Here is a 144,179-nt window from a genome sequence, read left to right as displayed (position 1 = left end):
AGCTTACTCTGCGATCCAGTCCCACCAAAGACAACAGCAGAGTCAGCCACAGCCCCTCCTGTGATGTATATATGTCTTCAGCCCCTCCTGTGATGCAAATATGCCCCAGCTCCTCTTGTGATGTATATATGACGTGCCCCCTGGGCCTTGGGGTACTCGGCAGCCGGGCCTCCGGTTGCCGGGGGATATCACGGTGGCTGGCCCGGTCCGTGACCCAGGGCGGTCAGTGCAAAAGGGGAATATTTTTATATGGGGTTTTTGGGATTGTTCGTGACGCCACCTGTGGATTGCGGCCAAAAGGAGCCACCGCTGCGGAGCAGTCCTCCGGAGTAGGTGTTGCGGCAGCAGGAGTGGTGTGGCACTCCACAGGTAGAGCAAGCTCCAGGGCAGTGTAAGGTGGTGGGGGTTGCGCTGGGCATTGTAGTGCAGGGAGGGAACGATGGCGCAGATCAAAGAATGGACGGAGGCAGTGCGGTGCAGTCATCCGAGTTTTTACTCACAGTTCTTATGACGATTCCACCGGTGCACTGTACAGGTGCTAGCCTCCCACGTCGCGCTGCGTTCACTAGGCAGAGGTTCAGTACTTCCTCAGGTAGATCAGGGGTACCTGGCAGAACCCCACTTTCACGTGTTCCTATCTAGACCGTCTTCACGCTGAGTCTTTCTCCCTCCTGCCCTGCGCTTCCCACTCTCAAACCTACTCGGGTGCTCTGAAGTCCCTCCTGTCCGTCGGAGTTCACAGACCTGCTTGACCCTCACAGGGATTAGAATGAGGCTTTGGCAACTGACTGTATAAGCCAGAAGCCTCCGGTTTTCCCAGCCAAGACCTGGAGTAACACGGCTGGACCAGGGGCCGGTCCCCTTCTTGCGGCCTACGATCCCTCTGTCTTCTGACAGATACGGGGCATACGGGTGCCTTCCTGCACTCGCCGTACCCCCTAGGATCCCTTCTTAGAACGGAGCCTACTCCCTGCTCCCCTCCTGGGCCTCTGACACTAGGCCCTACTTGTGGAGCAGAGCTCCTACTGAGACTCTGCTCCCTGACTGTTCTTCTGAACTATCCATCTGCCACCCTAAGATAGCTTCCCTATTTTATACTCCTACCAAAGTGCTCCCCCTAACTACTTCCTCCACCCACACCCACTACTGGTTCCCCCTACCTTTGGGCTCCCCCCACTCCAGCCAGGGTCAGGGCTCAGCAGAAAACATACATTGCGTCTTACCCCTCCAGCCGGCCTGGAGCAGTGTAGTGTTGGATGCAGGTGTTGGGGTTCCCGGCAGCACTCCCTCCTAACCTGAGAGAAGGAGACACCACACCTCAGGGGTGCCACATATATGCCCCCAGCTACTCTGTATATATTCCCTGGCATCTCATGTGATGTATCTGCCCCCTGCAACTCCTGTGATGTATATGTCCCAGCCTCTCCTGTAATGCATATGCCCCCAGTCCCTCCTGTGATGTATGTGCCACCCATCATCTCCTGTGATGTATATGCCCCAGCATCTCCTGTGATGTATATGCCCCCAGTCCCTCCTGTTATGTATGTGCCCCCCAGCATCTCCTGTGATGTATGTGACTCTAGCCCCTCCTGTGATGTATATGCCCCGGCTTCTCATGTGATGTGTGTGCCCCCAGCCCCTCATGTGATGTATGTGTAGCACCCTGAGGATTCGGCTGCTACAGGGGTATTGCACCTCAACCCAGAGGTGTGATATTCCACTCCCGGGTAAGGATGGAGTGTGGATCTGAGCTCGGTAGGCTGCATGCACTACACACATCCCATTTCCGAGGAACAGGCCGACGGTACTCCCACTTAGAAATGTGCAGGTACGACCGAGTCTGTTCCTGGCTGGAGTGGGAGGGGGGTGGTACATCCCAAGTAGTGTAGGGGCAGATAGGGGGAGCAGCCTGGGTAAAGATAGGAGCTCATTGGGTGCTGGTCACCTGAGCTCACACATAGAGGGTGTATATAAGGTGGGCACCAACTAAGAACAGGGTCAGTTGCAGAGAGAAAGTCAGCGAGCGGAGGAGAAGAGAGACCCAGAGTGAGAGAGGAGAAAGAGAGACCCAGAGGGGAAAGCAGAAGAAAGGACTCTAAGACCCCAAATTAAATCCCCGGGTGAAGAGTCGGCATCAGGGTACCGGAACCCAAGCTGGTGGGGGCAAAAACACTCCCCAGCCAGAGACCGGAGACCGTGGGCAGCGTTTGCCACGGTCACCCACCACATCCACCACGAAGGCATACCACGAGGAGGGTCAGGGAACCCAAGGCCAAGGGTCTCCCAACAGAAGGCCCGAGGGAGCTGGACCTGGGTGGATCAATAGTGGGGACGGCCAGAGAAAGGACAGAAGGAGAGCTCAGGGTCACGCTCCGGACTTATTTGGGAGTTGGCTGGATCCAGAACCTGGTGGACGCAGCACGGCTCGGGAGGTCACTCGAAGCTGGAGTGACCAGAACATCAGCAGTGAGTAAACATCCTAAACTGCATAACCCGACTCTGTCTCTGATTGCCGCCTACACTGCATCACCACAACTCCCATCCTCTGCACCTGATCCCCCTGAGGCTATACCCCACCCGTTGGGGGTTATATCACCAAAGCTGCACCTACACCACCAGCCTCAGCGGACCCTGCTGCAGCGGCGGCCACAGTGACCGCAACACAACGGGTGGCGTAGTCGACAATAAAGAATTTATAACATCTGTAGGACTGCCACATACAACTGAGTTTGACACCCTGGGCACGGACCGGGTCACAGCCACTCGGAAGACTACAACCCCCATCTGATCCGGCTCCGGATATTCTCCCTAAAAGAATATGGCCCAGGGGGCGCGTCAACTTTGGCGTAGTCGGCAGGATTACGTGCCCGCAACACCCGGGTACTGCGTGCCTGAAGAAAAGTGCGAGTTTACCTCAAAAAGAAGTCTCCTGCCGGTTCCGGAGGGTCCCCGCCATCGGACCCCATCACCAGTCGATTCCCGCCGGTTGTCCGCCATTAACGGCTTTTTCCCGCCATCTGCAGAGTTTCCCGCCACTGGGAAGCGGTTCCCGCCATTTCCAAAGGTTTCCCGCCTTGGAAGAGCGGACGCCATTATGGGCGTGCCAGAGGGTGGCGAGAGGCCACCTCCCATCGTGGGCCAGGACCGAAAATGGCGCCAAAAGTGGAAACCGCCCCCACCAACAGAGACTGTGATGCTAGAGGTGTCTGTCAGCGTGAAAGAACAGCCCCCGGAGCTGACAGTCACCAAGTGGCCCCGGGACCGCCCTCGAAGGGGGAGGAGACGAAAGAAGAGAGAAAAGATGGGTGCCGCCTGGAGCAGTCTGGAGCGAGCGCACCCGGAGGCAAGAAGCCTGGAGAGGGGTAGCGGAGAAGCTCACCCGGAGATGGCCAGAGAGCAGAGCAGCACCGGCCCGCTGGCCAGGAGCCTGCTGGAAGAAGAGCAGAGCAGCACCGACCCGTTGGTCAGGAGCCTGCTGGAAACCACGACCCCACTAGGCCTAGTGGAGGTCCTCGCACAGCTCCCCCGAGACCGGGAGTGTGCACAGACTGCCCTGGAGGGCCTCGCACGGAGGATGGCCCGGGTACAGCGAGAGACATTGGCGGAGTGGAGCCGAGAGATGGCCCAGCAAACCAAGACCCGGAGCACGCCAGCCAAGATGAGGAGACAGACCGCCTCTGAGGATGGCGCGGGAGGACCCAAGGCCGGAGACGGCGCCGAGAAGGGAGCCGAACGCATGGAGGCAGGTAAAGGGGACGTCTATACCCCAAACCAGGACACCGCTTACCTGCCCCAGCTCCCCGTCGCAGAGCCCGAAAGTCCCCCTGCTGTGCCCGAAAACGCCATGTCACCGACGCAGACTAGGCCCCAACCGGAAGCCGCCGCCGCGACCCCTGTGACGCCATGCGCACCGACCCCGAGCGTGGCAAAACAGGAAGTAACACCAGCCTGGTCGCAGGGCCTAGAATTCCCGGGCGTCGCATCACCAACAGCGCCCCCTACCTCCGCGGAGCCTCCGGCCTGGCCGCAAGGCCAGGTAGCCCAGGGCGCCGCCGTCCTGACGGTGCCCTTCACCTTCCAGGTGCCCCAGGCCTGGCCGCAAGGCCTGGGCAACCCGGGCGCCACCACCACCGCGCCCGCACCCGTAAAACCAAGAGTGCCGCATCTGGGAGAAGATCTGAAGCTAAAGGTAACTACAAAGAAAGAGCAGGAGGAAGCCGTCGTTAAGTACAGCGGAGTACAAGCTGTATATAGTTGCCCGTCGGGGCACCGTGAACTGTAACAGTTGCTAATATAGTCCCCGTTGGGACCAGCATGTGTGAACTGTTACCCGTATTTCCCTTAATTCCCACTGACCGAGGACTGAGAGCGGTCATCCCTATTCCCATTACCTGGCCGAGGACTGAGAGCGGCCATATCCCTGTATATAGTTGCGCGTCTTAAAGCGCCCCCTACCGGTTTTATAGGAAAACCATTTTTCTAAGAGACTGTCGCACTTTTCCCGGACACACGTTGCACAGTGACCGGAGGAGGAGCCAGAGGCGACGAGAATGTTATTATGAAAAGTTTTATGATGATGCTGCTAATATATGTTTTATATGTTTGTATTATGTTGTTTATGAAAAAAAAAATGTATGTTTGGTGTTGTTTTTGTCTTACAGCCCGAGGACGTGCTGTGATTTACCAGGGGGGAATGTAGCACCCTGAGGATTCGGCTGCTACAGGGGTATTGCACCTCAACCCAGAGGTGTGATATTCCACTCCCGGGTAAGGATGGAGTGTGGATCTGAGCTCGGTAGGCTGCATGCACTACACACATCCCATTTCCGAGGAACAGGCCGACGGTACTCCCACTTAGAAATGTGCAGGTACGACCGAGTCTGTTCCTGGCTGGAGTGGGAGGGGGGTGGTACATCCCAAGTAGTGTAGGGGCAGATAGGGGGAGCAGCCTGGGTAAAGATAGGAGCTCATTGGGTGCTGGTCACCTGAGCTCACACATAGAGGGTGTATATAAGGTGGGCACCAACTAAGAACAGGGTCAGTTGCAGAGAGAAAGTCAGCGAGCGGAGGAGAAGAGAGACCCAGAGTGAGAGAGGAGAAAGAGAGACCCAGAGGGGAAAGCAGAAGAAAGGACTCTAAGACCCCAAATTAAATCCCCGGGTGAAGAGTCGGCATCAGGGTACCGGAACCCAAGCTGGTGGGGGCAAAAACACTCCCCAGCCAGAGACCGGAGACCGTGGGCAGCGTTTGCCACGGTCACCCACCACATCCACCACGAAGGCATACCACGAGGAGGGTCAGGGAACCCAAGGCCAAGGGTCTCCCAACAGAAGGCCCGAGAGAGCTGGACCTGGGTGGATCAATAGTGGGGACGGCCAGAGAAAGGACAGAAGGAGAGCTCAGGGTCACGCTCCGGACTTATTTGGGAGTTGGCTGGATCCAGAACCTGGTGGACGCAGCACGGCTCGGGAGGTCACTCGAAGCTGGAGTGACCAGAACATCAGCAGTGAGTAAACATCCTAAACTGCATAACCCGACTCTGTCTCTGATTGCCGCCTACACTGCATCACCACAACTCCCATCCTCTGCACCTGATCCCCCTGAGGCTATACCCCACCCGTTGGGGGTTATATCACCAAAGCTGCACCTACACCACCAGCCTCAGCGGACCCTGCTGCAGCGGCGGCCACAGTGACCGCAACACAATGGGTGGCGTAGTCGACAATAAAGAATTTATAACATCTGTAGGACTGCCACATACAACTCAGTTTGACACCCTGGGCACGGACCGGGTCACAGCCACTCGGAAGACTACAACCCCCATCTGATCCGGCTCCGGATATTCCCCCTAAAAGAATATGGCCCAGGGGGTGCGTCATATGTGCCCCCAGCATCTCCTGTGATGTATGTATCTCAGCACCTCCTGTGATGAATATGCCCCAGCGTCTCCTGTGTATATTCTATGTGATGTATATGCTGCAGCCCGAGTATCTCCTATATGATGTACATACAGCAGCCTCAGTGTCTCCTATGTGATCTATATACTACAGCTCTCCTATGTGATGTATATACAGCAGCCTTGGTGTCTCCTATGTGTTGTGTATACTACAGACCCCCCACTGCTGGAGTTCTATAAATGTAATGTGAGCAGTGATTTCCCACTGTGAGGAGACATAGTGTAATTTGAACCTGTGTTCAGAACTTACTGCTGCGAGTTCTTTTCAAAATTCATTGCAAACAGTCGATTCTTTTCCAAATCTGGAAAAGCAGTTGCGAGAAGCAACATCATAAACACCACCTAACACCACACGTCGCACCAAACAGAAGCGGCTCCAGCCATCACATTAAGGGTGAAGTAATTAAATGTTTGACCAAATTTAGCAGGATAAATTTCAAGTTGACAATTTTATATGGACCATGAGTGATTGTATAAAAATCCAAATGGCCCCTGGCAGAAAAAAGGTTCCCCACCCCCGCTTTACATTCTCTGGCATGATAATGAGGATGATGGATGGTGCTTGGGCAGGTGGGAGGGGGAGACTAACTATTAATAAGCTTGCCTGACCTGGTAAAGATTAGATTTTGTCAGAGGCAGATACTGCGACACTACAGGATGAAAACCATCAAGTGTGTGACACTCCTCCTGCTTCTCTCCGTGTGTGTGCAGAAGAGGACAGCACAGGCACCAGGTGAGTCCCGGGAAATAGAAGCATTAGCGCAGGATCTGTCTCTAGGACGTTAATCTCAGGCGAACACTGGGGCTACACGGATGTTTCATACTGAACCAAGTGACATCTGGAGTTCACATATGTCTCAGTTTTTTCCTTTTGATTGCAGCTGTAGCTCGATAGTTAAATCTCAATCAGTAAGGCTATGTTCCCACAATGAGCTTTTGTTGAGTTTTTGACGTTGCAGATTTTCTGCAGCATTTCTGCACCTATTAGCTAAATTACATAATAACATAGTTTTTAAGGTTGAAGGAAGACTAAGTCCATCTAGTTCAACCCATAGCCTAACATGCCTAAAATTAGGTTATTTTCTTTTTTTCCATTATATTTTTGAGTGCGTTTTTTTACATGTGGTTTTTTTTTGCTCTTTTTTTTTATATCATGTTTGAAATGAAGCTGGTTTGTTTTTGATACCTCCTGGTATTTGGTTTTGACAATAGTTTATTGATACGGTCATGTGTGGATTACACTTGTGTTTTTAGTGCAATTCCACAGCGGAAACACACCTAAAAATGAATAGATGTTTTTTTACCTACGGATTTTCCGAATCTAATGCAACTCTAAGGCAATATTCTGCAAATAAAAATTCAGCGTTCTCGCAAGAGAAATTGACATGTTATCTCAGTAATGACTTTTGTGTTTTCATTGGCTGTAAGCCATAATCATCAACATTAACAGAAATAAACACTTGAAATAGATCACTCTGTTTGTAATGACTCTATATAATATATGAGTTTCACTTTTTGTATTGAAGAACTGAAATAAATTAACTTTTTGATGATATTCTAATTTAGTGAGATGCACTTGTAAATAAGCCCTTAGGTCAAGTCACTCTGAAGTGCTGAGAGGACCCGCTGCTGATCAGCAGATGGAGCACTAGCTTTCTAGACTCACTGTAACTCCCTCCCACCCATGGATGCCATATCCCCAACCCCCACAATTACACCACTAATGGCATATACCTTTGAGTGTTGTGAGTCTTACTAGTATACTATGTGTTTGTTTTTCCTCTCCCTGTGGTCACTCTCTCTGCTTACTGTCTTTGAATAGAACTATTCTCAACAGTGTTTCAACCTGGTAAATAAAAGAATATTTCTATTTACTGATAGCAGGTAGATCTTAAAAATGGTGAGGAACCGCGGGCCCTATACCAGCTGTAAATTCATAATCTGGCCATAAGAGTTGATGTGTGCACTCCGAACAGAAATTCTCCCTCTTCCATCCCTTTGGGATATGTATATTTTTTCCCAGGTAAACATTTTATCAAGGCTTTTATCACAGTTTTTTGGTGTCAAAAAGAAGCAAAGTTTTTCTTACGCCGCTTTCACACCAAGAAGTGTAACTTTTTGCAATTTTACGCCGCTCTTGACAACTTCTCACATGTGGGTGGGAAACTGGGCGTGGCTATCTATGCAAATTAAGTATAATTTATGAAGTGCACCTTTTTAAAAAGTTGCAAAAAACTTGACTTCTTGTTGAATTGGAGTAAATTGGAGCTGGAGTAAACTTTTGAGAAACACCTGTTATGTTAAAAGATATGCCGAATTTATGAAAAGTGTGTGATACTTTGAATTAGTTAGGCACAAATAATGGCAAAGCAGCCACAAGCAAAATAGACTTAAAAAAATGCTTTAATAAAAATGATTTAAACATTAATAAAAATTATTTAAACAAAAAAAAATAAAAATGCCCACTTTGGTGATATCCTGTTCCAGGTGGGGCGATGGACGCTGCGGGGTGAGAGTGCAGCCCCAGCCTCCCGTGACATCACATATGAAACTGATCTTAAATAAAATGTCACAGGAAGCTGGATAGGGAGAAGTGTAGGGTATTGTGTAATAAAGCAAGCAAAAGTGGTTAGGATATAAAGATAGACATTTAGAAAATACATTTTAGGTATTGATCTTTATTCAATAAAGACCAATGTTCATATTAGTGAGATGGGAGATGACAGTTGGTGCTTTTAAAATTCTTTTGAAGGAGAGGGGGAGGAGGAGGTAGACGAACACACAGGTGCTCTGCTGCAACTTCTCCTGAAACGACAGTAACCATTCTCCATAGAACTTTATGAGCACCAACTGCCATCTCCTATCTCAGTAATGGGAATACCTGTATTCACTGAAGACAGATTTTTGAGAATTAATGATAAGTCTACGAGGAAAAAGAGTCAGATTTCTCTAATGAGAAACATTACAAAAAGTTTTTTCCACACATACTAAAAAATTTTGTAAAAAAATGTAAACAGTTACTCTTTGTACCACCATGTTGATATCCTTAAAGTTGTTCAGAAATGCATTGCTAAGAAGTAGACCTGATAAAGTATAGCTGATATAATGATCCACTATGGGATTATATCACATATCTAACGTTTAGGATCGTTTTACAGGGAAAATGATTGAAGTTCATAGACATAATACTAACACTAATAGGTGATTCCTAGTAAGACTTCAAATAAGAACACGGATTCCACTGACTTGCTGAGATGATGTTACACACTGCAGATGAGGGTACTATTGGGGGGTGGGAGCTGGTTTTCATAATTACACCGGGAAGCAACTAACACTCAACCTAGATATCAGTAATGTAGATTCTGTCTATCTGTAGGGCAGCACGGTGGCTCACTGGTTAGCATTCTTGCATCTCTGGGGTCCTGGGTTCAAATCCCACCAAGGACAACATCTGCAAGGAGTTTGTATGTTCTCCCCGTGTTTGTGTGGGCTTCCTCTGTGTTCTCCGCTTTCCTCCCACTCTCCAAAGAAATACTGATAGGGAATCTAGATTGTGAGCCCCAATGGGGACAGTGGTGATAATGTATGTAAAGCACTGCAGAACATGTTAGCGCTATATCAAAATGAAGATTATTATTATCTGTAGATCATAATATTGTTAGCAGACATTGCCGGCACAAATACACATGGCTCACCCTTTTTCTCCCTGGGATAATTGTAGTTGGATTGATGGGTTCCCTGTGTAAGATCCTTATCTGGTAGGCAAGGAAAGTGGAGGATCGAGCCCCACTGTGCATTACTATAAGGTTATGTGCCCACGATGAAGAAATGAAGCAGAAAATTTCCTCTTCATTTCTGCATATGCTTGCCCAGAAAAACGCAGAATTGCCATGCGTTTTCTAATGCATTGTAGATGGCAATTCCGCATGTGTAAATGCACAAATAATGGACATGCTGCGGATTTTTCCGCACATCATAAACGCTGCGGAAAATTCCGCAGCATGGGCATTGAAAGTGCAGAATATCATTGGGGACCATGGGTGACGGATTACCAAGCATTTCCCAAGCGTTTACGCTGCAAAAACTCCGCAGCATAAATGCTTGAAAAATGCATCATGGGCACGGACCCTTATAGCTGTTTATTTTATTCAGCATTTATTTCAATACTTTGTTTTACCTTGTGGTGGCGCTGCAGGTAAAATGTCCATGTGTTCTCTTCCCTTGCTTTTTATGAATAGAACACATATGGGTTATAGACTATAGGGTCGATCATTTGCAATGCCAGGGCTCGATTCATCATTGTATTTCCACTATTTGTTTGGAGTGAATATCTGATAATTAGAGACTTTTTGATTTGCAACACATTTATCAAATGATTTGCACCTTTTTTAGGTTGGGTTTTTGTGGTTTAGTTAGTTTTTAGATTTTTATGTCAGTGTGGCTTTTACAGATGGTTTAGACAAATTCATCAAACACAACTTTTTTAAAAAGTTGCAAAATTTGGCTCAACTCTATTCCAGTTTCCCTTGAGGGATTTAATGAGCGCAAGTTATTTTGGAACAGTTTTTGTGACATTTTGAAAAACGTGCGACTTTTCCTGCTAGAAAGTCACAAATTCAGTTAAAGAGAATCTGTCAACAGGCTTTTGCTATGTAATCTGACAGTAGCATGGTGTAGGGACAGAGACCCTGATTACAGTGATGTATCACTTAGTTTACTGTGTGCAGCAGTTAAGATAGTCAGTTTTCTCTGCTGCAGATCTAGCAGAGCTCAGGTGTTGATCTGTGTATAATCACAGATCAGGTTTGGTTGTTTTTTTTTTTGCATACTTAAAAACCTCATGAATCTCTGATGGTAAAAACTAACCCCCTGACCAAACACTGCTGAAAATCTGATCAAAATTGGTTCCTACTTATAAGGTACGAGAAAAAAACTTTACACTTCCGGTTTTCTCATACCTGGGCTATTTGTCCTTTAAACAAGTAGCACACGGACACATTATAGTCTGTGGCTGTTTTCACCTAAAATAAATAAATGAGACATTTCCGAGTTTCGTTCAATTCACAGACAAAACTCATTTCTAAGAAATGGGTCCATGATGCGAAAGGACAGCACAAGGATTACATGTGTTCCATATGTCGTCCATCACAAAAACAGACATGTGAATTCGGCTTTACTCAGGGGATCCTTTGCATGAAGATATTCTCTGAGTGTACAACCCCTTTAAGCCGTAGTAATAAACCTGTTGAAAATATGTGTTGTTCCCTTATTAAAGATTATTACTGGCTACGCAGTCTGCCTAGGTTTAGTTGTCGAGACCAGAGTAGCCAGGGTCCTGGGCAGTTTAGAAGGTGTGGCCCTCCCTGGTACCTGATGTATCATGTGCCATGTGACATGATCCATTTTGATAAATCATGTGATAGTTCATGTGAGCAACCAACACACAGGTGCTTTGGTGCATGTTCACTCCTTGGACAGCAGGTTCCTAAAAGCAGGAGTCCCTGTGTAACATATAAAAAACCTTATACTCACCTCTCACACTGGGTCTGCCAGCGTTAGTGTGACATTGTTATGCCAAGTGAGCACTGCAGCCAAACAGGTAATATCACACGAGTGCTGGGAGTAATATATACAGTATTCATGCCATCCCTTGGTAATAGGCTTTTGGGTATAGTACATTGACTTATATTGGTTAAAAAAAAGAAATACTCACCTCTCCTGCACTCCACTGCTTGCCGTCCGGTCCTCTTCTTTCTGCCGACGGTGCGACATTGTAACCTCCGGGGCTTGGACGTAGCCGTAAGTCCTGGTCTATAATTAAGAAGCTGGAAACGCGGAGCTCAACAGTGAAAAGAAGAGGTCCGAATGGTGGGCAGCAATGAGGCATTAGTTGTTTTTGTTTGTTTTTTCCTGGTTCAGTTCCAATTTACAAACATATTCGAGTTGCAAACAAAGCTACAGAACGTATCTGGTTCGTGACCCGGGAACTGCCTGTATTAGAAAACTAAATTGCTTTTCATCATACAGTGAATAAGCATTATTTACTGAAAATGGAATAGCCCTTTAATTTTTCTGTACTCTGTAGTGGGTAAATAATATAATAGCCACTTTATGTTGCAACCAAATTTCCATGGCATAAATACTGTGCTACCTTTAGATGAGCATATGCCGGACGCGCCACAATCATGGCGGATACACTTAACACCTGCGAGTCCTGTATTAAAAGGTATCCCTTCACATACAGTACTTTACCACAGCGCCCCCAGAGGAAGCTTACGCGAAACATTCGTCGGGGCTTCAGGGAGACACTGGTCCTGATGGTAATGGATGAGTTATGACGCACTTTTCATGTAGCGTTACTTTTCCTCTCTAGGTGATATCAGTACATACGTGATTACCTCTGGAGAATCTTTGGACTTCGTGCCCAGTGTGTAGGGACCCCCCCTCTCATAGACTGGGTTAGCACACATGTAACTATTGTTCTTTGGTGTCTGTAGTCTACATTGTTAGTGGCTCTGACTGTTACTGATTTTCTCACCCCTGTATGGACCTAATTGGTTGTCCCCCATCTTGCGTTGTCTTCACTTATGACTAGTGTTGAGCATTCCGATACTGAAATATCGGGTATCGACCGATATTCGCTGTATCGGAGTTCCGATACCGAGTTCCGATACTTTTACAATATCGAATACCGGAATCGGAAGTTCCCATAATGCCTGCACTCTGCAGTGTCTCTGAAGGATGACAAGCTGGATGGCAGTGCTCAGCTGCGATCCAGCCTGTCATCAGAATGCCATCCCAGCGTGGGAGAATTCTCCTGCTCAAGCGCCGCTGACATTACATTATCTCCCTTACATTACAATTAAATGGAATAGCAGGAATTAATATTTATTTAAGACGTTAATGCCACAGCCATGGTGGTTGTGGCATTAAAGTGGTTGCCCAAATCGATGGGAACAGTGCTCACAGTGAAACATGAAAAGCCGGCAATTCATCAGCAGCATATACCGGTACCCGACAATTTAGAACAGAAAGAATAGAGCTTCACACATAGATTAGATAGATAGAAACATGTCAGTCACATATATAAGAAGTACAGTGACAGTGTTGGTTTCTGTACTTGTCATTTAGTGTTAAAGGATTTATTTAAAAAAATAATAGTGTTTTCATGCACCGTCTCTTTAAAAAAGCCGGCCGGCAATTCAGCAGCGTTACCCGACAATTTAGAACAGAAAGATAGAGCATCAAACATAGATTAGATAGATAAAAACATGTCAGTCAGATATATAATAAGTACAGTGACAGTGTTGGTTACTGTACTTGTCATTTAGTGTTAAAATAAAGGATTTATTAAAAAAAAAAATTGGCGTGGGGTTCCCCGTAATTTTAGTCTCTAGCGGAGGTTAAGCAGACGGCTGGGGCAGATGTTTGAAGCCTGGGAAGGGGGTAATACCCACGGAGCTTCGCAGGCTACTAATATCAGCCCCCAGCTGAATACCTAGCCTTTACTAGCTATTAAAATGGGGGACCCCCAAAAAAATGACGTGGGGTCCCCCCTATTTTAATAGCTAGCAAAGGCTAGGCAGACAGCTGGGGGCTGATATTAATAGCCCAGGAAGGGTGCCATGAATATTGGCCCCCTCCCAGGCTAGAAAAACCAGCCGTCAGCCGCCGCAGAGGATGCGCCAATTCTGGCACTTAGCCTCGCTCTTCCCACTGCCCTGTAGCGGTGGCAGTGGGGTAATAGGGCTGGGGTTGATGTCAGCTTATGATGCCAGCTGACATCAAGCCCAGGTTAGTAATGGAGAGGCGTCTATAAGACACCCCCATTACTAACCCCATAGTCAAAGTTAAAAAAAACACAAACACCCAGAATAAAGTCCTTTAATTGAAATAAACACACAATTCTTTATTGTTCTAAATTAAACCATACCTACCGTCGCGCCCATTCCAGCTGAAGCCAACGATCTCCTGCAATAAAAGAAAAATAATAAACCAAAATCATCCTTACCTTTCCATGGTTCCCAGGACAGCTCCAGATCTGCTACATTCACATGATAGGCTGGATCAGGGCCGGCATCAGCACCCGGCGCACCCGGGCAAATGCCGGGGCCCTGAGCAGGCAGAGGGGCCCACTGGCGGTCGCGCACCCCGCTGGGCTATGGGCGGAGGAGAGCGGTGTCAGCGCCCGCCTTTCTCCGCCGCTTGCTCAGGGCCCCGGCAGCAGGATACTTACCTCTCCCCGTGCCTCCGCAGATCCGCTGTCTTCCTGCTCTGCGCTTCCTGTGACGTGTCAGGTCAGAGGGTGCGGTGATGTCTTTACACCGCGCCCTCCCGAGTGCCGTCACAGGGAGCGCTGAGCGGGAAGACGCCGACAACGCTGGAGTTCGGACCCGAGCAGCTGGCAGCTGGTAGCAGGTGAGGAGAAGGGAGGTGAGTATTTGATTTTTTTTTTTTAATGTATGGAGGCATGAGGCAGTATAAAGAGAAGGGGGGACATCCTGCATGGGGCATTATAAGGTGGGGAACAGCCTGCATGGGGCATTATAAAGGGGGGGGGCAGCCTGCATGGAGCATTATAAGGAGGGGGGGCAGCCTGTATGGGGCATTATGTGGGGGGTAACAGCCTGCATGGAGCATTATAAGGGGGGGACAGCCTGCATGGAGCATTATAAGGGGGGGACAGCCTGTATGGGGCATTATGTGGGGGGTAACAGCCTGCATGCAGCGTTATAAGGGGACCGGTATCCTGTATGGAGCGTTATAAGGGGACCAGTATCCTGTATGGAGTTTTATAAGGGGACCAGTATCCTGTATGGAGCGTTATATGGGGGCCAGTATCCTGTATGGAGCTTTATAAGGGGACCAGTATCCTGTATGGAGCGTTATATGGGTACCAGTATCCTGTATGGAGCCTTATATGGGGGGCAGTATTCCGTATGGAGCCTTATATGGAGGCCAGTATTCCGTATGGAGCCTTATATGGGGGCCAGTATTCCGTATGGAGCCTTATATGGGGGCCTGTATTCCGTATGGAGCCTTATATGGGGGCCAGTATTCCGCATGGAGCCTTATATGGGGGCCAGTATTCCGTATGGGGCCTTATATGGGGGCCAGTATTCCGTATGGGGCCTTATATGGGGGTCAGTATTCCTTATGGGGCCTTATATGGGGGCCAGTATTCCGTATGGGGCCTTATATGGGGGCCAGTATTCCGTATGAAGCGTTATATGGGGGCCAGTATTCCGTATGGAGCCTTATATGGGGGCCAGTATTCTGTATGGAGCCTTATATGGGGGCCAGTATTCCGTATGGAGCCTTATATGGGGGCCATTATTCCGTATGGAGCCTTATATGGGGCCAGTATTCCGTATGGAGCCTTATATGGGGGCCAGTATTCCGTATGGAGCCTTATATGGGGGCCAGTATTCTGTATGGAGCCTTATATGGGGGCCAGTATTCCGCATGGAGCCTTAGATGGGGGCCAGTATTCCGTATGGGGCCTTATATGGGGGCCAGTATTCCGTATGGGGCCTTATATGGGGGCCAGTATTCCTTATGGGGCCTTATATGGGGGCCAGTATTCCGTATGGGGCCTTATATGGGGGCCAGTATTCCGTATGAAGCGTTATATGGGGGCCAGTATTCCGTATGGAGCCTTATATGGGGGCCAGTATTCTGTATGGAGCCTTATATGGGGGCCAGTATTCCGTATGGAGCCTTATATGGGGGCCATTATTCCGTATGGAGCCTTATATGGGGGCCAGTATTCCGTATGGAGCCTTATATGGGGGCCAGTATTCCGTATGGAGCCTTATATGGGGGCCAGTATTCTGTATGGAGCCTTATATGGGGGCCAGTAGTCCGTATGGAGCCTTATATGGGGGCCAGTATTCCGTATGGGGTCTTATATGGGGGCCAGTATTCCGTATGGAGCCTTATATGGGGGCCAGTATTCCGTATGGAGCCTTATATGGGGGCCAGTATTCCGTATGGAGCCTTATATGGGGGCCAGTATTCCGTATGGAGCCTTATATGGGGGCCAGTATTCCGTATGGAGCCTTATATGGGGGCCAGTATTCTGTGTGGAGCGATTCACCGGTTTCTGAGCTATTGTGGAATTTACAATAGATATCGCTCATGTAATGTAAGAAGTGAAATCTTTGCATTGTACTATATATATATATATTTCTCTGCGGTATCTCTGCATCATGAATCGTGGTATGTGTTAAAGGGGCCACTGAGAATCTTTCGCCCGGGGCCCAGAAAAACCTGGAGCCGGCCCTGGGCTGGATCACAGCAGAAAGCTGCCATCCAGCCTGTCATGCCGCAAGCAGACACTGAGAAGCGCAGGCATGCTTGAGCTCCTCAGTGTCAGGCTGTGACGGCATCCAGATGAGCCGACAATGAACTCAGCTCACCTCATGCACGTCACTAACAGCGTGGGAGAATTCTCCTGCGCATGCGGTGAGCGTGAGAGACTCGGCTCATCTGGAAGCCGTCACAGCCTGACACTGAGGAGCGCAAGCATGCCTGCGCTTCTCAGTGTCTGCCTGCGGCATGACAGGCTGGATGGCAGCTTTCTGCTGCGATCCAGTCTGTCATCTCGATGTAGCAGAGCTGGAGCTGTCCTGGGAACCATCGAAAGGTAAGGATGATGTTGGTTTATTATTTTTCTTTTATTGCAGGAGATCGTTGGCTTCAGCTGGAATGGGCGTGATGGTAGGTATGGTTTAATTTAGAACAATAAAGAATTGTGTGTTTATTTCAATTAAAGGACTTTATTCTGGGTGTTGTGTTTTTTTAAAATACTTTACTAGAAATTCATGGCAGTCATGTCTAATAGTAACATAGTTTTAAGGTTGAAGGAAGACTAAGTCCATCTAGTTCAACCCATAGCCTAACTTGTTGATCCAGAGGAAGGCAAAAAAAAACCATGTGGCAAACACTAAGCTCCACATTGGGGAAAAAAATTCCTTCCCGAGTCCATACGACAATCAGACTAGTTCCCTGGATCAACGCCCTATCAAGGAATCTAGTATTTATAACCTGTAATATTATACTTTTCAAGAAAGGCATCCACGCCCTTCTTAAATTTTAACAGTGAATCACTCATTACAACATCATGCGGCAGAGAGTTCCATAGTCTCACTGCTCTTACAGTAAAGAATCCCCGTCTGTGATTATGATTAAACCTTCTTTCCTCCAGACGTAGAAGATGCCCCTTGTCCCCGTCTCTGGCCTCAGAGTAAAAAGATCAGTAGAAAGGTCTTTGTACTGTCCCCTCATATACTTGTACATAGTAATAAGATCACCCCTAAGCCTTCTTTTTTCCACAGTAAATAACCCCAAGTGTAATAACCTGTCTTGGTATTGCAGACCCCCCAGTCCTTTAATAACCTTGGTCGCTCTTCTCTGCACCCGCTCTAGTTCAGCTATGTCTTTCTTATACACCGGAGACCAGAACTGTACACAGTATTCTAAGTATGGTCGCATTAATGACTTGTATAGAGGTAAAATTATGTTCTCCTCATGAGCATCTATGCCTCTTTTAATGCATCCCATTATTTTATTTGCCTTTGCAGCAGCATCCTGACACTGGCCACTAAACGTGAGCTTGTCGTCCACCAATACACCCAGGTCTTTTTCAGTTACAGTTTTGCCCAGTGTTTTACAATTAAGCATATAATTATACATTTTATTTCCTCTGCCCAAGTGCATTACCTTACATTTATCCCCATTAAAGCTCATTTGCCATTTATCAGCCCAAGCTTCTAGTTTACATAGATCCTCCTGTAATATAAAATTGTCCTCCTCTGTATTGATTACCCTGCAGAGTTTAGTGTCATCTGCAAATATTGAAATATTATTCTGTATGCCCCCTACAAGGTCATTAATAAATATGTTAAAAAGAAGGGGGCCCAATACTGACCCCTGTGGTACCCCACTGTTAACTGAGACCCAGTCTGAGTGTTTTCCATTAATAACCACCCTTTGTTTCCTATCACTGAGCCAATTCTTAACCCACATACATATATTTTCCCCTATCCCCATTGTTCTCATTTTATGTATCAACCTTTTGTGTGGAACCGTATCAAAAGCTTTTGAAAAGTCCATATACACAACATCCACTGCATTTCCTTGGTCCAGTCCAGAACTTGCCTCCTCATAAAAACTGATCAGATTAGTTTGACAGGAACGGTCCCTCGTAAACCCATGTTGATATTGGGTCATGAGGTTATTCTTCTTCAGATACTCTATCATAGCATCTCTTAGGAAACCCTCCAAGATTTTACCCACAGTAGAGGTTAAGCTTACCGGCCTATAATTTCCAAGTTCAGTTTTTGTCCCCTTTTTGAATATTGGCACCACATTTGCTATACGCCAGTCCTGTGGTACAGACCCTGTTATTATGGAATCTTTAAAGTTTAAAAATAATGGTCTATCTATGACATTACTTAATTCCTGCAGTACTCGCTGGTGTATCCCATCCGGGCCCGGGGATTTGTCAACTTTAGTGGTTTTTAGACGCCACCGTACTTCCTGCTGGGTTAAGCAAGTGACATTTACTGGAGAATTTTTGTTATCACTGATCATGTTTTCCGTCATGCGATTTTCTTTTGTAAATACGGTTGAAAAAAAATCATTTAGCATATTGGCTTTTTCCTCATCCTCATCCACCATTTCACCCAGACTATTTTTAAGGGGGCCAACACTATAATTTTTTAGTTTTTTACTATTTTGGGGTTATTTTTACTTTCTCTGGCAATGATTCTCTCTGCCTCAATCTTTGCTGCCTTGATTTGTTTTTTACATAATTTATTTAATTTTCTATATTTATTTAATGCCTCATCACTACCTACTTGCTTTAGTTCTCTAAATGCTTTCTTTTTGTCACTTATTGCGCCCCTTACAGCTCTATTTAGCCATAGTGGTTTCCTCCTATTTCTAGCATGTTTATTCCCAAAGGGTATATATTGTGCACAGGTCCTATTCAGGATGTTAATAAATGTCTCCAATTTGCTTTGTGTAGCTTTATGTCTCAGGATATCGTCCCAGTTTATTGCACTAAGATTATCTCTTAACCGTTGGAAATTTGCCTTCCTGAAGTTTAGTGTCCTTGTAACCCCTCTACTACACATCTTATTAAAGGTTACATGAAAACGTATTATTTTGTGATCACTATTACCCAAGTGACCCCCAACTCGTATATTTGATATGCGGTCTGGTCTATTGGTTAATATTAGGTCTAGCAGTGCCCCCCTTTTTGTTGGGTCCTGAACCAGTTGTGAAAGGTAATTGTCTCTCATAGTAGTCAAAAACCTATTTCCTTTGCTTGAACTACATGTTTCTGTCCCCCAATGTATTTCAGGGTAGTTGAAGTCTCCCATAATAATGACTTCTCCTTGAGTCGCTGCTTCATCTATTTGCTTTACAAGGATATTCTCCGCTACTTCCATCATTTTTGGAGACTTATAACAAACCCCTATCAGTAATTTATTATTTTTTCCCCCTCCCCTTATCTCCACCCACATTTTCATTAGATTCACATATATCCTCCCGCAAGACAGGTTTTAAGGATGATTTTACATATAAACACCCGACCCCCCCCCCCCCTCGCTTGTTTGTACGGTCATTTCTGAACAGACTATAGCCCTGTAAATTAACTGCCCAGTCATGGCTCTCGTCCAGCCACGTCTCAGATATCCCTACCATGTCATATTGGCGTGACCCCATGAATTTCGGGCTTAGGGCCAGCTGATAATACCAAGCTGGCCCTAACCCCTTTATTACCCAGTGAGCCACAGCACCAGGTACAAATAGGCAGCTGGTGGTTGGGGGCAGCCCGTTCCTGCCTGCTGTACCTGGCTGGACACAAATATAGTGCGAAGCCCCACATCAATTTTTTTAAAATGATTTCAGGAAATTCATGTAATAATTAAAAAAAAAAATTATGTGGGGCTTCGCCCTATATTTGTATCCAGCCAGGTACAGCAGGCAGGAACAGGGTGCCCCCAACCACCAGCTGCCTATTTGTACCTGGCCGGACACAACAATATAGGGAAGCCCTTTTTTTAAAATTATTTCATGAATTTCATGAAATCATTAAAAAAAAAAAAATACGTGGGGCTTCGCCTTATTTTTGTGTCCAGCCAGGTACAACTAGGCAGCTGGGGGCTGGAATCTGCAGCGCAAGGGGGCCCAAGCTTTCTGGCCCCCCCCTCCCCTGCTGCAAATTGCAGTCCGCAGCCACCCCAGAAAATGGCGCGTTAATAGAAGTGCCATCTTCTGGCGCTGTACCCAACTCATCCAGGGCCCTGGTGCGGTGGCTCACTGGGTAATAAAGGGGTTAGGGCCAGCTTGGCATTATCAGCTGGCCCTAAGCCCGAAATTCATGGGGTCATGACAATATTAGACATGACCGCCATGAATTTCTAGTAAAGTATTTAAAAAAAAACACAACACCCAGAATAAAGTCCTTTAATTGAAATAAACACACAATTCTTTATTGTTCTAAATTAAACCATACTTACCATCACGCCCATTCCAGCTGAAGCCAACGATCTCCTGCAATAAAAGAAAAATAATAAACCAACATCATCCTTACCTTTCGATGGTTCCCAGGACAGCTTCAGCTCTGCTACATCGAGATGACAGGCTGGACCGCAGCAGAAAGCTGCCATCCAGCCTGTCATCCCGCAGACACTGAGAAGCGCAGGCATGCTTGCACTCCTCAGTGTCAGGCTGTGACGGCATCCAGATGAGCCGAGTCTCTCACGCTCACCGCATGCGCAGGAGAATTCTCTCACGCTGTCAGTGACGTGCATGAGGTGAGCTGAGTTCATTGGACATGACCTCACCTCATTCACGTCACTGACAGCGTGGGAAAATTCTCACGCTGAAGCGCTGAGTGCAGGAGAATTCTCCCACACTGTCAGTGACGTGCATGAGGTGAGCCGAGTTCATTGGACATGACCTCGGCTCATCTTTATGCCGTCACAGCCAGACACTGAGGAGCGTAAGCATGCCTGCGCTTCTCAGTGTCTGCGGGATGACAGGCTGGATGACAGCGTTCTGCTGCGGTCCAGCCTGTCATCTCGATGTAGCAGAGCTGAAGCTGTCCTGGGAACCATCGAAAGGTAAGGATGAGGTTGCTTTATTATTTTTCTTTTATTGCAGGAGATCGTTGGCTTCAGCTGGAATGGGCGTGATGGTAGGTATGGTTTAATTTAGAACAATAAAGAATTGTGTGTTTATTTCAATTAAAGGACTTTATTCTGGGTGTTTGTGTTTTTTTTAACTTTCACTATGGGGTTAGTAATGGGGGTGTCTTATAGACGCCTCTCCATTACTAACCTGGGCTTGATGTCAGCTGGCATTATAAGCTGACATCAACCCCAACCCTATTACCCCACTGCCACCGCTACAGGGCAGTGGGAAGAGCGAGGCTAAGTGCCAGAATTGGCGCATCCTATGGATGCACCATTTCTGGGACGGCTGACGGCTGGTGTTTCTAGCCTGGGAGGGGGCCAATATTCATGGCACCCTTCCTGGGCTATTAATATCAGCCCCCAGCTGTCTGCCTAGCCTTTGCTAGCTATTAAAATAGGGGGGACCCCACGTCATATTTTTTTGGGGGTCCCCCATTTTAATAGCTAGTAAAGGCTAGGTATTCAGCTGGGGGCTGATATTAGTAGCCTGCGAAGCTCCGTGGGTATTACCCCCTTCCCAGGCTTCAAACATCTGCCCCAGCCGTCTGCTTAACCTCCGCTAGAGACTAAAATTACGGGGAACCCCACGCCAATTTTTTTTTTTTATAAATCCTTTATTTTAACACTAAATAACAAGTACAGTAATCAACACTATCACTGTACTTATTATATATGTGACTGACATGTTTATATCTATCTAATCTATGTGTGATGCTCTATTCTTTCTGTTCTAAATTGTCGGGTATCGGTGTATGCCGCTGCTGAATTGCCGGCTTTTCATGTTTCACTGTGAGCACTGTTCCCATCGATTTGGGCAACCACCTCCCCCAATACATTCTACATTATAGTTAGTGGTTTTCCTTCATGTAGAATTAACCTACAAGGAAAGAAAGGGTTTATTTTCATTCCGATATTTGTGTCCCATTGACTTGCATTGGTTTCCGGTATCGGAATCGGCGATATCCGATACTTTTTGGGCATCGGCCCGATCCAATCCGATCCGATATTTCCTGATATCGGAAGGTATCGCTCAACACTACTTATGACCCATCATTTTATATGTCTATATCTTGTGGAGGAGTGGTTGTTTTGACTACTTTTTATATTTCATATACAATAAAATTGATTTTTTTTATCTGAAATCATTTCATGTTTATGACTCTCTATTGGGCATAGTTACTCCGTTCTGCTTGTAGGTTGGATTTAGATGAGCATTCTGCAGTATACAGTATACATTACTAATATATACTGTGACCCAGTGAGCACAACTTGACATGTAGTCAGCTCTCATTACCTGCTTGAATAGAAGCGGCAGTAAATATACTGTGAGGACAATCACTGAGATTTTCTTAAGTGTGTTTACTTTTCCAATAAAGTACATGTGACGCCAGTCAAGATGTCAGAGTCTGTTTGCTTTTGATCTTAATGACTTTAGAGATCAGTGATGCATGAAAGTGACCAAAAAAAAAAGTATGTTTGTAAAAGACAAAGCTGTTAAAAGGGTTTGTTCACCTGTGTGCCCATTTGTTTTTACTTAAACGCATGTATTTATGGCTAAAAATTATTTTTGTAATTTTTGCAACTAGGTTTCATGAAAAAAAAAATGCATCTTTTGGCTTTAAGAGGCTTTGTTGTCATGCACATACACCTTTGATGGGATCTGTGATCATACATTAACAGAGTAGCTAAAAAAAGATAGATAAGAAAACTAAACACTCTCTGAGGGATGCTCAGTCAACACATTCTGCAGCCAGCAAGGCAGTGCAACACAGAGGCTACAGAAAGCAAATATTGTTATATGTCCCCAAAAGTGGACAACCTGAGACAGGTGCTGTAGAAGCTGAGGTAGTATAACAGTATATCTGTGGTTCTAAGGGGTTCTCCGAGCCAGGCAAGAATTACTGCAGTTACTATAATATTGGAATCTGAGAGTCCTCAGTGGTTGATACCTTTTAATGGCTAACTGAAAAGATGGTAAATATAGCAAGCTTTCGAGACAGCTCAGGTCTCTTCTTCAGGCTAATAATCTTATTAGCCTGAAGAAGAGACCCGAGTAGTCTCGAAAGTTTGCTATGTTTACTATCTTTTCAGTTAGCCATTAAAAGGTATCAACCACTGAGGACTCTCAGATTCCAATATTGTTCTATCCACTGGCTAACACGGTATAAATATTCTTTAGCTTTGCAGTTACTATGTGGCTATAGCTTGACGAATACTGACACTTACATTTTCAAAACATTTTTGTAACCCAAACTAATCTATATTAGGTCCCTATAGGGCACAGAGATATAAAAACACCCAAAAGGAATACTGTGACAGGAACCAAGTAATACTCATATCAATAAAATAAATCAAATTTTACTTAAGCAGATATTTAAAAGAACAATGTATAAAGAAAAACACCAAATAACTACTTGCTAATCTGAAAAAACCCATAATATATATATATATATATATATATATATATATATATTTTACAAATAGAAATGCAATAATTATAAGCAAGTGAATGTGTATATGTAGGTATATATATATAATAGCGCGATACGTATGTAAGGGGAGATATGGATCACAAAGATTGCTATATTCCGTGATGTAAAACCCAGAAGTTTCTCTCCAGCATGTTATGTGCTAAGGGGTTAAGCAGCCATGACAGGGATGTTTTTTTTGTGAGTGTTTGTAAGGGATGGGCGGGATGGCGGAGGTGCTGGCACCATATTTGACAGGGGGGAACTCCAAAAAGCATATTATGACTTAGCACTATGTCGGTGAGTCCACCACAGGGCTTATGCTGGCGATAAACCCCCTCACTCGCAGATGTTTGACTTGTTACATCTAGTCCAAAAGTGGTTGCAGCCAGTCTTCCACTCCTGCCCAGATGGACGAACGTGTGGTGATGGACAGATTCATCCACTCCCTTCCCAGGCCAGTGCAGACCTGGGTTGCCCAGGGCGACCCTCGGAACGCAGATGACCTCTTTGGCCTAGTAGTGAGGTACCAGGTTGTTGAGAAATCACTAGGGAAACCGGACATCATCACTTCCCCGTACTGGAATACCCAAAGGGGGGTGGGCTCACCACGTAGGGGGGTCTAGAGTCACAAACAGCAGGTGTCCCAATCTTGCTGAGGGTTCTGCCTGTCCAAAAAGGTAATAAGCTCAGCCACCAAAGACCCAAGTGACGTGAAAAATCTGCTATTATATACGTGTAATCATTGCATTGCTATTTGTACATTATACACTTATGTATATACATCTGTGTTTTTCCCAGATTAGCACACCCATCAAAATTTTTATTGCTATCTGAATACGGACATTGGCTTATGCGCATCCAAGTCAATGCTGGAGCAGTCATCATATCACCATTCATGTAATATATGAAAAAGCAAATCGTATATTTATTATGTTTTGAGAGAACATAATAAGGAACATTAAATTTGCGGAGAATAATTTCTCTGTGAATCAAATTTCCGGGGAAAAAAATGCGTAAACAGACGAATCGCTAATCTCCACTGAATCCCTTGTACTTCTGGCCACACCAGGGAGGGTGCAGCACTGGAGGAAAATGACTTCCTGGTCATTTCATCTTTGATTCTTCTCAAATCTTTGCCAGTTAACGTGCATCTTTTATTCTCAACACGTTTCTTGCGACTTTGTGGACTATTTCCAACAAAATGTTTGATGGTTCTGTGATTGGGTCCCAATATCTCAGCAATTTCTAGAGTGCTGCATCCCTCTGTAAGACTTATAACAATTTTTGACTTTTCAGAGTCAGATAAACCACTTTTTTGGCCCATTTTGACTGAAGAAAACAAGCTGCCTAATAATTCTGCATACCTTGATAAAGGGTGATGATATCCTTGGGTTGCACCCTCCCTCATTACACAAATACAAATCATCAGATCTGCTTCATGCAATAAGCATTCAACATTATACAGCTTGGAGTTGGAAAATCTGCATAAAAATGATGATATGGTGTAATATACAGGTGCTTCTCACAAAATTAGAATATCATCAAAAAGTTAATTTATTTCGGTTCTTCAATACAAAAAGTGAAACTCATATATTATATAGAGTCATTACAAACAGAGTAATTTATTTCAAGTGTTTATTTCTGTTAATGTTGATGATTATGGCTTACAGCCAATGAAAACACAAAAGTCATTATCTCAGTAAATTAGAATACTTTATAAGGGTATGTGCGCACGATCAGGATTTGAAGCAGAAATTTCATGAACGTTTCTGCATCTCCTTGGCAGGAGAAATGCTGGGCATTTTTGATGCGCTATTATACATCAATTAATGCTTTTTGTAGCTAAATAAAGTTATTTGGTAGGACATTGCTTAAACCCTTGGATTACCATCAGAACTAGGGTGAGTATATTAGTTAATTTGAATGATTAAAGAATGTGTCTGTTGTATTTCAAACAAAGTGTTGGCTCTGTGACTGTGTGTTTATTTAACTCTTTACTTTAAATTAGTTTTGGTCATGAAAAGGTCTGATTGACACCTTGTCATCACCAAACAAAAGAGCTCTGTGTCAGCTAGTCCTATTCACCCAATCTTCATTAGCATTTATATTCACGTAATTTATGCGGTTGCTGTGAGCTGGTCTTTTTAGCCTGGGAAGGTGCCATTTGCAAACATGGTCCCTAGCCATTAAATAACATCTCACAGCTTGTTAGTTAGCAGCTACGTCCCCCCTATTTGCACTCAGCAGCACTTGGATGCAGCACATTTTTGTTGCGTCCAAAATGTGGTGTTCTAATGCCGCACTTTTGTTGTCGGTACATGTGAATCCAAAGCATATAATGACACTTCATAGAATCATAGAATGGTAGAGTTGGAAGGGACCTCCTGGGTCATCTGGTCCAGCCTTCTGCTCAAAGCAGGATTCACTAAATTATCTTAGACAGATGTCTGTCCAGCCTCTGTTTGAAGATGTCCATTGAAGAACTCACCACCTCTCATGGCAGCCTGTTCCACTCATTGATCACCCTGTCAAAATTTTTTTTCTAATATCTAATCTGTGTTTCCTCCCATTGCTTCTAGTCTTTCATTGTGAAAATGAGAATAACGATGATCCTTCTACAATGTGACAGCCCTTGAGATATTTGTATCTCAATACAAATCGGTCATTTGTATCTCGTTGATCGGTCAAAATCTGCAGCAGAGACTAGCGTGTCTGCTACAGAAACGGACATGCTGCGGGTGAGTTTGGGTACATGGCCACAGTCAGGAGCCCCTGCAGGTTTGACGCTGCGTGTTTATACAGCGTCAAATCTGCAGCGTCCAAATGTTACAGCATAGTGGATGGGATATCTAGAAATCCCATGTCCACTATGCGTGCATCAGAGGCTGCGAAACACCCGTGGACACTGACATGCAGCACGTCTTTCAGGACCGCAGCATGTCAAATTCTCTTGCGGAGTCGCTAGTCTCCGCAACAGAAATTTGACCACTAGAATGTATAGAATGCGGTAAATACGCATGGTTCAGTGAACACAGGTGGATTTACTTGCGTTCAATAGAATGGAACGTTTTGGACGCAGCAAAGAAAATGCGTCCAAAGCGCTGCTACGTCCGGATCGTGGGCACAGAGCCTAAAATTAAAAAAATAAATAAATAAATGGCGTGGGCTCCCGCGTCATTTTTATAACCAGCAGAGGGAAAGCCAACCGCCGGGGAAGGGGCCATTAGCCAATAATGTTCCCTGGCTATTAATATAAGCCCACAGCTGTTTGTTTAGCCTTTACTGGCTAGATTACAGGGAGACCCCAGAAAAAAATTGACGTGGGATCCCCCCATAAAATCTAACCAGCAAATGCTAAACTAGACAGCTGCGGGCTGATATTAATAGCCAGGGTAGGGGCCATGGATACTAGCCCCCTCTGCAGCTATTAAAATCACCCCTCAGCTGTCCCAGAAATGGCGCATCCATAAGAATGTGCCAAATCTGGCGCTTAGACTCCGCTCTTACCACTGCCCTTTAGCGGTGGCGAGTGGGGTTGGGGTTCACGTCAGCCTTGTTTTGGCGGCTGACGTGAAGCCCAGGTTAGTAATGGAGGGCGTCTATAAGATGCCCCCATTACTAACTGCTTAGTAAAATAGTTGCCGCTTTTTCAAGAAAAGACAGACTACTGCTCCTTCCATCCACACCGCTCTCGCTGTTATCAGCGAGAGCGGCGGTCAGCTAAGAGGAGATGTAGTCCTCCTCTCCCAACCTGGGTACCACCCGCAGTGCGTTTCCGGCGTGATTTCGTGCCAATTGACTTTCGTTGAAACGCAGCATATCCGTAGGTATAGATATTATACCTGGGGGTTTGCTGCGATTCAATGCAAGTCAATGGGCTGCGGCGGAAACATCCAAGCAATTGTCATGCTGCGGTTTTTACTGCAATGTGAATCCGGAGCGGAAATTTCCGCATCATGTGCACAGCACATCCGGATTCACATTGCTATAGCTGGCAGACCTATTACAAGCGTTTTCGCGGCGGGAAAATTGCTGTGAAAAAGCATCAAAAACGCATCGTGTGAACTTAGCCTCACACCAGCTTGAAAAATGATTTTAAAATGTGAAATGTTGGTCTACTGAAATGTATGTTCAGTAAATGCACTCAATACTTAGTCGGGGCTCCTTTTGCATCAATTACTGCATCAATGAGGCGTGGCATGGAGGCGATCAGCCTGTGGCACTGCTGAGGTGTTATGGAAGCCCAGGTTGCTTTGATAGCGGCCTTCAGCTCGTCTGCATTGTTGGGTCTGGTGTCTCATCTTCCTCTCGTTGTCTATTGGTCATGGGTGACTTGACACAAGGAATGCGACACTTGTAGCCCATGTCCTGGATACATGTGTGTGTGGTGGCTCTTGAAGCAATGACTCCAGCAGCAGTCTACTCCATGTGAATCTCCCCCAAGTTTTTGAATGGCCTTTTCTTAATCCTTTCAACGCTACGGTCATCCCGGTTGCTTGTGCAGCTTTTTCTACCACACTTTTTCCTTCCACTCAACTTTTCATTAATATGCTTGGATCCAGCAATCTGTGAACAGCCAGCTTCTTTAGCAATGACCTTTTGTGGCTTACCCTCCTTGTGGAGAGCATTAATGACTGCCTTCTGGACATCTGTCAAGTCAGCAGTCTTCCCCATGATTGTGGAGCCTACTGAAACAGATTAAGGGACATTTTTAAATGCGTAGGAAGCCTTTGCAGGTGTTTTTTGTTTATTATTCTAATTTACTGAGATAATGACTTTGGCTGTAAGCCATAATCATCAACATTAACAGAAATAAACACTTGAAATAGATCACTGTTTGTAATGACTCGATCTAATATATGAGTTTCACTTTCTGTATTTAAGAACTGAAAAATTAACTTTTTGATGATATTCTAATTTTGGGAGAAGCACCTGTATGTGCCCCATGATGGGCACTTTGTTCTTTCAGTTGGCATCCTTTGTCCAAACACTGATGCAACCAAAAAAAACATATAGTAAGAAATCTCTCAACTATGGCTAAGAGGTTGAAAAGGACACTTCGACCAGTCATTGTAACCAGCTGCTACATGCTTGTTCCTTAGCTTTGGAAATCATAAAACTTTACCTGTAGAGGAATGTAAGCGTGGACTAAATAGTGTATGTTTAGAGACAAAGGTAAGCAATGCAGCTCTTTGTTTTTTCTTGCCAGCTCTATCAGACAGTGCAGACTGCCCTCCGACACAGGATGGTGTGCTGGAGAGTTGCGGCCCTGAATGTGGGCAGGATGAAAAATGCGCAGAGGATAAGAAGTGCTGTCCTAATAATTGTGGGAGGCATTCCTGCAGAAAGATAGGTAATACAATGGTGACTGTATGTGTCTGGGAGTCTCATGGAGTAAACACAACTTACAATTTTTATCTTTTTCTGCCTACAGTTATTCCTACTACAACGCCAGCTCCAGTATCTGCAAATGGAACTACAGAAACATTAACGCCCTCCCCAAACACAGACATTGTCACTAAATAATGTGATGCCACTTATCCCGAACCTAAATGTAAAATAAAGGAATCCTGTAATAAAATCAAGAATAAACCTGCTGCAGATAATGATTCATTACAAAAGGGCTTAAGGGAAGCTATCATCACAACATGACCTATTGTTTAAATCAGGTTTTTGTGTTATAGGTGTTTTTTTTAGTCTTTTTTTTATATTAATTTTTATTAAAAACAAAATGAGTAATTTTCATAGTGGCCACTGTAGCCATTTTAGACTCATATTTCCTGTCCTTTCAGGAAAAGTTTACAGTAGGCTCCTGATTAGCAAAGGCAGGATTACAATGACAGGCAACATCTCTAATATACCGCTGATAATACTGGATCCACCAATCACAATAGGGGATGTCACCGCTGACCCTGGTCCCCTCCCATCGCACATGCTCATTAGACACGTCAATACAAAAAAAAGGGTCAATCTGATCATTGAGGCTAATGTACATGTGGATTTTCTGAATCAGCTTCTGATTCAAACAAAAGGAAGTTAAATTCTGATAAAGCCCCAGAGGCCGGTGTAAAGATAGCAAGATTTAGTACTGATTGTGATATGGGGAAAAATTACCAAAATTATTTAAAATACATTAAAGCACAAAACCTGATTTAAACAAGGTCATTTTCTGACAATAGCTTCCTTTTAAAGTTCTTATTTTTTTAACAACAGAAATGGCATTAAAGAGGACACCAATGTATGTCTGGAGAGGACAGGCATGGAGACTTCCAGAAAAAGCCAATGTAGTAATCATCACCTATAGTGTGGATAGATGATAAAGTCTTAGAACAGAAATAGCCCTCAATTGGTTTTCAAATTATTTCAATCCAGTGATCCCCTTGGAGCAAACAGACAAAAGATGCACATGAGGTGTTCAATTGCTACATTTCAATAAAAAAATATTTTAGCACACAAATCTTACAATGTAAAATATTGGTCTTACTCTTTAATGAATAGGTTAAGGATCTTAACAGATCAAAGCACATTCAAGCACATCCTTCCCAAAAGCTCCAACCTACTACAGCTTATGTTCACACGTGTTTCTTCAAACTTAAGGAGGGTCCTATAGTTTTTTTTTGTCCGAAAGATGGGTTAGGACTTATTTTCAAGGGATGTCTTACTTTTTTCCATGAACAACATTTCACATTTACTCTTGAACAAAAAATTAACATTAATTCAAATATAATCATGTCATCACACACATGAATATACACACACTGCACATACCAGCCTGTCTGCTCTTCAGTTCCTCTGCAGTTAAAGGACCTTTGCTGATATCATGGTCACATAACTGTGATGTCACTTGAGGTCCTTAAGCAGTCTTAACCTCAGAATATAAATGCTGGGGACCACTAAGTGGGTGGGTGCCCTGAGAAATTGCCCACCCCCCGCCCTAATGCCAGCCCTGCATACCAGTCTTTCTAATCTTTAATTCCTCTAGGCCAGGGGTCTCAAACACGAGGCCCCTGAGGCTGCTTAATGTGGCCCGCAGGCACCAGAGCCCCCGTAATGATTGCGGCCTGGTCCTGAGGGTCGCCGAAGTCAGTGATTCTTTTCAGTTGAATGTTCTACAAGTTGGGGACCAGGATGGAGGACATTAGTACAAGATGGGGACAAAGATGGAGGACATTACTACAAGATGGAGGACATTACTACAAGATGGGGACCAAGATGAAGGATATTACTACAAGATGGGGGACATAACTATAAGGTGCGGACAAGGATGGGGACATTCCTATAAGGTGCGGACAAGGATGGGGACATTACTATAAGAAGTTGGACAGAATTACTATATGGTGCAAATTGTAAGAAAAAGAAAATCACTGTATTTGGCCAATTAGGAGACACAAAAAGGAAATAAAAATTGTAAAACTGTAAACTTGTAAAAACTGCCATAGCCCATAAAATGAATGCCATGTAAAAGAACAAAATAAAAAAAACAAAAATGTTAAAAAAAATTGTCCAAAAGGTGTATAGAAAAAACAATATGGTATCAATAAAAATTTAATATTATCCAGCAAAGAATGTGGCCCTTCAAATTCACATTTTTTCTATATGCGGCCCATATACTTAGCGGAGTTTGAGACCCCTGCTCTTGCAGTGATAGGACTTTTTGTGCCATCATAGTCACATGACTAGCCCCCTCACCCCCCAAATACCCCTCACACCCCCACACATACTGGTCCTGCCTGTAATTAGGGCTTATACTTCAAGCATACTCCGAAAATCCTGTAAAATCATACTAGGGCTTATTTTCAGGAAAATACGGTAGGTATAATTAAGTATATAACCTACTTAAAAAGTTGAGTAATTATGTAACTATGATGTATTATTTGTGTAGTACTGATCCTCAGTTGCAGCCTGTTTTATACTCCAGAGCTGCAGTCACAATTCTGCTGGTTGTAAGCAAGCTTGTTGACACACAAACAGGCCTATCAATTTAGTAGAGCTCTGATTATATCTTGGGGCAGTATTGTTACCTTCTTCAGATTCCGTGTAGTATATTGGAAAGACTTCTCAGGATATAAAGCAACAAAGTAGACTCTGTGCAGACACCGAGCCAGCAAGGTACCAAAGCCAGTAGAATTGGGATTACAGCCCTGGACTAGATTATAGATTGCAATCAGAAACAATACAACTTAATGTAATGTATTTACAAAGCTACACAATTTATGCATAGAATAATTCTATATGCACGCTGTAAAATGGTGTTTAAATTGTCACTGTGTTATAAAGCAATAGTTCAAATGACTATATAAGAAATTTTTTAATATAGCTCAGAAAACTCTGCTTGGTTCTCCACTTATGAGCCACTTCTCTTCCCTCTCCCACCTCCTGAACTCAGAATTCACTGTGAAAAACAGCTAAAAATCCATCTTATTGAAGTCTATGGAGCAAGGTGGAGGAAGAGAGAATCAGGAAAAAAACAGATCTTACTGCTGCGTTCTAGTGAGTGTTTAGCTCATCCCAGAGCTGGATTCACAGCTACAATGCTGTATGATGTATTTCATGCTGCAGCTGGTTCTGAACATGTGCTACATAGAGACAGGAGAACACGAAACCCTCATATCTCTGTGCAGTGTATGAGAAAAGTCACAGCAGCTCATCTCTACTTACTAGCTCACAAATTACAAGGCATATAATGGCCAAAAATAGTGCTTACCCTCATGTACACACAACCTATTAGTTTGAAAAGTCGCCATAAGGACATAAACTCTCTTACATTTCATTCACATCCACCTCCTTATCATTGCACCTATCTATTACCAGAAATGGGCTCATAAGAACAGATTAAAATATGACAATGACCATTCCCAGAGGACCACACCAGTCACAGCAGGAAAATGTCCAATCTTCATAAGGAGGGGGGAATGATGTTCCCCGAGTATAACTCCAACACTTAGGAGAAGGATCAGTGTAAACCAAATAAATAGGTAAATGTGCGTTTGTGGCAGTTAGGAAGCTGGTCCCACACTTGGAGAAGCATGTACCAATGAATGAGAAGCAAAGAGAGAAGCCAGCTCTCAGGGACCCATGTACTTTATATGTCCCAGTCTCTGCCTCCATCCTTTTGGAAGGAGACAATATAGTTCACTGCTCTTCACACGTAGGTGAATATAGCTCAAGTTCTGTACTGTGCTGGGGAAGATTCACACGACCTGTTCCTAGGAATTTTTAAAGGTCAACCTCGATTAATGGCTCCAGATCAAGTTCTGCATTGGTCCAGAAGTCACGTCTCCTCATCCTCTTCATCGTCACACCCTCGAAGGAGAAGTTCCATGTCTGTGCTCAGAGACACTCTGTGTTCTGTAGGAGTTTCACAGAATAGTAAGAAAATCATTACAACGATGTAGAATCTCTGGGATAACAAATATATATATATAAACCACACGTATGTAACAATTACCTTTAGAATGGGTGGTCCTTAAAAAAACATGCAAGGCAATGCCACAGATGCAGACGGCAAATCCCGACCAGTTGAGTAGACTCAATTTATCACCAAAGAGATGCGTCGCCAGTAACAAAATGCAGAGCTCCTGAGAACAAAATGTTAGACAGTGTTAGGTAAGGCAGCTAAACGCAAGTCCCTAATATAATCAGCATAGTCACCTAATGAACGGGGGCGATCTAATAATGCAGCACACCATGTATACCAGGATGGAGATGGGATGGGGGCCATGTATACCAGGATGGGGGGCCTCATGTTTCCCAGGATGGGGGGGGGGGGCATGTATATCTATATCTCTATCTAGATAGATAGATATCTCTCTCGCTATATATATGTATGTACAGTGGTGGCCAAAAGTATTGGCACCCCTGCAATTCTGTCAGATAATACTTAGTTTCTTCCTGAAAATGATTGCAATCACAAATTCTTTGGTATTATTATCTTCATTTAATTTGCTTGCAAGGAAAAAACACAAAAGAGAATGAAGCAAAAATCAAATCATTGATCATTTCACACAAAACTCCAAAAATGGGCCAGACAAAAGTATTCGCCGCTTCCGGTAACCATCAATGAGTTTCTTACAATGCTCTGCTGGAATTGTAGACCATTCTTCTTTGGCAAACTGCTCCAGGTCCCTGATATTTGAAGGGTGCCTTCTCCAAACTGCCACTTTGAGATCTCTCCACAGGTGTTCTATGGGATTCAGGTCTGGACTCATTGCTGGCCACCTTAGAAGTCTCCAGTGCTTTCTCTAAAACCATTTTATAGTGCTTTTGGAAGTGTGTTTTGGGTCACTGTCCTGCTGGAAGACCCATGACCTCTGAGGGAGACCCAGCTTTCTCACACTGGGCCCTACATTATGCTGCAAAATTTGTTGGTAGTCTTCAGACTTCATAATGCCATGCACACGGTCAAGCAGTCCAGTGCCAGAGGCAGCAAAGCAACCCCAAAACATCAGGGAACTTCCGCCATGTTTGACTGTAGGGACCGTGTTCTTTTCTTTGAATGCCTCTTTTTTTTCTGTACACTCTATGTTGATGCTTTTTGCCAAAAAGCTCTGCTTTTGTCTCATCTGACCAGAGAACATTCTTCCAAAAAGTTTTAGGCTTTCTCAGGTAAGTTTTGTCAAACTCCAGCCTGGCTTTTTTATGTCTCGGGGTAAGAAGTGGGGTCTTCCTGGGTATCCTACCATACAGTCCCTTTTCATTCAGACGCAGACGGATAGTACGGGTTGACACTGTTGTACCCTCGGACTGCAGGGCAGCTTGAACTTGTTTGGATGTTAGTCGAGGTTCTTTATCTACCATCCGCACAATCTTGCGTTGAAATCTCTTGTCAATTTTTCTTTTCCGTCCACATCTAGGGAGGTTAGCCACAGTGCCATGGGCTTTAAACTTCTTGATGACACTGCGCACGGAAGACACAGGAACATTCAGGTCTTTGGAGACGGACTTGTAGCCTTGAGATTGCTCATGCTTCCTCACAATTTGGTTTCTCAAGTCCTCAGACAGTTCTTTGGGGTTCTTTCTTTTCTCCATGCTCAATGTGGTACACACAAGGACACAGGACAGAGGTTGAGTCAACTTTAATCCATGTTAACTGGCTGCAAGTGTGATTTAGTTATTGCCAACACCTGTTAGGTGCCACAGGTAAGTTACAGGTGCTGTTAATTACACGAATTACAGAAGCATCACATGATTTTTCAAACAGTGCCAATACTTTTGTCCACCCCCTTTTTTAGGTTTGGTGTGGAATTATATCCAATTTGGCTTTAGGACAATTCTTTTTGTGTTTTTTCATTGAAGACAAATTAAATGAAGATAATAATACCAAAGAATTGGTGATTGCAATCATTTTCAGGAAGAAACTGAGTATTATCTGACAGAATTGCAGGGGTGCCAATACTTTTGGCCACCACTGTATGCATGCATGTATGTATCTATATCTATAATTTCCTTTACACTTCACAAATACTTGCTACTTTGTGTTGGTATGTCTTATAAAACCCAAATAAAATAGGATTAAATTTGTTGATGTAATGTCAAAAATGTGGAAATGTTCAGTGTATGAATACTTTTTCAAGACACTGTACTAGGCTCTGCGTTATAGTTTCAATACAATCCGTGTTTTAATCAGCAGGAGATTCTAGGACACACGTGACAGAAGTCAGGCTAATCTGACACATCAAACATTTATTGGCAGCTTTTTGCCAATGCACAGTGAACACAGTAAGCTGCTAATCAGCAGTGTGGGTTATACAGTCCTCAGCATTCAGAGAACTGGTAGATCTGCAGCAGATAAAACAGGGATTCTATCAAAACTGCAGCAAGCAGCCCAGTAAGTGACATCCCTGGAATCAGGCTCCCTATATTAAGCTGCTCTAAGAATACATAGCAAAAACCTGTAGGGCAGATCCCCTTTAAAGTTTACAATAACAACCTGCATATCTGTGAGCGCAGCTCTACATTACATGTGGCAGCGCAAGATGAGTACAGCAGAAGTAATGCAGTGTATGAAGGTCACTGTGAAATGTAATTTGAAGGGGGTTTTCTAGTCACCACAGAAACTTGATGTGCAACATATTAACATCATCAGAATAGGTAGAGTCGTACCTTGAAGATGCCAGCGATAGAAAGGGTGAGACTGGATGTTTTTGAAACCAGTAAAAATTCTGAATATCCAAGGCCAAATGCAAGCAATCCTCCTACACCGAGGGTAGCTAATAAAAGCAGAAGGCTGTGGACATCTTGATAGCGAAAAAGCTGTGTTGAAGTGGATACGTGCAGACCTGAAAAATGGAAAGGCACAACTAATTATCAGCACTGGATTTTAAGAATTTATCCATATAAGTATATAACTAATGGCTTAATAAATCATGTTTTCCATTTAGAAGTCTAGGAAAGCTGGGTGACCCGTCCACCCTTATTAAAGCGTTCAGTCATTTTTTGTCGACTAAATGGCACAAAAACAAATAAGAATCAGACACAGAACCTTTAAAAACTTGAGAAAAGACAAAACAATTCACAGTTATTATTGAGTTTCAGTTGTTTACTGTGTACCCGGTAGGAGCAATTCCGAATCTACCCCACACCATCACTCAAGAACCACTAGTCTGCTAACAACAATAGTATAATCTCCAACAATTTACCTTCAATGCCAACGAATAATGGAAATAAGCTGAGGAACATGATGGGCTGTAAATGAAACATGGTGTCTATAGGATTCTGTAAACCTAGAAGAAAGAAAAAGGAGCAAGAAATCATGTCTAAATCTCCCCCGCTGTGTAATGAGTAGTACAGTTACTGAGGGGTTGGCGCATAACACAAGGAATCATTATCTAACAGACGCACCCCTGCATCATGCCCAGCAATTCTTTCTGATACTATTAAAAGTGTTGGAAAAGTTAGAACTTCATTAGATATCCCCAAAATGACACCATGATGTGCCCCACAAAGGTGTTAGGGTTTGCAACTGTTCATTGATGTTTTTCTGCATCCTTTTTTCCAGATATATCTCATTTCCATCAGTAGCAAATACTCTGTACATACAAGAATTTTCATTACCCATTCCTTATGGTCAGGTTAATAGTTAGCATTACCTCTATGGACATCTTTAGCCAGACTTCACACTGCACAGTCGGGCGGATAATGTGGAGATGTTATGCCATGGCTGACACTTACCGAGCTCTGCTTTCTGCATGAGGATCTGAGTAAGGGTCCATCTGATGCCCCCGAGGCATGATGCAGCAAGAACCAGAAAAAAGCCTCTGGCATCAAACTGTGTTGACTTGAATGTGAACATGAAGAGGCCTCCAGAAATCAACAGAACCACTAGGATCAGAGCTGGTTTCTACAGGACACAGGATATAGGACAAGCATCAAACGACTGTTTAAAGACTCCCAAGAATTCTACTTATTAAAGTGCAGTTACGGAGGCACAGGTTGCTTAAAGGGTTTTTTTCTCCAACCTTCAAAGTGAAAGTATAATGCTAAAATATGGCACTGTTTTATGATCCAACCCTTAGGACCCCCAATGAATCTGAAAATGAGAGCGATGCGGTGCCAATTTAAAGAAGGAAACCCTGTTTGCCTCTTTGCTGTGTGCATGGGCCCTAATTGTTGTAGAAACATGGTATACTGACCATGGCCTCCAGAGATTCACATATGGATGTACAGATCATCAGGACTCAATAGTCATGACAGGGGACAAATGATCTTTCCCTGCAGTCACAATATTTGCACACAGAATCAATAGACATTTAGGACGCATACACCTCGGGGCCCCAGCTGATTTGAAGAACACGGGTCCCACCCGGTGAGGTGGCTGCCATGTTTAATATGATATTGAATGCACTCGTGGCTGAACATGGCAGTCGCTCAAGTCTACAGCAGTGTCCAAAATGGTGAACTTTTTGAAATGTTCATGTTTTGCAATGTACGCTTTATAAACAATCTCCTTTTTTCTATTAGATAGTTGAATTAACAGTTTTTTGTGTTAAATGCAGAATTAAAATCTCATTTGATTAAAACAAATATTTGCATTTAGTGAAACTGCTCCTAAAAGGGTTGTCCTGGATTTTTAGGGTGTGCGCACGATAAGTATTTGGATGCAGAAATTTCTGCACCTATTATTTATATTAGGTTACTTGCATTTTTTCATTGCCTTTTTGTGTGCGATTTTTTCACGTTTCTGAAACTGCATTTTTTGTCTCTGTTTGGTGTGTCATTCTTTAAATAAAGCTGCTTTGTTTTTTGTTTTGACAACACTTTATTGCTATACTTATGTGTGGATTACATGCGCTTTTTTGCTGCGGATCTTCCGCATCTAATGTAAAGTCTATAGGGAAAATCCGCAGAAAAATCTCAGCGTAACCGCAGGAGAAATTGGCATGCTGCGGATTTGAAAAAGGCACTGCAGTTGAGTTTATTCTGTGTTAAAAAGAAGCTCAGTGGGCAGGAGATTGCTATAAATCCCATACACTTGGCTGGAACTGTAAGAAGCTGCGTTTTTGAGGCGGCAAAAATATGCAGCGTCAAAAACACACCAAAAGCTCATAGTGTGAACGTAGCCTTAGGCCATCTGCACACTGAGTATTTAGTGAGTTTCTTACCTCAGTATGGGTACAGTCACACTTAGCGACGCTACAGCGATCCCGACAACGATACGACCTGTCAGGGATCGTTGCTGCGTCGCTATGTGGTCGCTGGTGAGATGTCAAACAGTCAGATCTTCCCAACGACGCAGCAACGATACGGCGACACGTAGCAACCTGTATAACGATGCAACGCAAATGCACGCCTATGTGTCTCAGTTCTGAGTCGCCAACGAGGTTGTTGGTAAGGTGTCAAACACACCGATGCATGCTACCCAGCGGGACCTCAACGATCAAAAAATGGTCCAGGCCATTTCAACACGACCAGCGATCTCACAGCTGGGGCCTGGTCGCTGCTACCTGTCAAACGTAGAAAGATCCTGAGGTGCTGTTGCTTCACAAAACTTGTTACTCAGCAGCAATCTCGCTAGCGATCTCACTTAGTGTGACGGGGGCTTATGTGTAAGCCAAAACCAGGAGTGGAACAGTCAGAGGAAAAGTATAATAGAAACACGTCACCACTTCTGTATTCATCACCCACCCCTGGTTTTGGCTTACACATACTGAGGTAAAAAACTCACCAAATACTGAAGGTGTGAAAGTGGCCTTAAACAGGTTTTAATCTTCTAAAGATTCTGGAGTTGCTCCCAATATATACAGTTTTTTGCTTGGTACTTTTCCATTTAACCCTGTATTCTAATCTTTCACCCTAATTATGGCCTTTACTTAGCCAGTTACATGACTACACAATACAGCGGCCTCACAGCATATTAGGAGGCATACATTAAACTAATTATTTTGGCAGACTATCATTTTATTATGTAATATAGATGACACATAAGTCATGGAACCCTACAAACTCCAGCTAACACCATCTCCACCTGACATGAGTCACTCACCAATTCTTCTAACTTGAAGAGCAGCGAGAAGAAGAGGATGAAGAGAACGGCAGAAGACTTGGTCATGGTGTACCTGGTGAGCACATGAATGGTAAGTTACAGATATCATCAGGACTTGATTCATCCCATTACACAAGTTGCCCAAACTCACAGAGACACAGTGATGTACAGGAAGCTCCAATTGGAAAGTCCAATGTCCAGAGCGGTGGCCAGAGCTGAAAACAGAAAGGTAGGACAATTCTAACAGGTATGTTAGCTACCAATCTACTAACGTCAGATGTCTATATGGCAGGCACAGCAACAGGAACAAAAAAACAGAACAATAAGGAAACTCAAAGCAAATTTCTGTGTAATAAAAGAAAGACAAATGATGCCCAGGGTAAAGTGAAACTGAGCACATCTTCGTAATTAATAAAACAGAGAGAATCCTTCATGGCCTCTGGTAGTGGTAAAACTGCGGTATGGTATTTAGCTGTACAGCAACACCACAACTTTTGTCCACAGACTGTATCCACTATTGCAGCCACATTCAGACCATTCCCTTTGGGCATGGACACGTTTACTAACTGCAGAAAATCATGTGCACAGTGTCTGATCGGTGGGGGTCAGACACCATGAACCTTCACTATTCAAGCTCTTACTTGCTCTAGCGGCCAGATGTAAACTATCTAAATTATAGCTGCACTGCACCACTCCATTTAATGTGTAGTGGATGTTGCCAGTTACTGCAGAACAGATTCTAGTCACATCCCTTTAGGGTAGATTATTGGGGTGGGCCATCTGCTTTTCTGGGGACTACGAGTATGGGCTCCTGAGATGGTTGTTGTCTGTGCCAACTGTACAAGCTATATAAACAAGGATAAAATGTGAGGACCCCTAGACATTACACCTATATTATACATCTAGAATGGGACTGAATAAAAAAAACTAAATTCCATTAATAAGTGGCGTGTCCCAATACTTTTCATTTATCCATATACAGTGTATATATTATGTCAGCTAATGCTAAATTATATAGCAACATAACATAAGATCACAAAGCACTGTAGGGAGAAGTCAATCTAACAAAATAATGATATATTCATCAAGATTATATTATATAATAATGAAAATAATTAAATCTTTGATCAGATATACATTTCTAGAAATAGCACAGAATATTGTGAGGGTACCTGTGGGGGCCACCTTTTTGAGGTAGTCTGACCAAGGCAGGATAACTCGGGTCCGTCCACTGACACATGTCATCAGTGTCCTACTTAATGCAGACAAAATGAAGATCATCAAGAGATGAACAAGGGTCATGAACAGAGGGAAGTGAAATTGCTGTAATAAAGCAAATAATGGAACAGGTGTTATTTGGAGTGCAGATAAACACTATACAATAAGGGGTAATGTCTTCTTCATTTTGCACGTAATATATGGTTGAACTCACGCGAGTACAAATGGGACTGGGACTACTATATGAACAAGGACTGACTGATGTACGATGGTAACTAATTCCCCCCAAAAAACTAATGCAGTTAGTTAAGGTGGTTCCACATGGCTGGCAGAAGCGAGTTCCCTTCAAAATTGTTATCCTCTTAATATACTGCAGTCATCATATTATATAGCACTGTGTACTTACAATTGCTCATTTTGCCTTTCTACCCATTTAATTCTTCTCGTTTCCATTAGATCTATGATATCACTTGATTAAAATCTGACTAGCTGAATCCTTCTAAGCTCTATGTAGAAACAGGAGGTTAATTTTCCCACTATGTGTCATAAGTCACTGCAAAAGTCCCTGGCAGACTGTAGGAAAAGGGAGCAGCTGGGTCAGGAGTTGGAGAGGAATGATAAATGCATGGAGAAAAGACTTCCTGTATCTACATAGAGCAGAGAAAAGAGAAGAATTAGAAGGCTAGAAAGGCAAAATGAGCAATTGTAAGTACACAGTGCTATATAATGATTGCAATATATTAAGGTAAACACTTTGATGGGAGGAGGAGTGCTTCTTTAATGGGGTTGTCTGTTCACAACATATAGAAGACCTATCAATAGAATAGGTCATCAATATCTGACACCCCCAACACCTAATATTATTTCTTTTGGAGATAGCCAGATACAGCATTTTGATCAGAGCTGGACCGCACAAATCCATTCAGTGTGTAGCAGCCACTCCCAGGTACTGCAGAACACCTCCTGTTCCTTTGGCGACCACTGCGGCATTCATGTGTTTCCATAAGTCTGCTTGTAACAGCTGGTCGGTGGAGCTGTTGGGTTTCTGACGCCCACCAAAATGATATTAATGACCTTTCCAAAAGATAGGTCCTCATCTGTTAGCTTTGATCGGTGCATTCTCCGATATGGCAGGTCGGTAACACAATTCCCCTACCTTTAGCAGCCACTTGTTGTAAAAGGTGATGCCAATAGAGAAGGAGTAGTAGAAAAGAACCAGGCCCACAGTGAGAATGCTCTTCCATATTATGGTCCAGCAAGGTAACGCCATCATCTAATCATCACCATCAGTTTTTTTGCATTCAGATTTCTGGATCCAAAGGAGAACTGTGAAAAAACCCCATAAAAGATGTAGTAATAACACTGCGCCCACCTGTCTGCAGTAAAGAATAATAAGTCATCTACTAAACAGGCCCATGGCAACCAACCAGTGACGACATTTTATAATTCCAGTGCAGTTTAGCAAATGGAAGCTAATCTACAATTGGCTGCTAGGAAATACTTCTCCCACCCTCCCAGTAACCACTGATAGCTTGACTTACAGTAGCAGAACCTGACGTAAACCGCAATTATCACCATTGTGACTTAAAGCGCACCTGCCAGCAGGATTATGCTCAGTAAACTACATACACTGTCAGGTGGGCGACATTACACTGCTTGAAATAATACCTTGGTTGATGAAATCCGTCCAGTGGTTCTTGTATAATCTTTATTTTCAGTTTGGAGATAATGATATGCTCGTGCTTCGGGGTGCCCTGTGGGGGGCTCTCTATCTGGTGCTCTGCTTACTTATTCATCTGTGTGCTCTTATGACAGCTCACTGTCTCACTGTGCCTTCACTGACCTGACTCCTATTTTACATAGTGTATGCATTATGTGGGGTTAGAAAAAAAAATGACATCAAGCAAAATGGCACCCGCTGTAGCATCTATCGCTTGTCGATAGATGCTACTGTGCATGCACCGCAACCATTTTGTTGGCACAAAAAAAAAAATTTGTTTTCAGCAAAAGAGCATAGCTTGGTGATATAGATGTAACGGCGCACGCGCCACGGCCATTTTGCTGGAGCCAGATTTTTTTTGCTCCAATAAAATGGCCGTGGCGCGTGCGCAGTAGCATCTATCGGCAAGCGATGCTTTAAATCTGTGCAAGCGCCGTCCACCAGTGGGCAGGGCTTGTGCAGATTAAGAACATCGCTTGCTGATCAATCCTACTGCGCATGCGCCACGGCCATTTTGCTGAAGTCAATTTTTTGCCAACAAAATGGCAGCGGCACATGCGCAGTAGCATCTATCAGCAAGCGATAGATGCTATAGCGCCTGTGCCATTTTGCTAGATGTAATTTTTTTTTTCTAACCCCACATAATGCATATACTATGTAAAATAGGAGGCAGGTCAGTGAAAGATCAGTGAGCTGTCATAAGAGCATACAGATGAATATGTAAGCACAGCACGAGATAGAGCGCTCCCCAAAGGCCACCCCGAAGCACGAGCATATCATTATCTCCAAACTGAAAGTAAAGATTACACAAGAACCACAGGACGGATTTCATCAACCAAGGTATCATTTTAGTCAGTGTAATGTCACCCCCCTGACAGTGTATGTAGTTTACTGAGCATAATCATGCTCACAGGTGCACTTTAAAGAGAATGCACCATCAGAAATCAGGATTTTTGCAATTCTCAGTGGCCACAGGGAATATTTTAGACTCATACTTCTTGTCCTTTCATGAACAGTTTTCAGCAGGCTTGTTATCAAAGACAGGATTACAATGACAGCTATTACCTCTAAACACAGCTAATAACACATACACTAATCACTATAGATTATGTCATTGCTCCCTCTGCTCCTCCTAACTTCACAATGAGCACTGCACACACACTTTAGATGCTTCAATGCAAAATAAAGGGTAGGAGCCAGTCTATTGATGCTACTGTACATGTGAATTTTATGAAGAACAGACAGTTAAAGGGAATCTGTCAGTAGGTTTTTGCTACCTCATCTGAGAGCATCATAATGTAGGCAAAGAGACCCTGATTGCAAAGATGGATCACCTAGCTTACTGGGTGCAGCCTTTCAGACACAGAGTTCTTAGATTTAGAAATGTACTGATCTGAAAGATAACCCTGCTCATACCAGGCTATCTAAGTACAATGTCTATTGTCAGTGAGCTGCTGATTACAAGAGGGAGAGGAGTTGGACCAGGAGGCACACATCAGTAACAGCAATGATAATCTCCTAGTGAAAAAAAACTTTACTGTAAGTAAACAACAGCACACAGCTTGATAAGTGACACCATGTTGATATATGTGCTTTAACCACTACTTCATGCTGTCCTCAGATTACATAGCAAAACATGTTTTCAAGACAGTTCATTATATATGATAGCCAGAAAAAAAACTAAATACTACAGTCCTATGCAAAAGTTTTAGGAAGGTGTGCAAAAAAATGCTGCAAAGCGAAAATGCATTGAAAAAATAGAAGTGTTAATAGTTTATTTTTAGCATTTAACAAAATGTGAAGTGAATGAGCAAAAGAGAAATCTAAATCACATGAATATTTGGGGTGACCACTCTTTACCTTCACAACAGCATCAATTCTTCAAGGTACACAGGTTTTGAAATAACTTGGCAGGTAGGTAGTTCCAAACATCACTTACACTTGTTCTTCTATATGCTGAAGATAGCTCTTACTGACATTGACTGCATGTTTGGGGCCCTTGTCCTGCTGAAGAATAAATTTGGCACCAATAAGATGCCTCCATGATGGTATTGCACAAAGGATATGTCTGTATTTCTCAACATTGAGCATACCAAGAAATGGGTAATGTCAAGGACTGTAGCAGCAGTGTTCAGCCAAGCAATCTTTATGCAGCAGATGAAAGATACATCATGCTTGCTTCCTTTTGAAACAGGGAAACACGAAGATGTCCAGCAGTGCCATCAGTTCAGAACTGGCAGCAAACATGGGGAACAAGTTACACCCATCTACTATTTGGAGAAGTCTGGCCAGAAGTGGTCTTCATGAAAGAATTGTGGACAAAAACCATACCTGTGATATGGAAACAAAGCCAAGAGGCTCAGTTATGCAAGAAAACATAGAAACTGGGGTGAAGAACAATGGAATCAGGTGCTCTGGAGTGAAGAGTCAAAACGTGAAATATCTGTCTGTAGAGAAGGCGGTTTGTTCATAAACGACAGGAGAGAGGAACAATGAGTGTCTGCAGGTAACAGTGCAGAACGGTGGAGGTTCCCTGAAAGTTTGGGGATTTTAGCAAATAGAGTTGGGAATTTCATCAAGATTAATGGTGTCCACAATGATAAGAAATACAGTAAGATTCTTATCCATCATGTAATATCATCAGGGAGGTGTCTGACTCGCTCCGATTTTATTCTCCAGCAGAACAACAACCCTAAACATGCAGTGAATGAAAGCATGCTTACTTTTTCAGCACACCCGTCTAAAACGTTTGCACAATACTGTACATTTAATACAAACGTCTGATCTACCTGAGAACATGGCCCTAAAGTCACCTAAATCTAATGCTAGTGACTCTAATCTTCTCTAGAAAGAGATCGATGACATGTGAGCAGTTGCCTGTCACTATCCTTCCTGGCATTAAAAGGGTTGTGTACTTTCAGGAAGGTGAACCCTAAGGCTGTAAAATACCTAAAAGAACAAACAGACCAGTTACTCGATCACATTGGTTCCAGAGTTGGCTCGTCACTGCTGCAGCTTGGATTTTGCTTGCAGCGGTGATGTCACGTCGACAGCACAAATCGTGCATTACCACTGCAGCCAATCACTGAGCTCAGTGGTTTATATTGTCAACCTAAGCACAGCGGCTGAGTTCAGTGATTAGCTACAGCGGTGATGTGATATCACCACTGCAGCGTAAACACAGAGACCAAAGAAGCGAAGATGAGTTGGCGGTGGACCTGGGGAGGGTGAGAACCTGTCAGATGTTATTAACATTGTACTGTCTGGCCATGCTGGGGGTTGTTGTTTTGCAGCAGCTGCAGGATGCTGATCCCTGCTTTAGAAAAACTGGACAGATTTTTGAAGGAAAGAGGGAACATTCCTGAACTATCTGTATACGCAAAAGTACAACTCCTAGGCTATTCTGACAGCGGCAGGCTGTCAATGACAGTGTATGCTGGGAGTTGTAGTTTGCAACAGCTGGAGAACAGGTTGGAGATCAATGAGTAGAAAGCAATGACTGACAGCTGTGATCACCACTGCCCCATAACTGTGTGACACCACAGCTTGTGAGCGTCACTGCCCCATAACTGTGTGACACCACAGCTTGTAAGCGTCACTGCCCCATAACTGTGTGACACCACAGCTTGTAAGCGTCACTGCCCCATAACTGTGTGACACCACAGTTTGTGAGCGTCACTGCCCCATAACTGTGTGATACCACAGCTTGTGAGCGTCACTGCCCCATAACTGTGTGACACCACAGCTTGTGAGTGTCACTGCCCCATAACTGTGTGACACCACAGCTTGTGAGCGTCACTGCCCCATAACTGTGTGACACCACAGCTTGTGAGCGTCACTGCCCCATAACTGTGTGACACCACAGCTTGTGAGCGTCACTGCCCCATAACTGTGTGACACCACAGCTTGTGAGTGTCACTGCCCCATAACTGTGTGACACCACAGCTTGTGAGCGTCACTGCCCCATAACTGTGTGACACCACAGCTTGTAAGCGTCACTGCCCCATAACTGTGTGACACCACAGCTTGTAAGCGTCACTGCCCCATAACTGTGTGACACCACAGTTTGTGAGCGTCACTGCCCCATAACTGTGTGATACCACAGCTTGTGAGCGTCACTGCCCCATAACTGTGTGACACCACAGCTTGTGAGTGTCACTGCCCCATAACTGTGTGACACCACAGCTTGTGAGTGTCACTGCCCCATAACTGTGTGACACCACAGCTTGTGAGCGTCACTGCCCCATAACTGTGTGACACCACAGCTTGTGAGCGTCACTGCCCCATAACTGTGTGACACCACAGCTTGTGAGCGTCACTGCCCCATAACTGTGTGACACCACAGCTTGTGAGTGTCACTGCCCCATAACTGTGTGACACCACAGCTTGTGAGCGTCACTGCCCCATAACTGTGTGACACCACAGCTTGTGAGCGTCACTGCCCCATAACTGTGTGACACCACAGCTTGTGAGCGTCACTGCCCCATAACTGTGTGACACCACAGCTTGTGAGCGTCACTGCCCCATAACTGTGTGACACCACAGCTTGTGAGCGTCACTACCCCATAACTGTGTGACACCACAGCTTGTGAGCGTCACTGCCCCATAACTGTGTGACACCACAGCTTGTGAGCGTCACTGCCCCATAACTGTGTGACACCACAGCTGTGAGCGTCACTGCCCCATAACTATGTGAGACCACAGCTGGGAGCGTCACTGCCCCATAACTATCTGAGACCACAGCTGAGAGTGTCACTGCTTCATAACTATCTGAGACCACAGCTGAGAGTGTCACTGCCCCATAACTATGTGACACCACAGCTGAGTGTCACAGCCCCATCACTATCTGAGACCACAGCTGTGAGCGTCACTGCCCCATCACTATGTGACACCACAGCTGTGATCACCACTGCCCCATCACTATGTGACACCACATCTGTGAGCGTCACTGCCCCATAACTATATGACACCACATCTGTGAGTGTCACTGCCCCATAACTATGTGACACCACTGCCCCTTAACTATGTGAGACCACAGCTGTGAGCCTCACTGCCTCATAACTATCTGAGACCACAGCTGTGAGCGTCACTGCCCCATCACTATGTGACACCACAGCTGTGATCACCACTGCCCCATCACTGTGACACCACAGCTGTGATCACCACTGCCCCATCACTATGTGACACCACAGCTGTGATCACCACTGCCCCATCACTATGTGACACCACAGCTGTGATCACCACTGCCCCATCACTATGTGACACCACAGCTGTGATCACCACTGCCCCATCACTATGCGACACCACAGCTGTGATCACCACTGCCCCATCACTATGTGACACCACAGCTGTGAGCGTCACTGCCCCATAACTATATGACACCACATCTGTGAGCGTCACTGCCCCATAACTATGTGACACCAGAGCCGTGAGCACCACTGCCCCATAACTGTGTGACACCACAGCTGTGTCCGTCACTGCCCCATAACCATGTGACACCACATCTGTGAGCCTCACTGCCTCATAACTATGTGGCACCAGAGCCGTGAGCACCACTGCCCCATAACTATGTGACACCACAACTGTGAGCATCACTGCCCCATAACTATGTGACACCACTGCCCTATAACTATGTGAGACCACAGCTGGGAGCGTCACTGCTTCATAACTATCTGAGACCACAGCTGAGTGTCACAGCCCCATCACTATGTGACACCACAGCTGTGATCACCACTGCCCCATCACTATGTGACACCACAGCTGGGAGCGTCACTGCCTCATAACTATCTGAGACCACAGCTGAGAGTGTCACTGCCTCATAACTATCTGAGACCACAGCTGAGTGTCACAGCCCCATCACTATCTGAGACCACAGCTGAGTGTCACAGCCCCATCACTATCTGAGACCACAGCTGTGAGCGTCACTGCCCCATCACAATGTGACACCACAGCTGTGATCACCACTGCCCCATCACTATGTGACACCACAGCTGTGATCACCACTGCCCCATCACTATGTGACACCACAGCTGTGATCACCACTGCCCCATCACTATGTGACACCACAGCTGTGATCACCACTGCCCCATCACTATGTGACACCACAGCTGTGATCACCACTGCCCCATCACTATGTGACACCACAGCTGTGATCACCACTGCCCCATATGTTGACACCACAGCTGTGATCACCACTGCCCCATATGTTGACACCACAGCTGTGATCACCACTGCCCCATATGTTGACAGAGCTGTGATCACCACTGCCCCATATGTTGACACATCTGTGATCACCACTGCCCCATATGTTGACACCACAGCTGTGATCACCACTGCCCCATATGTTGACACCACATCTGTGATCACCACTGCCCCATAACTGTGACACCACAGCTGTGATCACCACTGCCCCATAACTGTGTGACACCACAGCTGTGATCACCACTGCCCCATAACTGTGTGACACCACAGCTGTGATCACCACTGCCCCATAACTGTGACACCACAGCTGTGATCACCACTGCCCCATAACTGTGACACCACAGCTGTGATCACCACTGCCCCATAATTGTGTGACACCACAGCTGTGATCACCACTGCCCCATAACTGTGTGACACCACAGCTGTGATCACCACTGCCCCATCACTATGTGACACCACAGCTGTGATCACCACTGCCCCATAACTGTGACACCACAGCTGTGATCACCACTGCCCCATCACTATGTGACACCACAGCTGTGATCACCACTGCCTCATAACTGTGACACCAGAGCCCCATACACCCACCAATTCATCAAGCTCTTGGTTGCAGAGCACATGCTATGCCCATGCCACCTGTGTCCTCTTCCTAAAGCTTATAGCTATGCACTAAAGATTCTGTGCCCCTCCACTATGCAATCACCCCCCAATGGGAGCCCCTGCCCCTCCCCCAGACACAGCGGGGGCCGATAACTTACCCCAGCAGTGTCCACATGTGTGTCCCCTGCAGTCCCCGACCTGACAGTGAACTCATCCCTGTGGTCAGTGCATTACCACTGCAGCCAATCACTGAGCTCAGTGGTTCATATTGTCAACCTCAGCACAGCGGCTGAGTTCAGTGATTAGCTACAGCGGTGAAGTGATATCACCACTGCAACGTAAACACAGAGACCAAAGAAGCGAAGATGAGTTAGCGCTGGACCTGGGGAGGGCGAGAACCTGTCAGATGATATTAACATTGTACTGTCTGGCCATGCTGGGGGTTGTTGTTTTGCAGCAGCTGCAGGATGCTGATCCCTGCTCTAGAAAAACTGGACAGATTTTTGAAGGAAAGAGGGAACATTCCTGAACTATCTGTATACGCAAAAGTACAACTCCTAGGCTATTCTGACAGCGGCAGGCTGTCAATGACAGTGTATGCTGGGAGTTGTAGTTTGCAACAGCTGGAGAACAGGTTGGAGATCAATGAGTAGAAAGCAATGACTGACAGCTGTGATCACCACTGCCCCATAACTGTGTGACACCACAGCTTGTGAGCGTCACTGCCCCATAACTGTGTGACACCACAGCTTGTGAGCGTCACTGCCCCATAACTGTGTGACACCACAGCTGTGAGCGTCACTGCCCCATAACTGTGTGACACCACAGCTTGTAAGCGTCACTGCCCCATAACTGTGTGACACCACAGCTTGTAAGCGTCACTGCCCCATAACTGTGTGACACCACAGTTTGTGAGCGTCACTGCCCCATAACTGTGTGACACCACAGCTTGTGAGCGTCACTGCCCCATAACTGTGTGACACCACAGCTTGTGAGCGTCACTGCCCCATAACTGTGTGACACCACAGCTTGTGAGCGTCACTGCCCCATAACTGTGTGACACCACAGCTTGTGAGCGTCACTGCCCCATAACTGTGTGACACCACAGCTTGTGAGCGTCACTGCCCCATAACTGTGTGACACCACAGCTTGTGAGCGTCACTGCCCCATAACTGTGTGACACCACAGCTTGTGAGCGTCACTGCCCCATAACTGTGTGACACCACAGCTTGTGAGCGTCACTGCCCCATAACTGTGACACCACAGCTTGTGAGCGTCACTGCCCCATAACTGTGACACCACAGCTTGTGAGCGTCACTGCCCCATAACTGTGTGACACCACAGCTTGTGAGCGTCACTGCCCCATAACTGTGTGACACCACAGCTTGTGAGCGTCACTGCCCCATAACTGTGTGACACCACAGCTTGTGAGCGTCACTGCCCCATAACTATGTGACACCACTGCCCCATAACTATGTGAAACCACAGCTGGGAGCGTCACTGCTTCATAACTATCTGAGACCACAGCTGAGAGTGTCACTGCCCCATAACTATGTGACACCAGAGCCGTGAGCACCACTGCCCCATAACTGTGTGACACCACTGCCCCATAACCATGTGAGACCACATCTGTGAGCCTCACTGCCTCATAACTATGTGGCACCAGAGCCGTGAGCACCACTGCCCCATAACTATGTGACACCACAGCTGTGAGCGTCACTGCCCCATAACCATGTGACACCACTGCCCCATAACTATGTGAGACCACATCTGTGAGCCTCACTGCCTCATAACTATGTGGCACCAGAGCCGTGAGCACCACTGCCCCATAACTATGTGACACCACAACTGTGAGCATCACTGCCCCATAACTATGTGACACCACAGCTGGGAGCGTCACTGCTTCATAACTATCTGAGACCACAGCTGAGAGTGTCACTGCCTCATAACTATCTGAGACCACAGCTGAGAGTGTCACTGCCTCATAACTATCTGAGACCACAGCTGAGTGTCACAGCCCCATCACTATCTGAGACCACAGGTGTGAGCGTCACTGCCCCATCACTATGTGACACCACAGCTGTGATCACCACTGCCCCATCACTATGTGACACCACAGCTGTGATCACCACTGCCCCATCACTGTGTGACACCACAGCTGTGAGCGTCACTGCCCCATAACTGTGTGATACCACAGCTTGTGAGCGTCACTGCCCCATAACTGTGTGACACCACAGCTGTGAGCGTCACTGCCCCATAACTGTGTGATACCACAGCTTGTGAGCGTCACTGCCCCATAACTGTGTGACACCACAGCTTGTGAGCGTCACTGCCCCATAACTATGTGACACCACTGCCCCATAACTATGTGAGACCACAGCTGAGTGTCACAGCCCCATCACTATCTGAGACCACAGCTGTGAGGGTCACTGTCCCATCACTATGTGACACCACAGCTGTGATCACCACTGCCCCATCACTATGTGACACCACAGCTGTGATCACCACTGCCCCATCACTATGTGACACCACAGCTGTGAGCGTCACTGCCCCATAACTATGTGACACCACATCTGTGAGCATCACTGCCCCATAACTATATGACACCACATCTGTGAGCATCACTGCCCCATAACTATATGACACCACATCTGTGAGCGTCACTGCCCCATAACTATGTGACACCAGAGCCGTGAGCACCACTGCCCCATAACTGTGTGACACCACAGCTGTGACCGTCACTGCCCCATAACCATGTGACACCACTGCCCCATAACTATGTGAGACCACATCTGTGAGCCTCACTGCCTCATAACTATGTGGCACCAGAGCCGTGAGCACCACTGCCCCATAACTATGTGACACCACAACTGTGAGCATCACTGCCCCATAACTATGTGACACCACTGCCCCATAACTATGTGAGACCACAGCTGGGAGCGTCACTGCTTCATAACTATCTGAGACCACAGCTGAGAGTGTCACTGCCTCATAACTATCTGAGACCACAGCTGAGAGTGTCACTGCCTCATAACTATCTGAGACCACAGCTGAGAGTGTCACTGCCTCATAACTATCTGAGACCACAGCTGAGTGTCACAGCCCCATCACTATCTGAGACCACAGCTGTGAGCGTCACTGCCCCATCACTATCTGAGACCACAGCTGTGAGCGTCACTGCCCCATCACAATGTGACACCACAGCTGTGATCACCACTGCCCCATCACTATGTGACACCACAGCTGTGATCACCACTGCCCCATCACTATGTGACACCACAGCTGTGATCACCACTGCCCCATCACTATGTGACACCACAGCTGTGATCACCACTGCCCCATCACTATGTGACACCACAGCTGTGATCACCACTGCCCCATCACTATGTGACACCACAGCTGTGATCACCACTGCCCCATCACTATGTGACACCACAGCTGTGATCACCACTGCCCCATAACTGTGTGACACCACAGCTGTGATCACCACTGCCCCATAACTGTGTGACACCACAGCTGTGATCACCACTGCCCCATAACTGTGACACCACAGCTGTGATCACCACTGCCCCATAACTGTGACACCACAGCTGTGATCACCACTGCCCCATAACTGTGTGACACCACAGCTGTGATCACCACTGCCCCATAACTGTGTGACACCACAGCTGTGATCACCACTGCCCCATCACTATGTGACACCACAGCTGTGATCACCACTGCCCCATAACTGTGACACCACAGCTGTGATCACCACTGCCTCATAACTGTGACACCAGAGCCCCATACACCCACCAATTCATCAAGCTCTTGGTTGCAGAGCACATGCTATGCCCATGCCACCTGTGTCCTCTTCCTAAAGCTTATAGCTATGCACTAAAGATTCTGTGCCCCTCCACTATGCAATCACCCCCCAATGGGAGCCCCTGCCCCTCCCCCAGACACAGCGGGGGCCGATAACTTACCCCAGCAGTGTCCACATGTGTGTCCCCTGCAGTCCCCGACCTGACAGTGAACTCATCCCTGTGGTCAGTGCATTACCACTGCAGCCAATCACTGAGCTCAGTGGTTCATATTGTCAACCTCAGCACAGCGGCTGAGTTCAGTGATTAGCTACAGCGGTGAAGTGATATCACCACTGCAACGTAAACACAGAGACCAAAGAAGCGAAGATGAGTTAGCGCTGGACCTGGGGAGGGCGAGAACCTGTCAGATGATATTAACATTGTACTGTCTGGCCATGCTGGGGGTTGTTGTTTTGCAGCAGCTGCAGGATGCTGATCCCTGCTCTAGAAAAACTGGACAGATTTTTGAAGGAAAGAGGGAACATTCCTGAACTATCTGTATACGCAAAAGTACAACTCCTAGGCTATTCTGACAGCGGCAGGCTGTCAATGACAGTGTATGCTGGGAGTTGTAGTTTGCAACAGCTGGAGAACAGGTTGGAGATCAATGAGTAGAAAGCAATGACTGACAGCTGTGATCACCACTGCCCCATAACTGTGTGACACCACAGCTTGTGAGCGTCACTGCCCCATAACTGTGTGACACCACAGCTTGTGAGCGTCACTGCCCCATAACTGTGTGACACCACAGCTTGTGAGCGTCACTGCCCCATAACTGTGTGACACCACAGCTTGTGAGCGTCACTGCCCCATAACTGTGTGACACCACAGCTTGTGAGCGTCACTGCCCCATAACTGTGTGACACCACAGCTTGTAAGCGTCACTGCCCCATAACTGTGTGACACCACAGTTTGTGAGCGTCACTGCCCCATAACTGTGTGACACCACAGCTTGTGAGCGTCACTGCCCCATAACTGTGTGACACCACAGCTTGTGAGCGTCACTGCCCCATAACTGTGTGACACCACAGCTTGTGAGCGTCACTGCCCCATAACTGTGTGACACCACAGCTTGTGAGCGTCACTGCCCCATAACTGTGTGACACCACAGCTTGTGAGCGTCACTGCCCCATAACTGTGTGACACCACAGCTTGTGAGCGTCACTGCCCCATAACTGTGTGACACCACAGCTTGTGAGCGTCACTGCCCCATAACTGTGTGACACCACAGCTTGTGAGCGTCACTGCCCCATAACTGTGACACCACAGCTTGTGAGCGTCACTGCCCCATAACTGTGACACCACAGCTTGTGAGCGTCACTGCCCCATAACTGTGTGACACCACAGCTTGTGAGCGTCACTGCCCCATAACTGTGTGACACCACAGCTTGTGAGCGTCACTGCCCCATAACTGTGTGACACCACAGCTTGTGAGCGTCACTGCCCCATAACTATGTGACACCACTGCCCCATAACTATGTGAAACCACAGCTGGGAGCGTCACTGCTTCATAACTATCTGAGACCACAGCTGAGAGTGTCACTGCCCCATAACTATGTGACACCAGAGCCGTGAGCACCACTGCCCCATAACTATGTGACACCACAGCTGTGAGCGTCACTGCCCCATAACCATGTGACACCACTGCCCCATAACTATGTGAGACCACATCTGTGAGCCTCACTGCCTCATAACTATGTGGCACCAGAGCCGTGAGCACCACTGCCCCATAACTATGTGACACCACAACTGTGAGCATCACTGCCCCATAACTATGTGACACCACAGCTGGGAGCGTCACTGCTTCATAACTATCTGAGACCACAGCTGAGAGTGTCACTGCCTCATAACTATCTGAGACCACAGCTGAGAGTGTCACTGCCTCATAACTATCTGAGACCACAGCTGAGTGTCACAGCCCCATCACTATCTGAGACCACAGGTGTGAGCGTCACTGCCCCATCACTATGTGACACCACAGCTGTGATCACCACTGCCCCATCACTATGTGACACCACAGCTGTGATCACCACTGCCCCATCACTGTGTGACACCACAGCTGTGAGCGTCACTGCCCCATAACTGTGTGATACCACAGCTTGTGAGCGTCACTGCCCCATAACTGTGTGACACCACAGCTGTGAGCGTCACTGCCCCATAACTGTGTGATACCACAGCTTGTGAGCGTCACTGCCCCATAACTATGTGACACCACTGCCCCATAACTATGTGAGACCACAGCTGAGTGTCACAGCCCCATCACTATCTGAGACCACAGCTGTGAGGGTCACTGTCCCATCACTATGTGACACCACAGCTGTGATCACCACTGCCCCATCACTATGTGACACCACAGCTGTGATCACCACTGCCCCATCACTATGTGACACCACAGCTGTGAGCGTCACTGCCCCATAACTATGTGACACCACATCTGTGAGCATCACTGCCCCATAACTATATGACACCACATCTGTGAGCATCACTGCCCCATAACTATATGACACCACATCTGTGAGCGTCACTGCCCCATAACTATGTGACACCAGAGCCGTGAGCACCACTGCCCCATAACTGTGTGACACCACAGCTGTGACCGTCACTGCCCCATAACCATGTGACACCACTGCCCCATAACTATGTGAGACCACATCTGTGAGCCTCACTGCCTCATAACTATGTGGCACCAGAGCCGTGAGCACCACTGCCCCATAACTATGTGACACCACAACTGTGAGCATCACTGCCCCATAACTATGTGACACCACTGCCCCATAACTATGTGAGACCACAGCTGGGAGCGTCACTGCTTCATAACTATCTGAGATCACAGCTGAGAGTGTCACTGCCTCATAACTATCTGAGACCACAGCTGAGAGTGTCACTGCCTCATAACTATCTGAGACCACAGCTGAGAGTGTCACTGCCTCATAACTATCTGAGACCACAGCTGAGTGTCACAGCCCCATCACTATCTGAGACCACAGCTGTGAGCGTCACAGCCCCATCACTATCTGAGACCACAGCTGTGAGCGTCACTGCCCCATCACTATCTGAGACCACAGCTGTGAGCGTCACTGCCCCATCACAATGTGACACCACAGCTGTGATCACCACTGCCCCATCACTATGTGACACCACAGCTGTGATCACCACTGCCCCATCACTATGTGACACCACAGCTGTGATCACCACTGCCCCATCACTATGTGACACCACAGCTGTGATCACCACTGTACCATCACTATGTGACACCACAGCTGTGATCACCACTGCCCCATCACTATGTGACACCACAGCTGTGATCACCACTGCCCCATCACTATGTGACACCACAGCTGTGATCACCACTGCCCCATAACTATGTGACACCACAGCTGTGATCACCACTGCCCCATAACTGTGACACCACAGCTGTGATCACCACTGCCTCATAACTGTGACACCAGAGCCCCATACACCCACCCATTCATCAAGCTCTTGGGTGCAGAGCACATGCTATGCCCATGCCACCTGTGTCCTCTTCCTAAAGCTTATAGCTATGCACTAAAGATTCTGTGCCCCTCCACTATGCAATCACCCCCCAATGGGAGCCCCTGCCCCTCCCCCAGGCACAGCGGGGGCTGATAACTTACCCCAGCAGTGTCCACACGTGTGTCCCCTGCAGTCCCCGACCTGACAGTGAACTCATCCCTGTGGTCAGTGCTTCCTAGCTGCAGCCTGTATTACTCTGACAGTCTTACATCTGCCATGCTATGACCGCTGACTGATTTGATTGCAAGCTCTGTGTCACAATCTCTGCACCAGCGGGGAGGTGTCCATCACTGCTCAGAGCTGGGAAGTGCGGACACAACATGCCAGGGACATCACGGGAGGCGCTAGTTTACAAAAAGTGGTCTCCACACACTGCACTGTGCCGCCAGGACAGCTCCGCCCCGCCGTGCACTGCTGCTCAAGGTTCGCTCCTTAGCCAAGACGTGGCTCACTGCGCAGTGCATTCTGGGAGCGCTCCATGACGTCACGTTCGCGTCCTGTCTGATCCACCATGTTGGTAGAGGCGCCAGACGCACAACCCAGCTCTCCCGTAGTGCAGTGATTGTTATCCTCTTCTGATATGGATTGAGATCTTAGATCCAGTCTGTGACTACGATTTCCAGAGTCCAGGGCATGCGGGGAGCTTTGGTTTTAGATAGCTGGACTGCCACACTATGGAGACCAGCCCTACCCTCTGTAATGATCAGCATCAGACCCTAAAGTTTACACTTACAGAAATTAAAATCATTTTAGAAAAGTAACCAAATACTGCAGTTCTGGAGCAAATAGGCTAAGAGATTTACCCAGTAGTTCATGTATGTAATGCTTAGCATGTATAGACCTGTAAGATGTGGCCTCCCAAGAAGATGGGACCTGCCTCCGCTCCTCTACTACGCCCTGTGCCCTGGCGGATATGCCTAGGTCGCCCTGTACAGCCTCCGTGACTACCCAGCCCCCAATATATTTTGGCTTTACAGGATAAAGGGGAAATCCAGCTCCCGACACTTATATATCAGGAGGCGAGTGGGACCGGTGACATAACGCCAACAGATGTCTGCCAGTCCGTGAGCCAGCAATTGTCACCAGCAATTACATGCCCAGCCTGGCCCACCTCTAACTGAGGAAGTGACCAAAGCCAGATTACCCCACTACCGAGGCCCAGTCGTCAAAGCAAAAGTGGAACATTTCTGCTCCTATGTTATTCCCACTGCTCTCATGAGTATTCAGATTTTTTTTGTGGTTTTTCCTTAAATCCGCATTATTATTCCAGAAATATGAGCCTTTTTACTTAGTGCTAATTTTTATGATCTTTACAAGGAATCGTGTTCTTAGGCTGTTCTGCATTATTATCCTGTGAGCCACGCCCCCTTGTCAAAAAGGTCCATTTCTCTGGAACCATATGGCGGATTTAAGAAAAATAAAATCTGAATACTTATGAGAGCAAAGATAATAGCAAAACGGGACACTTTTGACCTGGTGACAGGTTCAAACAACTGAATAGTAAAATACAAAAATCATATTATTTCTGTGTACTTTCTGAAAGCAGACACCTGGCACATTGTAAAGAAGCTGCTCAGCGCTTTACAATTACGAAAGCCTTCATGCAATTTTATATCAATGACAAATGGCTAGGAATGAAAGGCGTCTAGTAGTTGGCCCCCTCCAGCTACTCCTGGCCTGCTGGATAGACTGGGATTTCCTTATGGGTGTAGTCAGGTGCGGAGAAGCCAGAGGGGACGCTTTCCCCATGCCCTTTAGCTCTAGTACCGTATTCTAGCCAAGGCAAATGTTAAAAGTCATCATGACACATTAAACTGAACCCGGCAGATGATTCATGCTGTTCGAACCACAGGCAGCATAACAGAGACTTCTCCCTTATTGCAGCCACTTATGTTTCACTCTGAAACACTCCAGCATTTCAGAGAATGCATACTATCAAACGGCATCTGGATGTGATTAGTGATGAGAGAGCACTAAAATGCTCGGGTCGAGCAAATTGGAATACTCGGGTGCTCGACCCGAGCAACGAGCCCAAAGTAAGTCTATGGGAAGCTCGAGCATTCTCCAGGCGGCTCCCCAGGCGGTCTGCAGAGGGCCTAAAAATTGCCCAAATCGATGGGAACAGTGCTCAAATGACATGGAAATAGCATGGGGAAGACCCCTGGAAGCATTTCTGACTCCCAGGTCACTTCTGTCAACAACGTGGTCAGAGGTATTACGCCACTTTTATGAACTCACAATAAAACATACAAAAACAAAAACAAAATGGATTTTCCTGGGAAATATGTTAGGGAACATCCTTTCCAGGGTAATGACTTGTATATAAAGCAAAATAAATAACCAAAAACAAAAATGCTCCTCCACACCTTGGGCTATGTTCACACATAGTGTTTTTTCACTTTTTCATTGCTTTCAACCGTGACAAATGCATTCACCAGGAAATGTAATTTTACAACCTTATCTGGCCATGTGGTGTGTGAGATATCATCAGGCACCTCGTGTTTCATTTATGAAAGAGGGACTCTGAGAGTCACAAAGCCTATTTTTATAGGGCCATCAGGCGGCCTTTACTATTCTTAGAGAGCCATCAGCGGGCTATGCTTTATTGCTCCCATTACTAAAGAGTGGGTCTCCTATACTGTTATTGCGCATGCAGTGAGTGCCAGGGCTGCCCAAAATTTGGACGCACCCCAATACCACTTTAAAAATTTGGGTGCACCCCAATACCCCTTTGAAGAGACTTAGAGGAGGGCCTCCTGAAAACAATGTTCCCATTATTAGGAAGTGGGTCTCCCATTGTGTTTGCCTATGCAGTGAATGCAAGGGTTGCTAAAAATTTGGAGGCACTCCAATGCCCCTTGGAAGAGACGTGGAGGTCAGAGGGCCTCCTGAAAGCAATGTTCCCATTATTAGGAAGTGGGTTTCCCATTGTGTTTGCCTATGCTGTGAATGCAAGGGTTGCCAAAAATTTGGAGGCACTCCAATGCCCCTTGGAAGAGACGTAGAGGGCCTCATATAAAAATATTCCCATTATTAGGAAGTGGGTCTCCCATAGTGTTGGCCTATGCAGTGAATGCAAGGGCTGCCAAAAATTGGGAGGCACTCCAATGCCCCTTGGAAGAGGCGTGGAGGAGGGCCTCATAAAAAAATGTTCCCATTATAAAGGAGCGGGCCTCCTATACTTGTAATGCCCATGCACTAAGTGTATGGGCTGACAAACATTTACCCCTGGGGGTATACATGAACATACTGTATAAAAATTTTTTTAAAGGGCATCATAAAGACGCTTTAAAAAAATTATGTGGGTGTTGCATCACGGACCACGGTGACCTTGGTGATATGGTGGTGGAGGATGAGGAGAAGGAGGAGGACAAGAGCAAATAGCTAAAATCAGGAAGCGTATACCCATGTGTGGGTGTGAAAAGGTGCATGGAAATATACCTCCCAAGAAAAGACACTGGATTTGAGTTTATGTTACGCTGCTATCATTCGGTGGTCTTGAGAAGTCTGGCTCAATCCAGCCCTTGTTCATTTTTATAAGAATCAGCCTGTCAGCATTTTCAGTTGACAGGCAGATGCGCTTATCAGTTATAATTCCACCAGCGGCACTAAAAACCCGCTCTGATAAAAAGCTGGCGGCAGGGCAGGCCAGGACCTCCAAGGCATAGAGAGCCAGTTCACTCCATGTATCCAGCTTGGATACCCAATAATTATAAGGCACAGAGGAATCACGGGGGACGTTGGTACGGTTGGCAAGGTACTCCCTCAGCATCTTCCCAAACTTTGCACTCCTTGTGATAGTACCCCGCGCCTCAGGGCCTGTGTGATGGGAGGGTCTGAGAAAACTCTCCCAGAACTTTGACAGTGTTCCCCTGCCTCTGCTGGATTGAAGTTGTGTCTCTCTCGCCTGTACTCCTTGGTTGTCCAACGAAGTGTGCCCTCTGCCGCCAGCATTTTCAGATGGGAATTTTTTTTAATAGTTCCACAACAAGGGCCTTCAGGTACAGCCTCATTTTTGTAGACCTGTCCGCTTCAGGAATAAGAGATATAAAGTTCTCCTTGTAAGCGTGGGTCTAGAAGTGTCACCAACCAGTAACGACTGTCACCCAAAAATTTGAGAACGTGATGGTCATGGGGAAGGCAGCGTAACATAAACTCAGCCATGCGTGCCAGACTACTAACAGGCAAGACTTCCGTGTCCTCACCAAGGGGATAACTGACCATGCTTTCCTCCTCCTCCTCCTCTCTGTCCTCTGGCTATCCACGCTGAACAGACGGTATGACAGTTGTGCAGGTAGTACCGTCTATAGCGCATGAAACTAGCTCCTGTCCTTCCTCCACCTACTCCTCATTGTCACTCAATCCACGTTGGGATGAGATGAGGCTGGGATGTGTGTAATCACCCTGTATGGTTCCTTGCTCCATCTCATCGTGCTCCGCCTGCAATGCATCCTCTTTGATTGTGAGCAGAGAGCGTTTCAGAAGACAGAGAAGCAGGATGGTGACGCTAATTATGGCGTCATCGCCCCTCACCATCTTGGTGGAGTCCTCAAAGTTTTGGAGGATGGTACATATGTCTGACATCCATGTCCACTCCTGGGGTCTTATGTGTGGAGTCTGAACCGAATAAAACGGCCTTGTTGATGCTGGTACTCAACAACTGCCCTCTTCTGCTCACAAATCCTTCCCAACATTTGCAGTGTAGAGTTCCAATGCGTGGGGACATCACATACCAGTCTGTGAGACGGAAGCTGGAAACGCTGCTGAAACACGGCAAGGGCGGCGGAAGCTGTAGGTGACTTACTAAAATGGGTACACAGGCGGCGTACTTTAACAAGCAGATCCAGCAGCTCCGGGTAGGATTTGAGAAAAAGGTAAACCACGAGGTTAAGCACATGGGCCAGGCATGGTACGTGTGTGAGCTCGCCTCGCCTCAGAGCTGCCACCAGGTTCCGGCCATTGTCACACACGACCATGCCTGGCTGTAGGTTCAGCGGTGTGAGCCACAGATCTGCCTGCTCTTTCAGAGCTGTCCACAACTCTTCAGCATTGTGCATTTTGTCACCTAAGCATGTTAGCTTCAGCACAGCCTGTTGCCGCTTGGCCGAGGCAGTGCTTCCAGCTTGTGACTGATGTGGTCATTTCGGAGATGGAGGCTCAAGAGGAGGAGAAGGGGGAGGAGGATGAGGTGCAGGATCTGTAGACCGTGGGGGAAACCCTGATTGACCTAGGGCCCGCAATCCTTGGCGTCGGGAGGACGTGTTCCGTCCCAAGGTCCGACTGGGTCCCGGCTTCCACTATGTTAACCCAGTGTGCCGTCAGCGAGATGTACTGTCCCTGCCCACAAGCACTTGTCCACGTGTCCGTGGTTAGGTGGAGTTTCCCGGTAACTGCTTTGTTGAGGGCACGGCTAATGTTTTAGGACATGTGCTTGTGTAATGCGGGGACGGCACACCGGGTGAAATAGTGGCGGCTGGGGACCGAGTACTGAGGGACGGCCACCGCCATCAGGTTGCGGAATGCTTCCGTCTCCACGAGCCTAAAAGGTAACATTTCGAGCGCAAGCAGTCGTGAAATGTGAGAATTTAGTAGTGTGGCCTGTGGGGCGTTGGCTGCGTATTTGCATTTGCGTTCCAAGGACTGGGGTATGGACAACTGAACGCTGCGCTGGGACAAGGACGTGCTTCCTGATGCTGCTACTTGAGAGTGTGCAACGACAGGTGCAGGGCAGGAGGCATCTTCACATGCACCATGGACAGGGGATTGGCTTGCATGCACGACAGCGGAAGAAGCAATGGTGCCACCCGCAGGCACTGTTCCTGGGCCCTGGGGTTCGGCCCACAAAGTCAGGTGCTTTGCTGTCATGTGCCTGATCATGCTGGTGGTGGTCAGGCTGGTCGTTTTGCCACCCCTGCTGATGCTGGCCTGGATGGTGGTGCAAATGGCCTTTTTGGGGTAATCGGCAGAGTCTTTAAAAAACAACCAGACTCGGGAAGACCTAATAGTTGTACTGGCAACTTCCTTCGTGTTGGTGCTACGGGGAACGGTTGCCTTCCTTCTGTCTGCGGCCACCACACTGCTTCTTCCTGCCTGTTGGGGTGCTTTGCCTCCCTCCCCCTGTGTGCTGCTCTCCTCGCTCTGCATGTCCTGCCAGGTTGGGTAAGTCACTATATCATCCAACATCTCGTCTTCCACTTCCGCACCCTGGTCCTCCTCCTGACTTTCTGGTAAATGTGTCTCATCATTGTCCACCTCTTGTGACACTTTCCCACCGTCGCTTTCGTGTGACCATGGTGGCTCAAATATTTGGGCATCGCTACATACGATCTCCTCTTGCCCCGTTTCAAGTGGACCGGGCGAGAAGCCCGAATCTATAGATGGAAAAGTGAACAGCTCTTCAGAGTGTCCAAGTGTGGGATCAGTTGTCTCCGGGGAATCGGCATGGTGGGAGGAAGGAGGATCAGGGTGAGGAATATGCGGTCCAGACTCACGGCTACTGAGACTTGACCGTGTGGAAGACAGGGTGGTGGTGGCTAAGTGACTGGAGGCATTATCCGCTATCCAACCAACAACCTTTTGACACTGCTCTGGGTTCAATCGTGGTGTGCTGCGGTCCCCTAGGAATTGGGACAGGAAGGTCGGGCGAGAAGATGTGGGTGTTTGCTGTAGCACAATTTCAGCTTGCCCCCTTGTCCTCGGCCTCTGCATGCACAATCACCATCACATCCAGTTCCCCGTCCCTTGCCCATTTTAAATGGAGGACAGTATCTTCCACGCTCACTATAATTGACTGAGTTTGGAGCGAACTTATATGTGATCCGTGTGACGGAGAAAACAGAGTTTTAAATACCTGGCCTGTAGGTAACTAGTTTGAACAGCAAACTGCTGTGAATTGCTTCACTGACACACAGAAATAAATTTTTAATGGAGGCAAGAAATGGCAGTATTTTCTGACAACGTATATGTGATCCGTGTGACAGAGAAAACAGAGTTTTAAATACCTGGCCTGTAGGTAAATAGTTTGAACAGCAAAACGGTTTCAAAAACTTCGCTGACACAGTGAAAAAAAATTGGAATGGAGGCCAAAAATGGCAGTATTTTCTGAAAACGTAGATATGTGATCCGTGTGACGGAGAAAACACGGTTTTAAATAGCTGGATTTTTAGCGCTGTAATATGGAAAGGACCTGGCTGTATTCTGCAGTGCCAACAAGCAAATGGTGCACAAAAACTGTGTTCTCTGGATTGCTTTTTAAGCAAATTATGAGGATTAAGATAGAAGAAAAAGTATTCCTGGCCCCTGAGACCTGGGCCTTTGTATAGAAATATCTAACAGCAGCAGAAGGCAGAATTGAAATGGAGCCTCTTGTCCTATGTGCACTGCAGTCTGTTATTTAACCTTTCTGCCCGATATCGCTGCAGATGGATTAGTCCTCAGAAGGACTGTTTGTTAAGATGGATATGTGTAATGTACGGTTTTTCTCCCTACACTACCTAATACACAAGCAAATTTCTCCCTGACGCAGCAGCACCTCTCCCTACACTGTCTGATTCCGGAGTGATTGTGATGAGCACAGCGGCGCCAAGTCTGATATAGACCTGATGACGCTGTGCGACCAGCCAATCACTGTAATGCCACAACCACCATGGCTGCGGCATTACAATGAGTGTCAGGCAATCCCTGCATGTTGATTGGCGCTCTAAAGAGCGCCAAACATGCAGGGAGGGGACCCAAGCATCCGCCCGAGCATCTTGCAAGTACTCGGTGAGCTCCGAGCATCTCGAGTACTGAGATGCTCGGGCGAGTACCAAGCACTTGCAAGTATGCTCGCTCATCACTAGATGTGATGACTAGTCCAAGAGGCTTCTTCCCACCTGACTGGTCTCTCCCTATGTGTATAGGGAGCATGAATCTGCCAGCAGGATTTCACTCCCCCAAACTATATATGTGCACATTTAGCTCTTTCAAAGACAAGTCCAGAAATACCTCTACTTGGCCAGTCTGCTCCTCTATCATTGAGAAGTCAGTGTTTGCATTGATATTCAAATGTGGCTGTAAATCTGAAACCTCTGTCACTCCAGCTCTATTACCTGCCAAGCGCCTCCTCCTCATGCTTGATTGGCAACTCCTTTGCCTGAAGTCACACAGCACAGAGGCTGTCAGACAAGCAGCAGGGCTGGACATGGAATAGAGCTGGAGTAACAGGAGCTTAAGATCTACAATAGCCCTTCATTCTCATATGCTTATCAATAATATAAGGTGTTGATGGATTTGCATATGAAACAGCTACATGCGCATCTATATAGTTGGGAGAGAGGTATCCTGCTGATGGGAGTCCCTTTAAGCTGTGTTCATACCACAAGTATTCATAGGGCTGCATTTACCCAGAGGCCAAAGGAGCGTCCCTTTGGCTATCATAGGCCATTATGCACAAATTTGGTTTATCATTGCATTGCTGAATAGCATATTAGACTATACTACTCCTCCATACAAAGGCATACAGTAAAATAAATGTATATGGTGCAGTATATCGGACATGATTGGCTCCGTGTGCGTCTGTCCACTATAAGGACAGGTGGAGGAGCTTCCTACACATGGAACTGACATTAATGTGGAAAATAACTCTTGTGCTCAAGCACTTAGGCTAAGGGCGCAGTCAGACGGCCGTTAAAATCGGACAGAGATCGGGACGCAATGAAGGGACTGGCCAGCAGCTCTCCTGATCAAAGTGTGACAGCTTCATGTATTTCTATGCAGCTGTCAAGCTCCGGTCAGGAAACCCGCCAGCCAGTCTGAGCATTGCGTTCCGATTTAAATGGCTGTCAGACTGCACCTTAACATTGGTCTGTTTACCACAATGTACAGCATGAAGACAGAAAATACAGTACAGACCAAAAGTTTGGACACACCTTCTCATTTAAAGATTTTTCTGTATTTTCATGACTATGAAAATTGTACATTCACACTGAAGGCATCAAAACTATGAATTAACACATGTGGAATTATATACTTAACAAAAAAGTGTGAAACAGCTGAAAATATGTCTTATATTCTAGGTTCTTCAAAGTAGCCACCTTTTGCTTTGATGACTGCTTTGCACACTCTTGGCATTCTCTTGATGAGCTTCAAGAGGTAGTCACCGGAAATGGTCTTCCAACAATCTTGAAGGAGTTCCCAGAGATGCTTAGCACTTGTTGGCCCTTTTGCCTTTACTCTGCGGTCCAGCTCACCCCAAATCATCTTGATTGGGTTCAGGTCTGGTGACTGTGAAGGCCAGGTCATCTGGCGTAGCACCCCATCACTTTCCTTCTTGGTCAAATAGCCCTTACACAGCCTGGAGGTGTGTTTGGGATCATTGTCCTGTTGAAAAATAAATGATGGTCAAACTAAACGCAAACCGGATGGAATAACATGCCGCTGCAAGATGCTGTGGTAGCCATGCTGGTTCAGTATGCCTTCAATTTTGAATAAATCCCCAACAGTGTCACCAGCAAAGCACCCCCACACCATCACACCTCCTCCTCCATGCTTCACGGTGGGAACCAGGCATGTAGAGTCCATCCGTTCACCTTTTCTGCGTCGCACAAAGACATGGTGGGTGGAACCAAATATCTCAAATTTGGACTCATCAGACCAAAGCACAGATTTCCACTGGTCTAATGTCCATGCCTTGTGTTCTTTAGCCCAAACAAGTCTCTTCTGCTTGTTGCCTGTCCTTAGCAGTGGTTTCCTAGCAGCTATTTTACCATGAAGGCCTGCTGCACAAAGTCTCCTCTTAACAGTTGTTGTAGAGATGTGTCTGCTGCTAGAACTCTGTGTGGCATTGACCTGGTCTCTAATCTGAGCTGCTCTTAACCTGCGATTTCTGAGGCTGGTGACTCGGATAAACTTATCCTCAGAAGCAGAGGTGACTCTTGGTCTTCCTTTCCTGGGGCGGTCCTCATGTGAGCCAGTTTCTTTGTAGCGCTTGATGGTTTTTGCAACTGCACGTGGGGACACTTTCAAAGTTTTCCCAATTTTTTGGACTGACTGACCTTCATTTCTTAAAGTAATGATGGCCACTCGTTTTTCTTTACTTAGAATTTGTATTATGACAAGAAAAAAGCAGCTAACAGTCTATTCAGTAGGACTATCAACTGTGTATCCACCTGACTTCTACACAACACAACACCCCATTTATAAGGCAAGAAATCCCACTTATTAAACCTGACAGGGCACACTTGTGAAGTGAAAACCATTTCCGGTGTCTACCTCTTGAAGCTCATCAAGAGAATGCCAAGAGTGTGCAAAGCAGTCATTAAAGCAAAAGGTGGCTACTTTGAAGAACCTAGAATATAAGACATATTTTCAGTTGTTTCACACTTTTTTGTTAAGTATATTATTCCACATGTGTTAATTCATAGTTTTGATGCCTTCAGTGTGAATGTACAATTTTCAAAGTCATGAAAACACAGAAAAATCTTTAAATGAGGTGTGTCCAAATTTTTGGTCTGTACTGTATGTTCATGTGAATTTAGTCTTAGACAGTTTAGTCTAGGAAGGAACTTATAAATACTTAATAAGAAAAAGACCCAAAACTGAAGGGGATACTCCCAACAAATATATAAATCCGATAAACAATGGAAGCAGAACACCCAAATCACTATTACAATCTTTATTAGTACAATAATAAAAATTATTTCAAATTATGTCACACCCGCCCCGAAGAAGCTGATGGGAAATGTGCGTTGGGGTCTGTCCTCCACTTCCCCCAGTCTGATCTGATCCTTTATTGGTTTATATATGGTACTATATTTAATCTCTTGTCATTTTGAGCTTATCTGTATTTGAACTCTCATTGTTTGCCTTTTTTATCTATTGCCTTGAGACATCTGTGTGTATGCTTATTCTGTGCTACTCCCTGTAGGATTGTGTTCCATATTTATTGCTGCCACTTTTTGGCAAGAATATGCAGTTTGAATAATATGGACCTATATCAAATCATGTAATTTTACATGTATTTATTTATTCATTTTTATTCATTTTACTCACTTATATAGCACCATTAATTCCACAGCGCTTTACAGACATTATGGGCACTGTCCCCATTGGGGCTCACAATCTACATTTCCTATCAGTATGTCTTTGGAGTGTGGGAGGAAATTGGAGAACCTGGAGGAAACCCACGCAAACACGTGGGAGAACATACAAACTCCTTGCAGATGTTGCCCTTGGTGGGATTTGAACCCAGGACCCCAGAACTGCAAGACTACAGTGCTAACCACTGAGCCACCGTATGTTTGTCTCTTTATTTTGTATTTCTAACTTTTTGTCTTAGTTTCATGTAGTTGTCCCCTGGGGGAGTGGGGTTCTTTGTTCCACACTCCTATTTTATCCAGTTTTTTAATTATTTTTGTTATTGCACTAATAAAGATTATAATAGTGATTTGGGCGTTCTGCTTCCATTGTTTATCTGATTTAGGCTACGGCCCCACCATCAGTATTTAGTCAGTATTTTTTCTCAGGAGTGGGAGCCAAAACCAGGTGAGGAACACTCAGAGAAAAGGTATAATAGAAACACGTCACCAATTCTGCATTTATTACCTGCTCCTGGTTTTGTCTCCCACACCTGAGAAAAAATACTGACCGAATACTGAACAAATACTGATAGTGGGGCCATAGCCTTATAGGAAGGATATTATCAAGACTTTTGCACCAAAAAGTCAGTCACAAATTTTGTCGTAGGCCAGTTTCAAACAAAAAAATTGCATCCAGTGGATGTAATCCTGTGGAAGTAATCTTGGCTTGGTTAGCTATACTAGGTAGGCCTTAGCCAGATTTATGAATTACAACTTTTTAAAGTCCCAGTTACTCTAGTAGTCGAATAATGTGAAGAGTGGTAAATCCGTTCTAGGCAGAAGTGTTATATCTAAAGATATTTAAATATGTTTGACATTTGGTGCAAACAACAGCAAAACTGCCACAAACAAAACAGACTTCAAACATTCCTGTGATGATCCTCCCCCAAAGTTCACACTTTCTAGCTGTTACCCAGGATTAGTAAATCTGCCCCATAGTCAAACAGTTCTGAAATAATATTGCTCAAAATAAAAGCATACACAAACCCAAATTCCCGATCACAGACATAAAACTATTTGGTTTTGCAAATCGTGCCCACACAAAGTACCAATTCAAGTAGTGATCACTCAGTACTCACTATAAGGCCACGTTCTCACGTTGAGTATTTGGTGAGTTTTTTACCTCAGTATTTGTAAGCCAAAATCAGGAGTGGGTGATAAATACAGAGGTGGTAACGTGTTTCTATTATACTTTTCCTCTGATTGTTCCTCACCTGGTTTTGGCTTACAGAAACTGAAGTAAAAATCTCACCAAATACTGATTGTGAGCACGTGGCCTAAGGCTACATTCACATTATGAGCTTTTGGTGAGTTTTTGACGCTCCATATTTTTGCTGCATCAAAAACGCAGCATCTTTTAGTTCCAGCAAAGTGTATGGGATGTATAGAAATCTCCTGCCCACTGAGCTTCTTTTTATCACAGCATAAACTCAATTGCAGTGCGTTTTTTGCAAATCTGCAGCATGACAATTTATAATACTGACCAAATACTGAACGTGTGAACGTGGCCTAAGGGAATTCATCTCAACATGCTCGGACTCTCTGGGGTGGCAATCCACAGCAGCCAATGTGAACAAGCAGAACTCCATTAGACATCATGGTTGGGATACACACCAACAGCCGGAGTCACTGACGAGGCAGTAAAAATCTCTTTAGGGGTATATTCACACTAAGGTTTTTTTTTTCGATGATCAAAAATGTCAATTTTTCCAGCAAAACATGATTCAGAAATGGCTCCTTTCTATGCTTTTATGTAATCCTTAAGCATTTTTTTAGTTGATTCCTGAGTGCTTTTTCATATTTTTTGAATGTCTTTCTACTGGTGTTTTCTGAACATTTTTTGAAATCCACAAAGCAATGAAGAAAACACTAGTGTTTTTCAGGTGAAAACGCCTACAAAATGCTCAAAATGATAAAACGCTTGGAGTCTTTGTAAGCCTGAACGTATGGAGATCAAGTAGCCTTTACCTACAAAGGAATGGGACAATTCTTTCTAGTGTTTTGTGATAGATATTTCCGCCGGTGATATGAGGAAACACCGGTGTCTTTTATCCTGAAGAGTCTTTTTGACCGTTTCCTGAACGCTTTTTGCCATGTCTGCTGGCAGTTTATTTGTACCTGTATAAATTAGAGAGCGGAAGCCGCCTGAAGACTGGTCAGGTTACTTATTTTATTCGCTTTGTAGGTGAAAAAAACCTCAGAAGACTGAACATAATGCAGAGTAAGTCATTAGTACATTTAAATGCTTATGTTCATTCCTTTTAATCACTTATTTAGGGCGGCAGGTCACAGAGCGTACACATATAAAAGAGATATAGTGTGCACATAGCCCAAGCATTCATGAGTACCAGGAAAGCGTCGGAATAGGTCAGATTAATACAACGGGTTCTTGGGTGCACAGAATGGCTGAAGATCTCCTGAGGCGGTTTAATTTGGGTGACTTCTGGCCGTTCGGTGAATTTACGGACCGTGGCACACGGATGTGAGGGGTCGTGGCTTTTTAGACCTCATCTGGCAAATTAACATGTGAGTTTATTCTGCATAAGAATAGGCACAGTGCAGACACTAACATTCGGGACACTAGACATTATATAGGTAGTAGCACACATAAGCGGCTTCACTGGCACTTCAGCTATTGATATCGGGCTCTTGGTAGTTACCAATGTCAGGACTCGACCAGATGAGAGTGATTTTTCAGCTAAGCAAAAAAAACTATTCAATTTTCATCGATGTTTTGGATCCGAGTTTCATCAGTGCCAGTTTTTACCATCAGTGATTTTCTTATATGAATAAAAAAATAAATGACAAATCTTGTCGTATTCACAGCTGGTACCAATTTAGCAAATAAAAATACCCAATTAGATGGAATCATTCTTCACTGGACATGACGTATTGGAATGGGTAAAAAAAAAGTGGCCATCTATGATCATATCCAGTGACCTATTGGAATACTCCAAATGTTTCTGTTTAACCCCCTCCTCAACTGACACTTAGGGCTCATTCACACATCTGGTTTTCACATAAAAGTGCTCTCCATGTTTTTCACGGCCAGCACTCAAACCTGTGATTATCTAGGGGGCCATTCACATGTCTGTAATTTTTTGCTGATCCGTCTGCGAAAAATCATGGAGATGTGTCCGATGTTGATCAAAATTGGCAGGGCACATCAATGGGACTCTGAAAAATCAGACAGCACTCGGATGAAATCTCAGTGCGGTCTAATTTTCATGGACTGTCAGAATGGAGAAACTTTTTTTTATTTTTTTTATTTCTCCACGTACAAGAAAAACCCGATGACATTCATACCAAAGTCTGATCAGAATAATCTGTCTGTTTTTCTTATAGGTGGGAAGATTGGATGTGTGAATGAGCCCATAGGGTGAATTTACACTGCGCGATTATCAAGAATCAGTGTTTTTAGGATCACTCATTCTCTGACAATGTGGAAACCGGCCGCCAGTCACCTGACGAACAAGCAAAGCACAATTATTTTTACGTTTGCTTACAAACCATTGTTCTTGGCAGCACATAGTCAATGGTGAAGTTATAGAAATTTTACTGTACATACAGGTGCGTCTCACTAAATTAGAATATCATCAAAAAGATAATTTATTTCAGTTCTTCAATACAAAACGTGAAACTCGTATTATATAGAGTTATTACCAACAGAGTGATCTATTTCAAGTGTTTATTTCTGTTAATGTTGATGATTATGGCTTACAGCCAATGAAAATACAAAAGTCATTATCTCAGTATATTAAAATAATTAACAAAAAACACATCCAAAGGCTTCCTAAGCGTTTAAAAAGGTCCCTTAGTCTGTTTCAGTAGGCTCCACAATCATGGGGAAGACTGCTGACTTGACAGATGTCCAGAAGGCAGTGACTGACACTTTCCACAAGGTCCCAGAGATCCAATTTTCATTTGGAAATCAAGGTCCCAGAGTCTGGAGGAAGAGTGGAGAGGCCACAATCCAAGCTGCTTGAGGTCTAGTGTGAAGTTTCCACAATCAGTGATGGTTTGGGGAGCCATGTCATCTGCTGGTGTAGGTCCACTGTGTTTTATCAAGACCAAAGTCAGCTCTGCCGTCTACCAGGACATTTTAGAGCACTTCATGCTTCCCTCTGCCGACAAGCTTTCTGGAGATGGAAATTTCATTCTCCTGCAGGACTTGGCACCTGTCCACACTGCCAAAAGTACCAATGCCTGGTTTAAAAAGAACAGTATCACTGTGCTTGATTGGCCAGCAAACTCGTCTGACCTTAACCCCATAGAGAATCTATGGGGTATTGTCAAGAAGAAGATGAGACACCAGACCCAACAATGCAGATGAGCTGAAGGCTGCTATGAAAGCAACCTGGGCTTCCATAACACCTCAGCAGTGCCACAGGCTGATCGCCTCCATGCCACGCCGCATTGATGCAGTAATTGATGCAAAAGGAGCCCCGACCAAGTATTGAGGGCATTTACTGAACATACATTTCAGTAGGCCAACATTTCGGATTTTAAAAACATTTTTCAAGCTATTGTTATAAAGTATTCTAATTTACTGAGATAATGACTTTTGTGTTTTCATTGGCTGTAAGCCATAATCATCAACATTAACAGAAATAAACACTTGAAATAGATCACTCTGTTTGTAATAACTCTATATAATATATGAGCTTCACTTTTTGTATTGAAGAACTGAAATAAATTAACTTTTTGATGATATTTTCATTTAGTGAGATGCACCTGTCTTTTCTAGCTTCATAGAAAAATACCGGCATCTACCATCCACAACACTTACATACTGGCATTTTGTGATTACATATTCTATATCTTATTTCTATACATAACAGTGGTGCCGGCCCAATTGGGATTTACCTGGAAGTGTACTTCTGATGGACTAGCGCACCAATAAAATGGAGACTCACATGTCAGTCAATTATTTATTAGTAACAATACATTACATATTATTTTGGATGCCAGCCTCCTGTACCTTGACATATCCCCAAACATTCAAATTCCCCATCCCAGTGGTCATTTACAGGTTTATGGGATGAGATTCGTACCTCGTCAAGAAGGCTTTTGTACAGAAATGAAAAAGTCCTTCATGTTTGCACCAACTACTTAACAAAGAGGAAGGTATGACAATAAAACGAAAGGCAGAAATCCTGTTACAAGACAGAAAATGCCTCACTGGCAAAATGAAAGAAGAGAACCGATTGTGCTTTTATGTAGCGCATTGTGCACAAATGCCTGTGATTGTGCCGCACTCCATTATGGAGGTGATAGTAGGAAGCAGCAATCTGATTGGATAAGCAATCTGTAATATTAAGGCAAATATGGAATTGAACCGATTTGGACCCTACAGAGCTACTGACCATAGAATAAGCAGCATCCTTCAGTACCTAGTAGAAATGGAGCTGGAGAAACATGGCAGCTGGTATGTGGGAACTGTAACCCAGAATTTCATGGAAGACCCTCACTGCTCCTCTGCAGACGTCTGTCCAATGGGAGCTCTTCTGAGGACTGGGCCTGTAGCTGGGTGGTGGGCATGGATCTGTAATACATAAGCCCCCCCTCCCTCAGGGCAGACCTGGGTTGTTATACAGCTTGTTAATGGGAGGTGTCTCCCTACATGGGTGTGCACGTCCTCCATGCTGTAGTCCAGGTCAGCCATAGTGGTAGACAAAGTCATAACTGCTGGGCTCTTTGGGGATTGGAGGAGGCACCTCAGGAATCTGTATGTTCTCCAGATCCAGCAAACGCAGTTTCATCTCCATACTGAGCAAAGTGTCCATGTCACTGCGGGTCAGCTCACTGCTCATCTCTCTGCCCAGGAGAGCATTCACTCCATCAATCCAGATGCAGTACTAGTGAGAACGAGAGTTGAGAGGTCACATATATGTCTCAAAACAATTCTAAAAATGGATATAAAGGAGGCAGCCCAATTATTGGCAAAACGAGTTTCCGGACTTTCATTTTTCAAGCCAAGGTAGCTTCTAGTCTCTGTCTAAATAGAAAGGTAGACAAATGTGCGCAGTGCTCTCCAAGTCTATAGAAGTTACTAGAACAGCCAAGCATATATGATGACATGACAGCCACACATGTTCTATAAACTATAAAAGCGGCTGAGCAAGCTAGGGGACCCCAATTTTCCATAGATTGGACTTCCGCCGATCAGACATTTTTGGCATGTCTTATGAATATGGTGGTTAAATCTCTTTAATTGAACAGTCAAGGCACAACCACCACTTACCTCATATTTATTTGGTGCAATGAAGTTTAAGGTCTCATCTGGATCATACACTATGGAGAAAGCCAATTCCAACACCTCCTACATAAAGAGAATAAAGTAATGTAGCAAAACTGTGTGTGAGAACTTGACATAAAGCAAGAAAGTCTAAATGTATGAGTGTAGATCAGCAGCCACCTTATTCTGCTTCAGGGCACTCTTTTCCTTCATGTGCGGGCAATCCTTTCCAGTGAGCACAGCCTTAATATCAGCAACTGGGACTGCAAGGAAAACTATATTAGTGAGAATATGATGAACACCTCTGATCTAAGCAAACCAGCCGTTCTGGAGTCTTACTCTTCTCCTGCAGAGATTCATATGGCACCTCTCCTTGTGCATTCTCCTCCAAGTCTCCGTAGTGCAGAACCTTATGATTTAATGCCAAGCGGCAGAACCAAAACCTCTCTGTAATAAAAGTAGTCATTAGCCCCAAAAATCCTTCCAAATATGGACATAATAAATCTGGATTTGACATTTTCAGTCACCTTGCCTCCGGCGGTTGCCTACTTTGCGGAAGCTGCTTCCTTCACATAAACGGTTTAGTCGCTGCTGTTTGATTAATTCCAGAATTTCCGGTTGGATTTTCTCCCGTAACTCACTAAATGAGGAAAGAGAAATTTGGATCCCATCCCTGAATAACTGTATAAATAAAATGCATTACAATTTTTGCACTGTGCTTAAGTTAAAGGGGTTGTCTAGCAGTGCTCACTTCCGCACTGGGAGGCAAGTGGCACTGTTAAAAGTTGCACCTCCATAACCCTGCCAAGACAAATGTACAATCAGCAGGTATGCATGTTTCCTTATAGATCATCATCAGTGTCGGCGGTAACTTGCCGATGAAGAAGTGAGGCGCACTGGACAACCCCTTTAAAGTCTATAATGTAGTACATAATTGCATTGCCAGTTTAACAGGCTTCAGAGCTGACATCTCGGAACATTCCATAATCTGCCAGTAAGATTCTAATAGGTATGAAATGTCATGAGAACAGAACAGCAGAAGTGATCGGTTACTCACACGATGGGTGGAGACTGGAAGTCATCCTGGCTCAGTCGCTCAGACTGGCGCAGGCGAAGAATTTCAGTGTAACTCAAACCACGGAGCTTGTTTTTCAGTTGCTCCAAAGAGTTGGGTTTTGAGGGCAGTGCACGGGTTATCTGCTCCCTCACTACCTGCATCACCTGAAACAAACAGCGGAGGGAATCAGACAAGTTTTGAAAGCCTGGATTTTCCACAAACTGCTGGAGTGGGGGGGAATACACCCACTAAAATACCAGGGGAAGGACATTGACAAATTTGAAATTGGAATACTGTTTCTAAGTTGTCAAAATAAAGTGAGGCACTTCTGTCCCTGTTTATTGGCATTTCAGAACATTTAACCGGAGCTACTGTACCGCTACTTCAACTTTGGTAGGACATAGTACACATCATCATCTTCAGGAAAATTGTCAAAATTTCTACTAAAAAGGGTTGTCCGGCCTTAGGCTACAAGTCTGCACTCACTCTATGTGACTGCAGACTTGTGAATCCTCACATTGCATACACTGCGCTGTGAGGCTTCTTCGATGCCGGGAGCGGGCAGTCATGTGACCACAAGTATGTGATTTGCATCCTCCCAGCCACATGCATCCTCACTCCATGTGACTGCAGACTTCTGAATACTCGCAATGTATGCTGTCAGGATTCCCCGGTGCCAGTGGTGAGACTAGGCAGTCATGAGACTGCAAGTATGTGATATGCATACTTCCGGCCAGATTCCAACTAGACCACTAGACATGCGTGGCCTTGCTCAATTCACTGGTAATGAGCAAGGTCGCGCACGTCTAGTCAAAATGTGGCCGAGAGTATGCATATTACACACTTGTGGTTACATGACAGCACCAGCATCAGAAAAATCTGACAGTGCACTATGTGCGCAATGTGAGAATTCACGTCTGCAGTCACAGAGTGACAACAGACTTTCATGTCAAACCTGGACAACACCTTTAATATGACTAGGGATATAAACACATAGACCTTCATAGGGCAACCTACTTTATTAAAGTCCTCCGCGGTGGCTCTCATCTCTTTCCATGTCTTATTAAGTAACTGGATGCAGATACAGAAAAACTCCTCAAATGCCCTCTCATGTGTAAAGAACATGGGGTGATAATCATTACGACCTTCATTGGCTGTATAACAAGAACAAAAATGATGAAGTAAAGTGTCACATATGTAGGTTTCAGATCCACATATATCAATGATATACCCATATTCAGCTGCTCAGCTTATGAAGCATGGAAAGGACAAATGGTGGCTAGATACAAAAAAAGGATAATGCCCATAGGCCTCATTCAGACGTCCTTTTTTCATTAACATATTCAGTGATTTTCACAGATAGATTTTAAGGGGTACATGTTCTATGAGCTGTTCATGTGCCCGGATTTATTTATTTTGGACTGCAAAAACGTAATAGCGTCAATCCATTTTTTTTTTAATCAGAACTCCAGATCAAAATTACCCATACAAGTCAAGTGTACGGGTCCATAAAAATCATGGAACGCACACGGATGTCATCCATGTACAATCCGTGTGCGGTCTATGATTACCATTGCAATCGGCAGGAGAAGCTTGGCAATGGGTTTTTTTTGCATAGAAGAAAATTACTGATAAAACAATGATAATAAAAACTGACACAAAGACCAAACAATCATGAAAAATAACATTTGTGAAAAAATAGGATTGTCAGAAAGAGGCCCAAATAGAGTTGTCCTTTATTATCCTGTGTAATTCAAAAGTGTCCAATCTATGTTATCAAATCTATCTAATGGAAGAACTCGACTTATTTACATTGAAATGCCAGGATTGCTCATCATTGGTTGCCACACTTTTCCCCATAAAATACAATAAAAAGCGATCAAAATGTTTTCTGTACCCAAAAATGGTAACAGTAGAAAACAACAGCTAATCTCTGAAACAAAACAGCTCTCACACAGCTATATTGATTACAAAGTAAAAAAGGTATGGGTCTCAGAAAATGGCGACAATATCAATTTATTTTCCTCAGTTGCTTCACTGGAGGTCACAGCAGAGCATGAGTGTACGCTGCCACCAGGAAGCTGGCACTAAGAATTACAACCTAAAGAAAAAAAAGCTGGTTCCGCTCAGCAGGCTACACCCGCCTACTGGCATCACGTGACTCAGTGTAGATTAGTGTCACACAGGAGGCAGATACAGGTCAGTCTCTGACCATGGTATTTTTTGCTAATTCTTTTCTCCTCTAGACAGGGAAAGAATAGGGAATGGCTTCTTCTCTGTGCTCCCGACATAGAAGACAAAGCGTAGTCTGCCAGGGGACAGGCAGTATCCTCTGTCATCTGGATAGCAGGACCTTTTCTTTTTCTAATGCAATCTATTCAGGACAGGAGAGTAGAGTAGACCCTCACGTCGCATCCCGCTGTGATGCGCTGGCTCATGGGCCACATTCCCTGGTGCAGTCGCTCACCGCTATCCCAACGTTTTAATTTTCATCCAGGCGCCATTCCCATTTCCTTTCTGGTATCTTCTGCGATCCTCTTGCTCAACCTCTTTTGCAATCTCACCCACGCCATCTGCGGCCCTGCTGGAACTGGGGTTCAAATTTAGTCCCCGGGCCCAACCATGCCCAATTAGTCAAGGGAAAAAGAGACGTGGCCTACCAGGCTCTTGCGCAGGCTTTATTTCTGCTGTGCAGTGATCCTACTCACTGGTTCTACTCTGCTGCTACCATTTTCACACTGCAAGCGTTCTCTGCCGAAACCAGCAGCCTCAAGCGTGAAGCCCAGTGGAGTTCGCAATCCCTCCTCAGGATCTCCTTTCCAGCTCATCCTCCGTACACTTCAGGCCAGGACTGGTAGGCTGCCTGCACCTGGAGACAGACACTGCAGCCCCTAGCAAGACTCTCCTACTCCTAGCATCTTTAAACCCTTTCCTCTAATGTCCTTTGTTCCTTTCTCTCTGTCTCCTCTCCACCATGCCTCAGCCCAGAGAAGACCGCACACACCAGCCTGCACAGCCCCTGCTGGTTGTAGATTTTGCCTGCACATCATGTAAATACAAATTCCTTGTGGGCCAGTCTGTCGTGACCTGTGCTGGTTGCACCCACCCATTGCTACTGCCTCCACCGATTCAGGTGCCCCCCCGAAGGCCTGCAACAAGAGTGTGCCCCCAAGCCAAGCTTGGGCCATTAAACCTCTCTTAGTATGTAGTGAAACTGATTAAAGTGTTCCAAACTTTGGTCACTATTGTGGAGCTGCTACCGGTGTCTGCTACCTCAACTGGTACTATGACCAAAGCCCAGAGTCAGACCCACCAGCTACTCCCCACCAGCATAGCAGATCTCTTCAGATTTCTAGGGTGAGTTCATCATCTGTTTCCTTCTCTCTCCATGACTCCTATACTTAACTTACCATCCTACTCCTCCCCTGAGACCCAATCACCTCAGGTATCGGATTAAATTCTGAATCATACGTGGATTTGGACTCTGATGAGGCGTTAAAGCTGAGAGACATGGTCCTCATTCCTGTTTCCGCTGTGAACCAATCCCTCATTGTTACGGAAACTGATCCCTCATCACCTACAGATTCCGTGTCCTTCAGGAGGGTTAGACATGCAGCCAAAAGTTTTTAGAACCACTCTGAATTCAGTGAGATGCTAGACAAAGAGTAGGTGCAGCCTGAAACACTCTTCCATAAACGGAAATGCATACAGGTTCTGTTTCCTTTTCCAGCAGATACTGTCGCGTGGTCTTCCAAAGAATCCCATAGACAGAAGAGTGAAGGCCAAGTATGTGGGCTTAATGCCCAGATTCACTGCTAACTGGGTTGTCAAGGCAGTTACTGAATAGGCAAAAGACATGAGCTCAAGCATCATATTTGATGCCCAACATCAGAGTTGCCAAACCTCGCAGAACAGATTTCCCATGCGGGTAAGTATCTTTTCTTTGCCTAACTCGAAATAAACTGTTCAGCTCAAGCTTTCAGCAACATTGTGGTGATCCATCAATTACTTTGGCTCAAGTCTTGGAATGCGGATCCCTTATGAGCCTCCCCTACCGATGCACTCGCCTGTTTGGGGAAAGCCTTGACAAGATTATTTTGAATGCCAAAGATGGTCCGTAAATTCACCCTGCTCCCTCATGCAAGAACTACTCAATCCCTGACCAACCGTAAGACGCATCAGTTTCGATCCTTTCGTGTGTTCTCGTCCAGATCCCGAGGAAGGAATACTGCCCCTCAAAAAAAGAAGAGGCCATCTTTCAAGATGGCTCCCTCGCAGGGTCCATGCAACTAGTCGGTCAAGATTTCACAGACCCGAAGCAACAAATTTTCCTCTGTATGATGGGGGCCCCCCCTCACACTGGAATCAACTTTGGGTGCGCAGCAGTCTCGTCCTGTTCCGGAACGCGTGGCTTACTTTAGTCAATGAAGCCTGGGTCAGGTAAATTGTCTCCTCTGGATACAAAATAGAATTCTTCACTCTGCCACAAAATTGTTTCTTTTTATCCCATCTCCCACAGACACCATTTCTGGCTTCCGTTTTTTTACAGGCTATTTCCTCCCTCCTTCTTTCGGGTGTCATTGTTCGAGTCCCCTCTCAAGAACGCTTCATTGGATTTTAACCAAACCTTTTTGTCATCCCCAAAAAGGACGGCTCAGTTTCACCCTTTCTGGACCTAAAATTGCTGAGCAGGTAAGTCAACCACTTCAGGATGAAGTCCCTTCATTTGTTTGTTTGTTGCTTTTCAGCGCACCAGACTTTCCTCCATTTTACTGTCAATCCGTCGCAGTTCTAGTTCACGGCTCTCTTCTTGAGGCTGGCCATGGCCCACAGGGTGCTCAAAAAGGTCATGGCTGGCTACAAGGCCCTTTACCGTGTCAGGGGGATAGTGGTCATTCCTTACTTGGATGACATTCTTGTCAAGGCTCTCTTGCAATTCAAAGAACCTCGAAAGTCTGCAGATCACACAACACAATCTCAGTTCAGAGTCAAACGCTGGTGCTACAAATAGGCATCTAATCCCTAAACTGTCCATTGCCCTTTCAACTTCGCTTCTGCATATGCATTTTTAGGCAAGATGGTGGTGGCCATCGAGGGACTCCCATTTGCTCAATTCCATACCAGGTCTTTACAGTTTGCCTTCCTCTCTTGGTACAAAAATATCCCCCTCCTAAACCCACCAATCTGCAGAAGTCTCCCTTAATTTGTCTTGGTTGTTCCTTCCATCCGATTCATTGGCAGATTGTGATGATGGACGCCACTCCTCTCGGTTGGAGGGGTCTTCCGGAAGTTTACTGTGCAAGGTCGATGGAACAGTCACAGTGTCTTACTTCCCATCAATACCCTGCAACTCAAGAGCAATTCGTCTAACCATTCTCCATTAGTCGGACCAACTGTCTGGCCTCCCAGTCCAAATTCAGTCCTACAACTCCACCATTCTGGCCTACATCAACCATCAAGGAGGGACTTAGAGTCGTCTAATTATAGCAGAGGTCTCAAATTCTCGTCTGGGCGAAACAAAGAATCCCAGCAATCTCAGCAGTCCACATACCGAGAGTGGTCAACTAGGCTGCAGATTTTCTACGTCGAGAAGGCCTAACTAAAAGGAGAGTGATCCCTGCATACAACCATCTTCGATCATATTTGCCTATAGTGGGGCACTCCAGACGTCGATTTGATGGCATCCAGACAACCGCAAAATGCCTCAGTTTGTGTCCAACTCTCGCAACCCTCTTAGTGGTTGCTCCAGATTCCATAGTCCTAATTTTCTTGGCAATGCCATGGTCCCAATTTTCCCTTTCATATTTTGTCCTCTAGCACTGCTACCCAAGTTGCTCAAGAAGATCAAAGTCAAAAGGAATTCCTGTTAACTTCATGGCTCCAGACTGGCCCAGAAGACCATGGTATGCTGAAGTGGTCAACCCCCTCGCAGACAGCCTGTGGAGACTTCCAGCTCGACCAGACCTACCTTTCCTAGGTCCTCTCGTCAACCCAAATTCACTGTCAGTCAATTTAACGGCTTGGCTGTTGAAGCCTCTGACTCAGTTCTAAAATCCTCAGGTTTTTCTGATCAGGTCGTGCAAACTATTATCAAGGCACAAGAAGTCCTTCTCATACCAAACTCACAATGTTCACCCAATGTTTTTTTTTCGCTCCTGTCTCTAGTCGTCTTCCTGCAGTCAGGTTTTGCACCTTGCTTGGCCCTCATTTCCCTGAAGGGTCAGATCTCGGTCTGGTCTATCCTTTTTCAGAAAAATCTGGCTTCCAACTCTCAAATCTGGTGCTTAAGGCCTTACAGTGTCCTCCATCTGAACAATCCAGCGCATTACTCTGTTCTGGCTTTCCTGGAAAGTGGTGTTTCTGATTTCTATCACTTCCAAAAGACGAGTATCAAAACTGCAAGATCTGATCTCTCACTCTCACATTTCTTGTCCTTCACTTGGACAAAGTAGTTTTGCGTCCTGTATCCTATTTCCTTCATAAGGTGGTTTCTTCTTTCCACCTTAACGAAGAGATTGTTCTGCCTTTGCTTTGTCCGACTCACTCTAATCCATCAGAGAGATCCTTACACCATTTGGACTTGGACAGAGCTGTGCGTCACTTTCTAACAAGGACAACCTCTTTCAGATATTCATATTCCCTGTTTGTCATTGCAGAAGGACCTCGTCAAGGTCTCAGCACCTCAAAAACGACCATTGCTCGCTGGATTCAATCTGCCATTCTGGAAGCTTATCAAGCCAAGAACAAAGCGCCCCCCTACAGGTTTTAAGGCTCACTCCACCCGTGGAGTGGGGGCTTTTGGAACCGTTTGCCATCAGGCTTCTATTCTATTCTGCAGCTTTGCAAGGTTGCTACTTGGACTTCCATCCACACTTACAAAAAATGTTACAGTGTTCAGTAGCCTGGGGAGAAAGGTATTGCAATTGGCAGTCGCTTGGGTGGCTACCTAAGGGATTTTCCTTACACATTCTCACATTTCCCACCCTTGGGACTGCTTTGAGATGTTCCATGATTTCCTTTGTCCCCCAATGAATCGACTGAGAAAAGAGGATTTTTGGACTTGCTGTAAAATCCCTTTGGGGGACACAGCACCCATCTTTTTTCTTTCGTTGCCTTGTGGGGTGCATGTTTGTGGTTTCTTTCATTGTGTTTTTCCAGCTTCTCCTAGTGCTTTGTCACTAAGTAGATTGATGCCAGTAGGTGGGTGTAGCCTGCTGAGGAGGAGCCGACTATTTTTTTGTTTAGGCTAGGGAAAATATATATTCTTGTACCGTGTTAGCCAGAAGATAGAAAATATTTAGATTTGAGAGTCCTCAGTGGTTGATACCTTTTAATGGCTAACTGAAAAGATGGTAACAAATTGCAAGCTTTCGAGACTACTCAGGTCTCTTCATCAGGCAGGCACTATGCCTGATGAAGAGACCTGAGTAGTCTCGAAAGCTTGCAATTTGTTACCATCTTATCAGTTAGCCATTAAAAGGTATCAACCACTGAGGACTCTCAAATCTAAATATTTTTGTTTAGGCTGTAATTCTTAGTGTCAGCCTCCTAATGGCAGCAACATACACCCATGATTTCCTGTAACTCCCAATGAAGAGTGCGATAAAGGGATATTATGGTAAGTCCTAAAAATACTCTTTTTACAAAGTTCTGTATTTTTTTATTGACCAATATATATATAAAAATAGAACTTTGATCTTGCTGTAACAATAGTGACAAAGAATCATGCTGCCAAATCATTAGTAAAAATGAACGCCATACAGACAAAACCTCGCAAAAAACAATTAGTTAAATTGCGTTTTTTCACCATTTCCTCCTACTTGGTTTGTATTCCCACTATTCAGGATCTGTCACATGTATTAACTAGTGTTACGTTCCCATTAGTTTTCATCGTCTGATTAAATGAATGCCAATCGACACATTTAGGGACGATCAGTGCTTTTAATGGCCAAAATCAGCCCTTCTAAATGTAAGAAAAAATGCTCCAGAATTGGTATTTTACTTACGCAGTTCTCCAACCTGCAGAATTTCACATAACATTTTGGTCAGTTCTATGGCGCTGCGTCCAAACGGACATTCGTGCTTATCTTCTCTACTACTATTCTCCAGGACAATCTGCAGAACACAGAATAAGACTGAATACACATAGAAAATGATGTAGGACAGTAGTATGAAATACAACAAAATGCGTAAATATCAAGGGATTTCCCAAGACTCGGATCTCACCCTCACAGTTCCCAAACCTCATGTGCAGAAATGTTCTAGTATACTTCTCCTAGATTGGATTTCCCATCGTGGGTCCCGTTACCAGTGATTATTTTTTGTATGGATGATGTGTCATATACTGGTATTGTGGTTTATTTCTTGACAGCCACTCCCAAATATACAGCACACCGGCAGTGAGATCATACACAGGGCACTGGATCTTATAGTGGTAGGCATGCACCCTGTCATTGGCACAATGCCAATGTCTAGAGCAGGGAAGGAGTGTGCACAGCAGCCTGCTACGCTTAAATGTTGGGTGGTGTAGTCTTCAGTCTACAGGCATAGCAGGTAGAAGATGAGGGAAACATGGTACAAGCTTACTATTGATAATCAGCCTATGTTCACATCATGTTTTTCCTACATGTCTGTAGTTGTCGTGGTTTCCATCTGAAGCCCTAAAAAATGGATTCGGGTGTATCTCGTGATATCCATTGACAATAAAGAAGCAGAAGGAATCGCTTTGTGCTCAGACCTCCTTTTTTCAGCTTTCTGAAATGGGCACAAAAACGTGGTTGACTGCATTTTTGTGCTCTCCTCAAAAAAGCCAAAAATGATGTCAGAGAGCACAAAGTGATTCCATCTGCTTCATTTTAGTCAATGGTCCCGTTGACGGATACACCCTAATCCCAATTTACAGGGCTTCAGATGACAGCCCCGACACAGCCATTGCGTGTGGCTAATATGTGATGTGAACCCGGCCAAAGGTAAAAAAAAGAATAAATAAAGAAAATAATTGCTTGAAAAGAAATCTACTCAAAAGGGCCAATTCAGGAAGACTGTTGTTTTAACCCCTTCATGACATTTGACGTACCTATAAGTCATGGTGAGAAAGGGGTTCTCAACCGATGATGTACAGGTATGTCATGGAGATTATGAGTGACACAGGAGCCGTGCCCACGCAGTCGCTGCCGGGAGCTCAGCTTAAGTGATAGCTAAGTCTCAGCTGTCACAGCCAGGAGCAGTGCCCGCACCTACCCGTGCTGTTTAACCCCCTAAATGCAGCGATCAATATCGATCACAAAATTTAGGAGGAGACGGAGGAGCTCTTTCTCCCTTCCGTTTGGCACCACTGCGACTTCAACGTGAGGGCCCGATGGTCGTCATGGCAACCTCTGTGTCTGCCAGCTAAGGTGGCCTGTTAGACCATGCTCCTGGCATAGTCTAAGAGGTGTTCTGTTAGTGTAATACTGACAGCTATAATGCATTGCAATGTATTATACCAGTGATCAAAGTAATAAAAGTAGTCCCATAGAGGGATTAAAGGGAATCTGTCACCCCCTGGGACTTTTGAGACTGCTAATATGGGCATACAGGTGGTAGAAATGTGAATCTATACTTACCTGTATGGCCCATATTAGCGGTCTGGTTTCTGTGTAATCACATTTCTATTAAATGATTTCTGCTAAGCTTGGCGCCCCCTGGACGCCATGAAATGCCCACCTACTATCCCTGTTATCATACTTACCCCACCTCCCCTGCACGTCACAGGGCCCTGTGACGTGCAGTTACCGGCCGGATTCCGCGCCTGCGCCGTTTCCTCTGTTTGGACGGCGCTCTTCTCCCTGCCGTCCGTACAGCCTTGTGGAGCAGGGAACTTGTGCGCAGGCGCTGGGAAGACCCCTTTAACTCTAAAATGGCGCTCTTTCCCACCTGAGCTTAAAACTGTACCTCAGAAGTAGTTTTCTACCACATATGAGTTATCGGCGTACTCAGGAGAAATTGAACAACAAATTGTACCATTCATTTTCTCCTGTTTCTCTTGTAAAACGCAAAATTTGGGGCTAAAGTATAATTTTTGCAGGAAAAAAATAAATAAATTTTCATTTTTTTCCTTTCACATTAGTTCCTGTGAAGCACCTGAAGGGTTAATAAACTTCTTGAATGTGGTTTTGAGCATCTTGAGGGGAGCAGTTTTTAGAATGGTGTCACTTTTGGGTATTTTCTGTCATATAGGCCCCTCAAAGTCACTTCAAATGTGATGTGGTCCCTAAAAAAAATTGGTTACATCAATTTTGTTGGAAAATTGAGAAATTGCTGATCAACTTTTAACCCTTCTAACTTTTTAACAAAATAAAACTGTTTAAAAAATCATGCAGATGTAAAGTAGACATGTGGGAAATGTTATTAACTATTTTGTTTTGCGGAACTCTCTGGTTTTAGGGCATAAAAATTAAAAGTTTGAACATTTTTGAAAAAATTCTGATATTTTCACAAATAAACGCAAAAAGTATTGACCTATTTACCACTATTATGAATTACAGTATGTCACGAAAAAACAATCTCAGAATCAGGGGGATCCGTTGAGGCGTTCCAGAGTTATTACCTCATGAAGTGACACTGTACCGGTAACATTCCAGGTAGTAGACGACCCCTTTAAACTCTGATTTACCCACACGACCAATTCCTTAGCTGCAGGTACAGAAGATTTTGCGGCCTGTATTGGCGCATGCATTGAATGTTATCTCAGCCTGCGCAGAAGGGGGCATAGTAGGAAGACAGCCGAGAAAGTGGACAAGTGGGTAAATTATATAACTTCCACTCTCTCGAATACTATGGATGGACAGTGCCTTGCCCAATGTTTGTAGTTCTTTCCATGGGCAGTAGGGGGCTTGAAACAAAGGTCTGGAGTAATTTTTGAGCTTTCTAGCACATAATACAAAAGTTTACGGCATACTGGAAATTTGCCAAAATTAGCTAACCTCTCTAGAAAAACTCCAGTATGGGGAGAAAAGTCGTCAGCATAAAGGGGACTTACCCTGACGTAGGTGTCCTGATGAAACTTTGCCAGATACCTCATGTTATCCAGGGCCAGCATGCCAGGGGGCGTCTGAATAAAATCCATAGCTGGGTTGACATGATTCTGAAATAACAGCATATACATATCTTTTCAGGAAGGTAAGATTTGAGAGCGCAAAATATGCAATGTTGACCTGAACTCGGCCTCATTAAAATGGAAATCAGTCTTTGCCATTTCACTCCAAGAAGCAAAGCTAAATTATACTTTCAAATCATCTGACAACATAAAGTCTGCTACTCTGAGGACGACTTGTCTGCGCTATCCGGAGCGTGGAAAACGCACAGAATATTAAATGGTTTAAACATTCTTTAAAAGAGCTAATGAGAGGATATCCTGTTTCTGGAACCCCCAGAAATCAGCCGTGAACTGTGGGTAAATTGTCAGGGAAACCTCCAATTATTAAAGGGCTTATCCAGGACTTTTTTTTTTTTTTTACTCTGGGCTTAAAAACTTACAGCAGGTAAAAAGCCAGAGCCGGCACCGGCACAGAGCGGTCATTTACCGCTCCTGCCAGCAATTCAGCTGTTTAACATCAACAGAGTAGCTCTTGCTCTTCCAGGCTCCTCCATCTACGAGACGTGACTGCCTACATCATGCAGTTAGGCAGCGCAGAGGAGGTTGGCAATTAGCATGACATTGGCAGTCACGCCCCGTCAACATAATAGAGCGGGAAAAAAAGCTGCTGCTCTGCTGATGTGACGTCAGCGGAAGCCACTGATCGGCAGTGATCGGTACCGGCCTCAACAGGCAGGTAGGTAGCACCTACCTGTCAGTTTTGTTTTTTTTTTACTATGGGCTTAAAAACTAAGTCTTGGATAAACCTTTTAAGGAACTTGTGAAGAATACCTGATGTAAGGGTTCAAGAGGGCCCGAAGAGCAAACAGTAGTAATGAAGAAGAGGGAAGGACAAAGTACAGGGCTGAATGCACCCATCTGTGGCAATTATGTGGAAGAACCTGAAAGTTGTGCACAGGATTTACTGTATATCGTGCTTAACAAGACAGCTTTGTGATCGTTTTGGTTCACCTAAGATTGTAGTTTTAGGGCGGGCCTCACATTCATTTTCAGAGATATGTTACATCCTATTAAAGAAAATATCACTGTATATATCCTGATCCTCAGCCTCCTAACCCTTGGACATGCCCACCATATGTTGATCATGCCTCTGGTGGAAGAGCACCCTCAAAAACACATGAGCGAATAGTTAGAGACAGTGTGGCAATATGGGCAACTGTGAGATACCATCTGGTTAAAACTTCTAAGTTAGTTTTGATCATAAGGGTATTGAGAATCTCCATGGAAGAGGAGGTCTAAATGTGGATCCATCAAAGGGACTAAAAGGATGGACCTAAATCCAACTCCCATTTAGTAATGTATAAGAACAGGGAGCAGACTAAAGTGTGGTCTTGGCAGGAATAACACATCTGTACAAGGCCTCGGGCATACAGGATTGATCTACATCTTTGTAGAAGTGGAGTAAGTACAAGAGATTTGGAAGTGAAGGAGAGAAGTGAAGAGATGGAGGCATATAATATTTTCAGCAAAGGTTATATTGAAACGTTCCTGAAAGAAATGGATTTTTATTAATACCATCTGTTGCAAGGAGATGGTAGAACTTTGTTATACCCACAACAGACCAAGCCTGAGAAGCTGATGGATTCAGGAGGAAAATGCAGGTTATTAATAATGATGACAATGCACACTTTTGCTCCACTCAAACACTGGACAACAGAGTGTCCCCGTTCTGGCGATCAGTATAGATCTGAGAGGTCTGACCGCAAACGCTGTAGAAGTTATCACCATTCTGTGGATGGCTGATCACATCTCATTACCCCTTTAATTCTATGAATTGAGCCCTGCCAACACAAAACTGCAACTAGAAGAACCCTAAAACATATCAGAGTCTTAGTAACATTTTTAGTGCATAGATTTTACCCAGCCAAAGTACTGAAATTTCCCCCATTCTTCCAAAACCTGTCTGGGATGTTTACAAAAGAGGAAAAAGATAGCTTCATAAGTGGATGATGGGAAGAGGTGGAACAGAGAGAGCCAGGGATTCCAAGGCAAATATAAAAAGTAGAGGTGAAATGGGCATCACTGGTGGTACCTCTATGGATTGCAAAATGAGTGGAAAAATCAAGATGGAGTAGTAAAGTGTAATGCACACGCCCGGGCTGAGTGGCGTGTGCGTGTATATGTAGTGATTCCACTGGACCGTGCCGGAGAGTGAATGCCTGGAGGGGCGTAACTAAGTATCCACCCGATCCGACCAGGGTCGCACGACAGGCATACGACGTCAGTGCACCAAGAAGGAACCGAGCAGAGGGACCAGGTGCTACTCCAGGACAGACCCCGGACACGGCTGTTGACCCACACAGGGGAATACAGGAACAGGCAGGTTAGGCTGGCACACAGACTGCTGGGTATAGGCAGACACGGCTGGTATGCAGACTGGTGGATGCTGGTAAGCACGACTGGTATGCAGGCAGGGAGGTACTGGCAGGTACGACAGGTTGGAGCACCGAGTGGATAGGACCCAGTACAGACTGGGACTCAGGAACAGAACCGCAGATGCGGTGGACAAACAGAGTGAGGCCGCCCAGAGCGGCGAGCAAGAGCAGAACAAGACGAGGAAGCCTGGAGCGGTGAGCGAGAGAAGAGCAGGACAAGGCCGTCTGGAGCGGTGAGCGAGAGAGGAGCAGGACAAGGCCGTCTGGAGCGGTGAGCGAGAGAGGAGCAGGACAAGGCCGTCTGGAGCGGTGAGCGAGAGAGGAGCAGGACAAGGCCGTCTGGAGCGGTGAGCGAGAGAGGAGCAGGACGAGACTGCCGAAGCAGCGAGCACAGGGTCAGAGCAGAGCGAGACTGCCGGAGCAGCGAGCAAAGGGTCAGAGCAGAGAGAGACTGCCGGAGCAGCGAGCAAAGGGTCAGAGCAGAGAGAGACTGCCGGAGCAGCGAGCAAAGGGTCAGAGCAGAGCGAGACTGCCGGAGCAACAAGCAAAGGGTCAGAGCAGAGCGAGACTGCCGGAGCAGCGAGCAAAGGGTCAGAGCAGAGCGAGACTGCCGGAGCAGCGAGCAAAGGGTCAGAGCAGAGCGAGACTGCCGGAGCAGCGAGCAAAGGGTCAGAGCAGAGCGAGACTGCCGGAGCAGCGAGCAAAGGGTCAGAGCAGAGCGAGACTGCCGGAGCAGCGAGCAAAGGGTCAGAGCAGAGCGAGACTGCCGGAGCAGCGAGCAAAGGGTCAGAGCAGAGCGAGACTGCCGGAGCAGCGAGCAAAGGGTCAGAGCAGAGCGAGACTGCAGGAGCAGCGAGCAAAGGGTCAGAGCAGAGCGAGACTGCCGGAGCAGCGAGCAAAGGGTCAGAGCAGAGCGAGACTGCCGGAGCAGCGAGCAAAGGGTCAGAGCAGAGCGAGACTGCCGGAGCAGCGAGCAAGGCAGAGCAGAGGGGACAGGGGCTCTGTTCACACGGAACAGACTGGAAGGGAAAGGCAGAACCAGGTACACACAGGATACTTGCAATGAAGTAGCGAGTGGACTCTAAACTCACAAACGGGAGTACAGGGACAACGAGTAGGAGGTACGGGATCAGATTCTGCAGGTAAAGGGAAGGTACGGGCATAGAGAAAAACAGGTAATAGGAGAGTATTCAGACAAGAACAGACACAGCAGCAAGATACAGGAGCGGGTCTAGGTATGCGGCCCCTAGAAGGCGGAACGAAAAGGCTAGGAGCGTGTTCAGACAGGAACAGGCAAGATACAAGAACGGGTCTAGGTATGCGGCCCCTACAAGGCGGAAAGAACAGGCTAGGAGCGTGTTCACACTGGCCTGGAAATACAGCCTCCAGGATAGGCAGAAGACAACAGGCTAGAAGATAGTTCAGACAGGACACAGTTCAGACACGGGAACTGATACCGCAAGGCAGGAAGCATAGACAGGACCTGGCACATCAGTGACAGGAAGCCAACTGACAGAACACAATGCTCAGGCATGGATTCCAGGGAGGAGCTGGGTTAAATACCAGGTGACAGACAGCAATAGGCTGAGGACGCACAAGGGGTGTGCCTGCAGCAGCTACAAGAAGCAGGAAGTGATCAGGCGCCGCCCTTAAGCAGCAGAAACAGAGGCAAGCAGACAGCATGGAGGAAAGCAGGCTAGCAGACTGGACTGGAGATCAAGTGCGCGCTCTTGCACAGTGAGAGATGGACCACTATGCAAGGACGCCGCCAGGTATGTTACATAAAGCACTTGAATTTGACACTGATCCTCCAACACCACAAAAATGAATGACCAAGAGAGATTTCAATGCCTTCCTAATGTCCAGTAATTGATGAGGCAGATGGGCAGCCTGCCTGATTTTGTCAGGTCAAACCTGCTTGGTCCTTCCCCATTAAGATCCCCAAACATTAGATCAGATTTAAAGGGTTTTTTGTTTTACAAAACCCCTTCCCCACGCTGCTGTTTTTTATTTTAAAAAGCACATCAACTGTAAACGGGAAAACCCCTTCAAGTCTTGTAGTGAACCTACAAGTTTGGTATAGGTACTGGGCACTCTGCTTAGCAGGAAACTGCATCATTGCCAAGAGACAGCTACAGTGTGCGGGTAATATATATTATAATATATATATAGTATTCAGACCCCTTTAAATTTTTCACTCTTTGTTTCATTGCAGCCATTTGGTAAATTCTAAAAAAGTTCATTTTTTTTCTCATTAAAGTACACTCCGCACCCCATCTTGTCTGAAAAAAACAGAAATGTAGAAATTTTTGCAAACTAAAGAAGAAAAACTGAAATATCACATGGTCATAAGTATTCAGACCCTTTGCTCAGTATTGAGTAGAAGCACTCTTTTGAGCTAGTACAGCCATGAGTCTTCTTGGGAATGATGCAACAATTTTTTCACACCTGGATTTGGGGATCCTCTGCCATTCTTCCTTGCAGATCCTCTCCAGTTCCATCAGGTTGGATGGTGGACGTTGGTGGATAGGTATTTTCAGGTCTCTCCAGAGATGCTCAATTGGGTTTAGGTCAGGGCTCTGGCTGGGCCAGTCAAGAATGGTCACAGAGTTGTTCTGAAGCCACTCCTTTATTATTTTAGCTGTGTGCTTAGGGTCATTGTCTTGTTGGAAGGTGAACCTTCGGCCAAGTCTGAGGTCCACAGCACTCTGGAAGAGGTTTTCATCCAGGATATCTCTGTACTTGGCCGCATTCATGCTTCCTTCAATTGAAACCAGTTGTCCTGTCCCTGCAGCTGAAAAAAAAAACCATAGCATGATGCTGCCACCACCATGTTTCACTGTTGGGATAGTATTGGGCAGGTGATGAGCAGTGCCTGGTTTTCTCCACACATACCGCTTAGAATTATCACCAAAAAGTTATATCTTCGTCTCATCAGACCAGAGAATCTTATTTATAAGTCTGGGAGTCCTTCATGTGTTTTTGAGAAAACTCTATGCGGGCTTTCTTATGTCTTGCACTGAGGAGAGGCTTCCGTTGGGCCACTCTGCCATTAAGGCCTGACTGGTGGAGGGCTGCAGTGGTAGTTGACTTTGTGGAACTTTCTCCCATCTCCCTACTGCATCTCTGGAGCTCAGCCACAGTGATCTTGGGGTTCTTCTTCACCTCTCTCACCAAGGCTCTTCTCCCACGATTCGTCAGTTTGGCTGGATGGCCAGGTCTAGGAAGACTTCTGGTGGTCCCAAACTTCTTCCATTTAAGGATTATGGAGGCCACTGTGCTCTTAGGACCCTTGAGTATCATAGAATCATAGAATGGTAGAGTTGGAAGGGACCTCCTGGGTCATCTGGTCCAACCCCCTGCTCAAAGCAGGATTCACTAGATCATCTCAGACAGATGTCTGTCCAGCCTCTGTTTGAAGACGTCCATTGAAGGGGAACTCACCACCTTTCGTGGCAGCCTGTTCCACTCATTAATCACCCTAACTGTCAAAAAGTTTTTTCTAATATCTAATCTGTGTCTCCTCCCATTTAGTTTCATCCCATTGCTTCTAGTCTTTCCTTGTGCAAATGAGAATAAAGATGATCCTTCTACAATGTGACAGCCCTTGACATATTTGTAGACAGCTATTAAGTCTCCTCTCAGTCTTCTTTTTTGCAAGCTAAACATTCCCAAATCCTGCAACCGTTCCTCATAGGACAGGGTTTGCAGACCAGTCACCATTCTGGTCGCTCTTCTCTGAACTTGCTCCAGTTTGTCTATGTCTTTTTTAAAATGTGGTGCCCAAAACTGTACACAGTATTCCAGATGAGGTCTGACCAAAGAGGAGTAAAGACCGATAATGACTTCACGTGATCTAGACTGTATGCTTCTGTTAATACATCCCAGAATTGTATTTGCCTTTTTTGCTGCTGCATCACACTGTTGACTCATGTTCAGTCTATGATCTATTAGTATACCTAAGTCTTTTTCACATGTACTGTTGCTTAGCTCTATTCCTCCCATTCTGTATATGCTTTTTTCATTTTTATTGCCCAGATGTAGTACTTTGCATTTTTCCCTGTTAAAAACCATTCTGTTGGTTGCTGCCCACTGCTCCAGTTTATTTAGGTCTTTTTGAATCCTCTCTCTCTCTTCTCTAGTATTAGCTATCCCTCCTAGCTTTGTGTCATCAGCAAATTTAATCAGTTTACCCTCAATTCCTTCATCTAAATCATTGATAAAGATGTTGAACAATACAGGTCCCAGGACGGAGCCCTGTGGTACCCCACTTGAGACATTCATCCAGCTGGATGTGAAGCCATTTACAACCACCCTTTGAGTCCGATCACTAAGCCAGTTATGAATCCACCTAACAGTTGCCTGGTCCATTGCATACTTGGTCATTTTTTCAATAAGGATGGTGTGAGATACTTTGTCAAATGCTTTGCTGAAGTCAAGATATACTATATCTACAGCATTTCCCTGATCCACCCAGTCAGTGATTCTGTCATAGAAGGAAATTAAGTTAGTCTGACATGACTTGTTAGTTACAAACCCATGCTGACTCTGGTTAATCACTTCATTTTTATCCATGTACTTACATACATGTTGTTTAATAATTTGTTCAAAGATCTTTCCTGGTATAGAAGTCAGACTCACCGGCCTATAGTTCCCTGGGTCCACCTTCTTCCCCTTTTTGAAGATAGGAACAACATTTGCTCTTCTCCAGTCTTCTGGGACTTCTCCTGTTCTCCAAGAATTTTCAAAGATTATGGAGAGTGGTTCTAAAATTTCTTCTACGATCTCCTTCAGTACTCTGGGGTGTAATTCATCTGGACCTGGAGACTTGAACTCATTTATGTTAGCTAAATATTCCCTCACAATTTTTCTGTTTACAGATAACTTGGATTCCTCTATTCCTTTAAAAGGACAGTGAAGATCAGTTGATTTTACATTTTCTTTCTGAGAGAAAACAGATGCAAAATAGGAATTAAAAAGTTCGGCCTTCTCAACATCCTCTCTTACCATTTCTCCATTTTCATCCTGTAAAAATCCTATAGCATCTTTGACTTTTCTTTTACTTTTGACATACCCCCAAAATCCTTTTTTATTGCTTTTGACATCTCTTGCTAGCCTTAATTCATTGTCAGCTTTAGCTACCCTGATACGTGCCCTGCAGGATCTGCAGACTGCATTATAATCTTCTTTAGATATGCCTCCCTCTTTCCATTTAATAAACATTTCTTTCTTTCTTTTTAGCATGTGTTTAAGTTCTGTGTTCATCCATCCTGGTTTCCTTAAATGCTTCCCATTCTTCCTACTTTTCGGGATTGTTAACGATTGTGCTTTGAGAATCTCATTTTTAAAAATTTCCCATCCTTCCTGGACATTTTTGTCCTTAAGGACATCCAGCCATTGGATCCCTCCTATTCTCTTTCTGAGTCTCTTAAAATCTGCCTTTCTAAAATCTAACCTTGAAGTTTGAGTCTTCACATGTCTTCCTCCTCTAGTTATCCAAAATTCTATAATAGCATGATCGCTGCCTCCTAGGGTCCCAGCCACCTTTACCTCCTCAACCATTTCCTCCTTGTTTATAAGGATTAGATCCAAAGTAGCAGATCCCCTTGTTTTCTCCCCTACCTTTTGGAAGATAAAGTTGTCAGCAAGAGAGGATAAGAATTTGCTTGACCTGTTAGTTTTACTTGAGAGAGATTCCCAACAAATGTCTGGATAGTTGAAATCTCCCATGACCACTACGTCATATTTTTTGGAGAACTTGGTCATTTGATACATAAAGAGTTCATCCATATCTTCAGCTTGCCCAGGTGGCCTGTAGTAAATGCCTACAATGGTGTCCTTTCCGTTGTTCTCTCCTTGTATTCTTACCCAAACAGTTTCCACAGAACTCCCAGTCTCTGAAGCTTCAATCTCTGTGCAGATATACGCTTTTCTAACATACAATGCAACACCTCCTCCTCGTTTATCAAGTCTGTTTCTTGCAAATAAGTTGTATCCTTTTAGCCTTTTATTCCAATCATGTGTATCGTCCCACCAAGTTTCAGTGATTCCAATGACATCATATTCCTTTTCCTGCATTAGTAGTTCCAATTCTCCTTGTTTGTTGCCCATGCTTTGTGCATTTGTATAAAAACATTTTAGTTTGTGATTGGTTTCTCTTTCTCCCATATTTTTATTATTTAAATTGTTTTGTCTTTGTTCTTCCTTTCTACTTCCAGTAGCAGAGATCTCAATAGTATTTGTCAGCTGTATGGCTTTTTCTGGCCTTTTGCTTCCCTTCCCACATTGTTCTAGTTTAAAGCTCTTCTGATGAGTGTAGCAAGGCGACTTCCAAATACATGTTTTCCAGTCTTCGTAAGGTGCACCCCATCTCTAGCAAGCAGTCCATCGTATAGGTAATTCATTCCGTGATCCAGAAATCCAAATCCTTGTTGACGGCACCATCGACGTAGCCAGTTGTTCACCTGTAGAATCTTATTCCACCTCATTGTTCCATGGCCATCCACTGGGAGTAATGCAGAAATTCTTTTGTAACTTTGTATCTGTGCCTTGCCACAATTCTGTCTCTGAGCTCCTTGGGCAGTTCCTTTGAGCTCATGATTCTCATTTGGTCTGACATGCACTGTGAGCTGTGAGGTCTTATATAGACAGGTGTGTGCCTTTCCAAATCAAGTCCTATCAGTTTAATTAAACACAGCTGGACTCCAATGAAGGAGCAGAACCATCTCAAGGAAGATCACAAGGAAATGGACATCATTTGACTTAAATATGAGTGTCTCAGCAAAGGGTCTGAATACTTATGACCATGGGATATTTTAGTTTTTCTTTTTTTACAAATTTGCAAAAATCTCTACATTTCTGCTTTTTTTCAGTCAAGATGGGGTGCAGAGTGTACATTAATGAGAAAAAAATAAACTTTTTAGAATTTACCAAATGGCTGCAATGAAACAAAGAGTGAAAAATTTAAAAGGGGTCGGCTCCTCCACTTCTGATACTTGTATTAACACATATATATATATCCTACTAATATTATAAATGCGAAAGTTTGTGAGTATGTATGTTTGTTACTCTTTCAGGAAAAAACTACTGGGCGGATTTGCATGAAACTTTACAGTAATATAGATTATACATCGGAATAACATATAGGCTACAATTTGTAATGATTTTATGTAATTTTGGTCGTAATATAACGATACATGTCAATTAAGTCGGAAAAAAATCTGGCTTCTGAGAGCTCTCTTATATACACACATACACAGGTGATATTTAAATGGCTGATTTACAGCAGTCAGAAGAGATTGATAATACAATAATTTGCCCATAGTGGATCATTGTATAGTGAGGTCACAGTTGCCGCCTGTCCACAGTCGGAATACAGGGGTGATCATATACCGTGGCCAGGTACAAGTGTGGCACAGGGGGTTCACACACGACCCCCAGGGACTGACATTTCCTAGAAACTTTGGCAGCTGTCAGTCATGAGCTCACCCTGATACATTACACTCTGGAAACAGCTGAAGGGAGAAGGATAATTTATGACATTTTCTCAGACTTAAAAAAAAAAAAAAAACACAGAAAACAGCCCATATGTCAGGAACAGGTTACTAGGGAACTACACGTCCCAGCACGGCCTGCCCGCGCCCACAGCCCGGGGGGAGTGTGAGGCTTCCTCCTGCAGGTTGCCCGGGGGCAACGGGCCGTCATTGTCCTCACACAGGGGGTCCCCGCCGCCATTGTCCTTCCACATAACACCGTATAATAAAACATGCGCTCACCTGCGCCAGCTGCTGCAGCCGGGAAAGTTCCGAGCGCCTCACCTGGGCGGAGGGAAAGTGACTGACACACGGGGAGGGGCAGTAACCTGAGCGCGGCTCCATGGAGGATGCACACACTGCAGCCTGACAGCACCGGCAGCAGCGCTACACAAATGGCGTCCTCCCCTCCTGTGTGCAGCACAGCCCTGTGTGTGTGCAGCGCAGCATGTCACCCACAGCACCAGCAGGCTGCTCTCAGCTCCCACAGAGCACTGGGAATGGTTGCTATGGGTAACCGCGCCACAGCTGCTCCTCATAGACCAGTCATATACAACTGATATCGTCTGTACAGCGATCGTAATATAACTAATTAGATTGTTTTAGTATTTTGTTTGAACTTTACTAAGTACCTATTTTGTAATTAGTACTTATAAAAATGCCGCAAAAGAGTAAGTCTAACATTTCGCAAAGCTCTAATAAAGCCCGAGCTATGAAAATAATTAGACGTGATGAGACGTCTCAACAAGCCGAGCAACGAAGGCTTGAGCAAGCGGTGCGTTGTGCGGCACATAGAGCTGCAGAGACTACAGAACAATCCCAAGCCCAACGTGAACGGAATGCGGAGTTTTTGGCATCTCAACGGGCTGCTGAAACTCCAGAACAGTCCCAAGCCCGACGTCAGCAGCAAGCGACTTACATGGCGTCCCAAAGAGCCACTGAAACTTATGAAATGGCCGAATCTCGCAGACGCACTGTTGCTGAAAGGGCAGCACAGCGACGTCAAACATTTACAAGAAATACATGGATATGTAAAAGCTAGTATATATTATATATATATATATATATATATATATATATATATATATATATATATAATGTGTTACTACAAGTATCAGAAGAGGAGGAGCATGAGACATTAATAGGAGCCAACAATGGGGGGGTCCAGCTGTCCCCTGGGACAATACCTGTCTGCAGAGTGAACCTTTTACAGAGGTTGGCATTGTCATATTGCGTATGCTTTAAGTAATTCCCTAGTATATTCGAACATTTACATGTAAGACGAGCATACAATACAAATTCATGTAGAAGAATGGTTAAACCAACCACAGAATGGTCATTCCCACCACAATCTCCTAACGGAGATGATTTACTAGCACCCGAGGCCTTCACCAACATGGAAGTGATGCAGACTGTACTCACAGTGAAGCCCAGCATCTTGTAGTCTTTACTGTACATAGCTTTGCGTTTTTCAGTACCGGTGCCAGATACACCACTCCCATCGGATTCTGCATCAAATGCAATTCGTCTCAGCTCGAATATTATGTCTCTCTGAGCCTAAAGAAATAGGTCAGAAGTCATTATTGTAATGATAAATAATCTCGGGCGTGGTCCTTAGTTAGAGATTTTTTACATAAATATACAGCACATTTAGAAAAATAAAATTCTGATTGTTAGCAAAGATTGGAAAATGGCCGAAAACTGCTACTGATTCTCCACTGCTGGTACAATGCCAATCCAGATGTGAGAGTCAGTCACGTCTTCTAGTCTGGATACTGGGGATCAGGCAAGGTAAAGTGCCAAATCAGATGTGATCCAGTCTTGTCTTCTAGTCCGCTTACTGGAAATAAGGCAACACCACCAAGAACAAGTCTGTCTCAGATTAATTGAGTCTTCAGTTCAAGGCAGAGTTGCCTAAAGGAGTCTTGGCGAGATGTATAAAGGGCCTTTCCCTAATAATTTTTTCCATATGAGCCATTTTTGTTGGAAAAATAACTCCTCTTTCATTGCCAAAGACTTATAAGTGATAACTAAATGACTGCTGCAACTAGAATATAAGTAATAACCTCGATCTTGGTCTCATATTCAAACTTCAAAGAAGAGAGAGACGTGAACTGTATCATTACCCTTTTACCAACTAGAGACTACGTGTTTTCCAATCGTCACTTGCTATATCTGTATATGACAACCGTAAGGGCACAGTCAAGCGGCTGTATAAATCGGACCAAGATCACAACGCAGTTCATAGACTGACCGGCGGCTCTCCCAACCAGAGTGTGACAGCTTCATGTATTTCTATGTAGTGGTCGTGCTGAGGTCGGGAGAGCCGCCAGCCAGTCCACGCACTTCGTTCTGATCTCGTTCCGATTTATATGGCCATCTGACTGCGCCCTAACGCTGTAGCACAGTATGGCTGCATGGCAGCTAAGCAAGCTGGCCAACATTGTTGCTCATTCATCCTATATTGGAGAGGTTGCGCCGATCGTGTATGAGCGCCTAGTGAGCCGAACAATTGCCTATGGAGCCAGGAGCGCTCATTTAAACTTTGCTGAATTTGTCTAAGGGAAGAATTCTTTTTCAGGAGAAGAGAACATGAGCAAAACTAATTACACCCTGCACCTAACCAGGACGTTTGTCGCCTCTGTAGGTCTAATATGTACAGTCTTTATGGTCGATGACATAAGCAGCATCTATAATTGTATATTGCATCCACATTCAGGCATGGTGTGGCTCAGGCATCATACTTTTAGCCATAAAATTATTGCATATGTACATTTTACTAAATGTTAAATCCCAGGCGTTTACTTTCAGAAAATATATGAATAAGGGGATATGTTTTTATGTTTTTTTAAATGTACATCAGAGCACTCAACATTGTCTGGATCTCCTGAAAGCAAAAATGTTGAAGGTATTTTTGGGATAAAACACTAAATTTCCGTATTAGGAGCTGATAAATACAGAATTTCAGATAATTCTTAAAGTTTGATCCTTGAGTCCAGTGGGCAGTCTACCTCAGTCATTGACAGCTATCACTGCATGCACGCCTGCACAGGGAAGGCTGTCAATCACTCAGTCGCTCCACCCACTGGACTCATATGCCCACAATGAGCAGTTATTTCAACCAATAAATTACAGGTTATTTTTATACTTAGTGATAAAATCTATATAAACCTACTCAGCTCCTCCTACTCCATAACACAGTATCGGCATATTTAACAATATGTTTAACTTGACATTTCCCGTTCAGGGTCACAGGGGAGCTTGCTTTTTCCTTAACATTCAATTGCAATGGCAAGGAAAAGATGGATGTTATTTATGTCACCTGGTCATTGGGGTCCATTTTAGTCATCATCCGTTCCTCCAGAAGGTTAAAGGTTAGCACCTGCAGCACATATAGCTGATGTGCCATCTCGGTTTTGATTGGTCGGTTTCCTCGGATAATATGCTGGATAAAAGCAAAAAAGAAATATATATTAAGGAGAAGTAACGGCTGAAAGTATAATGGCGAACTGAAAAATAGCAGTATTATTGCAGCAGGTTTGTATTACTAATCATAGTAGCAAGACACAACCACATGATGAGACGTAAAAGAGAATGATGTGCTACAAAAAAAATGGCTCCCATAATAATGAGAGGCAGACGCTGGTGCTGGCAATGTCTGATATTCTGGTCTGCCGCAATAAGTCCAATCTCAAGAGCAATCCACCATTCACCTCTGCATGTGTAAGTAGCAGTAAATCCATATAGTAAATTGGTACTGGACAATTTTTCTTTTACAGCCCCACTCCTGGCAAAGGTGGGCACTAACAAAAAAGACTGAAGAACCAGCTAGTGGGTCAGGTGTCCTTAATGGATGTGGATAAAGAACGGTTCAGTGAGTATGGATCTGGAAACCAGCACAGGGAGCAGGGACGTCGGGATGTAAACATTTGCCCTGGGGTCCTCACTAATCTATTTCGGGTCAGCATTAATCCCAATGACTCAGGGCAGTAGTTCCCCATTACTTACATTAAGAATAATAGATCGGAGGTGCTTCTGTACAAAGACGTTTGCCATTTCCTAAAAAAGAAAACAATTATCTATAAGTCACACTTGCACAGAAAACAAAAGTTAAAAAAAAAAAAAGAAAAGTGTCACGTGGAAGAGAAAAAGCTTGGAATAACTGAGGAACATCACTAACAGAAAAGGTGGAAGGAGTATCCATGGGTGAGGAACAGGAGGACAAGAGAAACTCCCACGTGTGGTACTCACACTAACGGGTACTTCCATGAGATTCTGGGGCTTCTCCTGAGTGCACCACGCACACAAACAGAAGCAGAGATGGGAGTTAAGAGCAGACAGCAACCAAAGGGACGCCACGGGATAATTACACAAGAAAACACACAAGCACACAGAGCTCCGCTTGTCGCATGCTTGCAGACAGTGAGCAGCGGACACCCACCTGCCGCTTTTCCTCTGGTGCCTTCAGGAACAGGGCATTGATGAGTGCAATGGCATAGGTCTGGATTTCCTGGTTACAGCTGCACAAAAGATAAAAAGCAGCAAATCAGAATGAACATGATGCCGATCGTGCCTTTTATGCGCACACGGAGCATGTTATGCCAGGGAACGGTTGTAGGACTTACACTTGCAAGTGGCAAATAAGTTGGCCCACGGTGATTTCCTCTGCGATTTTATGGTACAGAGCCTGGCTGTTTAATACCATGCTCTCCAATATAGCTAAAGACCGCTGAAGAATAGAGACATCCACAGACTGCTGGGATACATAGCCACAAATCTGGAGAAAGAGGAGATGTACGAGTATAGACCCTAATGTACGCAGTACAGATTCCAAGCCTATAAAAAAAAAAGACCTATGGTCTCCATGGTAACAGACTACAAACCTTCTGAAGTCTGATGCTGTAGCCATATTACCATCCATTGGTAGGATTAGGAAAAAGTGCTGAATGACTACAGGATCAGACTATAAGAACAGATACACACAGGTCTACAAACTCTACAATTGGCTTTTGCCTGATCACTGGTGATGGCTCACCATTCCCAACGTCTAGCCTACAACAGTTCAGAAGGATTGGTCATTTGCCATCTGGCTAACACAGCCCCTGCTGGACCACAGTAACCGTGTCTAGCATATTACCTGTCTGCAATACAGAGAGGCAATTCCTATACAAGAAGTGATGCTAGAAGGCATGAGCACAGTATATAGCAAGTAGAGCCTGTTATACAGAGGACAAGCTTCCAATCTATAGTGTATATTCTGTTCATTTCCGCTCACTAAAATCTGGTCACTCTGGGATTCAACTCACCTGTTTTATAAAGATCAGAGAGACCATATCCCAAGAGACTATTCCATGATCCATCAACTCCAAGAAAGCGGTCAATGTGAAGGCCAACATCTCACTGTAACTGAGAGGAGAGAGTGGTCACACCGGGCGCATGGAGATGGAAGGTGGTTATGGAAGCGGAGGGTGAGATATAACAAGCACGTACAAAAGGGAGGAAACATAGAAGGTAGAGCAGCGGCTCAGTGGTTGGCAAGGATGCAATAAAAATCCTGTGGTGTGGGTCTTTTATAGGAACTGTGGTCCGGTCTCAAAATCTATCCAGCACATTACTAATGTTGGTGTGTGAGTGTGAGGCGATATCCTAGTCCTACTGTGGAGCGATGGGTCCTGCCCCTTCAAACTATACCTCCGATCACATAGAAAAGTAGATATTTGTTTGCACAATTAATAAACATGTAGTACACTGAATAATTCATTTACTGCCTTTGTGCTTCAAGCTTAGGTGTTTCATTAACAAGTAATAGTGATGCATATGCCTGAAAGCAGGAACGACGTGTCCTGAAGCAGAACTGTGATTTACCAGCCTCCAGTAACGTTGGCCCCTTTATGTGCAGCGTCAAGATCCTCCAAGAGAAAGAGGAACCAAGAGCAGAGAAAGGATTTATGAAGCCAATGCATCTATGGCTATGAGAACAGTGTAAAGAAAGGGCTGACGAAGTCTACGATGCTGAATACAACCAGAACTCCCACTGATTGGTTAAGCTCCCGTTTACTTCAATGATAGATGAGCTGCAGTAGCCAACAACGACCACTACACAGTACATAATAGTGTATTATTCTGGACGCTATAGTCCTGATTCATCAAGACTGGCGTTCTTCACGCCTGTCTTAATGAGGAGAGCAGAGTGGAATGCACATGCCTTTTAATGTGTGCCTTGCCAAAATCTTATTTCAGTGACTAGACCAGAGTAGGAATTGTGGTGTAAAGAAAGCCACCGCTTGTCATGAGTTTGATATCCCATCCACTTTGTCATAGCTGGGCGAAAATGTTGTGAAAACGCCAAAAGCCACAATTTTATGTTGCACAAAAATCTGGCAACTTTTCAGAGCTTTTTATGACAGCTTCCTTGAGTGAAAGCTTTGACGAATTGGGGCCCCAGTGATATTTTCCCTATAGTGCCCAAATTGTATGACTGCAGCCCTTCTTGGCGATAGTAGTTGATCTCCAAGGGTTCCTAAAGCCAGACCAGTGGAGATCATTTGATTGCCGGAACAGCTTCAACAAACCTCAGGTAGGATGGGCAGCACAGGAAGGCAATGTTCTTTCCTGAGCTAGATATAAGAATATACTACCCTATATATCCATAGTCCTAGGAATAAAAGTTATTAAAAAAAAAAAACACCTGGGATCATCTTTTTTACCTGTTTCAGTGAACCTTTATGACAATCCTTAAGTATTTAAAGCTTAAGATTAATGGTACATTTGATTTTTTCGCAAATCTAGGTGTTCTGCAGATAGTAAAGTGCACAAAGCTAATGGTACAAGTGATTAACATTGTTAAGTGTAGGGAATGTTTATTAGAGCCAAAACCTTAATTCAGTGGCAGGAAGCCCAGAAAGCCGAATGTGAAGCTCATTTGTTAGACTTAGTAAGAAAGCTAGATCCACTATACAAGGTACTGACTGTGACAAGAGCTTTGTGCCTCCTTCAACCAGTCGGGTGAGAACAGTCACTCCATCCATATTAATGAACTCCGTAGCAAAAGTAGTGTCTGCAGATAGCTTAGCCAGTTCCTTCATAGCATCTAGCCTGGAATCCATGCTGGAGCACTGTATCCTCTCCAAAAGCTGGCGGGCTGCACGGGACTAATAAAAAAAGTCACAGCTAGAGTAATAGCAATAGGGAAGACAATATTCAGGCTAATTCATTAACTCACAGCAGTCTTAAAGGGAATATGTCATTAGGTTTATGCTACACCATACGGGTAGCATTATGGAGGGGTAGAGACCCTGATTCCAGCAATGTGTCACTTACTGGACTGCTTGCTGCTGTTTTGATAAAAATCACTGATTTATCTGCTGCTGGTGCTGATCCACCAGGTATCTGAATGCCGAGCTCTGTATAACCCCGCCCACACCACTGATTGACAGCTTTCTGTGTACACTATGCATAGGCAGAAAGCTGCCAATCAGTAGTGGGGGCAGTGTTATACAGAGCTCATGAAGGACTACATGGCAGCAGGTTTACTTGTCTTGTAGTGACAATCAGGTGATAAAACAGTGATTATATCAAAACTACAGCAAGCAGCCCAGTAAGTGACATATCACTGGAATCAGGGTCTTTGTCTCTACATTATGTTACTCTCATATTAGGTGGCAAAAATAGAATCCTTTAATCAAAAGTTAATACGTTTATATATAACTTACCGGTGACACAGCCAGGCGTAAAATAGTTCCATTCTTTATATCTCCACGAGTCTGAAATACTACAGAGAGTCAATACAGAGAAATGGCCCAAAAGACAACTGCACAACACAGACAAAGCTGTCAGAGGCTCAGACCTGTGCCATTTATAACTCTGGTGTCTGCTAAAGCGGCAGACGGCCTTTGGGCTTCTTCAGGCACCAGGGCTGGGGTACGACTGTCCCCTAAACACCCTATCTCTAGGTCCCAGCACAGGTTTTATAGTAATGCACAGTGACTCACCTGCTCAGTGATGTACAGCTGGGGTCCATCCGCATAGCGGAAAGCGTAATACTCTGGGTTTGGCAAGGACCACCTGAGGAGAAATAAAAAACAAGAAGTTTTTAAGCATACAACTAAATAAAAGGATTTTAGATTATTTGTAACCATACTATGGTCAAATTTCTAAAATGGTCATGTATAATTTCTAGTGTATGTATTAGCTGCTGCTCTATGTTATCAGCCACTCCAGACTGGGCCTATAATGTGTAGACTGAAATATGATCCAGTACCAAAACTTTTGCTCAGTTCCAATAAGTATCACCACAACGCCATGCCTCCACATGAACACCATTACTGACTTTTCACATTTATGTAGAACAGGAGGAAAGGAACCCTGGTTGTTTTCTTCATTACCGTCGACTAGCCTCTAACGTGGCAGATTGATTTAGCTGTCTTAGTCCTCTGTCACTTTGCTAGTTCTCTGTGCTGATTTTCAACTTGGTCGCTCTTTAGACTGGCCGCCATCTCAGAACTCACCCACCTCCCTTCCTGCTTTCCTCATCCATCTCTCTTTCCACTCTTCTATTACAACTCTGCTGTGCCAAATACCCAGTGAATACAATCCATAACCCTGATAAGACTGTATAACCGGGCTCCTCCATTCAGTCCTTCGCTCTTTGCTCACACGCTTTTGTTCTGCTCTCATCAGCACTTTCTATTCTTGCTTCTTTGACAGCCATTACAGCAACCTGGCCGCCGCTTTAGATAAAACCTACTGTAGAAACTCAGTCCTTCATCTTTGCTGAAGTATTAACCTGATCAGAAAAACTCCTTAGTTCTCCCCATCTCTGATGTGTACCAGACACTTTAAATTGCTCTTTAATCCACTATATTCTTTGCCATGCTGTATAACTAAGCAGCAACTACCTGTCAGAAGAATATGTCAACACGTATGTCTGAAGTAATGTCATGTGCATGAAGGATTTGCAACGTCCCACCAATATGAACATTAAATTATGAGTACTAACCCGTCACACACCTCCTTGATAATTGATGCCAAAGGCCGTTTCTGCAAGAGAAATATCAATCAGGGGAGGATAAAACATTTGACTTGTGCCTACTACTGTGGAGTCACCGCCATTGGTGGCTCTTTCAATAGTGATGTAAAAGCAATCAGAGGCCACAACAAAAGAAATATGGCCGCCCACAGCTGATCCCCAAAGGATACAACGACTGGGTCCCACTGATGAGCTGATCACCAGCAGGTCCTCATATAAAGAAGGTGTCGTCCGGATGCACTGATCTAGGAGTACAACCTCTATGACCATGCAAGACTTGTGATAGGTAAGACCTCATTCCTGCTGCTGTAGACTTGTAGGACATGATGGAGAAATGGGATAACCTGTAATTAAGGGTAAATGTGGGCTTACATGGGGGCAAAGGGGATGCACTGTACTTTGAGTTGCTTACCTGATCTATTTCAATCAGCTGGGCATTTGCTCCAGGCCACTCAATGGCTACCTTCACTATATCCGGAGGTGGAGGCATATTGCCTGGTGTCTTTGCTGGCCAGCCTTCCGCTGGAGCTCTCACTCAGCTCTGAAAGAAGAAAAAAAATTGCAATGGAAGTCCCTCAACTGGAGAAACCAAGGAACAAAGCTGCTATAAAAGTCTGATAAAAAAGCCAGCTCATCGCAGACGGCTGAAGATGAAGTGGCTGAGGAGAGGATTGCATGCTATTGTATTTGATGCAGACATTGCTGCTCATCCCCATGCCAGGAATGAACAGATGCCAGGAGAGGCAATACTGCCAAACTTCATGGAGTCATCCCCACTGATTCCCTGCTGCTAGAAAAATCCTGCTGTCAAGGCTATGTATAGTATTGTTATTGTGCTAATCTATCCCCAACTGGGGAACAACTAGGCCTGAAATACATCCAATGTGGTAATGGTAATGGCAACCATAGTCCGCATTATCCAGCTTTGCCTAAAAGACGGAAACCAAACCAAAAAACCCTGCAAACGGGTCTTATGAGGACAACGTTAGTTCATGAGCCCACTTAGCATATATAGACATCATATAGACGGAATAACCCACTTTGGCCTCTCTGTATTAGCCAAAATGGCTATGTCGAGATCGGTGCCATCCATGGATTACATAGTAGATACCTTCCCTCCCCCACGTCTGCTTTTATACTGTCTTTCTCCACCCTTGCATTCTCCCCCATGGCATTCTCTCGTTTCTTTTTTCATTTGTTTCCTTTCCTTCCATAAATAGGACGTATCAAAAGCAAAACTTTTCTCTAACAGCACGCACAGATGTCACCACCCAGCTTTTCCAGGTTCCTGACTGACAAACGTGCCTGTGTGCATAGTGGAACATTTACCTCCACCACTCCTGTATAGCCACATTAATGGTCACAGATGTCATAATAGCGGTCACTTCCTGTTATAAACCAGAGGACCCGAATAATCGGAAGCTGCGAACGTTGCGATTTTTGCCGTATTTACACTAGTCCTGGCCAGCCCAGCTGGGACATGCCAAAGCCTGCACATCAACTTCATAGTTGGCATCACAAAAGTAGCGTCCATGATGCCAGAAACATACGCGAGGCCCTGGCTGGAGTAACTTCCCTGGCGGAAGCGCACGCCAGTTGTAAGATGTGTCTAGTTTATTAAATGGAGCGCACCTCTTAATGAACATGACGCATTTTACTCCAGTGCACTTTTTAGCAAGAGTGGTGTGATAAAAACCATCGGGGCCTATATGTTTAATTTGACAGAATAGGACAATTTGAGGACAATTTTGTTTTACTTTGGTGAGGCATGCTGTATAATATGATGTAAAATATAAAATGTGATGACTGTGTGCAGATAGGTAAAAAAATAAGATAAAATGGAAAAATACAGTTCCTCAAAATAGGCCTTGGAGGCACAGGATCTTCTATGCAGGATCTTGCAGAATGACTGTGCCCCACCTGTGCCAGGGCAACTCCACCCTCAGCCAGTGGGGCCCTGCTCAGTGCCACAGAACACACTTACCCTGAAATAAACAAGACTACAGAGCGGATGAGAGAGAATGTCGCCCACACGCTGCTCCCACTCCACACACACTTCCCGTCTATCCACACGAAGGGGAGTAGGACTATGGAGGAGCTTCCACCGTGGAGTCATGTATGTACATATGGGCAATGATCAGGAGCTATGGGATCCAGCCTTCTGTTTCTATGGTGATTCTCACGGAGCACATCTATCAGTATAAAGCGAGCGACCGGAGGCGATGGTACACAACAAGCTCCTCCAACAGTTACTCAGCATACTTTTTAGAACTAGAGAAAACACATCTTGGACCCGAACACCGTCCTCTCACAGATTCATCATGAGAGGTTTTTTTGTAAGTCACTTTTCTTTTTTTATTTTGTTGGCGTCATTGCTATATTTTTGCACCAAGTTCTAAAAAATGGCGAACGCTGCTCATGAATTTTGTGCAAAGTGAAAAACGATCTTTACTTTTCCTTTTAACCCTTTTCGTGACCGTTTAGCAAAAAGAGTTGAACGTTGTAGAAAATTACCCAAAAATTGCACCACACATACAGCATACGTGTAATCACTCTGAAGGGGACTGAACTACATTTGTGTCAAATTTTCTGACTTTTCAAAAAGTCGCAAACAATGAAGCAGGTGTAAAAATCTGGAAACTCTAAACTGTTCATAAAAACTTTTATCACTGTGAAACTGTATGACAAAAATGCCATCATGGTACACCACCACCATACAGTGGTATTTGAAAGTTTGTGAACCCTTCAGCATGTTCCATATTGCTGCATAAAATGGACTATAAAACTACATTAGATTTTCATACAAGTCCTAAAAGTAAAGAGAAGCAAATCATACTAATGAGTCAAAAATATTAAAGAAGTTGTCCACTACTTTGACAATATCCTGTTCATACCCATTGTTTGGCCCCCTCATAAAATGATGAAACTTATACTCACCTCCAGTGCCTGCGCCGTTCACGCGGTGTCGGCACTCGCGGTTCCTGGGCTCCCGTGCTGTTTTGACACGTGACACTGGCGTCACTGTTCTCGCCTCCTGCTGAGTTGAACATGAAGAGGAAGGCAGAGATCAGCCGCAGCCCGGACTTCCTCTTCATGCTTGATTTGCCTGCAGGCGGGGACAGTGACGCCAGTGCTGATTGGGCGCTGGTGTCACAACAACTGCACGGGAGCGCAAGTGCCGACAATGCGGTAATGGCGCGGGCACAGGAGGGAAGTATAGGCTTTATTATGTTATGAGGGCCAAACATTTTGATCAAGAAGGGGTTGTCCTAGTAGTGGACAACCCTTTAAAGGCTCGTTCAGATATCCATGCAAATCTGGCCACAATGCACAGACTAACCTCGGCTCTCCTAACCCAAGCGGGACAGTCCCATAGAAATACATGAATCTGTCATGCTTGGGTAAGGAGACCCACGGCCAGACGGTGCATTAGCGATCTGATCTTGGACCTGAGCCCTTAGGCCACATGCACACGATGAGTATTTGGTGAGTTTTTTTACATCAGTATTTGTAAGCCAAAACCAAGAGTGGAACAATCAAAGTAAACACGTCACCACTTCAGTATTTATCACCCACTCCTGGTTTTGGCTTACACATACTGAGGTAAAATACTGACCAAATACTAAACGTGGGCACGTGGCCTTAGACTTTGTTATTTTTAATTGAGGAAAATGATCCACTATCCCATGCCTGTGAGTGGCAACAGTATGTTATCCTTTAGGATTATAAATTAATTTGAAGGAAAATTAAGAGTCTAGAGTTTTCATTCAATGGGATGATGATCAGGTGAGAGTGGGCAACCTCGTTTATTTAAAGAACAGGGATCTACTAAGTCTAATCTTCACAACACGTGCTTGTAGAAGTGTATCATGGCACCAACAAAGGAGATAGCAGAGGACAGCAGAAGATGAGTTGTTGATGATCATCAGGCTGAACAAAATTATGAAACCATCCCTAAAGAGTTTGGACTCCTGCAGTCAGACAGATTGTGGAGGAAATTCAAAACTATTATTACCCTCCTTAGGAGTGGTGGACCAACTCCAAGAGCAAGGCATATAATAATCTGTGAGATCACAAAGAAAGCCAAGGTAACCTCTAAGCAACTAAAGGCCTCTTGTACATTAGCTAATGTTAAAGGGAACCTGTCACCAGGCTTTTCCCATATAAAGTCGGACGAGCACCTGCAAGCCCTCATATGCAGCATTCTAGAATGTTGTATATGTCCCCAATGTGCTGTGCATAACACAAAAAAATACCTTTTATTATACTCACCTACGGCGTACTCCAGTCTGATGGGCATTGCTGGTCTCGATTCGGCGCCTCCTCTCCTTTTGTGATCGCCGTTGTCCTTCTTGCTTCGCGTGGATGACGCGTCCTGTGTCATTCAGTGTCCTCCATCATGCTCCTGTGCAAGCGTACTTCTCTCTGGCCTGCCGTCTGACGGCAGAGCAAAGTATTGGAGTGCGCATGCGTCGGCGCTCTTTGCCCTTTCCCCGCGCATTACAGCACTTTGCTCTGCCCTTAGCAGGGCAGAAAGAAGTACGCTTGCGCGGGTTCCTTTTAAGGCTCATGAGCCCATAATCAGAAGGATTCTGAACAGCAATGGTGTGCATGGCAGGATTGCAAACAGAAAGCCACTGATCCTCTGAGGCTACGTTCCCACAATGAACTTTAGATGCGTTTTTTGATGCTGCGTATTTTTGCTGCGTCAAACACACAGCGTCTTAACAGTTCCAGCAAAGTGGATGAGATTTCTAGAAATCTCATGCCCACTGTGATTTTTATTTTTTTTTACGCAGCGTAAACTGACCTGCGGTGCATGTTTCAAATCCACAGCATGTCAATGTCTCTTGCAGGCACGTTGAGCTTTCTATGAAGAATTTCCTCATAGATTTGTATTCAGTGCGGAAATTTCAGAGGTAAAAAACGCACAAGTGTTTTTAGTGTGTTTCCGCGGTGGTAATCCACACCCAAAGTATATCAATTAAGTTTTGTCAATTGGTAAAGCATGACACACCAAGCAGAGAGAAAAACTGCAGTCACAAATGCACTAAAAACACATCATAAAAAAAACGCATACAAAAACGCAAGTAACCTAATTTAAATAATAGATTTAGAAATGGTGCAAAACATTAAAAATGCAACTACATCATGGGTTGTAGCCTAAAAGAACAATGCTGCTGGTCTGCAATTTGCTAAAAATTCCCTAATCAAGCCAGAAGGTTATTGGAACAATGTTTTGTGGATAGACAAGCGTAAAATAGAACATTTTGTTTAAATGAGAAAGTGTTCTGCTTGGAGAAAAAAAGACCACTGCATTACAATATAAAAACCTCATACCATCTGTGAAACACGGTGGTGGTATTATCATGGTTTGGGACTGTTTGCAGAATCTGGGCCAGGACGACTTGCCATCATTGATGGAACAATAAATTCTAAATATTCTCCTGTAAACTAAAGGAAAATGTCAGCACATCTGCCCATGAGCTGAATCTCAAGGGAATGTAGGTCATGCCAAAAAATAACAGTCTAGTATTTGCAACTTTTTTGCCGGATTCGGTTCTCTTTATCAACTTTTAGAACATGTATGAAAATCTGAAGTCGTTTTAGGTGAAATTTATGCAGAGATATGTAAATTTCTGAATTGTTCATAAACGTTCGAGCTCCACTGTGTCCTTCAGCTTTCTTCTCTAACATAGTCTGGAACTGCAGTCTTGTCTACGAAGTGCTGGCAGTAACCATCAACTTTCCTTCGTATTTGAAGGCTGCAGAAGGGATAAGGGGGTCTTCTGATTGGAGAGATTATAATAAATCAGCAGCATATGCCATTAATGTTTGTGAGTTTTCATAACTTCATAGACTACAATGAATGACTTTGCATGTGGGTCAACCTATTTATTAAGAATGGGTGACCTGATCGTCCAGTTCTCTCCAGTCCTAGCAATTAGACCACCATGTACATCAAATGAGAACATTGCTTAATTTAGGAATTAAAGCCCAGAGAAACCAGATCACTGATGTCCTGCGTAATGCAGGTTACAGAAAATGGAAAAAGTCAGCCAGTATTATAAAGTGCCCACAATATGTGACTAATAAGAAGAGAGAAAGATGATACAACACCAAAATTGACAGCTTTGGGAGCTCTATAAATTGTTGCAGACTTTTGGGCTAAGAAATTGGCAGGGGTCTGGGAAACAACTTTGATTAGGAGGAACGCACCTATAGTCATGGTCATCAAAAATGTTTGTGTTACATTTTATGGGATTTTCCGGCATTTTAGTGATGCAGATAAGTGTCATGTGTGGGAAAAGCTGCAGCAAGACAGACGCTGACAGACTCTGTATTCAGATGTCCATTTTTCGATTACTATACCCAAAAGCCCGCCTGAGTAGCGAGACACTGCTGACCATGCTGACTACGAAGCTGTGGCTTCAGGCCAAATCCAAGAGCAGACTCATCAAAGTACATGCACACATGGTCCTGGCAGCAATAATCTGTTCTCCACCAGCGGTTGTCACATCAGTGTCTCTTACAAGCACCAGTGCCCTCTGGCTGCTGGCACGTGACAAGTTCCTTCTGCATGCCAAAATACGTTACACCTCTGGTGACTGCCACCGAGCAGTGTGTGCCAGCTGTGACAATCACATTAGGCTTGCTTAATAGTTTCCTTTACTTTCACGGATGTCTGAACTGGATCAAAGGCCTCATGCAGACGTCAGTATTTTTTGATTAGTGTTTTTCACAAAACAAGAACCTATTAGGCCACGTTCACACATTCAGTATTTGCTAAGTTTTTTACCTCAGTATGTGTAAGCCAAAACCAGGAGTGGGTGATAAATACAGAAGTGGTGACGTGTTTCTATTATACTTTCCCTCTGATTGTTCCACTCCTGGTTTTGGCTTATAAATACTGAGGTAAAAACTCACCAAATACTGAATGTGTGCACATGGCCTTATAGCCTATGGGGCTGTTTACATGGCAATTTTTTTAGACCATGTTTCTGCAACAACAAAAAAAATCATTGAAACATGTCTGTTTTTGAACCCAGTCATGGATCAAACTGACCCATACAGATCTATAGATCCATAAAAATAAACAAAAATCACATAGAGCACATGCGTCAGCCGTGTGTCTGTTTTTTAACATTGCAATAAGCAGGAGACCATTTCTATTTTATTTTTATTTTGCAAGCACTGGTGAAACGTTGGTGGTAAAACCTGACACTGACCAAATATAGATGAAAAATAGATCCGAGACGCTGATGGAAATCAGTTTTCTACTAGTGTTGAGCAAGTATGTTCTGTCCGAGTATGCTCGGGCGAGCACCGAGTATTTACAGCTGCTCGGTGATATGCTTGAATCGCTCCCGTGTGTATGATTTGCGACTGCTTGGCAGCTTTATTACATGTGAGGAATGTCTATTTCTTACACATTCCTCACATGTAATAAAGCTGTCAAACAGTCGCAAGTCATGTACACGGGAGAGATTCAACCATATCACCGAGCAGCTGTAACTACTCGGAGCTCGGCCGAGCATACTCGGCGAAAAGGTTAATAGAACATACTCGCTCAACACTATTTTCTGCCTACGAGAAAGATGATTGAGGTCTGACTTTGGCTTAAGAGTGAATGCCATCATGCAGGCATTTCCTATAAATGATACCACTTCTATATATGTGTTCCTTCCTACTTTTCAGACCTATTTCTAGCTCCACTTCCCGAACAGTGCACAATGTGACACCTACTTCTCCTCTTCATGTAAGTAGGAAGCGAAAGTATAAATGGCGTGGACCAGGAGCCTGCAAGGAGGCGGCCATGTTTATCCCGGCACTATGGTCCAGCAGGGCTTCTTTCACACAGTAGGGTGCATTCACACTGCATCTTTTTTTCCGGTTGTCATGGAGCAGAAGACTCTTCAGGAATCGCTCCTTTACTCTGTAGTTTTGAAAACTTGAGTTTTTGGTTTTTTTTTTTGTTATTTCCTGAGTGCTTTTTTTTTACTAGTGGATTCAGGATGCTTTTTAAATCAATTAATTGATGAAGAAAACACTGACAAAACGCTTTTTAGCCATCCCATTGACTTGTATTGCAAATTACTGAGCGTCTTCCTAACGGAAAACCCCAGAAGAATGAACATGTCACTTCTTTTCAGCACTTGGCAGCTTTCAAAGGCTAAATATGTGCACAGCAAGTAGTTTCGACATTGAAACCAATAAGATAATTCTTTTGATCTGCTTTTTCTGGCGTTCTGGGAGTGGAAAAGATGTTGTGTGAACTTACCCTGAGGGTATGTGCCCATGACATCTTTTACATGCCGGCGTACCCGCTGCGTTTTTGGATCACTATGGTGTTTTTCCTGAAGCGTCCTCTTTGGCCGTTCCTTGACTGTTTTTTCCGTGTCTCTTTTTTTTTTTTGAACTGTATATATAAGCTAGTGAGGAAGGCGCCTGAAAAATGGTCAGGTCACTTCTTTAAGCCGCTTCAAGGCATTTGAAGCCAAGCGGTTTAAACAAGCTGTAAGACACTGAACATGTGCACAGCAAGCCATTTTGACATTTCAGTGCATATGTTCATTCTTTTTTGTATTTTTTATGCACTTTATCAGGCACAAGCCACCTGAAAAAGAAGGCATGTCACATATATGTTCACTGTCATGATAGGACTGATGTCTGACATTAGATAGAGGTGATATTAGTCTGCGTGACACCAGTGTCCCCTCACGCGACTCCTCACACGACCTGCCCTACAGTGACTGAACTACATGCATGTACACGGGTTTAATTTACACAGTTCACCATTACTTGTGGGGAAAAAATGGAGAAATAAGCGTGACAAACTGATATGAAATGTGTGGCCATACATCTGAAGGGCTATCGGAAGCCATTGTGGGTTATAGATAAGTACCCACCAGCAGATAAGCCGTCATCTCTCCTGCTGCCGCTCTCCACAGTTGGAGCCGGTCCAGGTTCTTGCTCCGATCAGAATGTGTCACATTTGATTGCTCACAAGTACCAGCCCGCAATCACAAAATCTGAGCCGTCTAATTAGCTAAACATTTCATACAGGGAGCACAGATGAACAATCTGCTCCGCGCACAATGGGATCAGCTTCTTTCTTACAAAAGTACATTTTTTTATATGCACATTTAAAGAGTAACCATTGCTTTAAATTACATTTTTATCCCATAAATCAATAGTACACATGAAAATAAGCAGCTTTACAATATATCTTATCAGATAAATCTGCTTCTTTCTCTGCCAGAATTAAATCAGTCATCAAAACTCTCAATTCTGAGGTAAAATCTGTATTCAGTGAGGACAGACTTTCCCACTACTGAGATAGGAGATGGCATTAGTGCCAGTGACACTGTTCTTTTTAAGAGTGACGCGTGGCATGGCTGAAGTGAGCCCTCAGGTCGCCACTGGTTAAGGCCAGTTTCACACGTCTGTATAGCGCCGGTACCGGAAAAAACGGTACTGAAGATATCCGCGTCCCATGTGTCTGAATGTGTCAACCGTGTGCCGCATCAGGATCACACGAACGGCACCTGGGAATCAGCGCTACAGTTAGAACTGTTCCCAAGCGCCGGTTCTGAACACTGGCCTCATCATGGTTCCCTGCAGATGCTGTGATCAGCACCAGCAGGGACAGTGATGAGGGTAGTAGTGTCTGCTCCCACAGTGTCCCCACCTGTAAAAATAAGAAATAATAAAATCCAAGCTCTCACCTTTCCTAGGTGTCCCCCGATGTAATCCATGCGACTGCTGCCGCAGAGGAGCTGGGCAGAATGAGCGGCTCCAGAGCTGAGCTCAGGAGCAGTGTCCTGTCACTCACTGAGCTCCAGCTCAGTCTCCCCGTCAGCAGCAGTCGCATGGATTACAGCGGGGGACACCTAGGAGAGGTGAGAGCGTGGATTTTATTATTTTATTCTTATTTTTACAGGTGGGGACACTGCAGGAGCAGACACCACTACTCTCATCATTGTCCCAACTGGTGCTAATCGCAGCGCCGGCAGGGAACCATGATGAGGACCGTGTTCAGAACCAACGCTTGGGAACAGCACTAACTGTAGCGCTGATACGTGTCACACGGATGACACACGGATGTCATCCATGTGGTATGTTTTGCGGACTGTGTATCCGGTCCGCAAAACACACTGAGATGTGCAGACTCATTTATTTGAATGGGTCTGCGTGTGTCAGTGTCTCCGATACGTGTGGAAACTGTCACCACTCGTACCGGAGATATGGACGTGTAAAAGAGCCCTTAGTCTGTGTTCACGCAGAGTTTTCTGAGGACGTGTTCGAAGCGGCTCTCCTCCAAAACCGTTTGAAGAACTATTCCTATTCATTTCTATGGGAAATCAAGGTTCATCAATTCAAGAGTTTCTTTGGCTTTGAACACCTGGTGGGAAAATAGGAAGTGACTAGTCACTTACATGGCAGGACGTGATGGCGCCCACTTTACACTAGGCACTGTAAAACCATGCTCGTACAACTCAGAAAATGTTTCATCCTTCAAAAAAACTCCACCTGGAACATACCCCTAAGGTTATGTTCACAATGAGTTTTTGAGGCATACAAATCCAACAAATTTTTCAAGTGGAAATTGCTTCAGGAAACGTTCCTTTATTGGAGATTTTTACATAGCATGAAAAAAAATACATGGCTGCTAGTTTCCAGATACCGTGCTGCTCTTGTCCTTGGGCTGTGACTAGTACTGAAGCTCAGCCCCAGTCATTTCACAGAGGATATGCTGAGATACCGGGCACAGTCGATGGACACGAGGGTTGCGGTTTCCTCCTTACCTATTCAAACCCTGGGATGTTCCACTGACATCAAATCTATCATTCATGACGGCTGCAGCCAATTGTTTGGATAGTGATTGGCTGCAGCAGTCATGTGATGTCCGTGCTGCAGGACTGGTGGTGGTACCACTAGAGCTCCAGCACTACAGTACTGCTTCTGGTGATTATAAATACATTTCCTTCTCCTGGTTCTAAAAAAGTGCAACTCACTAATCAAAATCAGAATATTCAGTATCTGTCCGACGTTCCCATCTACTCAGAATGGCTCAGAGTCCCACATAGGCAGAATACTCCCCCAATGTCAAAACTCTGATCTTCGTAGTGCCCATTGCCAATAACCTTGACTGACACTTTTATGGCATCTCCTAAAGGGTTGTGTTGTTTAGGGAGTCCCCTAATAGAGGGTAGTTCACAATGAAGACTAGCCCTGGGGCTCAAGAAGAGCACGTCTCACCAACCCAGAAAACCATTGGTGATTACTATAAGCAACTGATAGACAATTAGGGCTCATTCCGATGCCCGTGCAAATCGAAACAGACAAATTACTCACAGCACTATGGACCAAGTATAATTCAGAGCATTCTCCTGCGGAGGGACGCACCGTCCAAGAGCCCTAGGAACCCACTTGGAAGCAACATATGTACAAATATAGAAGACTGCATCCACACCGGGTGATGAAAATCCAAAAAATCCTTTAAAGGTATGTGCACATGGTCAGTATTGGCAGCGCTTTGAATGCAGTATACTTTATGCTGCGTCCAAAGTGCAGCACGCAGGTGAATCCGCATGTGTTCATTTAACCATGTGGATTCACCGCATCCTATACATTGCAGTGATATCATTTCTCTTGTGGAGACTAACGACTCTGCAAGAGAAATTGACATGCTGCGGTCTGGAAAGACGCGCCGCATGTATGTGTCCTCAGGTGATCCACAGGAGCACAGAGACACATAGTGGACATGGGATTTGTATAAATTCCATCCACTGTGCTGTAACATCTGGCTGCCGCAGATTGCACGCAGCGTAAGGGTACGTGCACACTAATCATGTGCACGTACCCTTATTCTGCCATACAGGTCAAGACGTTGTATCCCGTATAACAGCCGGATTGGACCGCAATGCACGGACAGGCCGTGGGTCCACCGAAGCTGTCAGGATGGCCAGTCCGTGCATTAGTGGTCCGTGCTCAGCCCGAATGGTACAGATGACTGAATGAGCCCTTAGTTAGTAGCTTGACAAGAACTGAAAGATTTCCAGAATTACAATTTTTCTAATGCAAATCCAAATCACTACAACATGACTAAATACAAATGTAATAATAAAGGAAATGTAATATGAAATAATCCATGTGACAGGTCTGTGCTCCTCTCGTGAGCTAGGCAGAGGCAGACAGAAGGAAGCACTGATAGAAAAATAGTTACCTGCAAGGGGAAAACCCCAATCTCTACAGGAGTCAGTGACCCGTTAGCTGGGACACAAGATCAGAAGCAATTTCACTTATGCCAGAAGCGCTTCCCTCTTCCCCTCCATAACATCCACTGACGACACCAGATCAATGTATTGACAAGTATAGATCCGGTCACCAGTGACAACTACGCCTGCATGCAATGGCTGGACATTAGGTAATCAGCCCTCAGCCTGATCATCAGCAGCTCCAGGGCAATGGCCAAATGGTACAGCCAACAAAATACTCCCATGGTCAAAGTGCAGTTAATCTTTATTCAAACAAATACCAACATATAAAAGACAATTTATATGTTACCGGTCATCCATCTTACTGGGGGCAGGGCAGCCTTGTCAGGAGAACATAGATCTACCTCCAGAGTTGAGGGAATGGCTGTATGGGGCTTGCGGCCCAGTAGAAATGATACCTTCTATGTAGAGATCCGATGTGGGAAGTCTAGTGTAGAAGCCATATGGAAATCAGGCTGGACGTGCACTGGGGGTGTGGCTGAAGCAGCCCAGTTACACTGACACGCCCATGTGCACTTCCAGCCTGATTTCCATATGGCTTCTACACTAGACTACCTCGGATCTCTACAAAAAAGGTCGCCCCTGTGTAAAATAAGCGGCCGCTGATTAGTGTGAGCGCTGCAGCCAAGCTTGTAAGAAACTCACAGTATGACCACTGCAGCCCCTTACTGTGGTCACATGACCACCCGGGGACCTGGACAATCTGTATAGGGGGTTTCTATTATACATAACACCAGCTGGTTGCCCAAATAGCGGACAGCCCCTGTAAGTCGTGGTGTGCCAGGGGCTCTCCCATGTCAGAGAGCAGATGACAGCTGGCGGCCATTATCCAGGTGACCCCATGGCCGGGGACTATTGGGGCATGGTCCTCTGTCCAGACTTTCCCGGACTTCCTCTCTGAGGCCTCCGGCAATGGACGTGTTAATCAGCTAACCCCACCGATGGCCCCTCCGCATCTGAGCCCGGTCACTCCGGATACAGACCCCTCCATACCGCGCACTGCGCTAATCACAGAGCCGGGTGCCGTCCCCGGACACCACACAGCCGCGTTCACACCACTAGTCCTGGCCATGCTCCATCCTCCCAGCAAACAGGCAGGGCCCTCTCCACCCCCCGCCAGGACATCTCTGCCCAGGACCCCACTACACCCCAGAGAGTGACCCGGATTAACCCATTCCTACATCCCCAGGCCCTCTCTCACCTCTTCCCAGCTCCGCCGCTCCCTTCAGTCTTGTTGCCGTGGTAACGCCCAGGGGGCGGGCTTTCCCAAGTCGTGTGCTCATTGATGCGATGAATCCGTCACTCAGAATGTAAAGCTGGGAAGCGCCTGGCAGATGGGGGCGTGGTCAGTCATGATCTCAGAGCCTGATTGGCTGTCTTCACTGTCACACACGGACGAGATGTCCCGGACTCTGACTTTTATTACTGTGGGAGAACAGAGTGGTCCCATAATGCACAGCGATGGTGTCAGTCATAGAGGGAGCTGAGTGGGGGCAGCGGTTGTAGGACATGTGCCCTCTACAGTCAGTGCGGTGTGTGTGCACTGGGGCTGCGGAGCCCTACAGCTCTGTATGGCCATCAGTAATAGTGAGGAAACGGATAACTGCCTGATCCATCCGCAGAGGGATGACTGGAGGTGGGCATGCTATGCAGCACCAGTGGTGACACTTCCCCAGCGACCCCTATGGATAGTGGATAGCTTCCATACAGGAAGGGGCCATTATAGGGGACATTGTTAAGGAAAGTGGCCTGGGCTCAGTATTACAGGATTGGAAAGACCGGCTATGTTCACACTAGTCGTTTTTTTCACTGCAGCAAAACCTGATCTCTTGCCAAGAAAGATGCTGCAGCAAAAACTGATACTGTAAAATGCAGCTGAAAATTTGCATAAAAAACGCCTAGTGTGAATATAGCCTTACAGTATGGGGGCCAGAATGAAGAATATACATTATTAGTTTTTGGTAGCAAGTGGGGGACGTAATTACTGTATAGGGTCAATTGGGGGATATTATTAATTAATAGGGCTAATTTGGGAACATTATTACTGTATGGGGCCCTAATAGTTGACACTATCGCTTCATATTGTTTGCCATTAAGAATATTCCCCATTGTGGCCCATACATTATTAAATTATGGAGCCACAATATAGGATGTTCCAACTATATTGAGACATAAAAGGTGGACGCCATTACTGTACGGGAGAAGATATAGTACTGAATTGCTGCCACTGAGGATGGGGCATTACTGTTGTATTTGAGCACAAAGATGGATATTACTGCTGAGTAGGGCCATAAAGAGGAATTTTACTATGGCACAGCAGCCACATGCATTAGTACTGTATGGGGGCTACAGTGGGGGGAATTTCTACTATAAGGGGGTCATAAAGGAAGACTTCACTACTGTAATGTATTTTATGCTGTTACTATAGAATGAAGCAAAGAGAGGTACTTTTACTGTGCAGGGCACTATGGTTGTACTATTGCACTTTACTTCTTTATCTGGTTCAGTGTAGAAGTGGGGTAAAAAGTGAGGAGGGTGTTCTAGAAGCAATCAGCCATAGATATCTATGTGTTTCTTCTACCAGGACTCGCCTCTGCAGAAAGTAAGATTGCTCTCAGTGGGAAAAACAAGATAATCTTGTAGTTATGATACCTTTTAATGGCTAACAAAAATAAAATAAATGATGTTACAAGGCAAGCTTTTGGGACAACTTAGGCCCCTTCCTCAGGCATGGTATGGAATAACATGATATATGAAAAAACACAAATATATACACACAAAGAAAACCGAAAAGCAAAGCCAATGCATGGCATAATAAATTGAAATTTAAATAAACAAACTGAGTTTGGAGAGTGAGTCCTTAATTGGATTAGATTAGTGTTGTGAAAGTTTTATGGCCCCAATATCCATGTAAGATCATAGGCCTGCTGCCCTCACTGTCTTTGGAGCAGATTCCTCAGATTTTGTAGTGAGACATAAATCCTCCTGACAGATTTATTCCTGTGTGGATGGTGCCAAAGACACTAATTAGTTTGTATTCCCTCACCCTTCGATGTTTTTGCGATTTAAAGTTTCCTTTTACTATGACAACTTTCATATTGTTGATGTTGTGTCCTGAACCACAGAAATGTTTGGCCACTGGTACCTGTTTTTTTTTATCTGTAATCGTGTGGCGATGAGACCTCATCCTTGCTCTCAGTTTTTGTCCTGTTTCTCCCACATAGAGACCCCCAATAGGACATACAGTGCACAGAATTAAGTACACCACATTGGAGGAGGAATATGTGAATGTCCCGGGAATCTTATATTCCTGCTGTGTGTTGGGAATCTGTATCCTCTCTTCGGTCTCTACATGGGTGCAGGTTTTGCAGCTCTTCACATTGCAAGGAAAAGTTCCTATTGGTGTATCTGAGGGCATTGAACTTCAGATCATGATGTTTCTTACATTTTGATCTTGCCTGTAGCACAGCAAGGGGAGGTCTTTGAATATTGTTTTAGCCGGTCATCCTTGTGTAAGATGTAGTGAAGTTTTTTAGCAGTTTTTCTCAGTACCTCAGGCTGTGGATTGTAGGTCACCACCAGAGGTACACGATTATTTTCCTCTTTTTCTCCGTACTGAAGTAATTGACTTCTAGGGATCCTTGTGGCTCTAATGATCTGGTCATCAATGGAGGTGGTGCGGTAGCTTTGGTTTAAACATGTCTTTTTAAGATGGGTTAGGTGTTCATCCCTGTCCGTTGGACTGGAACAGATATGATTATATCTAAGGGCCTGGCTGTAAACGATGGACTTTTTAATGCGTTTCCGGTGGAAGCTGTCCCATCTGAAGTATGTTGGACGGTCAATTGGTTTCCGATACATTGATGTCTGGATTGAACCATTTTGAATATTTATGGTGGTATCCAGACAGTTGATTTCCATTTTTGAGTGCTCCAATGTTAAGTTTATGGTGGGATGAAATCTATTGAATTTGTCATGGAATTTTAGAAGTTCTTGTTCAGACTCAGTCCAGATTATTAAGATGTCATCAATGTAACCAAAATAGGCCAGGGGTTTGATGGAGCATGATGCTAGAAAGTCATTTTCCAGTTTCGCCATGAAAAGGTTGGCATACTGGGGTGCCAATTTGGTGCCCATAGCAGTTCCAGTGCGCTGCAGCTATAGTTCCTCGCCGAAAGAGGAAAAGTTATGTGTGAGGATAAATCTGGTGAGTCTTAATACAGATTCGGAAGGGATCCCATTAGCTTCAAGAAACATTTGGCAAGTGGATAATCCATCTTCTGTCTGGTAGAAGAAGTCATAGCAGTCTGCGCCAGATGAAGAAGAAAAGAAAAAATGAATTAATTCATTTGGATGCTTTACCGATAAGTCACTGGATTTACCTGTACTATATGTACTTATACAATTTACACCTCTCTGGTGTATAATGTCCCTGATGGTAATATTAGTGTGGGTTTTGATAGTGATCACTATGGTGATATTATTCAGTTACTATGTGGTCCAGTCATAGTGTGGCGCTATGTATCCCTTGTATATGAAATTATTGGTATATTGATCTTGGTATGGTAAGGGGGAAGAGTATTGATCTTGGAGCCCAGAGCTTGATAATTGATCCCCAGTCCTGAAGATCAGAGCTTCCTGACAGTTCCAATGCTAGGTCAGAGAGAATTTCCACTTTGTGCACACAGACAAAAACTGTGACTTTGTGAGGGGGGTATGGACAGTGGGCTATTTTTCTTTACAGTTGAAACATATGGAAATGTGTTTCATGTAGAAAACACATGGTCAATAGCAGCACAAAACCACAGCAACTCGTGGTAAAACTAGTTCAGCTTTGCTATGCTTTTTTTAGCCACTTGATACACTAAAACAAAAAAGGCCCGTTCACAGAAAAGTACAAAAAGGAAAGTTTTATTAATAAAATTGAAACATACACAGAGATCTGTTACTTTTTCCACAACATTTTATTTTTTAAGTAAGCAAAGAACATACAAATTATTTCTACAGGAGCCAAGTAACATCTTTTTTTCATTTCCCCCAAAAATGCATTGGTTTGTTTAGACTCCGAGGTGTTCAATGAATTTTATAATTATAAACGGGATTGCAGAATAGGAGTAATCTTGATTGGATTTCTTAGTAGTCTCATAAAATCCGAGATTACTCCCAATTCTGACAAGCTACAGGTGCATTTCACAAAATAAGAATGTCATCAAAAAGTTAATTTATTTCAGTTCTTCAATGCAAAAAGTGGAACTCGTATATTATATAGTCATTACAAACAGAGTGATCTATTTCAAGTGTTTATTTCTGTTATTGTTGATGATTATGGCTTACAGCCAATGAAAACACAAAAGTCATTATCTCAGTAAAATACAATAATTAACAAAAAACACCTGCAAAGGCTTCCTAAGCATTTAAAAAGGTCCCTTAGTCTGTTTCAGTAGGCTCCACAATCATGGGGAAGACTGCTGACTTGACAGATGTCCAGAAGGCAGTCATTGACACACTCCACAAGGTCCCAGAGTTCCAATTTTCATTTGGAAATCAAGGTCCCAGAGTCTGGAGGAAGAGTGGAGAGGCCACAATCCAAGCTGCTTGAGGTCTAGTGTGAAGTTTCCACAATCAGTGATGGTTTGGGGAGCCATGTCATCTGCTGGTGTAGGTCCACTGTGTTTTATCAAGACCAAACTCAGCGCAGCCGTCTACCAGGAAATTTTAGAGCACTTCATGCTTCCCTCTGCCGACAAGCTTTTGGGAGCTGGAAATTTCATTCTCCTGCAGGACTTGGCACCTGTCCACACTGCCAAAAGTACCAATACCTGGTTTAAAAACAACAATATCACTGTGCTTGATTGGCCAGCAAACTCGCCTGACCTTAACCCCATTGAGAATCTATGGAGTATTGTCAAGAGGAAGATAAGAGACACCAGACCCAACAATGCAGACGAGCTGAAGGCTGCTATCAAAGCTACCTGGGCTTCCATAACACCTCAGCAGTGCCACAGGCTGATCGCCTCCATGCCACGCCGCATTGATGCAGTAATTGATGCAAAGGGAGCCCCGACCAAGTATTGAGTGCATTTACTGAACATACATTTCAGTAGGCCAACATTTCGGATTTTAAAAACATTTTTCAAGCTGTTATAAAGTATTCTAATTTACTGAGATAATGACTTTTGTGTTTTCATTGGCTGTAAGCCATAATCATCAACATTAACAGAAATAAACACTAAAAATAGATCACTCTGTTTGTAATGACTCTATATAATATATGAGTTTCACTTTTTGCATCGAATAACTGAAATAAATTAACTTTTTGATGATATTCTAATTTTGTGAGATGCACCTGTTTTTCATCCCACAGCAATACTAAAATTTGCTCCTTTGAATTGACCAACCCTAGCCTAGTCCATACATTTAGGATCTTTCATTCCAGGTGGGAACAATGGATTTCCAAAAACGAATAGCAAAGGTGAGACTAAAAGAAGGATTCACAGGTATTGTCTACAACATTTAAACACAGCTATAGGAGAAATAGGAAATCTTTGGGTGTAAACTAGGCTTGTGTTATCAGTCCTATCTAACCACATAAGACTTTTCAAAGGAATTAAATCAATTTCAAATAATTAGATTTAAATTATTTTAAAGAGACAATTTATAACATCCAGGAGGAAGTCATTTTGAAATCCCCTATTAAAGGGGGTGTCCTGTACTTTAATACTGATGGCCTATACTTAGGATAGGTCATCAATTCCAGATCAGTGGGACTGTGACACCCTTCACTCCTGCCGATCACCTTTTCCCTGTGCCAGAGACAGCCAGATGTGCTTGGTTGCATAGGAGAAAATGACAGCGCCATCAACTGCATAGTGACCACAGCGAGATACTGCAGATCCAGCCCTATACAACTGAATAGGGGTGGATGTGCAGTACTTGGCCTTGGCCAAAATACAGGTGACAGAGCTGTGCTGTGTAGCTCCACAACTGATCACATCCGGCCGGCATCGAGAACAGCTGATTGGCATGGGTGCCAAGTGACAACCCATCTGGTATTATCCTAACGATAAGCCATCAATATTAGAGTACAACTATCAATATTAAAGTACCGGACAACCCATTTAACATAAATTTAATTCCCTCTCACACTTCCTCCTTTTCACTTTCAGACTTTGACCCAATCAGATATGAAGTAGGTGTCTCTCTTCTGCTCATCCCACTAATTGCATTAGTGATGCTATTCCGTCACAAATCATCATCACACCATTCCAGAAAAAACATCTGTTGACACATCCTGATCAGCTCATTACAGACCGCTCTGTAATCTCTGTATCATATGAAAAGCTTGATCTATGGTTGCCAAATGCCCTATTTTTATAATAGCGCTTATCATGCCAGTGACTCGCACGGTTTGTAAGCGCCATCCTACTCACTGCGTGAACCCCTCTGCTCCTCCCAATGTTAGACCATCTCACTCAACGGCCTCCTGCAAACACTTCCAGCACTGCTACATCTTCCTGTTGCTGGAGAGTCTTCACCCAGCTATTACATGTATTATGTCCTCATGGATTAAATAAAGATTATGACATTACACTGTGTTCCAAATTATTATGCAAATAATATTTTCTCAGATTTTCCCAAATTACCTATATGAATTGCAGTCATTGTAATTTTCCAGTTAAATAACTATTAGAGTACAATTGAAAGGTTTTTGTACAAACTGCCTATGATAACAGTATATTTTTAAAAAAATAAAAAACTCAAACTTCACTCAAAATGCATGTTCCAAATTATTATGCACAGCAGAGTTTTCAACCTTTTCATTTTAATAAAGAACAAAAAAATGGTCATTTTTGAAATTATAAGCATTAGCAGGTTATTACAAACTGAAATCAAACAGTTTTCAACTCAAAACTTTATTCTAGGTGATGTTACATTTGCACATAGGACCCCTTGTTCGAAAGGAGCTTCTGAACTCTCTCGTCCATTGAATTTGTCAGGTTTTGGATGGTTTCTGCTTCAATTGTTTTGCATGAGGACAGAATACCCTCCCAGAGCTGTTGCTTAGATGTGAACTGCCTCCCGCCATCATAGACACTCCTTTTGATGATGCTCCAGAGGTTCTCAATGGGGTTGAGGTCAGGGGAGCATGGGTGCCACACCATAAGTTTGTCCCCTTTTATGCCCATAGCAGCAAGAGATGCAGATGTGTTATGTGCAGCATGAGACGGGGCATTATCATGCATGAAAATGATCTTGCTGCGGAATGCACGGTTCTTCTTCTTGAACCATGGAAGGAAGTGCTGTTTGAGAAACTCAACATACATTATGGAGTTCATCTTTACCCCTTCAGGGATCCTAAAAGGGTCGACAATCTCTCTCCCCATGATTGCAGCCCAAAACATTACTCCACCTCCTCCTTGTTAGCGCCGTAGCCGTGTTTGCATGGGGTGTCCATCAATCAGCCATCCTCCACTCCATCCATCTGGACCATCGAGATCATTTCATGCATGATAATGCCCCGTCTCATGCTGCACATAACACATCTGCATCTCTGGCTGCTATGGGCATAAAAGGGGACAAATTTATGGTGTGGCACCCATGCTCCCCTGACCTCAACCCCATTGAGAACCTCTGGAGAATCATCAAAAGGAGTGTCTATGATGGCGGGAGGCAGTTCACATCTAAGCAACAGCTCTGGGAGGGTATTCTGTCCTCATGCAAAACAATTGAAGCAGAAACCATCCAAAACCTGACAAATTCAATGGACGAGAGAGTTCAGAAGCTCCTTTCGAACAAGGGGTCCTATGTGCAAATGTAACATCACCTAGAATAAAGTTTTGAGTTGAAAACTGTTTGATTTCAGTTTGTAATAACCTGCTAATGCATATAATTTCAAAAATGACCATTTTTTTGTTCTTTATTAAAATGAAAAGGTTGAAAACTCTGCTGTGCATAATAATTTGGAACATGCATTTTGAGTGCAGTTTGAGTTTTTTATTTTTTTTAAAATATACTGTTATAGGCAGTTTGTACAAAAACATTTCAATTGTACTCTAATAGTTATTTGACTGGAAAATTACAATGACTGCAATTCATATAGGTAATTTGGGAAAATCTGAGAAAATATTATTTGCATAATAATTTGGAACACAGTGTATTTTGTATGAGATGTATAATCGTTTTTTCTTTTCCCTTTTCCAGACTTCTCAAATACATGAATTATTAATTTTTGTGGATGCGCTTTCTCTACATGGAATTATGGAAAAAAGGAAATGGATATTATTTTTGGATAAAACTATATGGAGGCAAGAATGTGGAATTAATTATTATTTATTATGGCGCCATTTATTCCATGGCGCTTTACATGTGAAAAGGGGTATACATCGCAAAAACAATTACAATAATCTTGAACGAAAACGAGTCAGCGACTGGCACAGGAGGAGAGAGGACCCTGCCCGCGAGGGCTCACAGTCTACAAGAGATCGGTGAGGATACAGTAGGTGGGGGTAGAGCTGGTCTTGCAGCGATATGGTGGAGCTAGGGTTACTGCAGGTTGTACGCTCGTTGGAAAAGCTGGGTCTTCAGGTTCCTTTTGAAGGTTTCCACAGTAGACGAGAGTCTGATATGTTGGGGTAGAGAGTTCCAGAGTAGGGGGGATGCACAGGACAAATCTTGTATGCGATTGTGGGAAGAAGAAATAAGAGGGGAGTAGAGAAAGAGATCTTGTGAAGATCGGAGGTTGGGTGCAGGTAAGTACCAGGAGACTAGGTCACAGATGTATGGAGGACACGGGTTGCGGATGGCTTTGTATGCCAAGGTTAGGGTTTTGAACTGGAGTCTCTGGGCAATGGTGAGCCAGTGAAGGGATTGACAGAGGAGAGGCCGGGGAATAGCGTGAGCATAGGTGGATAAGTTGGGCAGCAGAGTTTAGGATAGATTGGAGGGGTGTGAGAGAGTGGTAGAAGGGAGGCCACAGAGCAGGAGCTTTTAGTATTTGAGGCGTGAGATGATGAAGGCATGTACTAGTGTTTTTGCAGATTCTTGGTTGAGGAATGTGCGGATCCTGGAGATATTTTTGAGTTGGAGTTGGCAGCAATTGGAAAGGGCTTGGATATGTGGTATGAAGGAGAGATTAGAATCCAGGGTCACCCCGAGGCAGTGAGCTTGTGGGACTGGGGAGAGTGGGCATTGACTTTGATGGATAGGTAAGATGGGGGGTTGAGTGAGATGGTGGAAAGATGATGAATTCAGTTTTATCCATGTTAAGTTTTAGAAATCTAACAGAGAAGAAGGATGAAATAGTGGACAGACATTGTGGGATTCTGGTTAGTAATGAGTTGATATCAGGTCCAGAGAGGTAGATCTGTTAGTCATCAGCATAGAGGTGATACTGAAAGCCATGAGACTCTATGAGCTGATACAAGCTGAAGGTGTAGATGAAGAAGAGCAGGGGTCCTAGAACTGAGCCTTGGGGGACACTGACTGATAGGGGGCGAGATGAGGAGGTGGTGTTTGAGTGGGAGACGCTGAATGTCTGGTCTGTTAGGCATGAGGAGATCCAAGATAGGGCCAGGTCTGTGATGCCAAGAGATGAGATAATCGGTAATAAGAGGGAATGGTCTACTGTGTCAAAGGCAAATGACGGGTCCAGAAGGAGGAGGACAGAATAGTGTCACTTGGATTTGGCAGTTAGTAGGTCAGTGGTGACTTTAGTCGGGGCAGTTTCAGTGGAATGGTGCGGTCGGAAAACAGATTGTAAGCGGGCAAAGAGGGAGCAGGAGGAGAGGCGGTAGGACAGTTCAAAATGGACGTGTTGTTCAAGTAGTTTTGAGGCATAGGGGAGAAGTGATATGGAGCAATAGCTAGTCAGAGAGGGTGGGTCAAGGGAGGGCTTTTTTGAGGATGGGTGTGATTGAGGCATGTTTGAAGCATAAGGGGAAGACACCAGTTGTTAGTGACAGGTTGAAGAGGTGGGTTAGAGTTGGGATGAAGACTGTGGTAAGGTTAGGATGAGGTGGGACAGGATTGGATCACAGGTGGTGAGGTGTGATTAAAGAGTAAAGAGGAAAGAATTTTATGCAATGGTGGAGAAGGTCGTTTTGGAGGAGGAGGGTTGAGTAGATATGAGGAGGGGCTGTGGGGACTTTAGGCAAAAGCTTTGCCTGATGGTGTCAATCTTCTGCTTGAAGAATGAGGCAAAGTCTTCAGCTCAGATGAGAGGAGAGGGAGGAGGCACTGGGGGACGGAGGAGAAAATTGAAAGCGTTTAATAGCTGTTTAGGGTTGTGTGACAGGGAGGATATGAGACATGAGAAGTATGTTTGTTTTGCTGCAGTTAGTGTGGCCTTGAAAGTAGTGAGGGACTGTTTGAATGTGATGAAGTGCTCTTTGGAGTGGGACCTTTTCCATGTCTGCTCAGCAACCCTGGAAGCCCGTCTCAGTTCTTTAGTCAGGTTGGTGTGCCTGGATTGCCTGTTGTATGTTCGAGCTTTGGTATGTGTGAGGGGGGCGACCGAATCGAGAGCTACAGCTGTTGTGGTGTTATATAAAGTGGCAGCAGCATCTTAATCATATAAGGAACTTATGTCTGTAAGAGGGAGAAGGGATTCAAAAGTGAGTGCTGGTAAAGGTGTTTGAGATTTCTGGGAGGGTATGCAAGTTTATGGAGTGGGGATTGTGGACCTGGAGAGGAGAGGGAAGAGAATGTAAGTAGGTTGTGGTCAGAAAGATGGAGAGGTGAGTTAGAGAGGTTAGATAGGGAACAGAGGCAGGTGAAGATGAGGTCCAGTGTGTGGTCCTCTTTGTGGTTGGGTGCGGAAGACCATTGAGCAAGGATGAAGGAGAAAATAAGAGATAGAAGCTTAGAGACAGATGAGTGGGATGTGTCAATAGGGATGTTGAAGTCGCCCATGATGATAGGGGGGATGTCAGTGGAAAGGAAGTGAAGTAGCCAGATGGTGAAATGGTCCATGAAAGTGGTGGCTGACCTTGGGGGGCGGTAAATGACGGACAGTTGGAGGGGGAGTAGATGCACGCAGAATGCATCTCAAAAGAGAGGAGTGTAACGGAGGGTGGCAGTGGGATTTGGGTGAAGGTGCAATTATCTGACAGGAGAAAACCAACTCCTCCGCTATGCTTGCCTCTGGGGTGGGGGGTGTGGGAAAGGTGGAATCCACCATACGAAAATGCAGCTGGAGAAGCTATGTCAGAGGGGGTGAGCCAGGTTTAGATGATGCAGAGATAGGAAAGTTTGTTGAAATGAAAAGGTCATGGATGTAGAAAAGTTTGTTGCAGACGGAGCGAGCATTCTGTAGAGCTCCTGTTAGTGGGACTAGGGAAGCAGGGGCTGGGCGGATGTGTGTAAGGCTTGAAAAGTTGCGAGAGTTTGTGATAGATTGTGGATAGGAGATGGAAGTGACTGTAGGGATGTGGTTAAGTGAACCAGAAATTGGAAAGATATCGCCGGCAGTGAGGAGAAGCAGGGAAAGTGTTACCAGGTGGCAGCAGGACAGGGCATGAGGTGGCTGTATGTGTTTGGAGACACAGGATTGAATGTTGAGAAATAGTTCTGAGGAGGAAGTGAGATGGATGGGGAGGATGGAGGGAGAGATGACCAGTTCCTTACTAGGTGCAGGGATTAGGGGGATTAGTAGAAAGTGGAGGACTATAGGGGAGAGAGTGAAAACAAACAGAAACATTGTTAACTTTGACTGGGTATCCAGTTCCCTTATGGTCCAATTCAGGTCTCATTCACACTTGTATGACACACTTGCGTAATACACTGGGCAGACTACGTCAGCAGACTCCCTACTCACAATATATGCGCTGCTAACAAATGCGTTCAGGTGGGAAGCAGAGGGGAGAGGCCTGAGTTCATCTTTATCAGATAATTACAAATCGAGCCAGATGTAGGGTATAAAACAGGCAAAATAAAAACAGGCTGGTCATAAACAAAAGTGGTGAACGGGGACCATGCAGCTTACAAACATACTTGGTTAATGCACACAGGAGAGGTAATTTTTATTATTATATTAAAAATTATATAAAACTTGTAGATTTATAATAATCCAATTTGTATAATAATCAAATTAGTAGAACATTAAAATAGTCATTTTATCCATTTTGCGAACATTATATTCCTGTGAAAAGAAAGACATCATATATTGAATGTTGTAATATTAATGTATGTTGCATGTACTGATAGTTTTGTAACATTTTTTGTTTGGTTTGTTGAAAAGTTTTTTTGACATAGTGAATTGGATTAGTACTAAGTAAGTACCCATTCACATGTATAATCTATATATTTTTTGTTGTGTGTTTTTCCATGTGCTTATTTAACATGATAATGTCATTTCCTGTGTTGCCTTATATACCGTATTTTTCGGACTATAAGATGCACCGGACCATAAGACGCACCTAGGTTTTAGAGGAGGAAAATAGAAAAAGAAATGAAGCAAAAAATATGGTCATGATGCACTGTTATAGGGGGGGGGGTCTGCTGCTGACATTGTTATACGGGTAATTTCCCCCAATTCTGAACGAATATCTCCCATCCTGGTATACATTGCCCACATCCCCACCCTGGTATACATGGTCCCCCATCCCCATCCTGGTATACATGGTCCCCCATCCCCATCCTGGTATACATGGTCCCCCATCCCCATCCTGGTATACATGGTCCCCCATCCCCATCCTGGTATACATGGTCCCCCATCCCCATCCTGGTATACATGGTCCCCCATCCCCATCCTGGTATACATGGTCCCCCATCCCCATCCTGGTATACATGGTCCCCCATCCCCATCCTGGTATACATGGTCCCCCATCCCCATCCTGGTATACATGGTCCCCCATCCCCATCCTGGTATACATGGTCTCCCATCCCCATCCTGGTATACATGGTCTCCCATCCCCATCCTGGTATACATGGCCTCCCACCCCATCCTGGTATACATGGTCTCCCATCCCCATCCTGGTATACATGGTCTCCCATCCCCATTCTGGTATACATGGTCTCCCATCCCCATTCTGGTATACATGGTCTCCCATCTCCATCCTGGTATACATGGTCTCCCATCCCCATCCTGGTATACATGGTCTCCCATCCCCATCCTGGTATACATGGTCTCCCATCCCCATCCTGGTATACATGGTCTCCCATCCCCATCCTGGTATACATGGTCTCCCATCCCCATCCTGGTATACATGGTCTCCCATCCCCATCCTGGTATACATGGTCTCCCATCCCCATCCTGGTATACATGGTCTCCCATCCCCATCCTGGTATACATGGTCTCCCATCCCCATCCTGGTATACATGGTCTCCCATCCCCATCCTGGTATACATGGTCTCCCATCCCCATCCTGGTATACATGGTCCCCCATCCCCATCCTGGTATACATGGTCCCCAATCCCCATCCTGGTATACATGGTCCCCCATCCCCATTCTGGTATACATGGTCCCCCATCCCCATCCTGGTATACATGGTCTCCCATCCCCATCCTGGTATACATGGTCTCCCATCCCCATCCTGGTATACATGGTCTCCCATCCCCATCCTGGTATACATGGTCTCCCATCCCCATCCTGGTATACATGGTCCCCCATCCCCATCCTGGTATACATGGTCCCCCATCCCCATTCTGGCATACATGGTCCTCCATCCCCAACGTGGTATACATGGCCCCCCATCCACATTTTGGTATACATGGTCCCCCATCCTGGTATACATGGATCCCCATCCTGGTATACATGGTCCCCCATCCCCATCCTGGTATACATGGTCCCCCTTCCCCATCCTGGTATACATGGTCCCCCATCCTGGCATACATGGTCCTCCATCCCCATCTTGTTATACATGGTCCCCCATCCTCATTTTGGTATACATAGTCCCCCATCCTGGTATACATGGTCCTCCATCCCCATCTTGGCATACATGGTCCCCCATCACCACTTTGGTATACATGGCCCCCATCCCCAGGGCTGTGGAGTTGGAGTCAGTGTCCATTTTGGTGGAGTCGGAGTCAGTATAAAATGGATCGACTCCAACGTCTAAAATATATATTAAATTGGGTACAGTAGTTCAATGCAGTTTGTGGGGAATATTTTTTCATAAGAATTTGGGAAAGTTATGAAATGTCCTATAAATGTCTGTCCTATTCCTGATCTAAGGGTCTAGACTTTTAACAGAGATGAATCTGTGCTACAGTAAATTTATCACTTAAACATGAGCCATGTATAAGGGAGTCGTGGAGTCGGTGTCATGGAAGTTGAGGAGTCGGAGGTTTGGCTTACCGACTCCACAACTCTGCCTATCCCCATCCTGGTATACATGGTCCCCAATCCCCATCCTGGTATACATGGTCCTCCCATCCCCATCCTGGTATACATTGCACCTATCCCCACCCTGGTATACATAGCCCTCCATCCTGTTATATATGGCTCCCCCATCCTGGTATACATGGCCCCCCATCCTGGTATATATGGCACCCCCTACCATCCCCATCCTGGTATATATGGCACCCCCACCATCCCCATTCTGGTATATATTCTACCGCCCATCCCCACCCTGGTATACATGCGCCCCCCTATCCCCATCCTGGTATACATGGCCCTCCATCCTGTTATTTATGGCCACCCATCTTGGTATATATGGAACCCCCCCCCCTATCCCATCCTGGTATATATGCACCATCTCATTCTGGTATATATGGCACCCCCCATCCCCATCCTGGTATACATGGTACCCCCTCCATCCCCATCCTGGTATATATGGTACCCCCTACCATCCCCATCCTGGTATATATGGCACCCCCACCATCCCCATCCTGGTATATATGGCATCCCCACCATCCCCATTCTGGTATATATTCTACCGCCCATCCCCACCCTGGTATACATGCGCCCCCTATCCCCATCCTGGTATACATGGCCCTCCATCCTGTTATTTATGGCCACCCATCTTGGTATATATGGAACCCCCCCCCCCCCTATACCCATCCTGGTATATATGCACCATCTCATTCTGGTATATATGGCACCCCCCATCCCCATCCTGGTATACATGGTACCCCCTCCATCCCCATCCTGGTATACATGGTACCCCCTCCATCCCCATCCTGGTATATATGGCATCCCCCATCCTGGCATATATGGCACCCCCCGTCCTGGTATATGTGGCACCCCCATCCCCATCCTGGTATATATGGCCCCCTCATGCTGCACACATAAAAATAATAAAGGATTCCACTCACCTTCCCTCTACGCCACGGCTGCTGCTGCTAACACTGTGCCCGCTATTAAAGAGCATGAATATTCACTGCTCCACACGCCCATAGTCCCTCCCACCGCCGGCTTTAGTGCATAGACGTGGGAGGGACTATGGGTGCGGAGAGCAGTGAATATTCATTTTTTTGACAGCGGGCACAGTGTTAGCAGCAGCAGGTGGCTTCTACCTCTGTGACCTGTTCCTCCACCGCTGCCACTCCCCCCCTCACCATCCACAGCCGTACATCTGGACTATAAGATCCATCCCCCACTTTCCTCCAAAATTTTGTAGGAAAAAAGTGCGCTTTATAGTCCAAAAAATACGGTAAATGTATTAGTAATATCCTGCTCCATTATTGATGAAAGTCGGGATGGGCTGAAACGTCTGTGATTTGGATTTCCATATGTGCATTAAATGAAATTCAAATGCATGCGAATGCCAGGATTCTATTTTATCCACTGCTTTCTCCACGAGCACCACTACGAAAAACGTAGTGCCAAACCATTTTCTTCTTTCTATTGGGTCCCTATTGGACAAACTATCCACAGATGACAGCCAATGATATACTTTGAGACATCATAGACGCACTACTACAAAACGCCAGTAATTGTAAGTCTGCTGTCTCTAACATCATGTCCTCTTTGAATCTGAAATTCTACAAAAATTGAGCTTCTTCTGTTCCACCCCTTCATGTCTGACTCCACTGGAGGACACAGACAGAAGGCCCCCTGTGCAAGAACTAACTATATGGGACCCTTGCAGCCCTATAGCACAATTCCACCTGCTCTTTGGAGGTAGAAGTGGCCCCCTTACTCCTGGTCCCATGTGCTGTTAACAGGTTGCACCAATGATATGTCCTCCCCTGTCTGACTTTCCTTCATTCCCTATGTACAATCACTTGCACGCTTATGGCACCTGCACCTCAAGAACATCACAAGAATTAGCTTTTTTCTTACCATGAAAAGTTCAAAAACTCTTACTGTCATTCTGAGTTATTCTCATCTTGGCTATTGCAGCTGACGAGTAAACTCACCAAACTCACTGAACTGTCCCCTCAGCAATCCATACTGAATGCAGCGCAGACTCATATTTCTGTGTGGCCATTACTCTGATGCCTCCAACCTGTTCAAGCCAGAGCACTGGTTGCCCATCTGCTACACATTAACATATCGCACTTACACACACAGCTCTCCATAGTTTTGTAATGCCCTACATCTTCTCCCTCATTTCTGTCTACCATCATAACCAATCTCTCCATTCTGCTAATGATGTACGACTAACATCCTCCATAGTCTGAACATCCCACCCCTATTTTCAACACTTTTCTCGTGCTGCACTAGTTCTCTGGAATGCATTATATGGGACAATCAGGTAAATTTTCAACATCCTGTCAACATGAGCCTGTAGAAACTCCATGCTGACAGGTTCATGTGCAATCAGCAGCAGTTAGATAGTCCACTATATGCCAAATTGTCTCTTGTCTATATTGCACACTTTTCTGTCTGTATAACTAAATAAAGAGCATTAAAATTGTGGGAATGTATTTTCCTTACAACATTGGTTAGTTTGGCTACTCAGATCAGCAACAAGGCACCGATTTGTGCCCATAACTTAAGTTTAGAAATTATCTATTATTACATAATACGGACATAAAGAGATGGTTCTATTTGAATTAGGGCATCGGGAGCCATATTACTATGTACTTAAAGAAGCACCCCTCCCATCAAAGTTTTTATCCTCTTAAAATATTGCAGTCATCATATTAAATAGCACTGTGTACTTACAATTGCTCATTTTACCTTTCTACCCAGTAAATTCTTCTCTTTTCTCTGCTCTATGTAGAAACAGGAAGTCTCGTGTCCCTACATTTATCATCCCTCTCTTCAACTCCTGACCCAGCTGCTCTCTCTTTTCCCTGCCAGTGACTTTTGCGGTGACTCATGACTTGTGCAGAGAAAATTGACTTGCTCATACATAGAGCTTAAAAGGATTCAGTATTTAATCACGTGATGTCATATACCTAATGGAAAACAGAAGAATTAGCTGGGTAGAAAGGCAAAATAAGCAATTGTAAGTACACAGTGCTATATAATATGAGGATACTTTAAATGGAACCTGAGATGTAAAATAATGGTATTAACCTTCAGATTATGGGGTTAATCTGCAGGTTAACAGCGTTCTGACACCGTGCGGTGCCCGCACTGAGAGCCCCAGTGCTGAAAGGAAATTAATGTATTCCCCCCAGCTGCCTCACTCTTTCAGTCACTGGGGTGGCGCCAGCACAGTTTCACTCACCGCTCAGTGTATAGAGAGCACAGCACTGATTGACAGTCGGCTCTAATGCTGAGCTGCTGTCACTCAGTGCTGGGGGCTCTCAGTACGGAAGCCGCATGTTGTCAGAACGCTATTAACCTGCTGAATAACCTCATACATTACAAGTTCCCTTTGAAGGTTTTCTTCTAGAATTAAAAATGATCTTCTATCTTGAGAACAGGGCTTTTGATCCCAGGATCCCCACAGCCACGTCTTAATCACTTTACAGCCTGTGGCGTATTAGTACGCACCAGGCTGTCACCCCCTGTTCAGCGCGGGCTCCGGCGCTGAGCCCAAACTGAATCGGGCACATGTCAGCTGATTATTACAGCTGACATGTGCACGCAACAGCTGCGGGTGGAATCGCGATCCACCCGCGGCTGTTAACATGTTAAATGACGCTGTCAATCTCTGACAGCGGCATTTAACATCGCCGCGCCGGAAGCGCGTCACTTACCCCGCCCATTGGTGACCCCGTCACGTGATCGTGGGTCACCAATGCGTGGGCATGACAATGCTGGGTCTGCAGCAGACCCCAGTGGTTGTCATGTGCTGATTGCTATGAGCGCCACCTAGTGGTCGGCGCTCATAGCACAGGAGCATTTCTGCTACATAGAGGTGATCTGCTCATCACCTCTATGTAGCAGAGGAGATCAGACAGTTGCTGCTTATAGAAGCATGCAAAAAGTGAAAAAAAAAAATGTTTTTAAAAATATTAAAAAAATATAAAAGTTTAAATCACCCCCCTTTCACCCCATTCAAAATAAAATAATATAAAAAAAAAAAACACACATACACATATTTGGTATCTTCGCATTCAGAATCGCCCAATCTATCAATATATAAAAAGAATTAATCCGATCGGTAAACGGCGAAACGAGAAAAAAATTCTAAACGCCAGAATTACGTTTTCTGGTCGCAGCAACATTGCAATAATGGGCGATCAAAACATCGGATCTACCCCAAAATGGTATCAATAAAAAACTTCAGCTCGGCGCGCAAAAAATAAGCCCTCAACCGACCCCAGAACCCGAAAAATGGAGACGCTACGGGTCTTGGAAATTGGCGCCTTTTTTTTTAACCAAACTTTGGAATTTTTTTTCACCACTTATATAAAAAAGAACCTATACATGTTTGGGGTCTACAAACTCGTAATGACCTGGAGAATAAGAATGGCCGGTCAGTTTTAGCAGTCAGTGAACGTCGTAAAAAAAAATTCGAAAAATAAAACATCTGTGGTATTGCACTTTTTTTGCAATTTTACCGCACTTCAAATTTTTTTCCCCGTTTTCCTGTACACGATATGGTAAAACCAGTAATGTCGTTCAAAAGTACAACTCATCCCGCAAAAAATAAGCCCTCACATGGCCATATTGACCAAAAATAAAAATAAAAACGCTATGGCTCTGGGAACAAGGGGAGAAAAAAACGAAAATGCAAACACAAAAAATCCCAGGGTTGCAAAGGGGTTAAAGTTTTCAATAGAGCAAAAGTGAACATGTTCCACCTCCACTCTATTCATTGTGGGACTAACAGAGAAAACCAAGTTCAGCACTCACCTATTTCCAGATGACCGATTATCCCCAGTGATCAGTGGATTCCATGGGTAGGAGATAGATTTTATTTCTGTGAATAACCCTTTAACCCCTTTACCCCCGAGGGTGGTTTGCACGTTAATGACCGGGCCAATTTTTACAATTCTGACCACTGTCACTTTATGAAGTAATTACTCTGGAACGCTTCAACGGATCCCCGTGATTCTGTGACTGTTTTTTTGTGACATATTGTACTTCATGATAGTGGTAAAATTTCTTCGATAACTCTTGCGTTTATTTGTGAAAAAAACTGAAAGTTGGCGAAAATGTTGAAAATTTAGCAATTTTCAAAATTTTAATTTTTATGTCCTTAAATCAGAGAGATATGTCACACAAAATAGTTAATAACATTTCCCACATGTCTAATTTACATCAGCACAATTTTGGAACCCACATTTTTATTTTAATAGGGAGCTATAAGGGTTAAAAGTTGACCAGCGATTTCTAAATTTTCCAACAAAATTTACAAAAAAATGAACATTTAACTTTCTTCACAAAAATGTTAATTTAGACCCCAATTTTTTTTATTTTTGCAAGGGTAACAGGAAAAAAATGGACCCCAAAATTTGTTGTGCAATTTCTCCTGAGCATGCCAATACCCCATATATGGGGGCAAACCACTGTTTGGGCGCACGGCAGTGCTCGGAAGGGAAGGAGTGCCATTTGACTTTTTGAATGTAAAATTTGCTTGAATAATTAGCGGATGTGCCCCTGATGTGCCTAAACAGTGAAAAAAAAACAGAAGTGACACCATTTTGGAAGCTAGACCCCTCAGGGAACTTATCTAGATGTGTGGTGAGCACCTTGAACCCCCAGGTGCTTCACAGAAATTTAGAACATTGAACCGTAAAAATAAAATTTTCACATTTTTGCAACAAAAATGTTTTTCAGCCTCCAATTTTGCATTTTCATAAGGGTAACAGGAGAAATTGCACCATGCAATTTGTTGTGCAATTCCTCCTGAGCACGCCGATACCCTATATGTGGGGGAAAACTACTGTTTTGGCGCACGGCGGGGCTCGGAAGGGAAGGAGCGCCATTTGACTTTTTTAATGTAAAATTTGCTTGAATAATTAGCGGATGCCATGTTGCGTTTGCAGAGCCCCTGATGTGCCCCACAAGTGACCCCATTTTGGAAACTAGCCCCTTCAAGGATTTTATCAAGGGGTATAGTGAACATTTTGAACCCAGAGGTACAACACAGAATTTGATAACATTAGGTCATCATATTGAATAAGTTGTCATTAGTCTGGAGCGCAAGTGCTTGCTACTTGAGTTTGCATCGGATATTCGGGTATCCACCAAGTATCTCGGGTGCCCAAGTGACATGCTCGAGTCCCCGCCCGCATGTTTCATGGTTATTAGACACCCAAAAAAAACAATATGCAGGGATCGCTCGTGCATGGCAGGCAATCCCCGCGAGTTTTTTTGGGCTGTATAACAGCTGCAAAACATATGGCGCGGAGACTTGAGCATGTCACTCGAGCACCCGCGATACTCGAGCACCCGATGCAAACTCAAGTAGCGAGCACTTGCGCTCACTAGTCCCCATATCGTCGTCATTTTTTTTCTTTACTTTTGAAAAAATCCCAATCCTAACCCGAACACTAATACAACCCTAACCATAGCACAACCCTAAACCTAGAGTTTATTTTTTTACGCCGTTCCTCGTGTGGTATAAGTGATTAGACGACTTTATTCTTTGGGCCAGTGCGATTACAGTGGTACCAGATTCATATCGGGTTTTTATGATTGACAGCTGTCACACACTAAAAGACGCTTTCTTTTTTTGCAAAGACTAGTTTTTGCATCGCCATATTTTGAGAGCTATAATTTTTCCATATTTCAGCCGACAGAGTCATGTGATCGCTTGTTTTTTGCAGGACAAGTTAACGTTTTTATTGCTACCATTTTTGGGCACGTGACATTTTTGATCGCTTTCTATTCTGATTTTTGGGAGGCAGAATAAACAAAAACCAACAATTCCGGAATTGTTTTTTTTTTTTTTTTTTATACCGTTTCGCGTGTGGTAAAATTGATAAGGCAGCTTTATTCTTTGGGTCAGTATGATTACAGCGGTACTACATTTAGATTTTTTTTTTATGTTTGTTTTGGCGCTTTTACACAATAAAAACTATTTTATAGAAAAAATATTTCTTTTGTATTGCTTTATTTTGAGAGCTATAACTTTTTTTTGTTTTTTTTGTGGGACAAGATAACGTTTTCAGCGGTACCATTTTTATTTGCATTCGTCTTTTTGATCACATTTTATTGCATTTTTTGTTTGGCGGTATGATGATAAAGCATGGTTTTTTGCTTTGTTTTTTTTTTTTTTACCATGTTCACTAAAGGCTATAACTAGTGGGACAGTTTTATAGGACAGGTTGTTCTGGACACGGCAATTCCATATATGGGTACTTTTATTGTTTTTTTTTTTTTCCCACAATAATGTTTATTAAAGGGTACAATATATTTTTATTTTTTTATTTTTTATTTTTTTTTTTATATTTTTACAATTTTTTTTTTATATTCTGATTCTTTTTTTACTTTTACACCTTGTCCCACTATGGGACTTTCACATTTTATTTTCATATCGCCTGTATAGTATAGAGAGCAGCAGCAGCAGCTCCCTGTGCTAAACAGGCTGTCACAGCTGCAGAGGGAGAAGATACTTTGGTCATGAACTGCGCATGACCAAAGTATCTTTCTGCTGTCTGGTGACCCAGATGTTGTCATGACGACATCGGGTCGTCATGGTGACGCGCCCCTGGGCCTGAGTCGCGCAGCGTTGCGCACGCGGGAGCCTACCCGGAGCCGGATCCAATAGGGGTAGTAGTCTCGTGGCGGTGACCCGGTCCGTGCCCAGGGAGTCAAGCTGAGTGGCAGTCTTTAGCAGTAGATGTTAGAATGTTCGACTACGCCACCCGTTGAATGCGGCTATGAAGCCGCCACTGCAGGACAGTCCGCTGAGGCCGGTGATACGGATGTGCAGCGTGGATGGTATAACCCCCAACGGGAGGGGTATGGCCTCAGGGCAGCAGAAGCGGATGATAGTGGTAGTGATGGTGCAGCAAGGAAGCTCAGAGACGTGTGGTGCAGTTTCAAGGCTTTTACTCACAGGTGTTGCTCCGGTCACTTCGGCCAAGAGTGACCACCCGAGCCGTGCTGCGTCCACCAGGTGCGGGACTCGGCCAACTCCCAGGCAGTTCCAGAGCGTGGTCCTGAGCTCCCCTCTCTTCCTTCCTACTGGCCGTCCTCATCAGGGACCCACCTATGTCCGGCTTCCTCGGGCCTTATGGGGCAAAACCTCTCTCCGGTTTTCCTGACCCTATGTGGCGTGCCTTCCGGGTGGATGTGGCGAGGGGTCGTGCCAAAGCTTGACCACGACCTCCGGTTCCTGGCTAAGGATGATTAGCCTCTACCAGTTTGGGATCCGGTACCCTTTTCTGCCAACCCTTCACCCGTCTTAGTTCACTTGTGGGATCTCAGGGTTCCCTCTAATTGTGTCTCTGGGCCTTTCACTGGGTTTTTCCTCTTCTTCCTCTTTCTCTGCGCTTCAGGCCTGGCCCTGGAGCTGGGCCCAGCCGGAGCCACAGCTCCCTGTCAGCCCTCTCTGGCTGAACTCTCCCTCAGCTTCTCCTCAGACTCAACCCCCTGTCTCAAGATGGTGCCCACCTCTTATACTCCCTCTGACACCCGAGCCCAGGTGACTAGCACCCAATGGGCTCCTTCCTATGCCCAGAGTCCCTCCCCTGTCTGCTCCTACACTACTGGGATGTTCCTCCCCCCCTCCCACTCCAGCCAGGGACAGACGCTGTCGTACCTGCACATCTACCTAGTGGGAGTACCGTTGTTCTGTCCCCCGGAAATGGGATGAGTGTAGTGCATGCAACAAGCTGAGCTCAGTCCCACACTCCATCCTTACCCGGGAGTGGAATACCACACCTCTGGTTGAGGTGCAATACCCCTGTAGCAGCCGAGTCCTCGGGGTGCTACAATGGCAACATCCGGGAGCCGCGGCAGACAGCGTTGGATGCCAGCAGGAGAGGTGAGTATCAGCAATCACCTCCCCTTGCCCCCACAATGCTGCGATCGACTTCAATCACAGCATTGAGGGGGTTAATGTGCAGGGAGCGGTGCAGGACCGCTCCCTGCACATTGTCACAGCTAACACCCGGTACTATCAGCTGACACCCGGCGGCGATCGCCCTGTGCACCGCTTGTGTGCGGGCGCGATCGACATATGACATAATAGTACGTCACTGGTCCAATCGGCCCAGGTCACCATGACATATTATTAGGTCACACGTCAGAAAGGGGTTAATGGGAATCTATCAGTAGGACCAACCCTCTTAAGCCGTCTATATGGGCAAGCAGGTCATAGAAAGTTGAATAAAATGGTACCTTAATATTTTCCATCCGATGTCTTATTCCAGAGGAATTCACATTTTTTGTCTAAATGACCAGAGATCTCTGTCTGGCCCATACAGCTTAAGAGAATCTGCCTCCAGAGCTTTTTGTAAATAAAATGACGTGTTACCAGTGTGAGACATGTAATGACTGAGACTTTGCTCTCATAATCATGCACAGCTCCGCAGAGTGAAATCAGTACTAACAGTACTGCAGAAGTGAACTTTCTCTTTACAAACACTTGCAGCATCACTTGTCCTCTCATTGTGTTGTTAGCTCTGCTGCAGAGCTGTGCCATGCCTGATTATAACCAACACAGTACAGCAGAGTTGAACCTTGTCTCATTATAAACAAAACAAGCAAATTTGTAGTGGTCTTCTCACAGAGCTGTCAGCTATGCTGTACTGCCCTTCCCCCACCCTTGCTACCTGTGAGATGGAAGGTGAAGCACAGAGGACTGCAGCTGCAAATGTTTTTGTAATGAGACAAAGTTTACTTCTGCTGTAATATGTTAGTTCTGATCTCACTGCAGAGCTGTGTAAGATTATGAGAGCAAAGTCTCAGGCATTACATGTCTCACACTGGTAATGCCCCCTTTCATTTCAAATAAGCTCTGTAGGCAGATTCCCATACAGATCAGCATCCCACCGATAATCTTAAGTCTTAACAGCTCATTTACATATAAGAAAAATGTGGATTTCTCGGGAATAAGACATCAGATCGCAGATATCAAGGACAGGTATCATTTTATTCAGTTTCCTATGACCTACATGCCTATATAGACGGCTTAGGAGGGTTGATCCTATTGACAGATTCCCTTTAATATTGAAAATTATCTCTTCTGCTCCATTACTGCTTAACTGAACACGTAGCAGATGTTAAAGAGGTTGTCTGATCTAAAATGACAAGTCTGCAGTTACTCTATGTGACTGCAGACTTGTGAATCCTCACATTATTATTATTTATATATATATATATAGCGCCATTGATTCCATGGTGCTGTACATGAGAAGGGGTTACATACCAGATACAGATATCACTTACAGTAAACAAACTAACAATGATAGACTGGTACAGAGGGAAGAGGACCCTGCCCTTGTGGGCTTACAGTCTACAGGATGATGGGGGAGGAGACAGTGGGTTGGGGGGTTGCAGAGCTCTGGTGGTGGTGAGGCGCAAGTCCGTTGTTGGTAAGGCAGCAGGTCCAGTGGGGTTGAGGAGGCAGCAAGATCATGGCAGGCTATAAGCTTTCTTGAAGAGATGGGTTTTCAGGTTCTGTCTGAAGGATCTGAATGTGACGCATAATCGGACGTGTTGAGGCACAGAATTCCATAGGACAGGGGATATTCAAGAGAAGTCTTCGAGGCGATTGGGTGAGGAATGAATAAGTGTGGTGAGAAGGAGATCTTGGGAGATCTGGAGATTACGTGAGGGAATAGATCAGGAGATTAGTTCAGAGATGTACGGAGGAGAAAGGTTATGGATGGCTTTGTAGGCCAGTGTTAGTAGTTTGAACTGGATACACTGGGCAGTTGGGAGACAGTGAAGAGATTTGTGTGGCGCCCCTGAGGGTTCGACCGCCACAGGGATGCTGCATCTCTTTAATGGGGTGTGGTATTCCTCCTTCGAGGTAAGAACGGTGCAATGGTCAGGACCCCACCTCCACATCCAACACCACACTTCTCCCACCAGAGGGGGCTAGTAGGCACTAAAGTGCTGCCCCTACTGTTAAATGGGAGACTGGGGAACCAAGAGATAGGGGGAACCAATTAGTGGGTGAGGGTGGAGGAATCACATTTAGTTACACTTAATATTTCATATTTAATAAACAGCCATCTTGGGCTCATGGTTTCTATGATTGTGATCTACATCCCTGAACGTGGCTTCTAGGTGAACCTGCAGCGGATGGAGACACGGCCCTCGTACCCTGGCCTTGGGTCGAGGGTCAGGTTGGAGTTAACGTATGTCTCAACCCGGTCAAGGACCATGACCAAGAAGGCCTGGAGCTTAGGAGTGTAGCTCCACCGCAAAAGGATCCCAGGGGGATGCAGACGGAGCGGTATACACCACCTGTCCTCGCTGTTCTGGCCTAGTCAGAGGGATTCCGGCTGCAAGAGGGGTTACCGGCCCCCGACACCTGACTTTGCTACTCCACGTCCTAGTCAGGGAAGCCCGGCAGGCCCAGAGGATCCCACTGGGTAACGGAAGGAGCGGAGCTGCCACCCGTACCCTTTTTCTGAGCAAAGTCCAGAGGGAGACCCGGCCTATCTACACACACAGACAGGAAAGGGACTCGGTCTGAAGTCTAGGAACACTCTGGTGCGGGGTCCTGATTAAGCACTTGAATTACTCGGAGGTTGTCGGACCCCCGTCCCTGGTGACCGCAGAACTCCGTGAGGAGCAGGGAGAAGCCTTGCAGCTGTACTCTCCACCGTGAGTAAAACCCTGGAAGTCGACCCCTATGGCCTCCGGACTCTTTATTTCTGCACTGCACCGCACCACGTAGCACCAGACCTCCTACACTACAACTCCCTTCATCCTCGTCTCTGCCCTGAGGCCCTGCTCCGCCTGTGGGGAGTAGTAACAACGT

General features: G+C 44.9%; 2 protein-coding genes and 1 long non-coding RNA gene across 7 annotated transcripts; 1 reads left to right on the top strand and 2 right to left on the bottom strand.

The window, feature by feature from the left end:
- The first annotated feature begins 6,563 nt into the window (after nucleotides 1-6,563).
- Nucleotides 6,564-29,235, top strand: LOC141272811 (uncharacterized). The gene is made up of 3 exons (XR_012322030.1): nucleotides 6,564-6,689; nucleotides 28,849-28,992; nucleotides 29,074-29,235. It is a non-coding gene; the product is annotated as an uncharacterized lncRNA (long non-coding RNA).
- An 863-nt stretch (nucleotides 29,236-30,098) lies between these two features.
- SLC35H1 (solute carrier family 35 member H1) lies at nucleotides 30,099-56,699 on the bottom strand. Of its 4 annotated transcripts, XM_073683881.1 has the most exons (10): nucleotides 56,340-56,699; nucleotides 41,495-41,664; nucleotides 40,293-40,443; nucleotides 39,272-39,335; nucleotides 39,121-39,193; nucleotides 36,810-36,978; nucleotides 36,278-36,361; nucleotides 35,742-35,917; nucleotides 33,088-33,217; nucleotides 30,099-32,987 (listed from the first exon to the last, which is right to left on the bottom strand). In XM_073683881.1, exons 2-10 carry the CDS (start codon nucleotides 41,609-41,611, stop codon nucleotides 32,911-32,913), a joined length of 1,041 nt encoding a protein of 346 aa, XP_073539982.1. In that variant the 5' UTR covers nucleotides 41,612-41,664; nucleotides 56,340-56,699; the 3' UTR covers nucleotides 30,099-32,910. The 4 variants fall into 4 exon arrangements, with proteins under 4 accessions (XP_073539982.1, XP_073539983.1, XP_073539984.1 ...); XM_073683882.1 differs by lacking the exon at nucleotides 40,293-40,443; XM_073683883.1 differs by lacking the exon at nucleotides 56,340-56,699 and having other exon boundaries at nucleotides 40,293-40,372; nucleotides 41,495-41,626.
- A 15,573-nt stretch (nucleotides 56,700-72,272) lies between these two features.
- Nucleotides 72,273-118,301, bottom strand: ELMO2 (engulfment and cell motility 2). 2 transcript variants are annotated; one of them, XM_073683878.1, is made up of 22 exons: nucleotides 118,205-118,301; nucleotides 105,135-105,263; nucleotides 104,693-104,733; nucleotides 103,686-103,758; nucleotides 103,407-103,457; nucleotides 102,664-102,845; nucleotides 101,001-101,100; nucleotides 100,320-100,471; nucleotides 100,136-100,214; nucleotides 99,946-99,981; nucleotides 99,703-99,753; nucleotides 99,017-99,139; nucleotides 97,117-97,251; nucleotides 85,671-85,775; nucleotides 82,657-82,765; nucleotides 75,668-75,804; nucleotides 74,651-74,814; nucleotides 74,121-74,233; nucleotides 73,933-74,040; nucleotides 73,774-73,856; nucleotides 73,600-73,677; nucleotides 72,273-73,213 (listed from the first exon to the last, which is right to left on the bottom strand). In XM_073683878.1, exons 2-22 carry the CDS (start codon nucleotides 105,210-105,212, stop codon nucleotides 73,013-73,015), a joined length of 2,199 nt encoding a protein of 732 aa, XP_073539979.1. In that variant the 5' UTR covers nucleotides 105,213-105,263; nucleotides 118,205-118,301; the 3' UTR covers nucleotides 72,273-73,012. The 2 variants fall into 2 exon arrangements, with proteins under 2 accessions (XP_073539979.1, XP_073539980.1); XM_073683879.1 differs by lacking the exon at nucleotides 99,946-99,981.
- Between the last annotated feature and the right edge of the window lie 25,878 nt (nucleotides 118,302-144,179).

Source organism: Phyllobates terribilis, unplaced genomic scaffold, assembly GCF_046119375.1.
Source record: "Phyllobates terribilis strain yellow unplaced genomic scaffold, ASM4611937v1 Scaffold_5__5_contigs__length_657084704, whole genome shotgun sequence".
NCBI classification, from domain to species: domain Eukaryota; kingdom Metazoa; phylum Chordata; class Amphibia; order Anura; family Dendrobatidae; genus Phyllobates; species Phyllobates terribilis.
The sequence above is the reverse complement of the archived record's forward strand: the minus strand, read 5'-3'. Positions and strand labels throughout refer to the sequence as shown.

What these genes read in the sequence shown, in the direction of transcription:
- SLC35H1 (XM_073683881.1), bottom strand. Translation starts at nt 41,611, where the DNA reads ATGATGGCGTTACCTTGCTGGACCATAATATGGAAGAGCATTCTCACT. An exon ending in CATGCAGAAAGCAGAGCTCG is followed by an intron (nt 36,362 to 36,809) that starts GTAAGTGTCAGC and finishes TCTTTCTTCTAG; the next exon opens with GTTTACAGAATCCTATAGAC. An exon ending in AAGGACCACCCATTCTAAAG is followed by an intron (nt 32,988 to 33,087) that starts GTAATTGTTACA and finishes AAACTCCTACAG; the next exon opens with AACACAGAGTGTCTCTGAGC.
- ELMO2 (XM_073683878.1), bottom strand. Translation starts at nt 105,212, where the DNA reads ATGCCTCCACCTCCGGATATAGTGAAGGTAGCCATTGAGTGGCCTGGA. An exon ending in AGCTGATTGAAATAGATCAG is followed by an intron (nt 104,734 to 105,134) that starts GTAAGCAACTCA and finishes TTTCTCTTGCAG; the next exon opens with AAACGGCCTTTGGCATCAAT. An exon ending in TCATGGAAGTACCCGTTAGT is followed by an intron (nt 99,754 to 99,945) that starts GTGAGTACCACA and finishes TTTCTTTTTTAG; the next exon opens with GAAATGGCAAACGTCTTTGT.